Here is a 144,179-nt window from a genome sequence, read left to right on the forward strand (position 1 = left end):
TTTAAAATTTCTGCATTTATACGATGTTTGCGAATATGCTCGTTCCGAGGAGAATAGAACGAGGGGAATGGTTGACGCGGAAGAAGAAAACATAAGCGACATAATGCAACATAAGTTTGCGAAGATCTGATCGCCAAATGCGATCGGAAGGTCGATTTAACCGATAAAAAGACTCTCAAAAATGTAGCTGCCAGACCTAAAGTCGAAAGCAACCTTTCTTCCCCTCTCAGCAAGCACCCAGAACACCATTTACAAAAACCTAGTTCAAACTAAACTCGCGTGCAAGGAAGCTACCCTGGTACCCGTCGACTCGCCGAACCATCGATCACATCAATCCCGGTTGCAAAATCTATCAGCGACTGCCTGGCAGGATTTCTCGAAAGAGCACCCCATTCGATTCGGTCAGCCAGAACGCCGCCGGCACTCAAGTGTCGGACGACCAACCTCGCGACAAATCGTCGCATTAATTCGTCCGGACGGACGCGTCCCATTCGTTTCTAAATCGGGCTTCTTTCACCGGCTCGTAAAAGGAAAAAGGGGGAGAACGAACGCTCTGTAATTCAATATATATGTATACACCGAATGTTTTAAATTTCTTGAAAAGAACCGCTCGACTCGCGATCCCTCGAAACGTCTAAATTTTCATTTCAAAATACCGTCGTGATACGACTCTTAAACTGACAACTACGCTTAATATCGCTGATTAAGTAAATAATTCGTTGTACTAATTCCTGTCGCTGCTGTGTTTCGATCGATTCTTCGTCGTATTCTGCAATGACAAATTCGTATGTACCTATAGGTATATTCTATATGTGTGCACGCGTATACACCGTTATATACACACACGGAGAGGAAGGGGGCGCAATCACGTTGTCTCCGTGCTCGGGATCATAAAGCTTGCGGTGGCAAACGGGTCCCGGGACTTTTCAGCCTGCCGGAGCCACCCTCCCGCACTCAATAATCCCATAACGCTATAGCGAGCCCCTATTACGAAGGCTGGCGACCCCCGTGGCAAGGTATAGCCAGGGGGAAGCCACCCTGGTTCGAGGCCGCGTGGCACGCTACCGTGAAACCGCCCTTGTCTTCTCACCCTCTTCTATCGTTCGGCGCGAATCGATGGGGAGGCCTGATCGTGACCGAACCATCGTCGCCCGGTATACAGATTCGTAGGTGGTCCGATCCGCTACGAGAATCAAACGTTCGGTCAATGGACGACTTGCTGGACCGAATTGCGAATGAGTAGCCCGCAAGGATGAGGTTCGCTATAGAAACTATCCGAAACCTTCGATTCGTAATTTTTCACGGAATCTTCGTAGATTGTAATTCCAGTATCGGACGAAGCGCACATGATAGTGGAAGATCGAAGGGAGGATAAAGAGGGAGAAACTTTAGGATGTTTGCATAATTTTGTTAAATACGGTAGAGTACAGTTAGAATATATATATATATATATATATATATATATATATATATATATATATCTTTTCGTTATTCATTTTTTTCAGTTTGAAGCTTTGCAGCTTTGGATCTCGAGGGAGCTGTATTCGAAATTAGTTGAGCTGTGAAAATTTTAAATGGGCTTGGCCGGTTGAGTTAATGGAGAGGATCGTTGGTACGAGATCTAGCGATGTTTTTGAAACGACTGCTTTGTTATATTTCGCGGAAAGAAATTTCACTTTAGCGATACGTTGCTCTAATCGCGAGAAATTGAGAAAGAAACAAAGCTTAGAAATTAACGAACGAAATAGTTGTCTCGCGTCCGTGGCTTTCGTAGAATATTTAAATATTTATAACGATCTTAACCGTTTTATCGTTTACCACGACACGCCCTCGTCTTCTGTAGCGTTTCATCGAACCCGTATCCGTCCGAGTCCTGGACTAATTAATCTCATCGGCTCCCATAATTTACGTCACCTGGACCCGAAACTAATCACGCAATTGAATCATCTTTCGTTTAACGTGGCGTTAAGCCCGACTGAAATAATCGCCGGGGTGGCGGTCTAATCTCGCGTCGATTAATATCGACCTCGAAAAGGGACACCGGCAACGAGATAAACAGCCTCGACTTCGTTGCAACACCTACCACCCCATTGGCTCGTCTCTTCGCAACTTTGCGTCGAGAGGAGGCAAAGCTCCGGTTGCCAACTGCGAGACGCCGGAGAAAATCTTTCCGTCCTCTCTTTCTCTCTCGGTCTCTGTTTCTCTCCGTCACCAGTAGCCAGTTCGAGGGAAACTGTGCCATGAATCAAAATTAAAGTCGCTTTATCGTAAATTTTCCTGCGCCGCCCACGCTCGACTCCTCGTGGCTCTAAGCAGGGCAATTAGTCATTCTCCGCGGCTATGATAAAACGTAAAAGTCCCACTCCTTGGCCCCGTTCCTTCCGAAACTTCTTAAGAAAACGCCGCTCGAATCTTTGCGAAACCCGTTCACACTGCCCGCCCCCTCTCGTCAAGCATTTACGGATCCTCGATCGATAGTTTCGAAAACTGTTGCGAGGCTTTTTCTTCCCAAGTTAAGAGATCGTCAGACCGTTGATTAGAAATATCGGAAAATTGGGAACTTTTTACAGAGTCGCTTCACCGCGAAACTTTTTTAGGAAAATGCGTGAATTCGGGAGATTGCGTGTCAGGAATCTCTAAAACGCGAAGAAGAAGAATTAACGCGAAATTACGAAGCAATGGAATCTCCGTCTTGGATCGTGCTTTGATAATATCTCTGTAGTAGTACGACGAAAATCTGAGTCATAACGTCTCTTGTTATTAGAAATACAAATTATATTATTAACTTCCACGGTTTCGTATATTTCTGCATTTTATTTTCGATATGTTCGAGCATGAATTCAAAAGAACAAATATGCGCTTAATTTAAGGATTCGAAAATACTTGTAAATTGGGTGATTGGAGTTTCGATAAAATCGTAGCTATGACGCCAGATATGTCTTCTTTCAATGCTAAAAGAGAGAAGAAATATCTTTGATCTATCTCTTTGGTGTGATGAAACTAATGGGCATTTTGCATGTCCTTTGTTGTCGAGGAAATTTATTTAAATACTCTGTCCAGGCCCGTTCGAAAATTTCCTCTCTTTAAACCTGGAATACATAATGCGTGCGCCGATATTATTTCGAACGTGAAAAAGGAAAACCGTTGCAGTCTGGAACTCGCTGTAAAGATCCTTTTTCAAAAATATTTCAAAAAATAACGTGTTCGCGCTAATGGAACTTACGTGCCGATTTGAGAATCGTTCGTCCTGAAAATTTTTCGAATTATCATCGCGAGTAACCTGGATAACTACGTTTCATCGGACGTGTATAATTTACGAATCTCCAGAGTAAAAACCTACCGCCGTATTGTAGCGATTGCAACGAAAGTTTTACATTTAAATGCAAAAACTTTATAACGCGATCGATTAGCGCTCGTGTAACACATTCCACGCTTACGTCTACTTTGACGAACGAATATCGCGCCTCTAGTTCTGTGCCGTTATCGGTTATCGGTGCCTCGCGTTAAGAGCATTTATAATAAAAATATTAAAACCCCGATGAAAAAGTGTTTTATTCGAAGAAACAGCATTTTCTACGCATTAACATGATAATTACGAACAACATAGCCAAATGCATTTTCGTTCCTGTTTTCTATTTATGGACTAAAGTGTTCAACCGTGATATTCTTAATAAAGAATGTTTCGTGCCGTTTCTTGTACTTTCGCCCGTCGCTTTAATCGTTCGTAGCTAAAACAGCCCTGAAACCTGGCCGTGTTTCCATAAAATCCATGGATTATTCGAAACTGTCAGCGCGGGGCTATCGGACCGCGCCGGTAATTAATGGACAACGCGTTAAATAATTCATACGTAACATTCGAACGAGCGCAATAAACGAGCGCGTAAAACTTCGGATTTGTCGCGCGACCGTTTTCCTCCGCGCCGGGAAAAATCGTCGACGACTGCGGTCCCTTCGTTTACGATGCCAAGCAAAATCATCGTGATTCGTCGTTCGCGAATGGCCTCGCACTCTCTTCGCCGTTTCCCTATCCATAAAAAGATAAAGTAACTTTGAACTCTGGTTAGTTAGTCGACAAATATCTAATTTAAAGATTGCTCCGAGTCGTTTTTAGAAAAATTTTAATGCCACGCGTCGATCGTGCAACTTCGAGCTGCTGTAAAAATTCACTTTTCTTAAATATGTGTTATTCGTTTTTTTTTTTTAGTTAGCCAGTGTCATTAACGTGGCATATTTTTCATCGTCTTTGCCACACTCGTTGAATAATGGGTCTACGTACTACCACGTTTCACTATACTGTCACTGCCACTAAGCGAATATTCATCACTGCTGTCTGAAGGAGGATCGACATACATCTTCTCATTGTCTCCAGACATTCAATAGGATGGCTTAAAATTTTAGATTCATTTGAATTGGTAATCGTTGCCAAAGGTATGGCAGTGTGTACTCGAAGTATGGCAGTGTGCAATAGAAAAAGTCTCACTGGTGAAGATATTATCACCAAGCGCATCTAAATACTCCTGAAATTACTGACTTTTCTTAACCATGTTACCAAATTGCTCGCTGTTGCTAGTTGTAATTGTAATAAATAAAAGCTTCTCGATACTCGCCAAACGATCCAACGAATATCGTAAGGATCAACATCGTTTACGAATTCTAACGGAATCGCCGTATTCCTTTTAATTTTCCCTGGCTAGGTACACGCTTTTCCCCTATCCGGTATAGGCGTTGGTATGAAATCAGGGAGCAACTGATATTCTCTGCGGCGTGCATCGTCAACGACGTCTACGGGGACCCATATCCGGCGACGTCGACTCTCCTTAACCACGAAACCACGGTACCATGGAGTGTACCTCTAAACCGCCAACCCGTAGTTTTGTTGATCACAGAATCAACACCTCCCTTCTGCCACGATCACCCTCGTTGTCGGCGTCGTCGGATACTCACCCCCGTGTCAGCCCATCTGCGCGACGAACTGAAAATCCCGTCGCTCCACGGCGAAACCGTTTCCTCATTAATTCGTAAAATCATCGAACGACTCCTTCCGTGTCGATGGATCGATCGACGAGGGGAGTGCGCGCCCTGGGGTCGCGGAAGTCGTGTAAAACGAATTATGTAATAATTCGGTGTAGCGGAGAAACGTTGCAAGCTTCTTGCAGACTTCTTTGATCGAGAAACTGTAGCACCGGTTCGCGTAATTAGATTTCGAGGGACGCGTTCTTTGAAAATTAGCCGGAAGGAAAAGAGTCGCGATATCGAATCTATCAAGAATGAAGATGTTTTCGCTCGTACGCCACTTGCCTGTCGGAATTCCTTTATCGTGGAATACACACGAAGCACAGGCAGCTTCTTCCGCGGCCATTAATTCTCGCGCGGTTTTTTACGAGCACGCTTATCGAAAAGGACAAAGACAAGCGTCGGACGAATCGGTAAGGGTTGTGACGGTTTAGCGGCGCGAGCGAACGGAAGGAAAGGAACGGTGGCAGCGTAAATGGGTGAGGCTCTTAATTAAAATGTTTAACACAGCCGCGAGAGCACGACGTCGAAACGCGAAACTTAATTAAATTGGTTATGACAATAAAAATAGAGGCTGCCCAACGGAGTTGGAACGAAGCCGAAGCGGAGAAAGAACGGAAGAAAGAATAAAGCGAATGCGAACGAGCAAAAGCGAGTAAGACAGCGGGAGGGGCAGTGGCGGTAGAACAGGTTGACGTGGAAAAGGAAAACGAGAAAGAGCCTGGAAAAGGGTGGAAGACGCGTGGAAAAAGCAACGAAGGGAGAGAAAGAGATCGAGAACAAAGAGGAAATGTGAACAGCGTCGACGAGTCCGGCCGCACACGGTTACATACTCTCGCGTCCGTTGGGTACATGCAATCAGCGAGGCGTACGTATGTACACGATGCACGCGTTTAATTTGACCAGCACGCGTCTCCGTGAGGATTTTTCGGTTCGACGACACAGGGAGGTTCGAGGAACACCTCGGCGGTCAAAATGAGAGAGAAAAAGAGAGAGAGAGAGAGAGTTGGAGCCGGAGTTAAATATCGGTTGGATAGAAGGGGGTCCCGGAGTGTCATTCCAGTTTTCCTCGGTCTGGCTCTCCGGCTAAAGGACGAAGAGAACAAGCCAGAGTGAAAAGCAGAGAGAGGACGACGGTGGCGCAGGATTTGCGAGACGTCACTGCGAAAATACGCGCAATTGAACTTTTCAACCCCGTCGGCCTTCCCTCGGCTACCGATCCCCTCCTCTTCCCGTCCGCTTCCATTTACTCTGTCGCCGTCGGATTCTCGGCCCGGCTTGTCGCTTTCCTCTCCGTCTCTCCTTTTGTTCCTCTTTTTTCCGCTCGATCTATGTCTTGTTCCTTCTGTCACGCTCCCGTGCTCTCTCCTACTCTCTCCCCTTTTCCCTCTTACGCTCTCTTTGTCATTGGTTTCTCTGTTGCTCGCCTCTCTCCCTTTCTATCTCGCTCTCTCTCTCTCTCTCCCCCTTTTTGCCTCCTCTGCCGCCTCCGGCTCGCGGGCCCTTCGCTCTTTTGTCACGCCACCCTTGTTCGCGCTGTCCCACTCTATTTGCCACCCCCCGTCGTTCCATCATCCCTCAAAGCCGTACAGTCTAACCGGTGGCACACGAAGGGTCGCTTTTGCCGGTGTTCGTGAACGACACGAGGCTCCACGATGGTGATAGTGGTGTCGGTGGTACGGCGGTGGGCAAGCTCTCGTTGGATTTTTCTCCGTCCTTCTTTCCCTCGCCGTCTCTTTGTCCTCTGGCGGCGCGGAATCCCGGGGTGGGATTTGCAGGAGCCGGCAAATATGCGCCCGATAAAGACTACCCACACCGCGGTTCTACCAACCCTGCCAAGGGATTACCTGAAGCCTTCGCGGCGATCATCTCCTTCCGGCGAGGCTTTGCCGCGCCTCCCCGTCAACGGTTAATGCGTCATGCCTGTACCTTGCTAATCGACGATTCTACTCTCCAAGAGCCGACATACGCACTGTTTGCCAAAGCAACACCCCTTTCGTGTCGTTTTGCGGGCTTCGGATTACCGGAAATTAGGACTTCTGGGCGTGGAGCTCGAACGCCTGCGAGAGAAAGTTCAGGCGAGGTCGTCGAGCTTCGCAGTTTTCGACGATTATAAGGATCTTTGATATTTGAAACGAAACGAAAGGGTGGCTTTAACGTCCACGTCACCAGTGTGGACAGTATCGGGGAAAAATTGCATTAGCTTACGAGTGCTAATGAACTAGAATCGCTTGATACACCTACGTGCTTGTATCGGATTAAGTTTATGTAATTTGTTGGTTAATGGTTTAGAAATTGTAATCCTACGATTTACTAATAATTAGCGGAAGAGACGCGACTCTGATGTAATACATCAGGCGATGGATCGACGAACGATGCGTGAAACGCTTCCTAGATGTTACGCGTTCGTGCAATTTATTGTAACATTCGAACGGTACTACGAGAAATATTTTAAGCAGTATACTAGTCTATGCTAAAAATTCTACGATTCCAATATATCATCCTATCGTCGTATTTCGATCGCTATTCAGCAACAAGTATTTTAGAAAATTCTTCGCCCAACCCAGCAACCTCGTATTCCCCTTCCGACGACCGCGTCCAAAAAAAAAACCGCTCAAACTTTTCAGAAATATTCTTTCACGAAGTTATGGCGAAATTCCGCGTGTCCCAAATATAAAACTGCGGAATTCCGTCGAAAAGAGCCTCCGACACCTATCGATCGTGGTCGTCTATCTGGAATCGATTCTCGGTACGTATCGTTGACGATTCGAGAGGCGAATGGCTGGGGACCGATTCGGAATCGAAACGCGGCCGTGCAACTCGCGACGTATTATGGACGAAAGGAGTGAGAGCGATCTTCGTCGATAGCGTCTTTCCTGGCACAATAAAAAGATCGATATCTCGTGGCGTGTTTCGCTCGACGCGACCGCCAAGATTCTTTATCCGACATCTGTGTCAAGGAAAAATTCTTCCGATCCTTGCCGTGATCCCGTCGTTCTCGGCTTCTTTCGTAATCCTTTCCACGGTTGCCCGTCGAACCGGCGTCCTCTTTTCCCTCTTCCTCGTTTCTATCTCTCGTCCCTTTTTCCTTTCGGGGTGGTCGCGCGTGGCTATGGAAAACGCCGCGGGAAAGTAAAATGCCCGTCGTTACCACGAAGACCCGCGTCAATGACGTTCCACCGAGGGATTCCGTTGCTCGAGGATTCGACGAAGATTGACCGAGATTAACGGGGACCTGACGAACCGATCCTTCAACGAGCCGTACCGAAGATATCGCGATGAGGGGGATGCTCGCTGGAGATGTTGGTTTCGAACGACCGGGAGATTGGTTGGGCAGATTTCGGTCGATACGGAATTTCAGAAATTCGCTCGTATATTTTTAGCGCGGTTTCTGACTTTTACGTTGTATTTATTATCACCGTCTCTTCTATCTCTTTGCGATTCGTTTATCGTTTCGTTCGGGTTGCCTCGTTTCAGGGGATTTTCCTATGATTTTCGTCGCGTACAAGTAAAACTAACCGCGCAGCTTTAAAAAGCTTTAAAATTATTTACCGAATAATCCTCGAACATTTCGATCTTCGTCGGGTTGCTGTTCGCCGTCGTCAGGTCACGATGAAAATCGGTCACGAACGATCATACTCTATTAGGATGATCGCAATGGCGATGATGCGAGCGCGCTCTCGGTTCTGGCCCGGTAGGCGCGTCTTAATTAAAATTAATTGTCCCGGCCGCGTAGCGTCGTAAATCATAATAACCGGGGCCGAAAGTTATGGATGTGCCGCGACGCTCGAACGGATCTTTCATCTCGATCGGCGATCGATGGTTAACCCAGAGCCGGTGGAATCGGGACTCCTCGTGGCGGACAGTGATTGATCGTCCGTGTGGATGCAGAGGATCCTCCGCTCGACTACCGTTTCCTCGGCGGACACGCGAGGAAAACAAGCGACCGATCGAACACGACGTGACACAGCCGGCGCGTCAAGCGTGCTGTGATCTCTCCACTCCGTTCTCGCTCGCGATTAACCCTTTCCGCTAGAACGCGCTCCGCGAATACAGGATACCGAGTCTAGAAAGCACGGTATTTTATGTTTCAAAGGACGCTAACGAGGCTACTTATTGATCCTGAATCCATATCGATAGCTAACTCGAACGCTAAAACCAGCGGCATAACACGATTAATTACAAGGACAGAGTAACAATCAGGATGATATCGAGGAACGTTTTTGCTTTAATTTTGAATTCGACGAAATCTTCGTTCTTTCCATCGATCGTAGAACAAAGTAACGGATCAGGATATCGGGTAAGATTTTTGTTTGAATTTAGAAAATCTTAATTCTTTCCATCCGCGATGGAACAAAGCAACGATCAGGACGGGGAATAACGTTTTTCCTTCGATTTTTCAATTCGACGGCATCTTCGTTTTTTCCGCCCATGGTGGAACATCGATGACATATGGGATAGACGACAGGTTGAAAAAATCGCGTTGCCCGGAGCTACAGAGCTGTCGGCGTATTATGCACGCGTCGAATCCAATCGCATTAGCCGCTCCCAGGAGACTTTGGGTGGCCATGCGTCGCGGCAAAGGCAAATATTATTCGAATTCCGCGTGCACGCCGCCATTAGGCCATCGTTCCTCAGCCCGTTAATCTCTCAGGGGCTAACGAAACACCGAGTCGGCCGTTATTAGTGCCGAATTTAGAATTAAGCGTGGCCTGGCCACCCCTCCGGTTCTCCCTTTTGTTTCCAGCTGGGGGAAAGCCTGCCCGTGGAACAATGCCGGGACAATTCTTTCACCGCCACGCCGTCGACTTAATTCGCAGGACCACTTTTAATTTTCATTTTCCTTCTCTTTTTCCCCTTCGTTCTACTAGCGCCTTTTCTTTCTTTTTACGTTCCGTCGCGTCGGGTTAATCGCTGCTCGATAGAACGATTTGGAATGTATATTCGAGGTTCGAGAGATCGGAGGCGTTCCTCCATAATGTTTTATTCTTTTATTTCTTGAACGTGTTTAGCTTCGGTGATGATGAATTTTGTGGCGAAATACCAATTGATCGTTTCGCCCGATCAATTCGCCTATCACACGAGCTTTCGCGTTTTATTACATACGTTATATCCGAAAGTTCATAACTCGAAGGGGAAACATCGCCGTCTCTTTCACCGACCTTCGTCCCAAATGCAAATAAAATACAGTCCCATAGGTTGACAGAAGCCTGCTCGCAAACACTGTATAAAAAGGGATGCTGGTTTAACTGGACGAATAATTTAATTGCTTTACCAATTATATCCATCTTTCGTCAGAGAACAAGCTACTCGGCAGAGTTGTCCAAGTCTTTGAAAATTCTGTCTCTTCAAACGATTTAACTGCTTACAACATACAGTTAGAAAATAACAACGATGAAATGATACAAAAAAAGAAAAAAAAATGAATAATACTCGAAAACCTACGAAACCTATCTCCGCTTTATCAAAATAATTCTAAAATTCAAACCTATCTTCGTAAAGCATGCCTGTACCATCAACCGTCTAACCTAACCCGTCGGTATTGCTCGATAGCGCGTCACAGAAACTTTCTGTTCTTCGAAAAGACTGCTCGTCGTCCAAAGGAAAAAAAAAAAAAAAAGAAAAAGGCGAAGAAAAGCGAAGCGTGGAGGAAGAAGCGGAACGACGAGAATACGAAGGAAAAGAAAACAACGACGAGCAACCCAGTTCCTCGAAGGCCTCTCTCTAATCGCATCCGGAGCGAACGTTTCGTCGCTGAAGAACGAGCGCGCGCGTCTCGTTTTCTCGGTTGGAGAGAGGAGACAGAAGAGACAGAGGTCGTATCCGAGGACCCTTTCTCACGCGACGTCGCCATCCCGCCGGATCAAACCAGAATTACTCTGCGCGCAACCCCTTACAATCTCCGAAGATTCAACCCCTACGACACCAGGGTCGCTCGCTTAGCTGCAAACGGGACGGAACTGCTTGACCGTTGTCCAGTTTCTCAGCATCCCTCTCGCTCTTCCTCCCTTTCGTCGTTCGCTAGCCGGTGCGCGTCCCGTGAGAATCAGCCTGGAATCGAAAACTGGTCCAGCGTTACGCGGATCCTAGAATCCGATGCACGATTGGCGGAGAGAGGTGGAGAGAATCGCGCGGGCTGCACCCCAGGGACCAGTCCGGGGAAAAATGATGTTCGTCTTCAGTTTCGGCGCGACGGTACGACTGACGTGTGACCTCCGAACGAACGGAAATCAGAGTGTCGCGATAACAACTCGGTGGCAGACGAGAAATCCGAGTTCGCGTTCTGTGAAACGCGAATTTGTACGAGACGAGAAGAGGAAGAGAGGGAGGAAGCGATAACCGCGAGGTCGAAGATCGCGGCGCCGAAAGCGGTTGCGATTCCACGCGTCGCGTCGTGGCGATTACGCTAATTGCCGCTCTAATTGACCGACATTCGCCGGCGTCGCGTCGTTATCGAGCTCGAGCGACGCCGCCGTTTTTCCGGCCATCCAACGCCCGCCTGATCCAGCTCCGAGCCAACCCGGAAACTGGGCTATTGTTGGAACGAGGCGGAGGTTCGCACCTCGCGAACAAGATCGTTCCTTTTTTCAGCGTATCGTTGGAGACACGGCGACGAGCGTGTTAAATTTTCGATCGTGCGGTGATATTCGTTCGAGTTAGCTGTCGAGATGGTTTCTCGCAAAAGGGAATTTTCGTGATCGTTTTTCTGTTCTTTGGATGATTTGGCTTGAAGCGTCGAGTAGATAAAAAGCGAGTTAAAAAAAAAGAGGAAGTTTGTTAAGTTTTGCTTGTCGTTGCATTTATCCTCGTGCATGTTGGAACGCGAAAGTATTTTTTCTTTTTCTTTAACATCGTTTCCACGTTTTCCACGGTTACATTTGCACGATACATTTTGTATCGTTCGCGTTCGATCGATTTACGTTTATAGTCGCATGCATTTTTCGGTCTACAACACGTTTCGTGGTGTTGTCTATTTCTACTTTGTACGTTAATATTACCGCGTTAAGTTCAGACCTTTCAAAAAATGTACACGCTGCAGCAAACCGTAAGAACCAAAATTTCGAACCCGTCGTCCTAACTTTCGACGTGTATTCCGTCATTCCGGATACCACTCCTACCCGGTCGGACTACGAAGAATCGATATCCCGAACAGTTCCCATTCGATCGCCATCGAAAACTCAAACTACGCGATTCTCGGAAAACGGGACGTTTGATCGTTCGTATAGCGACTGGCGTTAACCGACGAGATCGTCGGTGTGTTCGCTACTCCCTAAATGATTCGCTTCATTTACACCTATAAACGGCGAGTTTTATGGTCGGTTCATTCGTTTCTGTCGCTTAACTAATTGCCGGGCCGTGTTTGCCCGCCGCGCGGATCATCCCCTGTCTTTTTCCTGCCCCTGTAATTAGCCCTTCTTCGTTATTAGCATTAATTTATTAAGCGACCGTTCTGGTCGGAGCGCGCGGCCGCTATCGCCGCCACCAACGATCCACCTCGACGCGTACATCGCCTTTAAAAGCTCGCCGCCTACTCCGTTTCCTTTAAGCCAATTCGTTCGACTGAAATACACTTCCCGAGTAATCCATCTTAACGTAATTAACCGGTTATACGTTGAGCAGTTAGCGGTCGACGTTAAGCTTCGCGTCACCGGTTCACCGGCTCACTGATTTTTCCTTCCGACCCTCGTTCTCACCTGTTCCGGCTCCTTGTGGTTCTATGAATGATAGCTGAAGAGATTCTACCCGAGGAACTGCGTGGAAATTTTGTTTCGGCGGTTTGCCGAGGCGATAAGTCGAGAGTCTCGAGGTTCGCTTGTAATTTTTCGTGTTGCGATCGCATCCCTCTGCAGTGAGGGTTGTAGGTACACGCGGAGGAGATTTTTGGCGAGTTTTAAAGGATATCGAACGGGAATTTTGAGGGTGTAGTTGTTTAAGCAACGGCGCGACTGCACCAGATTGCGACAGAGAGATTTTTGAGCGATCGAACGTTTTATTTCGTTAATTGTAGAAAGATTGATGTTGATGGATTTTCGGTTAAATTTTTTACTGTTCGGTGAATTGTATATAAATGTAGGATAATGCGTATAAATTTCATTGTATTGGGAAACTCGACGATTCGGAGACTCTTTTGTTTGTAACTATAATTTTTATCGAGCGTAGGAAGTAGGAAAGATCGTTTCGCATTTCTCATGGGATATTTTTAACTATGGTATGATATAATCTCTCGAATGCGAAAGCTGCGAGCTTCGGCGTTCGTCGAAACTTGTCAAACCTGTAGGCATTAACGCCAGCTAATTAACAAAAACCTGGAAACGTTTGGTGGTTGGAACAAAGCAAAGTGCAACGGAGGTACGTTTCCGCGAGTCTGCGAAGTTCACGGTCCTTCGTTAAATTCGTAAGTAAAATTCTCTGATATATTCCTTCAGAAATCGAAGAAGCCGAGGATTATTTTTGCTTCCGACGTTTATTGAAATCCGTTAAGTTATTAATTTGTTCTTTCTTAAAGATTTAAATATTTTCCATTTCCACTTTAATCATCTATTTTTATAATCGCTTGTCCCTCTACCTATTAAACGTTAATACGATCGCATTTATAATTCATTGTTCACGAAGCAGGCAAAGGTATTATCGACCTAAGTTCTATTTTTCTTCTGGCAAATATTTCTATTCGATATTTGTTATCCGAATTTAACGTTCTACCAAAATCTTACTTTCCACTGAGCGTAGAACGTAGAACGTATCTAGCTTCGCGCATTCGTAATCCACCAAGACGCTTCTATTGCTCCTATTCTAAGAAGCGAAAGAATAAGGCGAAATTAAATTCCAAGTGCTAAATTAAAATTAAACGAAAATACGGTATTTCCAAAATTGAAGCGAAGAAGCCGTAAAACAGCGTAGCGCACGCTATTAATCCTCGCAGGAGTGGAAACACATTGCCGTATCGAACCGAGCCAAATATTACCGGCAGCGAGGTTCCATGCTGTTCGCCTTGAATTGAAGTTCGTTCGAGGGTTCCCCACGAAGCTTCGCCGGAGATACGAATTTTCTATGTATTTTCCGTGCGCGATCCAAGATCAACACGCGGGATAACTGGCTTCCGTTAGCCGGCGAATCCCCGAGCAAGAAGAATCCCGGTTTCCTGTACAACCCCATCCATCGTGGGCCAGGATGTTCCTGCAGTAGGAAGTCGCCAGTTAGCCGGGAACGCGCGGCTTCCAAGATATCGCGCGCGTGCGAAATTTCTCGTCGTTAACGCGGCCTCCATTCTTCTTCCGCGCTCATCCTCGCCTCGAGAGTCGAGATTCGCCGCGGTCCTCCGCGAGACTTTCAACTTTGTCCAACTTTGGCTCCCCGGAACGGAGAAATCTTTGCGTGGCGCTTAAAAAAAAAAAAAAAAAAAAAAAAGAAAAAAGAGAGAATCTTTAAAACGAGACACGTGGCTCGTGTGCATCGCTCGCGAAGAAAATTGATTAACTTCTAGGAGGAATTTTGAAGGTGTTAATCTTGGTAGATCGACGAAACTCCTGGCAAGAAGATGAGAAAAGCGTATCGTTGAGAGGAGGCAGCGGTGTGGTGGAAATTAAGGTACGCGAGGGCGCGAGGATTTGAAAATTAACATCGGTAGAGATATTGGTTGACTGAGACTGAAAAAGTACGTGCGATATGTTCAATCCTTGACGAAAGAAAGAATCCTTATCGATCGTTGTTACATGTAGAGAAGCAATAGAAGGAATTACACACCTTCGAATTAAAAACTGCGGAGTAGAATTTCTGAATTTTTGAATTTCGTACGTTCCGTAAATAAAAAATTTTACGGATAACGATCGTCCGTGTAAAATACTACCGGCGCAATTAAGATCAAAAAGTTATCGACGCTCGCCGATTAAAACTTTGTTTCTAGGAAGGAGCGTCTACCGGAGAAGCGTTCCAGAATTTTTTACGAACAGCTCGAGGAAAACAAAGTCGCTGAAACGCAATGTCCATTGCGAAAGCCCAAGGTCCTGTCCAAGGATAATCGTTTCTCTCTGTATCGTTCCGCAAAAGTTTCCAATAACGGAAACGACTCGAGAAGACATCCTCCGCGGCTCGATATCCGCGCGCAATCGTGCGGATAAACGCGCGACGTTACCCAGGGCCGAGTGTTTCAACTTTTACAGATCTCACCCCGTAACGGGCGAAAGGGTGTGTGTTAAGGGGGTTGGCCGCGTGTATGGATTTTTGCGTGCTCGTGTGCACTACGGTACGTCGCCTCTGATAAAATTTTATCGCCTTCGACGCCTCGGCCATTACGCTGTTCCTTTTAATGCAGCTCCACGCGCGCTGTTCTGTCTTTTTCTTTATCATTATCGTCGTTTCCATTATAATTTCAAGGTATAGACGGTAGAATCGACCGATTTGATTTACGAATTTTCGGAAAGATTGTTTTAATTCCGTTTGCCATCGGATTCACAGATTTGTCAATTTGGTATCTGTAATTATTTTCAAAGTCTTTTCCTCGTTAGATTTATACTATTAGATTAACTTTTCAAGTAACTTTTAAATAAAGTTGATATTAAACGTAGCATAAACCTTTGATCGAGTATTTTGAACGTGCTATTTATTTGTAAGATTTTCAATTTTTACAATATCAGACGGAAATCTCTCCGTTTTACGATCAATTTTTCAAGGCCGTCACGAAATAACATTTCGCTCGAAACGTTCCATTATCGTAGGAAAAATTAACCGGAGTCGATTACGCATCGTTGCCAAAAATCCAGTTCCAGATTCCACCTTCCCTGCCACTTCGTGCATTATCAAGCCCTGTTTCGAATTAGAATCCAATTTCCTGTCTCCCGCGCTTTCACTCTATACCTCTTCCAAAATCCGCCTGAAAAACCGTCATCCCTTTCTCAAAACTCGTTACGTTCCTAACCCCAAGAACGTCGAAGCAAATTGCCTGTGACCTGTGCGAAAATATGCTCCGTAAAAGCCATTCGTCTTTTTCAAATTTCAGGATAGTGAAAACAATATTCTAATTGTCTACAATTCCTTTGAAAAGTACATTTCTTATTATTTACGAATGCCTTTCAATTTCCTCAAATTCGAATATTTGCAATTGTAGAAGTACCCGCCCCGAAGGATAGAGAATAATAAAAGATTTACAACCCAAAACTTTGTCAATCGGTTATAGAAATACCCGGAGTCTTTGAAAACTTTTTCCACTGGTATATCCTTTCTCTAATAGCCCTGCAAGAGTACCTAACTCCGTAATTACCGGCAGAATACCTGGATTCATACGAGGCAGTATGCGGTATTAATAAATGCAAGGAATTCGCATCATTCTAAATTTCGAGTTCTTATAGAAATTCCGCCCATTCGACCACCTTCGATTTCGCAACATAAATTCCTCGTCAAGTTAAAAAATTTTCGTCTAAACACCCATCAGAACCACCACGACCCATTCGACATGATTGGCTTCAACCCAAACATTCCCCTCTGTGACCCTTGATCTATCCCATTTCCCCATTCAGACTTGGGAAATTTTACGAGTACCCGGGTGTCGGAATACTTCAGCGCACATCGAAGGCAAGGTGTTTCAGAATCCTAGGTATCTCGAACGGGATGAAAGCAAGCGGACAGACAAGCAAGCAGTCGGAGACAGACAGGCAGCTAGTGAACGAGCAGGAGGATAGCGGCGTATGGAGAAAGAACGGTGGAGAACTCGGTGGGGCCAGCCAAGAAGGAGCTTCTGATCCGACGGGGCAATTGGACACGAGCCAGGGAGACGGAACGGGACGGGCGTAAGTGTACACGCGGCCGTGATTGCGCGAGGAGAATGTAATTAGTGACGGGACGTTGCCAGCGATCCCTTCCCGCGACTGGGCTGCACGATATCCGGGACAAACTCGGCGGGAATCTATGGACCTCGGGACGGAGCTGTTTGCCGAACGTTTCCGTGCGATTATGCGCGCCTAGGCCGCAAGTAAGCTGTTCCATACTGCGAAGGTGAGAGACAGGAGAGCGAAGAGGAACGTCAACAGCAGCTCGTTGATCTCGCGTCCTTGCTTCTGTTATTTTACAAATGTGTCGTTTTTCGTATTTATCGCTTGTTCGTGAATTTATCGACGTTGTTCGTGAATTAAGCCGAAAGAGAAGGTAAAGTATATAACGAGATATCGACGATTAATATCGCAAGGTTCTTCGAGAGTGTCGAAGTGGTTCTCTGTATGTACTTTTTTTTTACAATATATTTGTCGAATATGCGATTTTTTTTTTTAAAGTAGCTAAAGTTACAGGATAATTTAGTGACCATTTCGTTTAGCGAGTGCCACTAGACGCTGTTATTTTTCGACAACGAAGCGGTCATTACTCTTCAAGGACCACCGAGGAGGCGAAAGGATTCCAGGAGTTGGAAACATTACTCGAAGGAAAACAACATTTATCCAACAGGGTAAGTGTGTTCCTTCAGTTTTGAAAAGTACGATATCCTCTGTTTCGTGAAGTACGACACCAACGACGTGGATTTAACACGTCCACGGTAATCGTTTAAAAATCAGAACTTTTGACGAAAGAGAAGATTTTCTCTATCCCATCGATTTAATTACACTGCTTCTTTCGATTATGCCGCGCGATAAGTCCTATCAATGGCACTTATCTACGTTCGATCGAACATAACTGACTTTCGTTTATAAAACATTGTACTGCCGTAATGAAATTCACGACTATGCACGTGCAGCTATATATAGAGACATTATTCCAACAAAAAAGAAGCAGTCAGGCAGAATATATTCCTCGCAACGTTAAATATTCCGTTTGACTCTTATCTGTGACGATTTTCGTGCACTTAACGACAAATAGTCTCGAGAAGAGATTAAAATGGAACAGCTTTTGCGTAGGAAGCAAAAAAAAAAACGCCCTAGGTATAATAACTTTCCGTAGATGGTACAGAGGGCTCGATGGTACGGAGTCGTTTTCTAATATCTTCGTTTAACGTTCGTCGTTTGACAATGGGCCCGTTATGAACGAAGTATTAGGATCCTTAATCCTCGCAGGTAACTAGACCCGGAGGGGCATAGTACACGTGGCTTTACGGATTCTTTGTGTCGGTGAGTGGCAAGGTGTAGAAGAAGGTGTCGAAGGGTCGTCAGGTTCCCTTGTTTAGATCGTTAAGTGACGACAGGGATGGCGCATAATTAGGCTTCACCTTGTCTGACGCCCGCGTCACACGTAGGTTACAAATCGTTCGGTGATCTCGGTTTCCAAGGATTTTGGCTTTCGTGTCTACGAACAGTCAGTTTAGTTCCGATATCGTGAAACGCGTACAAAATTTCGCTATCACGGCAGCCTCCTCGACGATCATCTAACGAAAATGTTTCCAATCTCTCGGTCATCGTCCTCGAAACTATACATCGATCCATTTTCCTTCGAACGTTAGACGATCTTCCATGCTACGCAGTAGCGCGTTTCCTATCGTCTCGTAGAACGGCAATCGATCTCAGGGTCGCGTCGTCAGCCAGCCGTTTCCCTGGAATTAACCCCAAAAAACGTTGTCGCTGCGCGTCAAAGCTTCCCTGATTGGTAGGCTCGATGGCGGCCGGCTTGATTGGTATCATTGTAGAGGGAGGGGAGAGATTTTATGCAGCGGCCTGTGCATCACGACTCGAACTTGAATACCGAATCAGCCGGTCGAAAGAGAAGCAGAGAGGCAGAGAAGCAAAGCCAAACGGAGGGACGGGGGGGACGCGATAAAGAGAAAAAAAGACGGAAAGCGACGAAACCCATAGGAGCGACGAGGAAGATTTTACCGGTTTCGTGGCTACGTAGCCCCGGTAACAGTAGAACGAACGAGGTTCCCCAGCCCTCTGCAGCATTTTAATAATCCCCGAACTCCCTTCGGAGCAGCCCGAACAAGGATGCAGCGCAGCTGGACCCCTTTTTGCCTCGTGCCCGGTGTTAAGGGGGTACCGCCCTCCCACTGCGTTCCATCTCCCGGCTCGACTTCTCTTTCGTCCCCCGCACGCAACCCTCGTTCTCGCGGACCAAGATCGGGCCCCTCTTTCATAGGCGACAATCGCAGCGTAACCCGAAACGAATGCCGCTCGAACGTTCGCCGACCGAGCGCCGTGTTCTCTGGTGCTGGAGTCGCGAAGCGATGCGTCGAGCGTGAAACGAACGGGGACGGTGGCATAGCGCGGCGGTTGTCGGCGTGATGCGGGTCCATAGTTCCTCTATGCTGTACGCGGCCGTCCATGGACCGACCGTGGACCGACCATGGATCGCCTGTATTTCGCCATGTCGAGCACGCCTTTGTGCTCAGGTATTCTGTCGTTTCCCTCTGCCCGTCTGTCTTTCCTCTTTCATCCTAGCTTCTACCATCCGCGCGATGTCGCCTTTCGTTTCCCTTCCTTTCTACCTCTCTCGGTAGCGGTTCTTTCTTTACCCGGATTACGGCCGGTCCTTCTCCGTTCCACGGTTCGTTTTCTCGTTTCTCCGACTCTCTATCTCGTTCAAAGTCACCCTCAAAGTCTGTCGTTCACAGTGACGACGGGAACGGGTGGCGAGACCGAGCGACAAGGACGGAGAAAGGGAAGACAGGCGGATCGAGATTAAGGCAACTTCGCAGACTCGGCGACTGCGCCCGCGGCTCTCTGTGTGCGGAATACTTTGTTGGAATAGCTGAGACCGCCTTGCCCCCGATCGGAAGCGCCGCGACGACGAAAGCGGACAGGCACCCGCGCGCGTCTCTCGCCGGCCGATCTCCTCCGTTTCCTGTCACCGACGCCGACGGCTAACCCCTCGAACGGCCAATAGCCTCGGCTTGTTCCTCGTATCTCCACGGACAATTTTTCCTCCTAAAGACCATTGCTATTCCTCCGATTCCAGCGAATTACACCGGTATGGTAAATAGCGATGACGACGAGTCGGCTCTTGGATCCCGGCAGCTGACTTTCAAACGCGAAAGAAAGTTTCTCGAGCGAACCCAGCCTCGTTTCTTTTTCTAGATTCCTCGAGACGATGAAACCTTTCGAAATGAGATTCTTGGTTGGCTCGTTCTGCACGGAGGGTACATGTTTTTTTAATGACAGCTGTGTAGTTGCTGTTAAATATACCAAACTAAACTGGTTTGAATTTTATTAATACTCGAGTCTCTTTCCTGATCGTATTTGATTGCAGGCATGTTTCTACTCGTGCTTGAACCTTCGCTATGTTTCATCGCTAGGTACGAGTTCGAACTTCGAAATATCACCGGGTGTTTTGGTTTCGCGTCCAAGTGTATTTTCAACTTCTTAGTCTCTTCGAAAGTGGCAATGTAATTAAGTAGATATCCACGTTTGACCGTCGACGCCGAAATGACAGTCCCCAGGAAGTAAGAATGGTACGGGTTGGAACTCAACCGCGAGCTCCGTTAGTTTTGTACTCGGACGAAGGTTTCGGGGAAAGATCCGCAAACGCAAATCACACTAATTCTGTTTGCGATAGTAACTAGCAGTGACTGGCTGCGCTTTGAAGGGCCAGCCAATTAGCAGCGACGAAGATATTACGTAAATCTACTTAAACGAGCGAACGTCGAACCGTATAAGGGTCTTGCGTTTACCGGCAAATACACAGCCGCGTATAGTCTTAAAAATCCATGTCAATCTTCGCTAAATGATCCATTTTTAAGCTCGAAGGAAAGAGATCGCTGAAATTGCAATTCGCAAATGAATTTTAGTACATGTGACGAGATTTTCAACTTGATATTCCCAGAAATTAGAACGTTAAGTGGCATTGATATTACGAAAAACGTAATCCTTCAATTGCTTATCCCTAGATTTCAGATTAAAGTAATAAATTACAATATCTTTCGTGAAATTCTGCCTCTGTGGAGTTAAAAAAGCGACGAAAAATTCGAAGAGGAAGGCAATTCCTGTGGCGGCAGTCGCGACAGTTGTCGGAGATCCCCAGAAAGCCGAAACGGGAACAGCGAAGTTCACGTAGTACGGGTTCTGTCGCGTGTATCGAGAAATTTACAGTCGCCCGGCAATACGGGACGAATCGAAGCGGGACCACCGCTTCCCGCTCCTTTCCCGGCGTTTTGGTTTCCTGGAAATCTCTGGAACCGATTCGCGCCATTATCGTGAAATCCAATTTCTCTGGAAGCAATTTCCACCTCGGCTGCCGGCTTCCCGAAACTCATCCCAGTCGGTTGAGCGGCGAAAAATTCGTGAACAAGGCGGTCGGTCGGTCGGTCTGTCGGTCGGTCGACGTTGTCGTCGTCGTCGTCGTTGTCGTCGTCGTCGTCGTCGTCGTGCCGCCGTTCCATACACACCCGTTACATCCCCGCGGTCACGTCTCTCTTTATCTCTCTTCGTCCCTCTCTTTCTCCACTCGGCTCGCCTCTTCTCGTTCGCAGCCTCTTTTTTTTCACTCTTTTTTTCTCTCCCTCGTTTCCTCTCTCCTTCTCTCGCGTGCTTTCGGGCCTCCAGCACGTTCATCGGTGTCTGAAAAGCTCCGGTAGGCAGGCGGACCTACGATATGCTACCGCTCGAGTGTGGGCGCGCGCGCACACGCTCTCCAAAAGAGAGAACAGAGAACGCCGACTAGGTCGGAGGAGGACAGCGGGAAAACGAAGAGGACGGCGCGAGAACGGCGTGACGAGGAACGATCGTTCGGGTCGGAAAGAGAACGCGATAGACGGAGGAAGAGCAAGAGAGAGAGGGAGAGAAGCGGAGGAGAGACGAGGATGAAACGACAAAGAGAAGCCGACGCTTGGAGAAAGAGAACGAGGGAGCGGTGCACACGATCCGAGAGGAACGATCAGACCGAGGGATCGTTTAATAGACAAGGAGGGAAGGCGAGAATCCGAGAGAAGGAGAAGAAGCGTGGAGAAAAAGAGAGGCAGGATCGTGCGCGCTTGCGGAAGAGAGCATCGGCTGAAGCGTGAGGAAGGGGGAGGAGAACGACGACGAGGAGATCGGGGATGAGGTGGCAGCGGAGAGGCAGAGGGAGAGTAGCGGCACGGAACGGAGCGTCAGAGAGAACGAGGGAACACGAACGAGCAACGAAGAACGAGTTAGTCGAGGACAACGAGGACAGAGCGTGGCGGTCGACGAAGACGGGAAAGTCGGACTAACGCGGCCGCCCGAGCGAGACCGAATCGAGCCGAGGGAAGGCAGTGCCGTTGGCGTAGTAACGTGCCGTGGCTGCCTTGCTTGCCCGCCTGCCTGCCTGCCTGCCTGCCTGCCTCTGCCTGCCTGCCTGCCTGCCTGCCTGTCTGCCTGGCAGCCGCTTGTGCTCGCCTGCCTGACTCACCGTTAGTGTGAGAACGCGGCTGTGTGCCGGCGCGCTCTCTGCGTGGCGCGTCCGTCGGGTCTCTCGCTCTCTTTGTACGTGCGAGGGGAGACCCGACCGACGAACGAACGAACGGTTGTGTGCGTTTCGTATAGGTGGATGGGGGTCCCGGCCCGGCTTTCGGCCCGTCCCGTCCCGTAGGTAGAGTATCGCACCGCTCGCCACCCGCTATCCACAGCAGTTTCAGCCAGCCGCCCGCCTGCCAGTGTCCCACCGCACGCCGAACCGTTTGCACTCAGAAGCGATCAGGGAGCCCTTCTCTCCCTCGACTTCCCCCTTCGAGAGAAACGTGCGCGCGCGCGCGCGCACGCTCTTCCACCCCGGCGAGTCGCGCATCGCGTACCCCGCCGCTATACGCCGCCTCTATATCCGTTTCTCGTCTCTCGTCTCACCCTCGATCCTTTACGCCCTCGTCTTCGTTACACGCGCGTTATTTCTCTTTGTTCTTCCCGGCGGGACGATAGCATCTTCGTCCCCCTTTTTTGCAACTTCTCCCCGGGTTCCGTCTACCGGTCGTCTTCTTTCTCTCCATCGGTTTCCTCCCCGATTTCCTTCACGGTTTCCTTTTTCCTCTCTTTCTTCTTCTCTTCTTCCTCTCTCGCTGTTTTTCCTTCTTCGCCGCCAGTCTCCCGACGCTCTTCTTTCTTTTTTCGCTGTCAGTCACACTCGAAACGCACGAGCGCCGACTATCGTTCTCTCCCTCCTGCTCGCTCCCACTTTCCTCTCTGTCGGTTGGCTGGCGTTCGGCGTGTTTAACCTCCCGCCGTCCCACAAGCAGCCCCTCCACCGCCGACACCGGGCTTCTGTCTCCGTTGGCAGCGCGAGCGGGCCATTCGTTCCGTCTCGTTCGCTCGACTCCTCTCGTGTTCCGCGCGCACACGGTTGCTCCGTCCCTCTTTCTCGCTCCTGAGTAGCGCCGGTGTGTACTCCCGCTGTCACCTGATCGCGGGACGCTTTTCGCGGGTGAGATACCGCTCGGCCACCGAGTCAACCGAGTCTGCCGCCGCCGCCACCGTCGCTCGGTTTTCCTCCTCCGCACCCCGAGCCGCCTCTTCCTTCGGCATCTGCTCCTACTCTCCTCCTTCTTCCTCTTTCTTTCACGGGACGCGCGCGCGCTTTCCTTTTCCTTTCCGTCTCGCGCGGACACGTCGTGCTGGTCTCTTCCTATACTCGGCTCTTTGCCGCCGCGCTACGTCGAACGTGCACGCGGCTAGCTGGTGGTTTTCGAGAGGGAACGAAACGAAGGGAAAATAGAAGAAAACGAAGAAGGAAACCCTCGAAAGTAGAGGCGAGAACAGGAAGAGGAGAAAACGTCAAAGACGTGGAAAACAACCGATGAACCGAGGCGGAGCCTATAGACACACGGTAAAAAAAGAAACGAGAGAAAAAGACGGTAAAAGGGAGAAAGAGAGAATCGCAAGAGGAAAGAAAGACGGAGGATCGAGAGTGCGGGGGTACGAGAGAGAGAAAGAGTAGTGCGCGCCACCGACATCGTCCAACCACGACTGGCTTGGCCGATCTCTCGCCTCTTCTTCCTCCTTTCACGGATCTTCGCCGGTGCACACGTCTGAAGCCGACCGACTGGAGAGGGAGGTGACACTTTCGGAACGTGGACACGCGGCACGCACGGATCGTCACGCTGGATACGTGAGGATCCAGGAGAACTCCGCTGGCTACCGTGCTCTCGTGCAGGTCGGTGATATAGTGTGTTGTGTGTTCGTAACCGCGCGGCCAGTCAAGTGTTCTGCGAGTCCCGCTTCTTTTTTTTGCTCCTCGTCTTCGACTCTCCGATCCGTGCCGTGTTTTTTCTTTTTTCTCTGTTTTTTCCTTTTTTTTTTCCTTACTTCCGCGCGCTCGAGCAACGTTCTTTTTTCTCCTTGCTTTTTTTCTTCTCCTCTCTCTCTTTCTCTTCCTTTTCGCGAGCATACCGCCAGTCTCGCGAGTATATATCGGCCAGTCTCTAGATCGTCGCGACCACGACAGCCGCAACGACACCGTCCACGATAACGACGACGACGACAACCAATGCAAACAGTGAGCGCGTGAGTGTCCCTGATGTGTCTGTGAGCCGTCTGCCTCTTTCCTTTTTTTTTTTTTCTGTTTTCTTTTCACCGTGTCGGAGCTGCGTGACGACCGGTGCCGCCGATAACTTCGCAATTCGAAAAGGCGGCGATAATTCGTAAGTGTGTTGGTCGCGGCACGCCTGCGCTTTTTTTTTTTTTTTTTTTTTTTTTCTTTTCGCTACGTTTTACGGCTCGTTAAAGCTCACGGAATCGTCGCGCTTCGACGTCGTCCCCCATGAATATGGAGATGAACGGTCGCCCGTCGATCCTTCCCTTGCTTCGCGTCGCCTTTCTTTCATCCGTCGCCCCGTCATCGTCGCCGAACGGCGACGTGCTCGAGTTTCTTTCGAGCGTTCGCACGCGATCGCCGTGCTTCACCCGTCGCGCGTGACAACACGCCACGCGAACGCGTCCCGTCGCGCCGTTTCGTTCGCGATCCGATATTTGGCCACCGTCGTGTTTCCCGTGCTGGAAAAAAAAAAAGTGTCACGAGGAAAGTGTCGTTCGATCGGCCACCGATGGCACGCTGTCGCGCGTGTGTCACGCTTTCACGAGTCGAACCGCCGCGCCGTGTCGAACCATGAGCAGATCCGTCAGTCGATTTTGGACGAGCCGCGTTTCGCCAGGAATTCTACCAGGAATGCCGATTCGACGAAATTATTTTTCCTTTTCTCTGAAAATCGTCCGTCACGTTCGTGAAATCCTGTGACAGCAGTGTTTCGACGTGTTTCGCGTGCCGATCTTTCGCGATCCATTCGCCGGAATCGATCGAACGAGCCATCTCGTGTCACGATTTTCTCGGTGTAAAAGAATTTCGTTGTGTCGGGATTATCTTGCAAAATGTTTTTAGTTTCGTCGATCGATCGAGAGAAAACGCGTCTCTTTTGAAATGCCACGCGTTTTCGTACGTCGAATCAGAGAGTCTCCGGTGAAAAAGGTCGCCTTCCTAACGATTTCTCCTCCCATGGCATAAGAAGAAAGACGAGAAAGGTGGGAAAAAAAAAGAAGTTAACGGTGGAAGGTAGAAAAATCGCGAAAGGCTTGTCGACGGAGAAAAGTTGAAGAGAAGTTGGGAATCGGTGGTGGAAAGAGGGAGGGAGAGAGAAACGCCGGGAGTCGCGTCGGTGTGTCGGAGGAGATAGCGGCATCCGTTTCGGTGCCCGTTGCGGGACGGTCGCCACACCCGCCCGTTTGGGAATTCAACTTACTGCCGCTCGGGACACCGAAGCGTTCGACGTTTTCTCCACGGTGTGTGTAACGGGTATCACGAAAGGCGGCTGTTCGCGGCGGATTAGATTCCGACCGGCGCAGAAATTGCTGCCCCACGGTCTTTCGCTTTTCTGCGCCGCGCTCCGTGCCGTTACAGACATTTGAACCGCCGTGCCCGGTGATACGTAACGATGGAACATCGAACGGAAGCGATCGGAAATCGTGATTGAGAAAAAACAGATCGATTCGAATGGTGTTTCGCGCGTCGAACGATTTTTAATTAGATTTTAAACGTCGACACTGTGCAATTGATAAACGGAAAAGTGTGATTCGAACGAAAGTGTTGTACACGAATCGTCCAAAATCGGCGCGGCATCATTTGCGATGAACCGAGGATCGAATAGGTGATTATTTTAGTGGTGATATTGCATTTGTTATTCCTCTCATCCTTTTTTCTATCTTTTTCTTTCTTTTTTCTTTCAAATTGACAAAGTTCGGAAAGTTACATCGTGTGGAAATTACATCGAGCGCCGTAGAGCAGGTGTTTTGTCCCTTGTTTTTCGGTAAGGTGTTACGATTCTTTTTCCACTTTCGTTATCGAATTTGCGATCGATCCAAGATTCGTCGAGACGTCTTTGTCTTCGTTTTACGTTGTTGTCACGAACGTGTTTAAGGTGGTCGATCGTGGCAATTAATTTGAGTTTTATATTTTTCGCGATTTTCGTGGCTCCTTTATCTTCATTTGCAATTCCGTCGAAATTTAATGGAGTATCATTCGGTTTGATCCAAATTGGGGCCACGTCCTAAGTTAGAAAGCGTTGTACCGAGACAAATTGCGTGGCGAAAAGAAGACGTCGAAATCGTTGGGAAATCCTTTGGGATTAAACCTACTGTAAACTTCGTATAACGTAAAATATATACCGAAAAAGCCACGTAGATTCTAGAAAAATCAGTTACAGCCCATTCCAGTTATTCGAAAAGATAGCGCTGATACGTACTGCGATAGAGAGATTTATTTAGTCGACTGGAAATTATCAAAAATCCGACTCGATTGTCGCATGGGAAGGTTGGTGAGTTTCGACGCTTCGAACGCTTCGACTATCAAAGTCGTGTAATTATCTTCGAAGAAATATGGAATGGCGTGCAGTTTATACTCGCGGAATCACGTGGGAAATAAAACCGAGGAAAAGAGGAGAAACATGGAATCGAGTGGCGAAAAAATTCCAATCGGGCCAGGAAAAGTATCAAAGCGCGGCGCAAAGAGCGTCCTCGTCGAGTTGTCGAGTCGTGGTCTGAAAAGTTTCCTGACGCATGGATACGCTCAGCTATCCCGTTGGCTCTTGAATATCCGTAACCTATCTCTCTGTTTCTCCACCTATCCTCGACAAGGTGGAAACTCGGCAAAAATTCCCCATCTTCTATTCCCGTGGTCCTAGTTTTCCAGAAGCCGCACACCCCTGCCCGAACACGGATCTCTCGCCCCCTTCGATCAATAGTCTAGGTAAACACGTTACTCGCGGCAGACTGCATCCCGACACCGGTCGGAAACTGCCAAAAGTGCAACGTATACCGGGGGACGGACCTGGGCTCGACCGCCAGGATTGCCCTTTTCCGCTCTTAACTTTCCGCCCCGGAAAGCGTCCGTTTTGCGCTCTCCCAAACCGCGTTAAAACAGACAGAAATTGGCTCTTTCGATTTTCCACAGGTAGGACACGGCAACGATCGTTCGATATGGTTCGACGAATGTGTTAATGAACTTTCTATAATCAGAACGTCGTTTATATCATCCGAGGTTCCACGGTTATCTTCGACAATCGGCAATTTCACGTGTACCAGAGACACGTTCGGAAACTATTTTCACATTTTACATGTGCCAGGAATCCTGGGATAATCGTAGAAATATTTCAGTTCCACGCGTTTTAGGGGGAAAATTTCCGAGCATTGATCGCACCCAGTTCGCGATCTTGGCAAATTTCATCCCCGAGACCAGTCAAAATGTAACATCCCGCGGCATCCTCGATTCACCTTCGATGCAATCCTCCTTCCAAGCCACGTTCCAACTTAAATCACGGTCTACCGTCTAGAATTCCAAACTACCCACCGATAGCAGAAGGAAAAAAGAGCGAGAGAAAAACAAGAGAGAGAGAGAGAGAGAGAGAGAAAAGCAAAAAGCAAGAAGACGCGGTTAAAAAAAAAAAAAAAAGTTCCCCAGAGAGATAGAGAGAGGAGGGGGTGGTTTCCGAAAGAGCGCACAGGGCCGGTGGTTGCGAGCGGTGCACGATGGCACGACGAATCGAGCAGAAAAGTGGGCGCCGCTGGGCTCTCTCTTTCTCCGTCTGCGTTGGTCTGGCTTGCGAAACCGATCGTGGAAAGGAGAGAGGAGAGTCGGGTTGCGTGGTGCGCGGGAAACGGCCGGCCAAAAGCGGCGCGTTACTCGCGTACGTGCGTGCGTGCGTGCGTGCGTACATGCTTGCGTGGCTCCGTTGGATGCGTGTGGCTCGTGTGCGCGCGCCTGTATATAGAGGCGGTCGGATGGCCGCGGGCCACGGTAGAGGTGTACGTGGTAATACAGTGGCCATGCGAGCTTGATTACACATTGCGATCACGAGTGTTCCACGAGCGGGCGGACATAAGGCCTTTTGTCACACCATGGCCTGCGGGCAGGAAGCACGTAGCGTGACACCGGGCCGCCTCGCTGTGCAAGCGGCACCCACATTATACGCCGCGCGTAATATGTATATGACGCGGGATACGCCGGTGCGACGAAGACAGAGGGAGAAGGTCGACGTAGAGGCAACCAGCCAAGGCAGAGGGTACAGCAGAAAGAGGGAGAGGGAGAGGGAGTAAGAGAGTGTGTTGGGAGGTGGACCGAGGGTAGAGGACGCGCCATAATACTGGTGGTCCCATGCCGGTACGTGACTTGTGTGCCGCTTTAAGTCGCCGGGACGCCCGAGTCGTGGCCTTCCCGAGAACACCAACCCGGTTTCTGCCACCTAAAGGAGCGCGCACGGCTCCTATTGCGCCCGGGTTATTGTATCCGGTATCGGGTGGCCGCGAGTTTCGACCATGGTAATCGATTGCGCTCTCGGGGCCGGCGAGTTGTGCGGCGTGCCGGCAAATTGCCGAGAGGCTCCGTTTAGCGAGCCGTCTCGCGGAAAATCGGCAACGTTACCTCGCTCCGTAACCGAGACGAAGCCAGGTTGATCCTGATAAGGGAGATGGATTAGGGCGAGTAGTTTCGCAGAAACAGGAATCTTGCGTTTTGAACTTGTTCGTTCGAATTGCCCAACAATTCGAAGGAGTTTGAGATTGGGGTTAGGTTGGGGTCTGAAACGTCGTTGCCACTTGCGCTTTGTTACTACTAGCTACGAATGGCAACAAAATTTACTTATCGTACTAGAATTGGAATATTTAGAAAGAGAATATGTATATTGTGTGTGTGTGTGTGTGTGTGTGTGTGTGTATGAGAGAAGGGTTTATATGTTTTAAGACTGGAAACCCTACCGCAAAGGGAAACTAAAAACGAACATGTCGTGACAAATTGTCGTGTTAGCGATGCTTTCGCAGAAAATTGAAATCGTCATGAAAGATCTAAGGGTTTCGAGAAAGTGAATAGGGAACGTAGCGGTTCGTAGAAAAATCGAATACGCCTTTGGGATTGTTGAGTTGCAGCTGCGAGAGGGTGAATTGACGAGAAGACGCGTTCAGACGGAAGTAGGGCGAATCGGAAAACCGGAACGTATCTTATTCTTGGAAAATTCGTGAAACTCGCCAAGGCCATCGTAGGAATTTTTTAGCCAAGCTTTTGCCCCGCTAGAAATCGGCGATATTTTTAATTAAACTTGGAACAAGGCAAACGATGATTTTCTTAAGTGCATGGCACACTGAGAATCAAAGTTTTTTTTTTTACAAAATATCATTTTGGAATACCAGTTGCGACGTCTAATAGCTCTGGAAAAGATAAATCTCGAGGCAGGGAATAAACTGCAAGCTGAAAAAAGAGTCGTTACCTGCCAAAGACTTGTTGCATTCTAACGATAAGAAAAATCGTTGGTTCGGCGTTGCGTGCTTGGCGATCGGGAAAATCGCGGCAGAACGGCGCGGCGCAACGCGAGCCGCGATACGTGCGAGGCTCGTTCGCGTGAAAGGTGACGTGTCGCCTTCAATTTTCTCGATTCCGTCGCGCGATTAACGTCCTCGGCGTGTCGGTTCGTTCTCGGCCGCTCCAATTTTTCGCAGTGTGCGCGTCGCATTCCTCCGATCGATCTCGTACGCGGTTTCCGGTTGAATTCCGCGGCACGTCAGATAATTTCAAGGATCTGCTCTCTGCAAGACGAACCGCCACGCTGATTAGAAGTATCTGATTATCGTAGAGAAGAGCTCCGTGTCAAGGTTGCTCTACCCTCGCTTCGCTCCGCCATTGTTCTCCTTAATTTCGATTCATTGATACCCCAGCCGACAATAACCACGATAATCGTTCCTCGACAGGACTGCCAACAAAGGTCGTATATATTTGCAATTCGAAGTGACGTCGATCTTTCTTTAAGGAGTTAAATGCCTTTTTTCTGACGCGTCACTTTTTATATAGTACTTAATCTTCGTCGACAAACTCGATCGTATACGATGGCAAACTACTAACTAAACTAAACTAGAAATCGACGAACTAATGTAGTTTTTACACAAAATCTTCGAACCTATCGAACGTGAATTTTTTCACGCGTAGCAAGATATATTCTATAAGATCAAGAATCCATTTTTTCTCGAATCCTTCCGGTCTCTTCGATTCGCGTTTTATCCTTAAATAGAGAAAAAACAAAGACAGATTATGAAGATATTCGTGGAACACAGGAAGCAGAACACAGCTTGCGTTTCTGATCTTTAAAGAACGACTTCGGATCTGGAAAGCATGTTTATTCGCTTTTTTATTCGAACAAATAAAAAACCTTGCAATTAAGACGGAAGAAACAGCGATGTAGCGCGACTGTGATATTAGCATCGATCGCAAAAAGATGATACAGCAGTACGATCTACCGTTCGCAAATAGACACACCCTGTTTGATACAAAAGTTTGGCACAATCTTCGTTTATTAAAAGAAATTCGCGAATAACAAAATTTGCAAACCGCAAAGTCACGGCGCGACGGTAGTGTATTATTCTTCAAACGCGAGTCATTTAATTCCAACGTAAAATAACGAAAATGCTTTCCAACGATAGCGAAGCATTTGCTTTCCAAAACAAAAGAATCTTCTAATCCCACTCACCGCGAGCCATTTCTCTCGCTTATGCGGCTATTGACCTCTCGCGATGATTAATTAGATCCTCGTTTAATTAATTCAGCTCTTCCGAATACGTTTCATCGGCCAAGAGCCGTTTTGTACGTTGTATAAAACAATTTTCTAGATTCCTTCACCGTTGCTATCTTTCCCTTCGATTCGATAGTAACAACAAGTGAAATACCAAGAGCCAGAAATTATCAGATCGGTTCACGAGTTTGTGAGAATTTTAGCGTGTCTTATACTTAACATATTCAACGCGTAATTTGTAAAAATTATTTTACCAATTAATAGAATTCGCCCGTTACAACCGGAATTTTCGCTCATCGTAAGAAAAAAGATTATGTTTGATTATAGTTGACTAAATCTAAAGATTAGAGAAATGCGAAGTAATATCTGCTATAACTAAAGAAATTACTTTATAGCTAGCAGCATAGTGTAACGCAACAGTGATAAGGTAAAACGATACAGCAGTTAATATGTAAAATATGCAGTGCTTAAAAATGTAAATCAGAATGCACTTGCATCGTAAGCTACATGACATCAATAGGCGGCTAATAATTATCGTCAAGGTGGCAATGTATCGTAGGTTAAAATAAATCTTATCATCGTCTTCTGTTTCGTCTCTCGTTTTAGTTACAAATAAATAAATAACTAGAAAAATAAAAATGGTGCAAGAATACGCACCAATTCCCAAAGGGACAACTAACAAGATGGGCTTTTAGCCCTTACTGGTCGTGTGTAGCTAGTGTTCGTGAGTTTCCTAGGCCCGTGTAGCTACACCAAGTAACTCAGCCTTGCGGTTTTACAACAACAACAACAACAATAATGATAATAATAGTAATAATAAAAAGTTAGATCGACGATAACGGTAAAAGGAGAAAGAAACGCGTCCTTGCGAAAAGGAGAATACGCAAGAAATTTTTCGACGAGTCGCGAAGGAGAATAGGCCTCGTCGTCATCCGGCGGCGGTTTTCCCTCGATTTTCATTCTTGGTCGCGCGCGCAATCTTTGATAATGACGCCGGAGATAATTTACAGTAAGCCGTGCGCCGCCTTAAGCAGCCGCGCCGCTCCGCGCTAAAGACCTCGTTTCTGCCACCTAAAGGAGCGCGGTTATATCGCGGCGAGGCTATCGGCCTCGTTCCATCGGTTCCCTTCTTGGACTCTAGCTTCGTTATCGCTCCCCGTGGATAGTAATTCCCAGTCGAGATCTTGGAAATCGATTTTTCCATCCGACTTTTCGGTTTAACCTTGCCTCGGCTACGTCTTCGTCGATCGGGATAGATCGACGGTAAATGGTTTTGGATTTGTGAGAAATTAAAATTGGCTTGCGTAATATCGTACAAAAGATTCGAAAATGAACGACGGTTCGCGTAATCCAAAATAGCTACCGAAATTATTAGAAGTTCGACTTTCAATAGTTTACCGCCGGCCGATGATTACTTTCTCATAACTTATCAAGGACAAATTGATAAAAAGTAGACTTTGATATCCAACGCATAAATAGCATATGACCTAAGTGTACTAACGCATACTAACGCGTGATATACTTCGCCTATGTCATTTGGTCTTCGATTTAGAAAAGGGGTTTACGTAAATCCTTAAATTGGAAGATCTATAAAAAGGAAAAAAGAGATAGTTTTTGTCGAAACTTTTCTATAAATTCCACAAACTCCTATGATAACTAATTTGCACTCTCTCTCTTTCTCTCTCCCCTCTCCCTCTCCGTTTCTGTTGAATTCTGTTATCTAAAGGAGCGTGGATACATCGCGGCGAGTTCATTACACGATTCAGGCTATCGCGGCGTATGGTCTGCGATCGACCTTATTGAATTAGCGTTCGCCGATGGGTTTGCTTGGCGATTATCTGACGCGGCCTATCTCTATATACCTGTCGTTCGTTACGGTTGTCGCACCGGTTCGCGATAATTACGAAAACAAAATCTGGTTCAATTATACGAGCAGTCTGCGCCAATAACTTCTTTCGCTCGGCGAATCTTTAACCCCAATCTAGTGACGTCCTTCCCTTCCTCGCAATTACTACAAAGTTGAGACTAACTTTCGCTTGTTCATCGCTTTCGTGACGTAAAAATTCGATTTAAATGGTATCGCTTACGAGTTAGCAGATGCCTTGTACGTCGTACGTCGCGAAACTGAGAATATTCAAAGTTTAATTAAAAATTACGAAAAAACATTGCTCCGTCTCTTAGAAACACCATTAAGAAGGCTATCGCTACATACAGGGTAGAATATTTAACTGGAAACGTGTTCGATGATTCCATTGCCCGATCGAAGAGGGTCTCGTCTCGATCATAACAGGCTGACGCAGGGGTTAGCTTGATCCGAGATAGGGCTGGAATCATGGGGCGTAACGGCGAAGGGTGAGCGCGACGAGGGGATGTTGAAAGTTCGCTTCTCCATTTTCGTGAACGCTTTTCCGTCGGCTTCCTTCCTTTTCCTCGTTCGATTTCGTGGTAGTCGATAATTAACGAACACGTTGCGTGCTTTCGAATCAATTCGTTTCACTATGTACGATATTTCAACTTCTTAAATCGGTCGACCTGATTTTCTCAATATGCAGGCGAGCTAAAAAATCGTCGGTGAAGATTTTCAAAAAATTCGCCGCGTATATCGTTGGTATCGTCAATGACGAGACGTTAGCGTGGCGAGGCGATCGCGATACGCGAAGGAAATCGGTGGCTGGTTAAATAAACCGGTTTCCTAATTCGCTGCACCGCCGTCCGAGTCGCGCTCGTGTCTAATTGCATACCATTTATGTCGCGCCGCCGTTCTAACACCTGTCTTACGAAAATCCATTAGTGGCGCGCATGCACGAGTCCGAATAGTCGGCTGACGTGCGAATTCGTAGCTTCGTGGTCGTAGCCGAATGACAGCCGCCGCCGGCTTACCATACAATCCCTGTCCCCTTCTTGCGCTTCCATCACCATTTTCGCGTCTTGGGATCCTCTCGAGGACGAACGTCGTTTTTCGCGTGTCGGAAACGTCGCGGCTCGTTACACCGCCACGATGAAGCGTTGGTTTCTATATCGATTTCGTCGAGCGTCGAGAGTCGTTTAAAAAACGTCGACGCAGTCCTGTTTTGCTTTTTTTTGTTTTTTTTTCATCGTTTCCTTTTATTCTAGTTTTGGTTGGATATCTTGAAACGTATGTGTGAAACGGATCGCGATCGTGCAGTCGTCTCTTTGTTTTTGCAGTGCGTGATATATGTGCTCAGCGAAGACGCAGTTCTTTAATTATCTTAAGGTATCTTATCGTTTGGCGAAAATATCGGTAGAACAGATCAGAGTTTTATGTAAAAACTATCGTTCAGGAAAAGTGAATATTTAAAAACCGACGTGTTTCGATATCTATCGCGTGGGGACTAATTGTTGAAGCAATATTTGCATACGTGTGAAACATATTTTCCTTGTCCTTTTATCACGAATACAACGTTTTAACCACGCCGTCTTTATTTCAACAAACAGCCAAAGGATTAATGATTCTAAATTTTCGACGTGTTTTTTCCATATACGTTTGTTAGCGTACGGTGCTTTCCAAAAAGTTGGCAGAGAGAGGAACGATACAACAGCGAGAGAAATTTTTACTGTTGCTAGGAAACACTGTCAAAGGCCACGTTACTCGCTACGATGATAGACGGAAACGTAGCCCGCGTTCATAAAGCTTTTCTTCGCACATCATCGAGGCTAATCCTAAGAGACACCAGTCCTTTGACAGTCTTCTCGAACGAGATAAGGATTCTGACGTGGTGACAAGCTCTCGAAGCAGCCTAAGTTCGTTAAAATGACATTTTTTCTTGCAAAATGAACACCACGTTTGTTAATTAAGAATTTCGAGTCTGCGAGGTCGAAATAGGTAAGGTGAAATCGATTAGACGCCAAAGTATATGCGTTGAGGCGACAATTTAAAAACACGAAAAAAGATAAGAAGCTTCGGTTTAATTCAGGGCCGTGCGATGTTAACTTAACTGCTTTGTCCTTTCTGAGATATCTAAACACATTTCGTGTATCGGAATCATACATTCTACAATTTTGAAAGCTGTTTCTGAATGCGCATATTTTAAATAGACGCTTTAAATATTAATTCGCAAATGACACCGCACTTTATGCAATAATCTTGAATTATTTTGATACAATCAGCAGACGGCAGATATTTTTTTAATTTTTAGTCTAACAAAGGCTACAAGGTCGATTTAATATTAATATAATTTGTTAGTATTAATGCAACTCTGTTTTAATATTAATCTTTTCGCCACGTCCAGCCGTTTGTTGCCGTTGTACGAAACAATTGTGTCGCGAGTCTACGCTTTGTCGTAAAGGGTGGCAGGAGCAAATGGAAGAAAATAATTGCACGAAAAAATTGTCAACTAATGACCGAAAACGTAGACCGTAGTCGAGTTTAATGAACGAATAAGCGGATCGATACGATTTTGTTTTCCAAAGTTACAGTCGGTTGGACAAAAGCTTGCTTAAATCTCGTGATCATCCACGTGCTGGCTGAAATCTACGTCGATACCGATCTTTCCAATCGGTCGATCGATAAAGCCTGTGGTCGAAAAGCTAATTTTAGGCGAAAAAAGTTTTTCTCTCGAGAGAAAGAGAAAGGTATGGCGCGGCAACGCGAACAGGCGAAACCAATTTCTGTAGGTGAATTTCAGCAGCGCGTATTACCGTGGCCGCCACGCCGGTAGGTTTCCACCTACTTGGTCGGCAGTCCATTAGCGGGCCGGCCTCGTTAAAGCGTTTCCGCCGCTTAATCGTGCATAGCTAATTCCACTTGTCACACGTGCCGGTATTCTTTTTCTTTTGCAGGCAAGATTCCTAGACAAGCAGAGGACAACCGGGTGGATTTTCCCGCGGGCAACATCCCGGAAGCGACGACAACGACTGGACCGTCGCCAGTGGACATCGTGGACGTCGATATACAACAGCCAGCACACGACCACCCCCTGTCGCTCGCTCGGCCTCGTGTATCGTCTCTCTGTGTACGTGGCTGCTGTCTGTGTCTCCGTCCGTCTGTCGGCGCGTGTACCCGCGTACGAACGATAATGCTGGCGGCTGACGGTTTCGGTGATCGACGACGACGCGGCCGGTGAACTAGTGACAGTGTGAAATCGATCGTGAGCAGGGAAACCGGCTAGCGGTCGCACTAAATATACCCAGGAATAATGGCAAGCGCGACAATGGGACTCCGTCGCAGAGTGCCGGTGAACAATTCGCCGACCCCGTCGGGCCAATCCTCGTCCACTGGCTCGTCCAGCAAGCGTTCAAGATCCGAGAACAACAACAGCCCGTCCCATGGTAATCTCAACTCTATGGCACGGGACGAGCCACCGACCAAGAAGTCACGTGGCACGTCGACCAACGCGACCAAGGGCTCGTCGTCCTCGTCCCCGGAAACCAGTCCCTCGTCCAAGAGCCGAGGTGGTTCCGTGTCGAGATCCAACGCCCACACCAAGACATCCTCTGCATCCGTGTCCACGTCGGACGCGGTGTCCAACAACAGCGTGTTGTCCAATAGCTGGCAGACCACGTCGAACATGTCCGATGTGTCGACGTACGCATCGGTAGCCGGATTGAGTATGGCCGCGAGCCCAACCGCTGGCCTGTGCGCCGGTGGCCTCAGCATGCCCACTCCGATCCCGTACATGTCCTCGTCGATGGCGACGTTCGTCGGAAATGCCACCAACCTAGGCAAGAGCTCGTCCGTGTCGTACCTGGACATTTCCAACATGACCGGTGGCTCTTTGAGCACGTCCGCCGGCTTGAACGGCGGCTACGTCGGCAACGGGAACGCTGGCAACGCGATGGACTCGAAGAACGGCGTACCCATGCCGTTCCCTGGAATGTCGGCTGGCGTGAACGGCACCGGTTACGGGATGCAAAAGGGTCAATCGGAGAACGCCGGTCTACCCAAGAAATTCCAAAACGACGGAATGTTCAACGCGTATCAACCGTGGGTGATCAAAACGTACGGAGATTTGGCGAAAACTAAGACTATCACGATCAAAAAGTACGCTCGTATATTGCGAACACTGAGAGGTGAGGAAGTGAATAGTGCGGAGAACAGTAAGTTCCGGTTCTGGGTGAAGAGCAAAGGCTTCCACATCGGCCAGCCGGAAGGATACGACGCGAAACCGGCGGACAGGATTATCGGCCGTCACGCGGTGACGAGTCCCGGATTGGATCCTCCGCTGTACGTGCCCACACAGCTGCCGCACAACAAGGTGAGTCTGTCTCTTCTTCTATGGATTATCGTGTTCCTCGTGGATCTTGCCGCGCTTCCGGCTATAGGCTGCAGCTCTCTGTGGCCAGTTGTACGAATCGTTCCGGGCAATCGAGCGCACTCAACGAAGTTTCGACGTTTCAGGATAATCGTTTATTTGTTCTAACGGATAGATGTAACAGGACTCGAAAGATAACGATCTATTTCGGTTCGAGCGGTTCCGCAGATGCTCCGATAACGTAGAGAAAGCATATTTGTTCGTTCGAAAACGTCGAGACATTAAATTTCTCTGAACTCGGATAAAACTGGAATCGATCCGAAGGCAAGAAAACACCTGGAAAACGAAGCGAAACGAGTTGCTCGAAAATCACAAGTCGTGTATGGTCGGTACCCGAGGGTTTTCGAAGCGAGCCACGCTAAAAATACTTCGTATTGAGTTCGCACATTTGTCCGACGCCGGACTGAATATACTCTAACCACGTATAAACACACTTCAGTCTGCTTCGGTTCGGTTTCACTTATAGTCATCGTTTTTAAACTTCGCTTCGTGAACCTCAGGCAAACGCGTTACGATCGCATCGCTCCTTTCCTCGCCGGCTGTGAACTTTGATCGATTTAGGAAACTACAGTTGCGGACATCTACATTACGGACTAGACTTGACGCATCACGTTTTCTCTAATTCGTTGTCGTTTGGATCGTTCGTCGTTACGTTTCTCGTCGCTGCATTCGAATTCGCTAGGAAGAAGCGCGTAAGACGAAACTCGTGCGTACCAGGCAAATTAAAAACGTAATCAACGAGAGATAGATGCTGGTGGAAGATCAACGGCAAAAAGCTGAAGCGGCTTTCTAACCAGGCAGATAATACGTATCGCTAAGCACGAAAACTCGCCGTAAAACCAGCATCCCCGGAAGCTGTCGCGCTCAAACGCCTCCGAGTGAGTGCGCGCGCGAGCGTAGACCGCAGACGATTTCTCGGTGGATTCGCGCGGCGGTCCAGTGGGGTTACGGGTCGAGAGAATTTATCTAGCGGGCAAGTGGAAAAACCGCGAGAAATCTCGGGCACGGTTGCCAGGAAAATGGATCGCGAGCACGCTCTTATACAACGCGAACGGGGCAAGGGTGAGCGAAAGAAAGAACAGAGCGGAGAGCGAGAGAGAGAGAGTAAGGGGAGAGAAGGTGGTCGGATAAGGTGACTGCCTAATTACGTCTAATTACACGGACGTGCATAGGCGTATTCGCCGTTCGATTTTTCGAACGATTTTTAACCGTTCGAGTGCACACGGCACGTCACAGAAATCCGATCGAGAAATGTGAAGCGGTGGTAGGATCGTGTTTTCCTATTTATAGAAGCATCTTGACAAAAGATGCACGTAGTTTTTAACGCTGAAACTGTCGCATGGCTAAAAATATATATGGAGCGTCTGCAAAAAGTATTGGCATACTTTGATAAAAAAAAAATTCTTCATTGGAAAACAAAGGAATGCGGCGATACATTTTGTAGCCGCAACAGCTTTTGTGCTCTGGAAAAAGGAAATATTCCGAATTACTAGAAGAAGCGCGCAACCGATATTTTCCCAGCGCTGGTCGAGCATTCTTCGAAGATCAAAAATTCCGCGAGTTCCATTTTCCTTCGGTTTTTGTCGCATTTTTGTCGACCGGCCGGTGGCCCAGATCTCTCTTTTGCGGCTCGATCCAGCTCGCGGCAGTTCCCAACGTAACGCGCGCCACGGCCTTCGATCTCGGCCGCGTAATGGCCTGTCCATTTCTCACGGCGGGATCTGGCGCGGCGGCTCTCTTCTTCGCCGGCTGCCGTCTCGCAAGTGGAACGCGCGCCACGGTGCATCTCCAACTCTTGATACGCGCTCGCCGCGAAAAATTTCAGTCACGGGCTGCCGTGATAAATAACCGATAATAAGTTGTCTGGCGGAACGGCGAGGGGAACGCGTATGGTAATCCCAGGTCCGCGGAACGGATCGATCTTCCGGCAAGATGATCGCGCGCGCGGCCCAACGACCGCCGCGCCGTCGTTATCATCCCACCACGATTGCAATCGATTCCTCGGGCTTTCTTCCACTCACCGAGACCGTTTCTTGTTATCGAGACTCGTCTCGATCGTTCTCTTGCCAATAGTTCCGTGTCGTCTTTCGTCCATGTATATACGTGGACATTTTCTCCGGAGACTTTGGTTTTCCGCTTTTTTCCTGGATGAGTTTCTTTTCCAAGATTCTTGGCGCCGCACGTAGGCGAGAACCGCGGTGACGCGTAACGTTCCCTATTGGCATCGTCGTACGCTGTTTTTCGTAAAACGGTGTTCTGCGTTTGTTGGCATACAAGTTCGAGATATTTTTTGATGTTACGGAGATCGGTAATTTGGTTGATATCCATGAGCGATGTTTTCCGATCTCAAAGACGCGATCCCTATGACGTGAAAAAAGAAATGCTCGAGTTCGAGTTTCGACGTCATCCGATTACGAAGCAGCGAACGACGGGCATCGTCGCGAATATCCGGCATTTTATACCATTCGACATAGCGTTATCTAACGAAAGAAAGCGAATAGACATCGACGGACGCAACCGACATCTTGGTAGCGTCGATCGGAGTTTGAAAAATTTAGTCCAAGTACGTAACTCGACCGTCGAGAAGGTGGAGGAGAACTCGGGAAGGTGTTTAAAGTAAAATAAAATAACAGGTTCACGCCGTTAAAGCGGACTTCAAATCGCTGGAATCGAGGTAATTCGACTAGTGCGAGACTCGATGGAACTTAAAAAAAAAAAAAAAAAAAATACAAAAGCGAAACACTATCCGATAACGTTATCAAACGCAGTCATCGAACCAATTAACTAGTTCGAACGAACTCGTCTTACCCGCTAGAAGCGTTATCCAACGCGAAATGAACTCGATGAACCGGTTAAAAGGATCTAGTATATCTCGGAACCCAAAAGTTTCACCCGCCATACGACATCGACTCATGGTCGCCGCGAGCGGCGAGAGGCAAACGAGCGAACGAACGCGCGTTTTCCCGAGGCTTTGGGTCTCGAGGCGCGCGCGGGCGCGTTTTCAGGCGACGATGGAGCAAGAACGAGCGAGCAAAAGAGAAAGAGAGAGAGAGAGAGGTAGGGAGAGAGCGAGAACACGACGGCAGAAAGGCAGAGCGCGGCTCGGAGCTATCATTAACGACGCCGCGACGCTTCGCAGCCCAGGAAGCTCTCTCGGATTTACGCCTCTGACGTTCGTGGCGGCGTAAGCGTGGGATTCCAGGCGCGGAAGTAACGAGAGGGAGAGAGAAAGAGAGGGAGGAGCGAGAAGAAGAGCGAGGCAACGGAGGCGGTAGCGACTGTGGCAGAGAGAAAGAGAGACAGAGAGAGAGAGAGAGAAAGCGAGTGATTGGCCCCGCTTCCCACGGAAGGAAGAGAAGCAGAGCAGGCGCATAAAGTTGCCCGGTTCCCTCGTTCATCCGATCCGGATTCAGTTCCGCGTGCTAGTCGCGTCGGAGATCGATCAGTGGAGAGGCGTCTCTCTTCCATTCGATTCGCGATGCTCTAGCTCTTCGAATCTTCCCCAACGACCAAGATCTTAGTACGCTCGAGGCCGACGATCGTGACACGTATGTATATGCGTTCTGTCTGGCCAAACAAACGCCACGTGTGAATCTGAAATTGATATCGGTCGGCATTCGGAGTCATTTTTACGCTAGAAATATGAAATGTTAGAGATAAACGGGAAATTTCCGAATCTAAGGAAACATTGTCCGGTTTATCGTTAATTTTTTCGTTTCGTTCAGCAGAATTATCATCTACGTAGAATAAATGCTCGGATATCTCTTTTTTATTGTCCTTAGATCGTTGCGAATATTTTCAAGATACGTGTATATTCGTAATTCCGAAGAAACTCGACGAGATACGCGTTTTTCTAAAAACGAAAGAAAATTGCCAGTCGATAGAGCCGTCCTAACGATCTCCTCTCGCACGGCGCACCTCTCTTTCTCGTTCCTTTTTCTAGACGATTTCTACTCGCCAATCCTTTTACATTTTTCCCTTTCGTTCGTTTTCTATATTTCGATTCTCTCCTTTTCTTTCCTTCTCTCTTATTTTCGTCTCGTTTTCCTTTATTTTTCCTCTAGTTGCGCACGATGTGTGCTCACGGCGCGTAACGACGCCGTTCGAACGCGCCACCCGTAAAATATTTCTTCGTCGCGATAGTCATTTTTCACGGTTGACCGTCGTCGAGGGCCGCGAGATAACAGCGGCTCACCTCTCCGGTATCTGTTCTCTCCCGGTTACGGCGCGCGCTCCTCGTTCTCTCTCTCGTTGGGTGGCAGAAGAGTAGGTCTGGCCGGCTAGTCATTAGTCACTTTCCGAAGCAGAGGCACAGACAGGCTGCGCCGGTATCCGTTCGCCGCCTTTCTTTCTCTTTCGCTCGCTCGCGCCTCGCCTCTGTCGCCTCTGTCTTCGTTTCTCTGTCCGCACCGCTGCCTTCGCAGGACGGCCAGCTCTCTTCTGCGTTTCTCTTTCCCTCAGCGACGCCGTGCCGTGCCGTTCCTCCTCTCAGTCGCGCGCTTTGCCGCGTCTCTATACCGGCCACCCTCAGCGATGGTTTCGAGACGCACCACGATCCACGGCAACCAGTCGAATTCGAGCAACTTCCCAAACGTCGCGGGATTTTACCGATCCTATACGCTATGCAATGATTCTATGATTTTAGCGATGATATCTTAGATGATAATTTCACAAGTAGCAACCCACGTCTTGACGTATGTATTCTCGAAAGAAAAGAGAGAGAGAGAGAGAGAGTCTTCGGATACGATACTTGGCTATTGGATATTGTACTTTCGTATCGTGGCTCAAATTTTGGATAGGGCAATTAAGTCGAGGTACATTTGCTTATTTCGCGTTTGCTGATGCCAGCGTGCGATATATTCAAGTTTTTATCGCAGTTGGCTACCGTATTGGAGAAAAGTCCTGACGATGTTCCAAAAGAACGCAATTTACGTATGAAATTTCAAATGTAACAATTCGGATAGCGATGGTTCATAAACGCAAGTATAAATATCGAATTACTGGCGAACGAAACGGTAAAATTTGTATAACGTCGATGTAAAGAGAGAGAAAATAAAAGTCTGAGATACTTGTACATCTCGAGCGGTAGTCGCGATGTCGATGAAATAACGTTTTAGAACGCTTACAACAAAAGTATTTAAAATACAAAAAGAAGAACAAAGCGAAGCACGAAGAATGCTATTCGTTCGATTATCGCAATTTTCCTAACCCGACAGACACTAGATCCCACCGCCAAAAATCCCTGAAACCAACGGCAACACCAGCCTCGCTGCAAAAAGTTGCTGAGCGAAAAAAGGGAAAACAAGAAAAAGCCAACATTTCACCCAGCAGCGCTATCAACAAACCCGGATCACCAATTAATCCTTTCCACCCCAACTGCTGCAGCAGCGTCGCGGCAATTTCCCCGCGGAGATATCATCGTGGCGTATTCGCGCTGGAAATTGTTCGAGAGCTCGTGTCTCGAGCGCCCATCGCTAACCACCCAGCCACCCACCCATCCAAGCCATCCACCCTGCCCGCCTCGTTCGTTCGTTCGTTCGTTCGTTCGTCCGTTCGTCGTCCCCTCGAGCCGGCGGCGGCGGCGGCGGCGGCGTCGTCGTCGTCGGCTGCGACTCGAAGCAGTAAGTCTCCCTTCTCGGTTCCGCCGCCTGTGGCTTCGGTCCGTTCTCCGGTCCCCGCGTCACCCTCGCCGCCCCTATATCGGTCGCTCCCTCGAGTCACGGAGAAATTCTGCCGACGCTCTCTTGCCTCCTCTCCCGGTGCTAAGCCTCTCGCGCGCGTCTATCTTGATTGAGAGCGAGGAACGACGCTGGCGGAGCGCGCGGCGGCGGCACAGCCTGTGCCCTGTGCCAGAGAACGACGATGAAGCGGCGGCTGTGGAGAGCCGCGGAGAAGTGGAGTACGGGGAAAGGGAAGCTGCGAGAGTAGGGTGAGTGGAAGCGCACGGCAGGAGGGGAAAGGTGGCAGACGCGATGGAGAAGAGGAACGCGGGGCGAGAGGCCGGAGAACGTTCTCTCCGAGACCCGTGATCCGGAGCGAGAGAGCGTTTATCGTGCCTTCCGTGAACACGACCGACACCGAGGGACGTGGCGGGAGGGGCGGGTTGTCATTGATCGTCCCGACTGTGGCTCACGAGCCGCTAAAGGTCCCGTACAAGTACGGGCCCGTGAGCGTGCGGCGGCAGCGGCCGTCTCTCTCGTCCGCGTGTGGGCGTGCGTGTACGTGACGATCGCGCTCGACGCGGCTCTGCGTAGCCTGCTTGCCGCGTGTATACACATACTACACGGTGCACGTTACACACGTGTGCCAACGACGAACGGACTCTCTCTGTCCGCCGTTCTGGTGAGCACGCACGCACGCACGCACGCACGCATGCGTTTCACCGACTACGCGGAGCGGCGCGCCGTCGAAAAGGCACGCTCGGTTGCGCGCCGGAACGATCGCGGCCGAAAAAACGCGACGACTGGCCCCGAGCTACGGAGAAGGACGCGCGTTCCCCCGCTTGCCTCTTCGTGTCCGTTTTTTCCCTGGAAATTGCCGGAATGGTTACCGCGCGGGCTGAAACGGCCAGGATCGTTGCGAAAGAGACGATGTGGGCTTTTTTGACGACCGCTTTTTTTTTCGCGTTGTTTTTTTCGAATCGTCCTTTTTTCTATTGCTTTTGAAAGTACAAACAGGAATGTAGGTTTTGAGAGAGCGATAGATAAAAGGGTTGAGGGATGTGGGTTTAGAACTATTGGGGTGGATTCGATCGGCACAAGGCCTCGGGGAATCGTGTTTCCCAAAAGTTCAGCTAGAACAGACAGATATGAAAGCTGAAAAAAAATTGAAATTTAAATTTAGAAGAGTTCCAGCGAGCAAGTTTCGGCTCGTAAGACGATACTTGGAAAGAATATTCTCCCTCGATGAGAAATGTTTTATCCAGCGTCCGATATCCCTGCGATATTTAAACAGTTTCAATGAGAAATTAATACTTTCCACGAATCAAATGTTATCGACGTTGGAAATATTCGAAGCTGGAAACTTGAATCGAAGGGTGACGTTTAACGGGGTTAATTTGGTCGAAAGGGCGGCGTTGGAAAGCGATTACTCTCGCGTGTGCTGGGCTTGCACGCTTTTCGTCGCTGCCGCGGCCTTCTCTCGTTGTATGTACGTGTACGTGTGCGCGCGCGCGAGTGTGTATGTCGCTCGGAAAAGATTGCGGCCGGCTGGCTGGTGCTTCAATAGAAAGCGGTCGATCCGACACCGCAATCGCGGCATCTGTTACCGTGACGATCGACCGACGATTTTCGCTTCTCCTTTTTTATCCGGCGAGCTAGCTAATCGTCGGGACGTCGTTTGCTTTCCCGATGGAACGGTACGCTGTTTGCACAGTGGAAAACTTGCGCGCCTCGTTTTTTTTTTTTTCTCTCTCCGAAGCTCTTTGTCCAGACGAACAGGGAAAAATGACTTGATGATTCTCGTTCCTGCGAAAGCTTTGGTCATCCTTGCGAATATTCCTTTGTTTTTAATTGAATTTTTAGTTTCTATCTAGAAATGATTTATCTGGCTTTCTTACACGTCGGAAACGAACCTGTACGTAATTTTCAAGCGACGTCGCACGAAGAAATATATCGCAATGCCGTTATCGGTGGTTTTGGAATTTGAATCTTCGTAAGGTCGTACGTTTTTAGTAGAAAAATCGTAGGCTTTACGTTATTTAGGAGAAAGAGAAACAGATGGTTTCCTTTAATATTCTTCGGTTTTATCAGAACCATAACTTCCAACTTGCGCAAGATATACATATATCGGAAAGTATTGATCTCAATTTTTAATCTATCCAAGTCCAACGATTAATTTCACGTATTTTATTTTCATTTCTCCGATATCTCCGAAGCGCCGCGAAAGAAAAAGTTCTGTTTTTACACCTAGAAGGTATAAAATGTAAAAATAACTAGAAATTCGATATACGTTTTTCACGTTAAAATTCTTGAAAAATATTTGCCAAACGATCATAAGTATTTTATTGCTCCTTTCGTAATGTTCCGAAAATCTGTAGCGCGTTCAATTATTTACCTTATATTTGCCAAAATTTTCGTTTGGATATGAAGCTTGTACCGTGTAAAGTTTGGGAGGTGCGTTGGAGGTAGGAAATATTCTAGATAATTCAAAAAATTGAACGCAGAACCCATTGGTTTGTATCGATCGATGGAACGATGAAACATTCGGCATAACTTTTCTCGACGATTCAAAAATCCATGACCTGCCGATTTACGATTCAGAATGACCAAAATTCCTTAAAAATACATTTTTAAACTGCCGTTCTCTCGTACGTGCGCTCTGCTCATAGCCAAAGTCGAGTACGAAGCAACTAAAAGCTCGAAAAAGGAAATAATCGTAGAAACTTATTGCGATTTTGAGGGTAGAAACGCGCAGTTCCAATATTCCAGGTATTTTTAGAACGTTTTCAAAGGGTTTCCGCAGCATGTTCCATCGACGCAAGAAGAGAACCAACGTCCTTGCTTCGCGTAGAGAAAAAGGGGAAACGGAGCAGAGCGGCTAACTGAACCGATAATTCCCCGCTACGATTTCAGAGGTTTGGCTCGGTTAACCGTAACCGTGGTTCTCCGAGGCCGCGCACCTCGACCCTCAGTCAATAAAACAGTTGACCTCCTCGAGGAGAGCAGAAAATAATGCGCCGCGGCTAGAAACCGCCGCCGTCGGTTGACTGGTGCACTTGGATTTTTTGGCAAGCAACCTGCACTCTGCTTCTTTTTCTCCTCCTCCTCCTTCTCCTCTAATAGTTTTCTGGTCATTGCGAAAATCGTTCGTTCGATTCCGCCCTTTTATTCTTTGCCCCGTGCGTATGGATAGCCGACAGGGTTGAACGATGGATTTTGTTTAAAAAAAAGATATCCAACGCTACTGGTACCACCAAAAAGAAAGAGAAAGATTGATGTTCGATGTGATATTCGTTTGATTCAGATTACGAAGAAAACAAGATACAAGAGAGGTTAAACAGAGGAATAATTACAGACGCGATCTTGGAAAAGCGAAAGCTGAATCTCGCAAGCAAAGGTATGAAACCGAGAGGAGCATACATTTTTTGAAAATGTTCTCTTTTCTAGAAAAGTGTCTAAAAATGGGAACGATTCGGAGTGATTGGAAATCGCTAACGAAAGCGTAATAACTAACACCTATTTAGGATGTAAATTTACAGCCGAACCAAAAATTCCAGAAACACCATCTCTTTCCGCAAGGAGCATCGATCGCTCTTGGATTCGACGTAAGCCGAAGAGTACCGCGCGATAGATTAATTCCCCATCGATGGAGATTTGAAAAGAAGCAATAAGAAAGGCTCCGTTGGTTCCCTATATGCTTTAGCCAAGGCAAAAAGTAAAAATTCCACAAGGAAAAAACAGACGGATCCACGGGGCTTGTCCGGGCCACAGGCCACGCGGAGAGACCTCACGCGTTTCTCTTTAGTGCGTGACTCAGCGGAGCCGAAACACCGGAGCCACCCTCATTGTGTCCCCCACTCGTATGTGCAGTGGCTGTCCGGGGCCTGAATGCAACCAGGCGGCGAACCCTGCTGCTCTCTCGACACTAATACCAGCACGTGCGTGTACTTTCATTATCGGGGCAGGGTCGGTGATAATAATCGTGCGCCGTTGGCCCGCGGTGAGAGGGACGCAGCCAGAGAAGAATAGAAAAGGAGAGGCCGAAAGGGGTGCGCGCGCTACGCCAGATCCGGAATACGGGATATATTAGGGCAAGGGGTTGGAAACCATTAGGGCCGGCGGGGGAGCGCCGATATTTTTTCCATGCCGCTCGTTCCGGTGTCGTCCTTTCGATTTCTCGTCCCAGACCCACCGATCGTTCGAATTTTTTTTTCTCCGTTTCTTTATGCGGGGTGCGTGCAAGGGCTCGACGATGTCGAAGAAGGTGGGAATATTTCGAAGGGTTAGGCTTGGGTCGGGGTTAGCGTGCGATATAGACGATCGTGAATTTTTGCTTGACGTTGAGCGTGTGGTAGAAGTTGGTGCAATTTGAATTCCTCGAATGCCTCGTGTATTACCGAATTTAATCGAACGACCAGAGAAATAGCGCGAAGATTTTTAACGACAGTATATTTCATCATTCGCGATATTTAACTATTACGATATTTAATCGTCAAACGACTATTCGTAGACCATCGCGTAACCGGTTCTAACAAAACGCGTTTCAATACTCGATACGTTAATGAAAACCAATATTTGGTATTTTAAACGTGAAAAATTAATATGCGCAGGCGATGCACAATAATCGATCCTTTTCTACTAATATACAGAGCGTCTTCGATATATTTATTATCAGAAGCCTATAATTTAGAATATTTTTAAAATGTGCACGCTCGACATTGAGAAGCGAGCTGTAAAATACAGACAACTGCGAAATTTGTATCGAAATGGTAAAAATCTTGACGATCCAACTATCAACTTTCGAGATACATTTCATTGAAAACGAAACAGGCTTTTCCCCTATCTGCCGTAAAAAGAAAAGCTAAGAAATCGTCAGACCCGTTCGGTTTCTCCGGGAAGAGCAAGTTTATTGCGGTGTCCAGGGTCGAACGAGCGCACTCAACAACGCGAACGATCGAAATCGGTGAGCATACATGCAGAACGCTCCGTGAGATCGTCGTTGCGCGCCAAGGCGCAACCACGCCGCACTTTTCTGCGCGAGAAATTCCGCCCGCGAAGAGAAACACGCCGTCGGTGGTTTATGAGCTGATATCTGTTCCGCGGTTGAATAGGGCTCGTTATCGTTACCGTTAGTTTTCCCGTTTCGAAGCGCTATCTTCGCGGTTCAACCGTGTCCCCAGGAAAAGAGGTTAGCCAGAGGGTGGTTTCGCGTTTAGTCACGCGTTAGCTCTTTCGAGATCCGAGGATCGTGAACATCCAGAGCCGTGATGCATCGATCCTGATATCCTACAAAGAAACGATATTGAAATTCAGCTACGAAATTTGTTCTACGCGACGACAAAATAATTATCGTATTCGTATAATTAAACGTTTCTGGTGCGACGCGTTTAGTTTATGTGTAACTTTACTCGAAGCATTAAACGGTTGATTTCGAACAAGGAAAGAAGGGTCGTTGAAAATATTCCAAGAAACATGTCGAATTCGTTACGCCGTCCAAAAACGGAGGCGACGTAACCAAGCAAACGACACACAGCCAATCCCGAGATGTTATCACGCAAAACGGAACAGACAGCTTGGCCTTAAACCCGATATGCCTCACGCCGCAAATTAGCGCGAGGATCGTGCGAGTAGACGTGCCGCTTATCTCCATCGTTCTCTCTCTCTCTCACACTCTGCGTGCCGATAACTCGTGGTCGTCATCGGTTCGGCTAATTAGCGAGCCATCTTTCCCGATCATCGGGTTGGAAAGCTGAGATTTCGCCTGCTCTTTGGACGCAATCCCGGTGCGTGATCGATCCTTCCCCTCACTGGCCAGCAGCCCCCTTCGATTCACAGAATTCCCTACGATTCTACGACGAGCCATTTAGAAAAGCATCGCGCGCACGATGCTACTTCGCCCTCCTATTTACGTAGCCGACGGCTGTTTTGAATTTAACCGGCGTAACGATCGATTTATATATCCCACCGGCCACCACCTATACATATCTCTTATTTATTTGCGCAACCCGTCGACGCCGCCGCCTCGACGTCGCTCTCCGTTGGCTTTCGCCGCCTCAATGAACGTTATTTCACCGGCTGACGCTTATCCGCGCCGCCTCCACTCAAGGGGATCTCTTTGCACGTATATACGCACTTAATGTATCTTTGCGCGCTCCGTTCTTCTTACTTTTTGGTAGCTATTTGCTATGTTCTCGGTTCTCAGGAATTTGCTACATCGATGAATTCGAAGTAATCCTTGAGAAGATAAATCGATAGACGACGGGGACGTATCTTGAATATTTAATTTTTGGCGTAAACTTAATTTACGGCTGCCTTCTGAGAACAAAGAATTCTGCTTTGGAAGGTTATTCTTGCCGCGTTTGTTCGCAAGCTTTATAAAGAAACCAACGATGTATGCAGGCAGCGAACATGTCTTGCCGCTTTAAACACTCAGTCGATGCTGATACGTGGAATAAAAAACAAAGCGTATCAAAAGTCGAAGATTTGCATAAGAGCGTTTAATTATGAAAAGCAGCGATCGTGCTTGGTGAACAATTGGCGAATTCTCGACGATTCTTGTACAATCACATCGTACCAAATTCTTGCGCTCGGTGAAAATTTCACCTGAAAATAAAACGCGGCGATAGCGGAGAATATAACTGAGAATGAAAAATTCTTTGGACGTTGTGTTTCGTTCTTTCGTTCGGTCGGAGGATACCAAAAGTTAGTTGGTTTAGTAGAAATACGCATATCGATGAGTATGAAAGTATCGCTAAATTACAAACAGCTTGACCAATTACATCGAGATACCGAGCGAGTATCGCTCGGTTAGCAAAAGCGTAAGTTGTACGAAAGGCGCGATTTTATTGGTTTTCCTATCGAAACATTTTTACACGTCAAACTATCTGTCTTCGAATACTTCCGTCGATCCTATAGACTGCAAATTGTAAATGTTGTTCGTTCCATGACAAAACGCTCGCACGTATTGCGTGCCTCGTCATCGAACTTTTCAAACGAACGTCCTCGAAATATACTCGGTCGAGGTCTCGCGTCGCGATCAAGACCACGTCCCGGAAAAGTCGTCTGCATTCGAAAAGCGGGACGCGCGCGACAGCTCGAGCTGGAGCGCCGAAAGCGCATGGCGCGGTATATAATTCGAGCGTCCGAGCTCGGGCCTCGACCATACCAGTCACGCCTATAACCCACGGAACATAACATAACCGTGCTGGCTGTTGTGCGTGGCACGATGCTCAGCGGCCCGTAGCCAGGAGCGGCCGGCGGCAATTAGTAGCGGGCCGCCAAGGGAGCCACGGCCTCAGCCTTTTTCCCCAACCCGCTGCGCCCATACCGTCCTCTCTCTGCCGGCTCTGTTCGTCTCCCTCGTGCTCCATCTCCCGCGTTGATCTCACTCTCCCTCTGTCTTTCACGCGCGCGGCTTCCCTTTCCTCTTCCTCTTTCCGCCTCTTTGCCCTTGGCGTAGTCATCGCCGCGCTGGTTGCTTCTCCATCCTTCTTTAGCCGAGCACGGTGCTCGACTCTCTACTCTACTCGACTCGGTTCGACTTGACTCGACTCGACTCGACTCGACTCGACTCGGCTCGAAGCAACGCGACCCGGCTCGACTCGACTCGATTCGGTCGTGCTTGGCCAGAGCTTCTCTTCTCTTCCTCGGCTTGACTGCCCTCCGTCTCCGTTCCGCCGCCGTGGCTTCCTCCTTTCTCCTCTTTCTTTCTCGTCGTCTTCGTCGAACGCGCACAGCGGTATCGCGTGTCTCGGTCGCTCGTACACTCGATTGCTTTGGCCGTCGTCGGAACGGGACGCGACAGAGAGAAGCGCGCGCGCGACAAGGAGAGCAGTAGCTAGTTTAGTGGGGTGCGACGAGGATGGAGCGAGAGCAAACCCGACGGAACAGTTGTTACGGTGGAGCGAGAGGGACGGACGAGAACGACGAGAACGACGAGAACGGAGTGCGGTAGAAGCGACGTGGCAGCAAAAAAAGAGGCGCACGGAGTGAAAAGAGCGGCGGTTGGGGGGGGGCGAGGAAGGGAAGGGAAGTGAGGACGAAGGGGAAAAAACGTGGAATCGACGATGGAGGAAGAAAGACAGCGAGGAGCAGGGTAGAAGCCGCAGGCTTTTTGTCCCGCCACCGCCGCCGCCACCCGACAAAAATAGACCCCGTTCGTGTTCCCCGTCCTCCGAGAACGGGCGCGTCTGTGTGCGCACGGGGTACCCGGCGTGCCATAGAAGCGTTCTCCTCGGCTCGTATCTCGGGCTTCAATGGCGCCAACGGGTCTTCCGTCCTCGTTCTCCTCCCCCTTCCACCTCTTTCTTCCCTCTTTATCTTCTTCTGCTGCTCTTCTTCTTCTTCTTCTTCTTCTTCATCATCATGCACGTTCTCCTTGCCCCGCGTTCATCGCTTCACGCTGCTGCTTCTTCACGGGCCGAACACGGAGATCGGAGCAGTGACAGAGAGCGGAGCGACGGAGCGAGAGAGAACGGATCGCGAGGTTGTTAGAGGGTGCCCGAGATGAGGCCGATAGAACACGCCTCGATGATCCCTATCTGCCAGGCGTCCGGTAACGTGGGCGTAGGCGGCGAGCTGCCTACACGCAAGCCGCGACAGGCCGGAGAGAGACCGCTTTTCCCCTTCGTTCACAGCCCTCGTTTCTGCCCGATAACCCGGCCGCCCGGCAAATCGCGATACGTATCGACCCCTTTCTACGACCCCCTTCCCTACAAATAACTTCCCAAACTCCTTCCACGGACGGGATCCCAGAGCGTACGGTCGCCGTCTCCCTTCGTCGCTCCCGATTCGCGTCCCGTCGCGCTGATGGCTATCCCGAAGCGAGTCGGAGAGAGAAAGAGAGAAAGAGAGAGAGAGCGTGAACGAACGGTGAGCGGCTTGGAGCGCGGGAGAGGTGGGGTTGGATTACGTTCCTGGGTGCGGTTGACACTTGTTCGCCGCGGCTGACGCCGCGGCACGATTTAAAGCGACGCGTTTAGATCGCACGTCGCGCGCGCGGTGAAACCGAGTCAAGCATTGCCCGGGGTTAGGGTGGCGACCGATGGGAGGGGAAAAGCGAGACTGGACGCTGGAACATGAGAAATTATTGGAAAAATTCGACGCGTTCGAGTAATTCGAGCACGGTTCGAATGCTCCAGCGGATAAAGCACACCCCCGCGCGCGCGCTTGGTCGTGCACCGTGGTTTAGCGAAACGGAAGCGATGAACTTGAATTGCTTCGATTCGAGCGACCGTTTTTTTCATGCGATGTTTTGGCGTGTCGTTCGATGAATTCGATAGTTGGGGTACGCGTAAATGGAGATAGGAAAGGATGGAAGTCAACCTGGTCATCGAGCTTGGTGCTAAGGGAAATTGGTATTTAGGGCGAAACATCACGTGCCACTATGATACAACGTTATTTTAACCTCTATCCTATCGTTCGTCCAATGCCTAGCGAATTAAAATGTAACGTAGAATTTACTACAATTGTCGAAAGATCGCTTAAAATTCCAAATTACCGCCAAGGACCGGAATCGGATTCTTGCGAGTAGAAACGAGAGATTTCTATGCAATTTTGTCGGCGGTTCTATAAATACGAAATAAGTAGCACAGCGGGCTGTCGGTTCGTTCGGATCAAAATTTCTTACACATTTCCAATCCTACGAGACTTCTTAACACCGGCCCTGCATACGCGAATTTTTCGATTCTACGCTGATATGCATCTCTCTCTCTCTCTCTCTCTCTCTTCTTGTGGCTGGTAATCGATAGCAGAACTCCGTCGAGCATCAGGAATTCGTTCTCTTCGTGCATGGAATTCTCCTGGCTGGAAAATAGCATTTCCTCGCTGTCATACATTTTTATATGATACAAGGATGTTCCCGTCAGCGACAAGATCTTCCAGCGTTCGCAATGTTTCCTGTCTCTGGCCAGTAATCAAGATCTCTCTTTCTACGGCTTCTTTTCCTTCGAAAACCCTTTGTGCGTCACAGGTCTTCGTGGGATTCGACAAATCGATTCGGTGTGCACGGTGGACCACGATCGTGTACGATGCAGATGCTCGAGCACGGAGTTTCTTACTCGGTTTTAATATTTATCGACGAAATTCTTGGCTTTTTAAATTTTTCAACGAATCGAACGTACTGGAAGATCGGAAGGCGAATCTTTTTACGTGAAATTTTGAGAACTCGAGTTGCAGTATAGCGTAGCGGGAACTAATAATCAAAAGTTTCTTCTCCGTTTCCTTTGCTATTTCAGTAGGCGACATTCTGCAGAAATCGTAAACTCTGCGGGTTTTCCGTCGTTCGATATTTAAAAGTGTTCTTATTCGTTCATCGACGTGACAGCTAAATTTTTTCAATCGTTTAATGTAATTTTAATATGATCAAGGCATGGAGGAACGTGTTAGGAATAGATACGGAAAATCAACGTTAAAAGATAATTTGCCTTTGCATAAAACACGAATTTCGATTCAAGCTTCAATTTCGTTCAAACAATTTTAGCTATTTCATCAAAGATACATATTTTGATCGCGTGTCATTTTTACTTCCGATTTCATCATTGTAACATACACTCGCGTGTAACTTGCGACTGTCATAAGGAGCTGATCAAGGAAAAATGTGAAAGTTCGACTTGCGCGATTTAACTTCGCAAAAAGGAATTCTATTCTGGTGCAATCATCGAAAACGTTAAAAAACGAAACAGAAGCTGAATGGAACTCGAACCCCGTTTACGTATATACGTATATACGCGTAGGTAGGAACAGAGCAGAGCAGAGCAGAGCAGAGCAGAGCAGAGGGTATCAGAAATCCCTGAAACTAGAGCCGTATGTGATCCGACTGGAAAGGAAGTATTATACCCGTTCGTTCTACGTTGAAACGGAGCGCTGGGTGTCCCAAAGGTTTGAAAACGGAGCGGCATGTGCCTCTAACTACTTACGTAGAAAGGAAGCACCGCGCGTATTCCAGCTACGCGTACATGGAAGTCCGCATACTCGAGCGGTACGCGCGCCCCAAATGCTAGGAAACCGAGTATCGCGAGTTCCGTCCGTGTGAAAACGGAGTTCTACCTATTTCGACTACCCACGAAACAAGTTTCCACGATCCCAAATGCCGCGTATGTACTCAACACCTGCGCAACTATATTACTGGCTGCTTTCGAACCAAGAAATTAGTTCGTTTTTTATCCATTTCTATCTTTCTACCTATCTACCATTAAGTGCCATGCCGTGTGAAATTTTTCAAGCGATTTGTATCTACCTTTATTTACGCTTTTTCTTTTCGAATTTTCTTTCCGCGGATACGTATATTTCGATGAGAATGTAACGATCGGCCAGGATAGCAGGTGTTCGCAGATGTCGTAAGCTTCGAACATAATCCTTTATTTTAATATAATTTTCCGATACCTTTCAGCACCTACTTCACGCCGAAGCTATTAAATCCATCGATGTAACGCGTATCTTGGAAAATAGTAGCGTCGTAGATTCTGCCGCGCTCTGCTTTGTTCGTTCAGCGAGTTGCGTCAAAGTTAACAAAAAACTGCCAACGTCATCGGAATTTCTGAAAGATCTCGTCCGAGAGATTACCGATCGGAACACTTTCCACGGATCGATTCTTAATTCCGCGTCCGTAGGCCTTCCGATTTGTCCGAGAGGGGACCCCTGTCGACAATCGATGCAGAAGTACGGTCGAGTATCCGGAACACGTTTCCCTCGTTCCCCGGAGACGACGATCGCCACGACGTAACGCGGCCGAGCGAACGCCGACGGGAAAAAGGGGAGGGAAAGACGGAGATAGAGTTAGACAGCGGAGCTAAGAACGGCAAGGGGCTGAAGGGGAGAGAGAGAGAGTCGAGTGAAACTTCTCGCGGCCCGGCTGGTATCCGGTATCCACGGCTAATTAGCCGCACCTCGCCTGCGCTCTTTTATCATTCCAGCATTTCCATAGCTTTCTTCTTTTGTTGTTCGGCGAACCGTCCACGAATCGGCCCTCCGTGCCACGAACAGTTGTTTATTTCACGGAACGGTCAAACTGTTTTCGCGGTCATAGCGAGAAATTTGCGGTTCTTGCGGCGAATCTTGCGGAACGCGCTTGTCGTGCTCGTGCCTCCAGAACGGATTAATCTTTCTCTTCTAGGTTGTTCTCGCAATTCTCTCTCCGTTATCTTTTTTTCCTTTAATATCGAGTTATATTCGTGGCGTGTATCATCGATCGAATATACACCAAAGTATTTGAACCGTCGGACATGGGTCGCGAAAGACACGGGCGAAGATGACTTTTCTATCGTATTAATTTCCCTTGGATCCATGGAACGATGGAATTTCCGTGTAAGACGTTCGGTGGACGGTTTCCTCGAGGCTCGGATATCGCATCTCCTGAAGCGCCACTCTTCATTTCCGAAACCGTGAAAAGGGAAAAGTAGATGGGAGCCGCGACGTCGGGATTTCGTGGCCCTTGGACCGAGTCGACGAGTCACTCTAATTCCCTCTGAAACTGCCGCGTGTTTACGAGCGGAAATCAAAATCAAGTCCGGAAAATGGCGCCCTTGTTCCGTCGCCGAAGCGACCCAGATAGGATGACAGCTGGTCGCGAAAGATCTCGTGAATTCGCAGGACACCGTTGCGAGCTCGCGTTTTATTGTTCTAACTCGATTTACTCGTTCGCGCCTCGAGGACGTCCCAGGGACAGAATTCTGACGGTTTAAACGGCTTTCGCCAGATTGAGAGTCCGTGGCATCCTTTTCTCCCGTCGGTTGCTGCTGTTTTTTAACGTCGCTTCTGGCACGTTCGTTGACGCCGGATGACGCGTTAATCGCACGATTAATTCGCTTCACAATTTCACTATATAAGTTTGTGGAATGCGCGATAGATAAATTTCGTGAGCTTCTTCGATTACTTCTTTCTGTCTTTCGTTAGCAGGATATTTATAACTGGATGGTTTAAGCTGGACTACTCGATGGCACGAGAAATCTCGCCAGAGTTCCGTCGATTGAATTTACACCGAACACTTATTTTATAAAGTTAATATGACTTTTCTCTGTTATTCTATTATTCTATATTCTAAAGCTAATGGTCGCCTAAGGCCGCTTCTTCCAGTACGAGCGAGCTTATGACGCTTCTATTCGGTGCATACTTCGAGTGTTATATATTAACCAAGGGATATAAAATTAATTCTCCACATTTCTTTCGTGCGTTATCAAAGCTCTGAACTTGAGATGATAAATATTCCAGGCCTATGGGAATTATCGCGTCGGCAATTCGTTTTCCGACGAATTTATACGTTCAATGGTTTTGCAACATTATATCACCGGAGGAATAATGTCAGGTCTCGGAACTGTAAATTGTTCCGGCTAGAGTAGACTGTCAGGAGCAGGCGATTTCTATACAATCTCCATTATTTCAGTTCTAATTGAGCCGAGGTAAAATCGCTATACTTTCCTCTGGCGAAAAATAACTCGAACGAGAGGAATTTTCGAAAACGGGAAGAAACAAATTTTCTATTTCGAAACGAAGATCAGTTTGACACTGACTTTTTAATTACGTCTGATCGGATGTTATAAGATAAATTGGAATGTCTTAAATCGCAATATCTAATGCCAGAACTTTTACATCGATATACATCCAACTGGTTCGACTATCTTATTCGGAATAATCGTTTCCGATCAACTAGGAATTGTCGCTTGCCACACGATCGCGCATTTCAGAACTCTGAGTCATTCGAAACCTCGTCGTCGTATAACCTTCTCGATGCACGGAGGTTCCAAGTTTTTTCTCTATTCTTAGCTTATCTGACCCGACGACGAACTAGGTAGTTGTTGGAGTCGGTCACGAGAGTGGAAAGGCCAAGTGTGACTGCGTCAAACCGTCTGCTACAGAAATCCATTATCGGCGTCGAAAAGGGGACGGAAGGGTTGTGTCGTGGAAGAATTTCCATTAATTGTGGCGAACCGGAGCACCGTGTCGTTACACAGGTCGCGCGGATCAACGACGTAACGTCCGCAGTATGTTTGCCAGCGTTCACGTGACTGTTGCAAATTAGGATTTAACCGCGCGTATCGATCAGCGCGTTGTTCTTCATTAAGGATCGGCTACGTGCGACGAATTCCCGCGCGCCATCCTCTTTTTCATCCCTTCCGCCCTTCCTGTTTTTGCCCTTTGTTGCTTGTTACTCGGCCGGATGGATCGGAAAATCGGGTACACGGAGAACGATGGCGGAGATAGAGATCGAATCTAGAGATCGAATACTTGCTCTAGACGTTTCTTCTTAACCCTGCGAAGGACGAGATACTAAAAGTTCCATGCTACGTTAAGTGGGTGGGTCGCCGAGTATCTCAAAGACTTTATCGACTTCAAGTCCGCGCTACGATGACAATTTTTGTATAAAAGTTACACGCGAAACGTATAATTTTGTCTAAATAAACGTGGCTTATAATCGATCTAGGAATAATTTTACGAGTAATAAAATATAATTGATTTTTGCTCTGCATAAAATTAAGTCTGGCCATGGTCTAGACGCTGTCACTCTTCTATGAACTGTGAATTTCATATACGTCTCGCTTACTGTTAATAGGCGATTAAATGTATTTTAGATGACCGAAGCGAATATTTTATACGATTTAAGATTGAACGAAGAATGATAAAATAATAAGAAACAACGAGAAAGACGAGGATAACGAAGAACTAGAAACGAAGTTAGGTATATCGCGTGAAAAATAAGCAAGTGGCCGGATGATGCCTCTGTGCGATGGTGTACACACAGATACGTATGTTCCTAGTCACTGGTTAACGGGCAGGCGTTATCGGACGTCGTGCTGCAAAGATCTGAGGTATAGCCGATAATATCGTCGGCAATATGAATGACAGCGGGGATAGTTATCGCCACTATGCGCGGCTACCTTCTGCCTGGAATTATCTCCCTCGACAACGATATCGATTGTCCTGGCAGATAGCGTGGCGTGAGTCGGCACTTCATTCTCGGTTTCGCTCCTTTTCATTCCGATCGGTCACAGGATAAGCCCGTCGCGAATCCATTAGGAATCGCGGCTTTGGAAAAATTACGTACCCTATCGACGTCCTTGGACGTCCGGGAAATACGGCTTTCCACCTTTTATTTCGCTATTTATTTATCGTTTATTTATCGCCGCGATTCTTCCTTACGATTTACGATTCAACGAATGGAGCATCGATTTATTTCGATTGGAGCGGATCGTGTTTCGAATTAACTCGCATTTGTCCCTTGTTCTTCCAACGTCGTTTTTCTTACGATACTCATCATTTCGTATCTTAAAGACGTACGCATCTTACGTACCTTGTGTACACTCTAAATTACTTTCAAAGGTAGAAATTTTAAGCGAAAAGTATGAAAAATCGAATCAAGCAACACGATCGTTAAACTAGCCAAAAACTGCGTTAACGAACGGCAACGTGGAACGCGTTTCGGCCGTGTATCGTAAACAAGGTAAAGGAACAAAAAATAAAGAAAAAGCATCATCGGGAAACAAGTACTCGTGGAAAAACACGCCACCGACGGAACGTTAAACGTGGCCGTCTCGGACGTACCAGCGGGACCGGCAAAAAATCGCGGCGGAAAATTCGGAAAGCTCCGTAAAACTTTCCGCCGCTAACTTCGAGGAAACTACGTTTTTACGCTCACCCTCTAACGCACATACACGCGCGCGCGCGCGCGCATACGAAAAAGGAACGTTTTTCGTGTCGGAAGGGAAAGGGAAGAAAAAACAAAATCAACAGAACACGAGAGAAGGAATTGGGAGCGGAGTGAAAGAAAGGGACGGAAAGTAGAAGGTGAAAAGAGATGGAACGTGGCTCGCGAACCGCGTAAAACCCGGCTTCGGGTAATCGAAGCCACTCTCGCGGCCGTTTCGTTTCTCGCTGATCGGGACGGGCGAAAAAGCGAGCGTTGGGCGGCGACGGGGGGATAGCGCGGGGGGATCATCGATTTTCAACAGGCGTTCGACGCCAGAAAGGGCGGGAGAGAGAGAGAGAGTGAGAGGGAGGGAGGGAGGCAGAGGAAGGCAGAAAAAGGAGAACAAAGAGAGAGAAAGAGCGAGCGAGCGAGCGAGAAAAAGAGAGAGAGAGAGAGAGAGAGCGGTAGCGCGCGCGGTGGCGCCGCGAAAGAAGCCGGCGCACGGACATTTAAATCTAAAAACGAGCGGACGAAACTCGGCCCTGGGGTAATTGGAGGGTCGCGGAATTTGTTGCCCCGCCGACGTGGTGTGAGGCCGACCAAGAGACGGCCGACGAAATACGAGCGACGGTTAAGCGCGCGGCTCTCGGCTGACCGTGTCGTGGGAGAGAGAGGCCGATACGGCGAAACCGCATCGTGGAGAGGGAGACGAGAGTGGTCGGTTAGAAAGAGAAGAAGCGCGATACTGTTGGGTGCGAGAAAGAGAGAGAGAGAATGACCGCGCGCGGCTACGGACGAAGGAGAAAAAGGGACAAGTGTACGAGAGGAATTGTGCCGGGTCGTGTAGGAAAGAGGGAGCCTGGCTAGCAGCACCATGGTTGCCGGAGAGGAACTCGGAAAAGAAGAGGGGGGGGGGGGAGGCGGTCGGATAATCGGGGCGTACCGCAAATCCGCGTGCGTGTAAGCGAGTTAGAATACAAGTAAACCAAGACGGGCGGAAGTGATGGAGGAAAGAAGAGACGAAGGGTAAGAGAATGGGAGAGAGGAGAAAATAGAAAGAGGAAGAGAAATAGAGGAGAGGAAAAAAAGAAGGACGAGAAAGCCGGAGAAAGAAGCCGTATGGACCCGAGACCACCGACCCTGTGCGCCGTCGTTGGCCTGCTCGCGGAACGAGGCAAAAAAGTCAGGGATAAAAACGCTGCGGTGTCAGGCAGGCAACAGCCGGAGCGTGAGACAGAGACGGCCGAACAAAGAGAAAAAGACGGCGCGAGGTAATGGGTCGTAGGTGCGAGGTTTGCGTGTAATTGGATTCATCCCCTCGCTACACGTTTCACCTCTTTCTTTACAGACAACGCGTTCTCACCCGCCCCTAAGCCAACGTGTGTCCCTCTCAACCGAATTAACCCGCGCACAATCACGAGAGGCAGACGAAACCGGAGTCGACGGTGTGCGCGCCGCTGTGACTGTGGCTGTAACACGGTACGGCGTCGACGATGTGTATCGTGAAATGGTGTGCATCGGTCGAGAAGAGGAGACGCGGTCGCTTGCCGGTGCCCGCTTCGCGCCTCCGCTCTCTTATCTTCCTAACTTTTCCGTACTCGCTGACGTCAGTTCCCTCCCCTTGCCTATCCCCTTCCACGCGATCCGCCGGCGGTCGTAGTCGGATCTCCTCCTCCTCCTCCTCCTCCTCCACCTCTGGCCAACTCCGTGTATAGCGCCGCACACACCGACATAAAGACTCTGCTCGACGGCTTCTCTCGACGACGCGACGGTAGCTACTACCGGCACCGCCAACCCCGTCCCACGTCCCACGTCCCGTGGCTTCGGGCCACCCTACGTGCGAAATTTCAAACTTCCAGCGTGCGGCAGCGGCGGATCGTAAAACTTGAGGTGGCTGTGGGAGCCCGACGACGAGCGCGACAACGATCACCGAACGAGACCGGGGTCGAGGGGCGGAGGCACTCTCGTAACATGTAGCGCGCCGCGGTGGGATCGTTCGTTCGTTCGTGTGTGTGTGTGTCTGTGTGTGCGTGTAGGCGTCGTGGCGCCGGCTCGCTGTGTGTGTAACGGCGGCGACGACGACGGCGACGACAACGACGACGGAGACCGCGCGCACCGGACCGGAGCGGATGTAAAAGGTTAGAGTGGGGCCCGCCTTGGAATTGCTCGTACTGCACTCTTTTAACGTGGGCGCGTAATGCAGCGATCCGTGAATCCATTGCGCGGCCACCGTGGAATGGACTGCTGAATTTTTTTTCTTTTTACCTCCTTTCCCCGCAGTTTTTTCACCGTTCACCACCTTTTTTACAGCCCGTCTTCCTTCTTGCTCTCGTTTCTTCTCTTGTTAGCGTTTCCTTTTTTGTTGCCTGACTTTTATTGCGCGGCCGTGAGAGCGGCGGGGAAAGGCGGCGCGAGGTTCGTTCCAGCGGTTTCTTCGTGGCGTGTACACGTATAGGTGGCTCGAATGGGACGGAGAAGGGAGGCATCGATAGGCGGCGTGATGAAGTGACGAGTTTTTTGCCGGCACGGTCAATTAAGATCGTTCGCAATAAAGCAGCACGCTCGTAAACGTCCGGCTCGGAGATCCGTCGCCGCCAATAAGCCGCGCGTCCGGGAAAATCCCAACTGGCAGACCGGTGAAGGTGTAAAGCGTGCCAAGAGGCGATATGTACCGATTACCAAGACGTTCGCGAATCTCGCGCATCCCGTTACCAGATGGACCGAGTTACCGTTCCGAAACCACGACGCCGGCCTTTCAACTCGGCCGTCATCGTTCGATTCTCTCTGCGGCGGCGAAACGGACAGCTGCGAAGAAAGAATAAACGAACAAAAGAGACGGCAGAGAGAGAGAGAGAGAGAGAGAGAGAGAGAGAAGGACAAAAAGATAGGATAGAACGAGTGAAAGTAAGCGTCGGATGATGACGCTGTGGTCTCGAAAGTCGGGGTGGGCCGATCGGTTGGAACAGTTTCCGAACGATCGATTCGGAGGCTGCACACAGTGCAACGAACGCGGCCCTCGGGGTCACCCGGTATAAACGTCGCCGCTTGCGGGATCGTGGCTTCGGGCGTTTAGCAGCCCGCAATCGGCCGACTGGTGTGTTGATTCCCCGTGCCAGCGATACATTGCCAAGCCGGGTGAGAGGCAGGGAGACAGCGCACGAGAGTCAGAGCTGGGGAACACGGGGGGGAAAGCGGGATCCGACCGACCGACAGGCAGGCAGAAGCAGGCAGGCAGACAGACAGACGGAGAAAGAACACCGCGCAAGAGACATAGTCAGCCAGAGTTGGTGTGAGAGAGAGAGAGAGAGAGACGGAGAGCGTACGCGCAAGAGCGACACAGAAATAGCGCGCAAGAGAGATAACAACGAGGGTGAGGCAGAGTGGGAGAAACAGAGGTTGGAGCTTGGCCCGGCGTGGCGCAGCTTGGCTTTGCTTGGCCCGACTCGGACTCGTGCTGTGCTCGACCCTGCCTGGCCTCCGTTGCCGCCTGTTTCTCCGCCGACTCCTCTTCCTCCACCTCCTCCACCCTTGGCAGCCGAACGCAAACGTCTGGTTAATGAGGCGCACGCACACACGCTCGCGCGCACGCGCAACGTACGTGTCCCCTCAACGGCGACGCCCTCCTCTTGCACCACCACGCCGCGTACAGTCCTCCTCATCCTCCTTTCTTTCCTCTCCGCCGGCCTCCAACACAATGCGCCACGTCGCGCTGCCTAGGCGTCACGGTAATGACATACTCCCACATGCACGTTATGTCCGATATCGTGCCGCCTAGCAGTAGCGGCTATGCTGCCACCAGTCTCACCGCACTACCACTACCACCCACCATCGCCGTTTACAGTGACACCGACTCCGACACCGACACCAATACCAATACCAATACCAATACCGAAGCGCGCCACGTCCTCCTCTCTCGACGCGACCGACCGGTAGCACCAGTAACAGCAACACCGTCGGCGACAACGTCGTCGTCGACGTCAACGACGCGATGCGATGGCAGCAGCTGGGACATAGCGGCTGTCCGGTCAGGAAGCCACCCCGTACAAACTATCCGATATGCGCGACCGTAATTGAACAGGCCGCGAAATTGTCAAGAATTATTTTTGCATGAGCGAATCTTCGGCTCTCTCGCTGCTGCTCTCCGTATGGCCTTGCGTCGCGCGATCGATATCGACAACGAATCCGATGCTCTCCGACGGTATATCGGTCCCATCGTTGAATACGACGATAGTTCTATCGGTTCGATTCTCGTTCGAACAATTCGTTGGATTCGTGGAGAGAAGATGCTCTTACGTTAGATACCTGGTTCAAGTCTGGCCGAAACGAGATGGAAAGACCAGAGGAATCTTTTTATTATTAATTTTAAAGAGAGTCACGTTATTTTGGTATTTGTCTGATCGTACGAGGTAACGTCTGGTGGGTAGTTTTAATACTTTTCTATATTTTCGAAGAACATAGGTAAAAGACTGCGTCGCACCCAAAGAAGCGAGAGTAGAACGTGCAGAGTCATGGGCGTGGAGAGATCACATGATTCGAAACGACATTGACGGCTCTATCCTGTGTGACAGCTGTGATCGCGATAGAACGATTTAGAAATAGTTATCTATCCGGTTAACTAACGCTCTACTGCCATCTCGACTTGCGAATCACACCCACCGCTCTGCGTTCGCAAAGCTGCGTATAAAACTCTAAACAAAATGTGTCCCGTCTCGCGAATCGTCGGTAGACGCACAGTCGAATCACCGCAACGCGAATCACCGATACAACCTCTCCTCGTCGTTCACTTTTTCTCTTTCTTACCGGGAAGCCAACGAAGCGCATATTCTAAATTGCGAGCCAGATAATGTTAACGCTGGTACACGAGGGGGCAGAGCGGGAAGCATTTAAAATCCATCCGGCAGCGCGTCGTTACCGGCACGCACCGATGTAAAGCCGGCCCACGGTCCATGGAGATTAATATTCCCACATGCAATCAGAGAACGTGGTACCCGGCAACAACTACAGAGCCGGTGATTACCGTATCGATGCGGCTGATTGCTCGGCGAGGGAGGGGAAAACCGACGTCGTCGAATCTTACCGCCACCGACGGAACCGTGGAAATTCGTAGAAACTCGAGCGTAACGCGAGTGGAAAAGCACCGTTGTTCCGTCTCTTTTCGGTGCTCGTTGTTGCATCCTCGCCATCTGCCATCCCGATAGCTTCGTAATTTCGACAGCGCCGCGTCGTGACGCGCCGAGATTCATGACGGATGCGGCTTCGTGAATTTTTGAGATGTTACGCTCCTACCTTTTTCGCGTTTTCCTTTTTCGTTTTTTCTGTCGCAGTTTCGGAGGCGGAGGTTTATGATTTACGTCATGGAAACTTTTCACGAAATGCTAGGATATACAAGGTGTGAAAGAAAGAGTCGGAGATTCGAAGAATTTGCAACGTTCCTTCAACTAAGATTCTGATTTGCTCGCGAAATTTTCGCAAATCTCTCGGCATCGTATTCGGACGTCGATGTAATTTGTAATCAAGTTAATTATTTATTATAAATCTGTATAATCCATGGTGGATTAAATTTATGCAGATTTTAATACGTGGATTAATTTCTACGTATTCCTACAGTTTACTTTTTTGATTAGAATTTCGCATCATTTTGCACGATTGTTAAACGAATCGAACCGTTGACTCGTTATATTTAATAACGTAGGAAAGAAGTGGCATAGAAATAGATTTTATCAGACTTTGTCTTTATATCTCTGCGAATAGGTGACATTGACGGAATGCGCTGAAACGTTCAAATAAATATTCTGGTTGCTCCGAAAATACGAGTTTCGCTCGAATTGAAACGAATTATTACTAATGATTTTCGAGAGTCATAGTCTTTTTACTGCAACGAAAGTATCACATATATAGAATTTTATTTACCAGAAATTACTACGTATCGCGTGGACGAAGAATAAAAATTAAATTAAAAGATTCCGAACCCTTTGCGTATTTCTCAGTTTCTCGAAAATCCCGCAACCTCCTGATCGTCATATTCAGCAGACTGTAATTCACGGAAATCGTTCGAAGCCTTCCGCGCGCGAGCTCCGCCCGATCTATCTCAAAGGAGAAACAAAAAAGTCGGGGGGGAAAAAGAGGCAGGAAGAGACGAAGATACACGGCACGAAAGAGGAGAGAGGCGAAAAAAGAATACATAGAAAAGAGGAAACGCTATTTCCACGATGTTCAGAAAATGCGCCGGAAATTCCTCCTGGGACGGCTTTCCGGCGTATCAATTTTCTTCGTCGCCCGCTTATTCCACGTCTCCATCGGAACAATTTCATTCAAACGCGGCAGTGGAGTGTCGTTTGTTCGTTCGCTCGCTCGCTCGCTCGTTCCTCTTCTCCTCTTGCCGGGCTGAAAATCGCGCGCGCTCCCGGAAAGTGTTTTAACGCGTTCCTTTTTCTGAGAGACCGCGCGCGGCTCGCCGCTTCCTCGAGCTTCGCGGTAAGAGATTAATTCTGCCGGCGCGGCGGCATGGCGCGGCGCTCCACTCGTCTTCCTCCTTTTTCCCGTATCTACCTCTTCCGCCTCTCTGCCCCCAGCTTCCCGCCGCCACCGTTTCTTCCTGCTTCTCTCTTCCTACGCGTCTCGCGGCCAGGCATTTTCCCCGAGGAAAAAAGAAAGAGATCCGACCGGAGGAATCCCCCGTTCATTACGTCGCGTTGATCCCCGCCTGAACCTGCACGTTCCAACGAGCAGCCGAGAGCCACGATCTCTCGCTATTCACCGCCGTCGCCCCGTTTCTAGGTTATCGTTCCAGGTACGCGCGTTCCGCTGCTCGTCCAAGATTACGCGAAAGTACGTATTGCGCGCGTGAAAAATCGCGGCTTCTTCAACCACGTTTACGTAGAGGATACGGGCAGGATCCGTGCAACGGAAAAGACTGGAAGCAAGTTCGCAAGGACGCATTGGTCAAACATTTTGCCTTGATACGCGTAATATCAAGACATTTCTGTTTCTTACAAGACGCCTAATTGAATGTTTGTTTAGTGTACTTTGTGCACGATAAAATTGCAGATGCGACATTTTGTAGCTACGTTTTGCAGTTCTGCGAATAAATATCTAGAGCCAGGTAAATCTTGTCCTTACGTACGAAACGAGAATAACAAGGAGGAGGTGTGCGTAAAAGTTAACAAGACTATGCGAATAAAGTCATCGGACTAGAATTCTCGTTTTCACTCGCTCTACTTGTCTCCCTGCAAATAAAATCTACGTGCTTGATACGTGCATTCAGAAAAAGATATTAAGTTTCGTTAGAATTTTAAGAAACCTTGGTACGCCTTCTCTTTGCAATAACCATCTGTGAAATGGAGTAGTTCTCCTTACGGAGTAAGTCAATTTCACCGGACAACATACGCGAATCAGGTCTCGCAGATGTATCTTTTCTCCCAGGAATCGTTTCCTTCCGCTGTAGTTTGCAGAAAACGATCAAAAATCGAGTTTCAAGTACGATAACTTTTACTTCGAAAGTTACAGAACGTTTCCTCCGAAAGCAATTTCGACCGCGGACTCTGCATTTGCTTAAAAATCTAAGAAACGATAGATAGAGCGAGTCTGCTCGAGAACATTTTCGGGCATCGACGTCGTTCGTTCGTTTCTTGTTGTTGGAAAATCAATGAAAAACGAAAGTCCGCGATAACGATCGACCATTGACGAGAAAGCGAAATAGGCTTAAAGATCGGTTTAGAAAGATCGCGAGATTCGAAAATTGTCAAGAAAAATTCCCGCGAGAAGCTTTCATTGGAAAAGAGTTAACGGAAATCGGTACGTGGCACGGCGAAAAGTTGTCGAAGCGGAGCCGTTCGCAACGGGTCGACGACGGGAAGTGAGAAAAAAGAAGCGTCGGGACAAGAGCGGCGGAAGGAGCAGCGCGTGAGGAACGCGAGAAGATAGACGCGATGGATCCTGAAGTGGGATGGGCTGGAGTGGAACGGATGAACGGCTGGATGGATAGCGCGATGAAACCTTTCAAGAGGAAGCATGCGTACTGCCGCACCGCGCTGTGCAGTGGCGGTCGTTGCCGCGCCTTTTACGTTTTCCACGCGGAGCCTCGTAGCTTTTTCGAGTCACGCGCAAAACCCGCTTCGATACTTACGATTCAAACGTAATCGTATACTTTGACGATTTCCTTCGACCGTTTCTAAATTCTATAGAAACGGTTGGCATCGCAAAAATCGGGTTACAGTCTGCTTTTTTTCTTTCCTCGGTGCAATCTAATATAACGCAGCATTTTTTGATCAATTTGAGAAAGTGACACAAGCGAACCGTTAGACTCGAACTTGTGAGAAAGAGAGAAAGCGCGAAAGCGACATCCGACAAGATACGCGCAACTCGCGACGTGATCTATGGGAAAAACTTCAGCCTTATTTCGTACAATTACCAATTGATCGTGGCATTTTCGGTTTTGCCGAGGTCGATCCGGTTTAGTTAGGAAATTCGGTCGAAATTTCATTTTCATTTTCATTTTCGCATTTCGTGCGTTCACGTTTGCGATTCATTGTTTTGAAATTCTATCGAAATTCAATTTTCATTTTCATTTTCGCGTTTTATGCGTGCACATTTGGGATTCGCTGTTAAAGCGAGGTTGCCAATTGCTATTTTGGCTTTCAAACATTTCGATATAGCGTTTCTGCGATAATTTCTCTTGCAATTATCGTTCGTCATATCCGACGAGGTATCGTTCGAGCGCGCAACGGCCCGCGTAACCGTAGAAGGGTCCGCCGTCGAATTAATTTGCGAGTTCGAAGATCAAATTTGCGAGAGCAAGAAACGACATGTACCTGACTCGCGAGAAGCAGTCGCTGAAAACACCATCGATCGCACCGGTTCGTTTCGTTATCGCATAGAGCAAGTCACCTCGCCTTTTGGAAACAAAGGAGGCATCCACCTTCGCGCTACGCCGACTAAACACTTTCGATTCAGCCAACCGTTGCGTCGCGTCACTTCGATGCAAAACGATATCCGTTTAAACGCAAAAAGAAGAAGAACTGCTTCCACCATTCTAGACATCTCGATCGATTAAAAAGGTCAACTTTCCTCCGCTCTTTCCACGAAACTCCCACACGTTCCATCAACCTCTCCGCCTACTCAACGCGCCGCGCAACCCTTTTTCTTCCTCTTGCCGATGTACGGCCGGCTTCGAGCTTCGAGTCGCATCTGCTTCCCGGCTGCATTTCTCGAAATTGCTGCAGGTCGGGCTAGGCAGAGATCCAGTCGGTTTTATCGTCAGGGCGGCCGGCTGGTCGTTCGTCATTCGGCCGCGGGCCCGTATCCAGGCGAAAAAGAGGGTTCGATCGATCCCTCGCGCCGATCCTAAATGCCCGTCTAATAATTCACGTAGTCGAAGGCGGGATCAGCCGGAATCACACTTGAGAGGGTCCAGATTACACGAGCGACGCGCGATCGAAATGGAAGAGCGCGGAGGCGTCCAGGGGTGGATAGCAAGGGTGAAATGGTGGTAGCGGCGAATTCGAAGCGACGGGGTTCGATGCGTGACACGGTAACGCAAACAGAAATCCGACACGCCAGCCAGACGAAGAGCGAGAGGGAGGTAAAAAGGACGAGGAATGGAGCGAGAGAAAGACAGGCAGAGGGTTGGACGGGACAGACCGGGCCGGAACAGGGGTGGGCTTATGCCGTTCGTGTTGACTCGACTGTGGATCGTGCTCTCTACCCCCGTGGCCCCTGACTTCCCGTGTCACCGTACGAGGGTGGAAACGCGAATTCGTCCCACAATGGAAGTCTTTTTTTCACCGTACGGCAGCCGTGCACGCGCCAGCAAGAATTTACGAAGGACAGAAGCACGGACGCTTTCGTGGTCGTTCTCCCTCTCTCTGTCTGTTTCTTTGTCGACGAATACGAAAAATTGGAATTTAACGGAGAATTATAGCGGAGGATACGTTTATACGAATAGAATTATGACTAATTTTGCCCTCGTTGTTGCAAGTATCGAACGTACTTAATGGAACTTTGAATCTGTTCAAAGAGGGAATTATTTGTGAAATTTCGTATCTTCTTAGCTAATCACGCTCTCGCGTCGTGAACGATCGTCTTATATTAACGAGTTGATCGAACTCTACCTTAAGCAGGGAATCTGACAACATTGACCATCGCGATGGTAACCAGATAAAAATTTGCGAATCCTTTCGGAGGAACCGCTTTAGCTACAGTTTTTCGAGGGTCTCCGAGGAGAAGATCGGATACGACGATCCAAAAAGCGACGCGAGTAGGAAACAAGCTACAATAGCTGGGAGAGAGTAGTAGCAATATCCTGACAAACATTAGAATTACGTTGGCAAAACGCGAACGGAATCGAAGGAAACACTTGCACGCCACAAATCACCTTAATTCCACCTGCAATCATCAGACAGGACTACGTTTCAAAATCGTTCTACGTTTACTCTGTTGAAAAGGAGAAGGACAGATTTCGAAATACCATTGCACAATCTTCGTACTCATAACCATAAAAACAGGTCTAGCAAACTGGTCAACTAAGAAAGACGAGTTAACTCGTCACCTCGATGGCCAATATCCTCAACGTGGTAATTTATTTAACTGGAGATATTCTGGTTTTCAATGCATCTGTACATTTCCATTTACATCTGCAAAGATTGAAATTGACGTAATCGAAATAGTTTTGCCCGTGTCTATGACTAAAGTAGTTGAAGTTGTAAAGAGTCATAAGGCGCATGAAATGTGCGCCCATTTTTTATAATTTACCTGACAATCGACGATTAACCAACTCGCAATTGATCTATAGCTAGCAATAAAGTAAAGACCTTTATCGAAGGATGGAAATAAAAATATGGGACGAAATCGTAATGTAACGCGGATATACGCACTTTTATATTTCGCTGGTACGAGTTTGCAACGTTGCTACAGAGAAATGAACAAACGAGCGAGCTCGTTTACTCGAATCTGTTCGCCAAGTCTGACAGATTCCCGAGTACCAAAAATGGTATCGTAACATCGACGGTTGTAGAACGTCGACGCTGTACTACTAGCAATTAAGTAAACGGAGGATTAGAAATCCAAAAGTTTCCTCCTTTGACAGGTTTCAGCCTTTGGCGTTGGATCGCAGACCCAGAAGCAACGACGCGACGGTAGAAAAGGCAGAAATTGCACGACTCGCCGCGGTTTCTCTTTTCTCGAGCGTTTCTTGGTGCTCGTCCAACATCGCGAATCGTTTCTTGCCAGAATTGGTTTAAGAGTTCGCGACCTTTTCCGCCACGAGATGACCCTACCGCGAATCGTTCGTTTGAGCAATCTTGCCTTTCTTCTTTGGCAAGATTGAAACATCCCCGGCCCCTTTCCCAGTGCCGTTTAGCCGCCTCGAGCAACAAAATTGCGTTTACCGTCGCGTCGATCGAGAATTAAATCCTTGGGATTAATTTCGCCCTTTTCGCTCGCCCCAACTTTCCGAAATACCGGTAGGCATACTTTCTCGGACCCTTGGCAGATTTTTGGAAGGTTCCAACTACGAGGTGTGATTAAATTTTAAGCGAGAAGAAGCCCGGTTTACGCCATAGTTGATAAACTTCGTGTTAACGAAGAAGAAAAGAAAGAGATAAAGCGGAGTTTGGAAATTTTGCGACGACAGGTATGTGGGATAACCTGTATACGTTCGATTGTAAATGAACTGTTGGCAGTTCGATGAAGCCTGTTGAATTATGGATTTTGTAAAATGGTTTTAGCAGATCCATGAACGTATCGTAAACAATTTTCGTTTCATCCCAACAGGTTTTTAAATGCAGTAATACATACTCCATCCCCGATTCTTTATCACGAAATTTCAATTATTTGTCGTGAAAAAGGAAAGGGTTAGAAGAGCGTTTGTAAATGTTGGCAGGTGTTCACGCGCGAAGAAAACGAAAGCTTTCCAACGAAACGGATGGAAAATTGGTCGATGGTGTAAATTTAATCGCGTAAACTATTTCGTGTCGATTAGTAGTTTCATTATCGAGCATCTTTAATTCCATCGATCGCAAAAAAAGAACATTCTCAACGTGCCGGTATCATTTATTTCGCGATATTCACAATGACACCATTATACCGTCCAATCGATACAAAAATCTCCACGAACATTCTCAAAAGGATCTTACACTGAAAAGAATTGCATCCTAGAAATTCAACCGTCTCCCTTAATCGCCCCTTTCAACCGCGGCACGATTGCAACCGCGCCACCTATTTTCACGGAACATTTTCTCCGCGCCGTGAGTTCCCGGCACGCCTTTCTTCGCGTTCGAGGAACTCCGTGCCACGAATTCCCGGCGTTCGAGTATAAAACATAAAGGAAAAAAAGAAGAAAGGAAAGGAAAGGAAAGGAAAGGAAAGGAAGAAAAAGTAAAGAACCGACAAACGGAGAGAGAGAGAGGAGAGACAGAGAGAGAGAGAGAGAGAAAGAGAGAGAAAGGCAAGAGTCGGCGAGACGGGTCTCTCTACCGGTCCCGTGCAGAGTCGGCACGGCACGGCACGGCACGAAAATGCTACCGGGTTCCTCTCCGGTCCGGATTCGGTAGCTCTCAAGCACGACGTACGCCTTTCCCCGTGCCCCGTGCCCCGTGCCCCGTCAGCGATTCCACATTTTTTTCTCCGGCCACGGAGCCGTTCCGTTCGACTCGGCCGCGCGCGGCTCTAGCGTGTATACTTTTTAGCGTTGATCTTTACGGGACAGCCGTGCCCTCCCCCTGCTCTCTCCCCTTCACGTTTGCGGCTCTCTGCACGCGCTACCTCTTTCTTCGTCCTGGTTCGGTCGCTCTATCCTACTGCTCTGCCTCTCGTCTCGTTATCTCTATCTCGTTCCAGCCATCGGTCCCCTGTCCGTCCGTCTCCGTCTCTCCCATGTCCGGTATAATGCGCGGCGGCGGTAAGCCGGCTGGCAGCTGCCTTCCGTGCAACCAACAAGCCCGGTCTGCCCCGTTCCACGACTCTCCATGCGTGGAATCTCCGGAGATTCCTCTTGCCCCTGTGCTCTGCTGCCGCTCCTCAATCTCACCCTTACTCTCGTCCCACCGTCGTCGTTGACTCCAACACCGAGCGATCGCCTCTAGTAGGTTGCTCCTCGTCCCACGCGTGTCTTCCCTCTTCGTTGATCGTTCGGTTGGCTCGTTCGCTCGGCAAGTCTCACCGTATTTCCTTCTTCGTCTTTCTCTTTCGTCCGTCTATTCGTCTCGCTTGCCGCTGGCTTCCAGTCTGACGCAGACACCGTCTCTCTGTCGGCCCCGTTCGCTGTTCGCCGCGTTCTCCCTCTGTCCTCGTCCGATCCGCGTCGGCTCGACTTCTCTTCGTCGGGCAACCGCGCGCGCGGCAAGCGGCTTCGAGCCGTCGCGCACGATGGAACGGGACGCGCGCGGCGGTGCTTGTGCGCGACCGACGAGGACGGAGAACAAACGAACGGCTCGGAGAGTCAGAGGATGCCGAAGTTTTGTCCTTCGCGGACAGGCCAAGTATTGTCCGAATCCCGTCCCGCTCCGGGCTCAGGGGTCCCGTTCGAAGCCGCGGCGGCAACGACGGCCGAGGCAACGACGACGAACCAGGCCTTCCAGTCAGATATGAATCTTCGTGCCTGGAGGGCGGCCCGCGCTCCACGCTTAACGGCAGGGGGGCATCCAGGAGGGTATCCGAGAGGCCGATGGGATGAGACGGAACGGGACGAGGGGCGAGGACGCCAGCGACGGCGACGACGACGACGACGACGATCACGACGACGACGACGACCACGACAACGACGACGACGACGACGACGACGACAACGACGACCAAGGAGCCTGCGTAATAATTTATTCGGTTTAGCCTCGCTGTCGGGTCTCTTCGACGGCGGATCACCGGAACTCTCTCCCCTTGTGACGTATAGCGTCGTGTCGTGGTTCGTCAAGGACGTACACGATGTACGACGTACCGGCTGCTCCGTTACATTGCTCGATCGCACGCACGTGCATCGACTTTTTCTACCTTTTACGCCATTTATGATTCGTTTTTCCTTTTTATCGTCATGGACGTCACACAGATTTCTCTTTGATCTCGGGTCACCGACGTTGTTACGCTGTAACGTCGTACTTGCGCCGAGGATAAAAATGCGCCGGGAATGGAACTTTGTGGAAAAGCAATTGATCACGCGATCGAAATGGAACACGTAAATCTAAGAAACAGAGATTGGAAATTTTGTATAACCGAGCTTAGGGTCCTGGTTTGCTTCTGGCAAAGACGGAAGCGCCTTCCAACTAGCTCCGCAATTACTTCCAGTGACTATAGACTTTCGACATCGACGCGAAAACAAAGCCTCTGTCGGCAAGGTTTCCACTTACTTTATATTCGTAAAAGTATGAATTTGCGTAAACGTTCGCAGGCTAGAAATAAGATTAGACTTTTTCCTACGTCGAATTGTAAGTGGTCGTTGTTCATCGTCCCGCAAATGACGTATCTTAGTTTGCTTGGTGTAATTTTTCCTAAACTCTTGATAGAACCACGCATCGTGTACTGTACTGAGAATACGCGAGTCCTTACGATCGTTCAGTTCCTCGAAGCGATCTTCGCGGAAAAACCGATTTTAATAATTCATTATTTGGATAATATCCTTGAGCGATTTATTTACAATCAGCTTCGTCTATTTATACGATTTACACCAAGTATAAAAAGTTTACTTGTCGTGTGATCTTGTATGACTTTTTAATGAAAAAGTTGCCTTGGACTAAATAGTTCAAGTTAGGAGGTCTGATTTGCGTTTAAAATCAACGTTTAGATTTTATAAATATGGTAAAATCAATTATTCATGAACGAAGAATTTTTCTCGCGCAATTTTATAGAGACGTATCTCTTCTTATAGCCAATGCTTTACGTAAATTACAAATTTATTCCTCCTTTTTCCTTTCGCCTTACGACTGCGTGTCTAAGGTATCGAGCCAAAGGTACCTTCGATTTTCTCAAAACTTTGAAAATCTATCGATACGTAGGAGTGTCCTTTGTCGTCGCGCAAAATCTCGTTCGACGAAAGAAACCTTGCCCGTTGCTCGATCGTGAAAAACCTTTCGTAGCTCTTTAAATTGCGGCAAGGTATCCTCGGTAGAGCAACAGGACACTCGTCTCGACCGAGCCGAGCTCGACGGCCATAAATCTGGAAATCAATCCTAGCCGCGCGACGGTAGAAGTGCCGTAAAACGTCCGGCGTGTCGATAATGAACGCGGACAGGCCGGAATACGTTTCCGCGGTATCTTGATAACGGCACGGACGTGCAGGGCGGGGCAGGCAGGCGTAGTGGGAGCAGCCGGAGGTTCCGGTTTTCCGGGATCGGCGTTGCAGACATGCCGGACGCGGCTTTTCGGATGATTGGCCGGCCAGTGCGGCCGACACGATCGGTTTCCGGTCACGGGCCGTCGGATTCCAGGTCGCCGCCTCGCTCGCTGTGAGTCGACCGAGCGCCGCCGGTCCCTTATCGATTCGCGCCTCGTCGTTAGCGATCCATGAGAGGGAAACAGAAAGAGAGAGAGAGAGAGAGAGAGAGAGACAAAGAGAGAGTCGACGACTCCAACGACCACGAACAACCGGCACCAAGAGGAACAGCCGTAGGAAGGGAGAGATCCGAGATCCGTGACTTTTTACGAGCGAATCGACGCCGCCTGGAGGATGGGAAAGGCCTTAGCGCGATTGTAACTGCAGCGGAGAATGGCTTGGGTTTACGCGAAAACGACACCGAGAGTCGACGGGCTTCGGTGGTGAACCTCGTGGGTTTGGCATGGAATCGCGGGAATGCATCGGGGCTATCGATTCGGGCACAATTTGATCGGTGATTGCAGCGTAATTTGCAATTGCTGGATTGGTCAAGGTCACCGACAGCTATTCCCCCGGTCAGCCTTTTTTTTTCAATAGGCAGTTGGTTTTGCAGATCCGCACTGAAACGTGATGTTTACGATACGACACATTTGACAGAAATTCACGCAGGGCTTGTTCGTTTTATTTCATTTTTTATTCGGTCGTTGTCGTATAAATACCAGATCGCATCGATCGTTACGAATCACGACGATCTCTGTCGTCCAAAGAACAGTCCGAACAATCCGATGCCTCTTTATCGTCTGTCTTTCAACCTCCGCTCTAATCACATTGCGCTGTATCTGGCTGCCCACGCACACCAGTTCTCTTTATCCGAAGATAATACGTTCGTCATTCGCTCCAACTTTCGACGAACCTTCCCGTCTCACGGATAGGCACTCGACTGCAATTCGTAGCGCTGCGTTGTTACCGTTAGGCGCGGAGTAAATCGTTAAAACGAACGAACCTGAGGGTTTTCGGCGGCGCTTCGTAACAGCCCGGAAAGGAGGGGGCGTCAATGTCGTTCGGGGCTTCCTAAGTATCTAACGCGAAGGAGGAGGTGTCGAGCAGAGGATGGCCTTGCTGCCGATAAAACCGCGCGATTTGCGACTCGGGCGGAGGCGACGCGCAAAAAACCCTTGGGAACTGACGGTGAATCCGACCGTAGTGCGAGCATCTCTCTTTTTCGAGCATCTGTCTCTTTGCCGCCCCTCGGTCCACGCTGTCGCTCGGTCCGCGATGAAACGACTCGCGAAAGGAATTCCGCCTTTTTCTCTCCTTTCTCCTCTTTTCCTGTTTTTCGTTTCGTTTCCAGCCAGAAGATAAAATTTTAAGTAATACCGTAAGTAACGGGGCCTCAAAGGAGAGAAGGAGAGAGAGGGAGAGAGAGAGAGAGGCAGAGGGAGGAGAGAGTGAGACGTAGTATGTTGAGTATCTAAAGCGTCTCGAGGATCGATAATCGGGCGGAAAGGTAACGAAGCGCGTTCCGCTATAAATAAAACAGCAGTTCCTCCGTGAGATCGCCTGCGAAAAATGCTGGAAAGTTGCGCCGAATTAGCGAACCACCGTGCCAAGCTATAACGACTTCCTGGAAAAGTTCCGGGTCGCCTGGGGATTTTTAAGCGAGCCACCGCGATGCGGTTCGTCCTGGATGAATAAGATCAGCGCTCACGGCAAAAGTCCACGAGTCCCCTCTTGTTTTTTAATTAGGTCGATCTCACTGGTAATTTTCGCGTATACGAGTTACCCTTCTTCCGACGTTTTTCAACGTTCTTTAACTTTTGTTACGTGCGAAACGAACGGACTGCGAGAAACGAATTTTGATTTTGTTCTTTTTTCGCACATTGTCACTGTCCATCTCTATTCGCTACGATACTCTTGGCTCGCTTCGATTCGCGATCAATCTTCATCGTATCTTATCGCCATATTCCTTTGCAAACATCCCACGAATGTTTAACGAATCCACGCTTTATTTTGACCGCGTACGATAAAATGTCTTCGTTATCGGTCTACTTGGTCGCAAGAGTCGTTTCGGTCGCATAAGCTGAAATTTTGTCGGCGGTATCGGACCGTGAAAATTAGTATCTGGTTTAATCGTTGCTCCACTTTCGATACATCGTACGAGCGGAGACTCGCATGGTATTTTCATACGCTGGCTCGCGCCCTCCTCGAACGAGCTATTTCGCCATCTCATCTTTGTTTCGTCTCGAGCAATCGTGGTATTCTATAGATTCTCGCGTAGTTAATTCAGCCTCGACGAAAGTTTCGTATCTCTGGAGAGGAACGGATATAAGTGCGGAGAAAGGTTTCCGGCAAAGAATTCCGAAGATACGGTGTTCGGTTAAAAAGCGTCTGATTAGCGGGAGGAGCAATTTCGCGAATAACGCAGAGAGCGTTTTCTCGTAGCGAGGCCGCTTTACGAGAACATTCTTCGAAATTCCAGCGGTTCGTGAACAACTGAATACTCTCGCGTCCGAGGGTCTGTAAATGCCACGAGCCCGCAGGAAAGTCGATACCACCACCTCGGACTTCCGCCGGTCAGCTCGTAAAAGAAACACCGCCACGAGAAACAAGATCACCGACTGCTACGAGCCGCTTGAAAAACCGAGCCCGTTCCGAGAGCTTTCTCAGGCGATGCTCCCCTTCGGTCGGTCTTTCGTAGCTTGGCTGAAATCGCAGGCCGATCTAACCGTTAAATTTTTCTGCGCGGCAGAAACCGAACCTAGAGTGTGAGAGCCAATTTGTTAAAAATTCTCAATAGGCGCGCTATTCTATCTTCCTACGAGAACAACGTTATATAATCGATATTTGCATTTGAATATTACCGCAGCATAGATCTCGATCTCCGGTGTTGTCTGTCACTTTGTCGCGTCCCGACAAGCGACCGTCGTAAATCCAGCGCCGACGAGATATTTCGAAAGCGTGGCAATCGCGTAAATTCTACGAGATCGAACGATGTCTTTGTAACGTTGCTGGATTTCCGTTACGAAAGTAAATTGAGAATCGAGGGAAATTAAATGAATCGAAAGAGATTAAACGTTGCTCGGTCGAACGAAGCCAGCAAAAATAAATCGTTGTACAGCGAGAAAATCGCATTACCAATTTACCCTACCTTACCTCGCACCCCATCGCCGCCCGTTCTCGCGCTTGCCATTGAAAACCAGGCGAACGTAAGACAGACTAAACGCCGTCTCCGCGAATTCGGTGAGAAGAATCACAGAGGCAATCGGCGACGGCAGACGTCGCGTCGGTGGGCTCCGAGGCAAGATCAACAAATATCGACTGCGAACGCGAGACGCAGGGCGGAGCACGGAGGGTTTGGTCAAATAAACGAGAACGCGAAAGTAGGATCCGCAACTGAGAGACTCTTTGTTCCGTCACCGAAACCCAAACACTTTTTCAGGCTACGACCGCTACGAGTCTCGTGGTATGATCTCGTATGGTGCGGCTTCGTGTTCTTCGCCGACTTCTAGGCAGCAGCCTGTGACCGTCTGGAAGCGTGTCAGTCCTTTTCTCCTCTCTCCTTTTCCTCCACGCGTGCATACGTCCGTCTTCGTTGCTCGTTTTTCGTCGCACGGGTATACTTGTTTCCGTGGCGGCGTCCCGCGGCACTCAACGGGGGCCGGGTCGTTTATCTAAATGGCTACTGGGTGGCCTGGCTCCCAGCGCCCTGTCCCGTCGGACGAAAACTAACCCGAGTCGGTCAGAAGAAAGGAGCCGGGATCCGAAAAACAAACGTCGATATAGTTGGGGCTCCGATAGATCCAGGTGTATATACATGCGCTCTCTACGTTCCGACGTGGGTCCGCTCCTTTCGGGTCTGTTCCACCTTTCTTCCTCTTTTTTCCCCCTTTTTTTCCTTTTTTTTTTTTCGAGAAACATTCTCCGAGGGAAAAGCAAGCGTTTCAGCGTCGCTCGAAACTCCTCGCCGCGGTAACGAGCTTCGATTATAGCGCACGACGTGGCAGAACCGCGATACTACGTGGGAAACGAGTACTTAGACGTAACACGCGTAGTACACAGAGACGCAACAGGAAGGAACAATGCAAAACTTATTTGGAAAGGAGAGAGTGTCGGTTGGCGGTGGTTGTACGTCGATCCAGCGAACCTGGACATCCTCGACCTTCTCGTTTCATTTCATTTTCGTTTCACTTCGTTCTCTACGCGGAACTTGCTGGCTAGCTTGATTAGGAAAAAAGTAATTCGCAAACGAAACTCCGGTAACGGATTCTAACCTTTCGTCCTCTCTTGCGTCTGCCTGCCACGAACAACGCTACGAAATATGTAACGTTTTCATTCGCCCGACGAACTTTGCGCCCTAGCCATCCGCTGTCCGCTATTACTGGCCACCGATGGTTCGCATTGGCACGGAACCCGTTAAGCGGCACGAAGAAACGAGGAGGGTAGAAGAGGCAAAGAGAGAGAAAGAGGCAGTTCCGAGTATACTCCTCGCGGGCTCTTTCCTGAACGGCCCAGTCGTGTCGTTCCTTCACGTAATGGAGGTAATCCGACCTCGTTGAGAATATTTAACGGCCGGCCGCAATGATACCGTGCCACTTTCGCGCCGCTTCCTAGTATCGTTGTTATGCAACGGACACGCCGCCGCCGCCACCTCAGGACCGTTTCAATGGCTACGGTTGCCCGTTAGAGAAGCCGCCGCGCTGCCTCGCCTAGATCCGCTCGTCCAGCGCGATGCGTGCCAGGACAGCGCGTTACGCGCGTATACTATTTTCAGAACGTTTCCCGAACTTCTTGACGTCAGCCGGCGGCCGCTCGCTTGCGTCATCGAGTCAGTAGGCGAGTCTGCCGGATGGTCGTGTTGCCAGACCGAGATTTTTCGGTTTGGAACGGAGCATCGGAGATGCTTTTGGGCAACGTCTCAGGCTCGTGACTCGCGAATGGAAGCAACGGATTTCCTTCCACGCCCGCGTATCCTCTTCCTCCGAATATAGATACACATTGGTCGACTGCTTTAGAATTTAATCGAGAATCGTAACGAAACCCAGCGTCATGGAGAGTGGTTTCGTTGGTCGGAGAGGTACAACGTCGAAATAGGAATTGTAATCGACGCGCAGAACGTTCGTCGGCGTCACGGTCGTCGTTACACGCGTATACACGAATTGCGAAAGCACTTGACGCCGGTGCAGCGCGAGTTACGTAATCCAAAGTTACCGAAACGACGCCACGGTAACGATACTCCGCGGTAACTTTCTTGCCGGCGCTTCGTTAACCCTACTCGGTTCTTCGGGGATCTCGACCGATCCCCCACGCATTTCCGCCTTACTTATAACTTACTTCGCTTCGTTCAACTATTAATTGTTCCGGCAACTTGCGAATCGTTAGCCGACGCGATCGCTCCCTGGCTGACCGACTTTTCGTTGTTCTACTCTGGATGCGGTAGAACTCGCGCGTCCTATCTATCGACCATTCTTCTTAACTTAACTTACGCAGTTTCTTTCTCATCTTTCCGCTTGGCTGTCAATTTCTTCAACTATCTTCGAGCAGAGAACGACTCTTTCAATTTTTAATTCCTTTGCCTTTTCTTTTTTTTTTTTTTTTTTTTACTTCTTTGCAAGAAATATCACACGTTCCAACGGAGCTGCATAGTCGTGCGCGTGATACCCGGTGCTAAGCATCGTCGTAAAGGGACAACCGCAACGCGGAATATCTGGTCCGAAAATGCCGAACGGTTAATAGACGATAAAAACGAATATCCTGTTTATTCGATTGTCCGTGCGTCCGAGGCGTGGAGCGCTATTCACGGATTGTCTCGGTTTTCCAGCGCGGCCGATTCGTTCAAAGTTCGATGCGATTCAAGCCCCGTGTTATACCGAAGGGGAACGGCTGTAATTCGATTTCGGGGGAATTTGAAACTCGTTCGAAACGGGCCACCCGTTAGCCGATTCCTCGGGCGCCCATCCACGCACGTTTCACGCGCGTCTCGATGCCCACGAGTCCCCCGTGAATTTTTTTTAATCCGATTCTCGTCGACGCGCGTTTGCGTGGCGGCCGCGCGTTGTTTTCTGCCCCCGTGCCCCTCCCCGTTCCTCCCCGAACCGGACGACCGGTCGTTCGTTTAAAATGCAAACTCGCGGTCCGTGGGGTTTTAAAACACCCGCTATACCCGGATTTCGTTGAGCCGCAAACTTGGCCCGTGCCGCGCCTCCTACGGATTTATGCCGTCACCGACTCGCTTCTATTCTCGAGCTCCGTCGCCAGACATTTTCCGGCCTGCTTCCCCATACCTTTTTCACGCGCATACCTACGCATAACGACGTGCTCGTTCAACGCGTTCTGCGAACATCAAATCACGTGGAAGGGGTTGAAGAGGTAGTCGACGATAATAGAGATGGAATGCGGATCGATGCTTCGATTAGAATCCGGTCCATATCGCCAGCGATATGTAGAGTCGGTCGTTTACTTTCAATTATTCAGCCGTGATTTAACACTTTCGTTGCTATTGGCATTCCATTTTCCTTTTGCACGCGCGATGCCTATAGCTACGCGATACGATGCACGAAAACAAAAACGCAATTTAGCACGAGCGGAAGCGTTAATCTGGATTTATGGCGATGAGATGTTGTTGGTTGTTTGCGTCGTTTCGCCCTTAAGGAGATTTTAACATCTTCGATCCGTAGAGAGAGAGAGAGAGAGAGAGATTTTTCGAAAGTTACGAAAATCAAAGAAAACCAACGTTTGGTTTCTATGAAAAAGCTAAAACTTGATAGCCTATCCGTGTCAGCAAACGGAACAGCGTGGATTCGCAGATTGCAGATATTCAGATTCGCCGCTACGCCACTCACGCCGCTCGATCGAGTTCGATCCAAACTATTATCAATTTATCTCGAGCTGAAACTTCTCCGTTCGATGAAAATTCCTGCAAGCTGGTATGCAACCGCGCCAAGAAGACGCTCGAAGGTCCAACGTCGGCGCTCTAACGGAAAACAAAGCACGAACATTCGCGTTCCGCTTTGTATTAAACATTAAAACAGCTCTTAGAACGACTGGCTCAAAGTGGCATACATATTCAACATCGACGCGTTTCCAGACACATCTCCGCCCGTGGAGGCATGCGGCGGCAGACCGTGGACTCTCGTTATATGCCAATACGCACTGCGTGACACGACGGCCATCCACAGGCGACAGAATGCCGAGCTCTCTCTCTCTCTCTCTCTCTCTCTCGCCCTCTATTTCTCCTTGTCCGTTGCTCGGCCGTATTCAGCCATGAAACTCACCCCCGTGTGCGTTTACATAAGCGGACGCAAGACACACACACTCCCTCAAGTAGGTTAATCTCCGCCCGTTTCGATCGAACACAGGCTATCTCGACGGGGGTGGACTTCGGACGTTGTCTGACCCCGGTACTCTGCTGGATCATCGACGATTATATTGGGGTTTCAAGGGATCGGGATCGCGGTCTCTTGACGCTTACTGCATGAAATTTCTGGCTGTCGAGAAATTTAGGGACGCGGATCTGCTTGGTTTATGGAGTAGCAAGAACGACGATAGATGGCCAACTAATTTTCACATCGAGTCGCGCACCTTCGAAACTCACGATTTTCAAAAGTTTCGTTAGATTAGAAAGTAGAGCGGGTAAAATAAGCGAGTACCTGTAAAGAGATCTGGTCATCGTACAAATATTTGCGTATCGCGCAACATTATCGGAGATTTTATCCGCCTACGCAAACCATCCGATATCCAAAACCTTTCGTCCGAAATTCCTTTCGTTAACCTAAATTTACCTCTATCGCTACGTTTGTTCGTCGCAACGAGCTATCCGCGCTGCGAATTCCAACGATTGTAAAACATCTAGCACGATTACCACGTATTTATACTTTCGCTCGAGAATTCCGTATTCGAATTCAACCGATTGGTCCGAAAATATTTTTCCACGATTTGATATCAGAGCCAGTCGCGTCTGCACACCAGAAACGTGTTTATTTTCAGAGTAACCCGCTGGCGATAGCGCGAAATATTTCAGTATTATAATATCCCGATAAAATCGGTCGTCGGATCGAACGCGGTCTGCTCCGTTTTAATCCACCTCCGTTCGGTTGGCCGCTTAAAATTGAATGATCGCGTCGCCCTGATATTTGCGAAAGCATCGATTTCCGTTGGCAGCCCGACGAAGAAGAGACGCGCGGGATCGTCGCCACGATTACGTCCAATTACAGCGGAGGCGGAGGAAAACGGAGGGAGAGACGGGGGCGGTCCGTGGTCGTTCGATCGGGCGCACCGCGTGTTATCTTAAGGCGGCGGTCACCTAGATATCGGCATTGTTATCCCGCCTGACCGCAGCCACTTAACCGAGTCGTAAACCCCCCACGAGTTCAACTTTACCCTTCAACAGGTGTTTAGGGAAATACAATAATGTCGCGCATGCGCCCGTAACTTCTTAAGGTCGGAAAGTTCGTCCGAACAATCTGACCGCGGCCATGCCCGCGGACCGTCACGCCACCCGCGTCCCGCAGTTAATCGAGTTTCCGAGGTAGTTGGAATTTTTTCTCTCGACCCTCGATTCCACCGTTTCGATACGGAAACGCACGACGTATTCGTAGAATGCTAGGTATCTCCATGTTGTTTGTCGTAAGTCGGGTTGAGAAGCTGACCGTTAGGATTATTCAGGCAATTTTAAAGTTTGCAAAAATCGAGCACGCCGTTTATCTGTTTTTTCGACATGGATTGACAAGTTTCAGCCTCTAGATATTAGATTAACGCGAAAGGTCGGAGAGAGCACAGAGAAACGCCTGTACAACGATTTTCCAAAGTTGCTTAATGTTTTTTAACGAAATCAGGTATTTGTAACGATCTCGAGTCAAGAGATTGGACCCTATAGGAATCTGCATTACCGACGACAGAGTTGGCGAATGCGGTGTTGCCAAACTTACCGACCATAGCAAAGCGTGAACATCCGTCGGTAAAGGAACCGTAGATATCTAGCGTGCATCTGACACGAAGGTAGAGACCTTCTTCGTACTTGCTGCGCAGTTACAGCCATTTACTTAGATGGCATCGAAGCGCGCAAACATAGAAGACGATCGTCGAATTAAACAGATATTTCGAAATTCTAAAGGGAGACGTATCCTGTACGATGAAATTTGACGCAGAATGCGTTTGTTATTTGTTTAAGTTTATTACAGAAACTAATCGATCAAATGGAAAGTTTAATTCTACTTTAATTGGCAGGTGTCGCAAAGTTTAATAAGTTGGTAACAACAAGCATTAATGCGACGTATTCTAATAAATCGCCGCAACTGATCGCCTGTCTTTTTTCTATCTACTCGACTATTTAAAAGTTAGATTGAATTTTTAACTATGTCATACGTTGGTTTCAGACGTTAAACGGCGCCGAGGGTACCGTTCCACCCGGAAGAGTGTACAAGAAAGTCGCGATCGTGGAGAACTTCTTCGACATTATTCATGCTGTCCATGTTGACCTTGAGGGTCGTCCGGGGAAGCATGCCGGTCAAAAGAGAACGTACAGGACGGTAAGTTTCAAACAGGAATATCTACTCGTTACTTTCCCGTAGACTTGATGCGCTTGGATATTAAGCGGTACATCTACCTTCGAAGAGCTCGCGGACTTCCCGTGCAACGCGGTGAAAAAGATATACCCTTACGAGGATTAATCGACTCCGCGAAGGAACAAAATCTTGCGATTTTATCGCATGGGACGTACCGAACGAAAGATCAAACGATCAAAAAATCTCAAAGTCTCTGGCTAATCACGTTCCTGGTTAATCTCGCGGATGGAAGAAAGAAAGCATCGTGCCCTTGGAAGAAACAATATTTTGCCTGCGCTGTCCGATGCGATTTAAATTCAATCGGCGAGCAGATCTCCCTAGAGAAAAGATATATGGGTACGGGCGGCGATGACCCCGAATCCGTTCGGCATCGTGCGAGCCGAATTCTTGCATGGCCGACCGCGACACGCGATATTTACCATTCCCGGGGGAGAAGGTATCGAGGCATTCAAGCGTCGAACACTCGATACCACACGTCATCTCACGTGTTCCGGCGCGCGTTTGCGTAAACCTCTCTCCGGGGTATCATATCTGTTCCGTGACACCGTCCTCCGCCCGCGACCCGATCGGTTCGTCCTCTTTCTCCGCTTGTCCGTTCCTCTTTCTCTCGTTCGCAACCCCTCCGACCTTCCCACCCTCGCCACCCACCCTCAACCGCCACCCTATCCCATTCGAGTCGCGTCGCTGTCCTCTTTCTCTCTCTCGACCACCGCGATCTGCTTGTGATTCAAAACCTCAGGACACTTGTTGCATTGCCTGCTTACTGGTGCACCCACACGCGGCCGCGCGCACACGCACGCACGCGTGCACCGCCGGCCAGCCTAGAACCGCGACCCTGCAACCGTTTTAACGTTTAAGTCGCTGTTACAAGGCGCGATTCATCGGCTCGCGGCAACTCACCCTCCGCGGTGGTATCGCGCGCCGCCACGCTTCGCCTCGCCTCGTCTCGCCTCGTCTCGTCTCGTCTCGTCTCGCGATTCACCCTTCCCGGAAGGATGCTGTTTTAACGTGGAAATATTCGCTCAGTCGATACCCGTTTATCAAACTAACCAGATGGCGATCTTTCGGAACTCGTTGCTGCTTTTAATTTCAATGCTCCTCTATCGTACATACTTTATTCTTTCGGCAGAAAATGTTTGAAAAATGAGAAGAATTATAAGGACGTTAAGTAAACAACGAGCGTAGTACCGAATTATCCTCGTTTAATAGCAAAATTTGACGTTAAAATTAACGTTACCAGAGCTTTTTCTTCCACGTAACGTGTGTGCGGTAACAAGCAATAAAAATCACGTTCCACCAGCGACGTTTATTAATCTCTGTTCGTTTTCCTCGCGGCGAAAGATCTAATCGACTCACGCAAAAGTTCTTGCACGCTATTAAAGCTTAAAATTCACAACCTAACGTGTAATTTTCAATTAACAGTAACAATACCTTCAGGCACATATGAAAAACTACGTAGGTAAGAAACAGGTGAAACGTTATTTCTCCGCTCGTTTCTCTTTTTCCAAGCCCGTTTTGCTTCCGTTGATGTTCGGAAAGAGTTCGAATTGCGATCGCTGTCTACTGGTCTCATGATCTTCGTCGGTATGTCACGTCGATCCAGAAACCATTATCCCTGTTTCCTACTTACGGCTCTTTTCTTCGCCTTTTAGACGAGCCTCGAGTAAATCTTATCGAATTACCTCAGCGTGTCGTGCACCTTCACCCAGCCACACGTACCTACAGACACATATACGTCTAGTTTGCACACGTGTATGCGGGTCGACCATTGCCTTTCTCGGCTCGCAGTCTCCCATCCTTGATTAAGTTATGCCGCTCCTCCACCTCCTTAGAGAGAAACGTTTCCTATTAAGAGGCAGAGAACATCCCTCCGGCTAAATACCTTCTCGCAAAGACATCAAAGTTCCGTTACTGCTCATGAATTTTCCCTAGTGGGCGTTCCGCGTGAAACGGCTCCACGTGACGCTGACGTTTGACAGCGGAACGAAAGGGGTCACTCACGTTGTTCACGACGAGAGTGCAGGCCCGTGCTTTCTAATCCTGCCTGTATCGCGGCAGGAAACGACACGTAACGTTTCTCGTACCGATTTCGAGGAAACTAGGACGCTGAATTTCGGCACGAGAAACACTACGGGCGAGATTGCAACGCCAAGAGATTTCGAGATATTTGAGTTTAATAGAATTCCTTTCCTTCGTTCGAACGGATCTTCCCCTCTCTCTAACGCAAAACGTTCTATTTCGTTTCAGATCACCGAAACGTACGCGTTTCTTCCCCGAGAGGCTGTAACGCGATTTCTTTTGGGATGTACGGAATGCCAACGACGCCCGCGGACCCCGAGCCCGACGAATTTATCCAATCAACCGCAGGCCACGTCGGCGACACCGTTGGCGACGACGACGCTAACGTCTACGACGACGCCGTTAAGCCCAAATGCCCTCTCGAGCACGTCGACGACGGTGCAAAGCAGTCCCAAGCTGCGCGAGGGAAATCACGGCGGTGAGGGCAAACCCCTGTACAGTTATAGGCACCAAAGGCATCATAAGGGCAGCGCCGTACCATCGACAACGGAGAAAACCGAAAAGGAGAAAGAGGAGAAGTACAATCCCTTGAGTATCACGAATCTGCTGAAGAAGGAACCGGTAACCGGTAGCTTTTTGCCGAGCGCGGACAGCCTACCGGACTCGAGAAGAACCCCGGAATCGGACCGGGCGAGCTCGAGAAGTTCGGCCTCGTCCAAGAGGAAAAGGATGCTGCCAGAGGGTCGAACTCCGTCCCCTCAGCCCAGCCAACCGTTGCCAAGGCCGTGGAGCCCTGGACTCGATCCCAAGAACACGCCCATCGACTACAGTCTTCCCATCACTACCTCGTACCTGAAGCATCAGCAGAGGCTACTGCAGCAGGCGGAGAAGAACAAGGCTGCGGCGATCAAGGAGACCGAGCTCGAGCAGAAAGTGACCGTTCTGTCGGCGGACGAGATCGTCGACGCCGTCGAGAGGGACAGATACTCCCCTGCTACCGGATTAATCGACACCAATCTCAATCTATTGGCCACCATTCAGCACCTGCATTGCCAAGTGATGCTGGCCCTCACGGAAAGACTCAGACCGTCGATAACCATGCCAAGCCCGCTCGTTTTGCCCACGGCGGCCAACGTGCTGACCAATGGAATGATGATAGGCCCCGAGGTGTCGGTACAAACCGGCGAGAATCGTACGTGAAATAAAGGACACTATTCGCGAAACATATGTAAGAATCCTGGAGCGTTCTATTGACTCTTCCCCTTGTTGGAAACTTTTGTTGCGAACGAGTTTTTGTTGCGAACGAGTTTTTGTTACAGCCGTCGCAGCCGAAGGGATGACGATACGACGGATATATTGCTCTAATCGGACGTTGAGCATACAAAGTATAGTTTTCTATTATATTCCGTTAGGTGGTTTAAGAATGGAAACGTGACAAGGGAAGGAGTCATAAACAGACCCGATCGATACTAATCTTAATCTCGTCACTACCGTACACCGAATTCAATTAACGAAAATACAGCTTTACGTTCAAGTTTCAGATTTCACCATCTCTTAAGAGACTTTTGAACCATCTCAGCTTTGTAAATCCTTTAGATACGATGGCTTTATTTTACTTCGAATATACTTGATAGAAACGATTGTTGAAAACTTTACGGAATAAATTTCTAACGTGTTCGGTATATCTGATCGAGAGATAATCAGACCTAACATCCACCGATCCAGCGCTCACGTTCTTCCACGAGAGAACGTTAACGCGGCCAATATCCGATCCTAGCTGCCATTCAAACTATCGGCTAACGCGATCATCTATTAAACCGGATAAGATCAATTACTTGGTCGGCGTCGTGGCGTCAACGTCAGTTAAAGTCGGGACCGAGGCTGGATCGGATCTCGTTTCGTGCGCTCGATATAGACGGCGAAACGAGACGAATTATTCGTGAGTCTGTCAAAATATGGGTCGACTCTGTCGCACGTTGTCGATTTATGGAGGGAACGACCGCAAGCCGAGTACCACAGGCCCTTCTATCGCGCAATCGAGTTCGATATTTTGAGATCCGAGTGGAACGCGATCCGCTCGTTAGACACAGGTCCCCGAAATGGACGGCGGTTTCGACAGGAGCTAGAAGGATAGCTTCTGAATATTTAACCGTCGAACAAGATCGATGATGACCTCCGACTCGTTGACCCGCGGCACTTTTCGGCCTTTCGTTTTATCGTCGGATAAAGTTCGACGAATATGCGATAATTTGGCACGGGAACACAAACGATCTCGTCCAACTCCGAGTTTAGATATCTGATAACAAATATTCACCATCTATATTGCGATATACGAGTATGTTTATTTCCATTTCACCTTCTTCGTTTTAATCGTTTGTTGACATTTTCAGTTTTCGAACGCGAGACTCGTCATCGATTCTTTGGATACGCGAGACGCACAATTACGTTCAATTCGCAGAATCCGATTTCTCGTGATGACGATTACGACGAAACGGTGATTATATTCAGAAGAGTAGATTAATATTAAAGGACGAACAAATATAACCTTCGTGTAATCGGGACCTCGCTTAGCGCGAACGAATATTATACCAAAGGCATTGTAAAAGGCCACGACGAGAATCTCCTCTTCTTAGGGAATTCTATCAAATCGTTGATCGATGTTTGAGCTATCGTCGAGAACAAGAGTGGTTCCATGGGTGTGACTCGTACGACGCCAAACATTTTCGTATTTGACCGTGTAGACTAGCCTTGTGTATGATATTAAGAAAAAAAAAAAGTATAGAAGGTAGTTTCTTCGTGTATTATATTATCTTGTCGTTAAAGACGCCGCGCAGGCGTGAACGTGTGATGATGACACGCGAACGTGTTCGTACTAGGAGTTTGATAATCGTTGTGAAAGTAGAGACAGACGTTTGAAGAAAATAATGTAACGTAAGAGGAGGAACCGTCGAAAGTGTTGAATAATATCGAAACTATTATTTTGTATATAATCGTTGTAACATAGCGCAGTTAGTCGTTAAGGGGTAAAAAAAAGAGCGCGCTGCTCTATTATTATTCCTATTATTCCTATTATTATTATTATTATTATTATTATTATTATTAATATTATTATTAATAATATTATTATTATTATTACCGTGTCAGTTTATCATCATTATAATTAATAATAATTAATTATTATTATTTTATTATATTTAAATTGCACACGAACAAGATGGGGAAATATATAAAATCACAAAATCAGAACGAACAGCGTTTTCATTTTTCCTTCTTCGCATTCACGTTTCATTAGTTTCGCCAAGAGACGAATGCTTATCCAGATTTTTCCAAAAATAATATAAAGTTTACTATCTCGTTGGTGCCGTGTCAAGTCTGCGCTCGAAAATTAAAGATCCCACGAACGATCGTCGCCTTGGATATGCGTGACGCGATCCACACGAAGATACGCGCAACCTTTCATCCGTCAATATAATCTTTTCACGAGACAAACTGTGGAAAGCCCGTGGAAAGATCCGTCGATCTTACGCTCTATGAACGAACAATGAACGCAATTGACACTTCTGGCTGTGGAACCGAGTATAGTCGAATCGACGGCGCCTTGACGTACTTTAATATCACGAACAAAGAGGATAGAACGATCGAGTCCCCTTTAACAAAGAAGGAAAGGGCAGAGGGGCAAGTTACTCGCTCTCTCTCCTTTTCTTCCTCTATCGCTCTAGGTAAGGATCGTTTCTTCGAGGCACCACAGGTAATGCAGCCTTTTCCCATCTGGCTGTTGCCAACGTTGTAGCGGCCTCGTTCCATCAACCGGTCCTGTCTCTCTCTCTAAGTCCCCCTTTTCTCTCTACCCCTCCTTCTTCGTTCCTCGCCACCTGTCTCTTCCGTTCCTATCCCTCTGCCCTTAGGAAAACTCACCTCCCTCTCCACGATTCCAATAAGGCTGCCTCGCACCACGCTTTCCACCCTCTCTCTTTCTGCCTGTTACTGCTCTTCTGGTTCCCTCTTTCTCTTTCCCTTTCTGTCCTCTCCTAACTCTCTCTCTCTCTCTCTTACCCTCTTTCTCTCTCTCTCTCTCTCTCTCTCTCTCTCTGTCGTATTCCGCTCGTTGTCTCACCCTCGTTCGTTGGCTCCCTCTACCTACCCTCTAGCACACGGCTCAGAGAGTTCCCCTTTCCTCGGTGCCCCTTCATCCTCACGCGAGCCGAGGCCTCGTGCTTTTGCCACAGCATTGTTGCTATCGATTCGGCTCTGGAAACGTGTTTTTCTTCGGATATTTCGTGGCTTTCCCCGGCCACGGTCGGCTCTGCTCGTCTGGAATAACGAGAATTCTAAGAAACCCGAGTGTCCCTCCTTTTCCCGATTCGTCTTCCTCCATGTTACTTTCTTTCTTTCTCTTATCATCCCGCGAGGTCTTATCCGCTGCCCGAGGGCAACGGCGATCCCGTTTGTCGCGATCCTTCCTTCCGAATGTTGACGCCTGCTCGATTGCCGAGGAAGGTAAACTCCGGTTCGAGCAACGAGTCTTTCTTATTTCAATTTCTTTTTCTTTTTCCGTATACTTTCGTTCGTACGAAATTCGATCCTATAAGAGTTCATTAGGACGGATAGAACGTGATCCGAAAATATACGTTCAACAGAATTTGAGATTAGTTTGAGAAATTAATTTCTCGTTTGTACTTTTCGTTTTCCACGTCGCTGGGAAACTACTTTTCATCTATGACAACGCGTTCATGATACTTATGTGTTTCTGTCAAACCATAATCGCTTTCATGAAAAATCTGTCATAAATTCTTGATGACCAATCAAGGAGCTAATATTAACGATTGTCCTTCACGAAAATACAGAATTTTCTATTCGGTTTATTCCCCTCCTTCGATACGATTTCCATTCACGTGTTATCATAAAATACGATCGTTTTATTCGATGATTTTCAGTAAACGACCGACGAAGCTCTATAATCTGACTAATTTTGCATGGTTGCACGAGTGAGAAGTCGCCATTATATTCGACGATTACGAGAGGAGTTTCTTCAGAAGTAGATTTAAGCCATTGCGCTGATTGTTCGAACGAGATCCCTACTGATTTGTCTTCAATTATATACCGTAAAAGTCATTATGAAACGCGGCAAGTTTGCGGGTGCGACGGTTCTTCGTTCGCCGCTGGCAACGCGATCGATAGAGGATAAGTATCGAAATTGAAGGTGATTTCAACGAACGGACATCTCTCTATTCGCCGTCTAACGCTATTAAATCAACAACTATTATTACTACGTTTACGTTGCAGCTAGGAATTTGACTTTTTCATTAAATGATCCTTTAAGAATATAGAACTGAAGCGTTAAGAAATGACGGACGGATGCGCTGATCTAAAAGCAACAACAGCTTTCTACATTAACGAGATGATCGATTAAAATCAAATGTTCGGTAGTATAATATCAACGTTAACTGTACAAACGTGTCAAATAATACCAAATTAACGAATCAAAATCTTTCAACAAATAAGAAGAAGAGATCTTCTTAAGATATCAAATTAAATCTAATTTATCGCGTCTTTTCTTTAAACATTTCGACTTAAAATATAAACTTTGGTAGAAAAAGATTCCTATCGCAAATCTTTCAGACTGTTTTATTCAGCACCTCTACTTTCCAAAATATTCGTTATCGCGAATAGCTTGCGCGATCTTTGCTTGGCGCAATAAACTCGACGAGCGTCGCATTCTGCGGCAAGAAATTTAAGAAGCGCCGAAACTCGGCCGGAGATTTCAACGAACGGTTACACTTTCCCCGCGGGTAGTACGCGGTCGTCGTACGTTTTCCCGCGGCATTGCGCGGAATCCGTTGCGAACTCGTGATCGAAGCCTATCAGCTCGCCTCCCACCCGTTCTGCACGTTTCTATACGTTCACCCGTAGTACCCGACTTTCGTTTTCAATGGTTCGGTAGACCGATTAAGGCGTCCCTAACACGGTGACTATATTATCGGAGCTTAAGTGGCGTAACTCGATCGGCCAGTGATTTAACATTCTCCTCTCCACCCTCTCTCACTCTCACTCTCTCTCTCTCTCTCTCTCTCTCTCTCTCTCTCACGAGCATGCCACGACTCGTGCGTGACGTCCATTGTTCTTCGTGGAGCTCCTCGTGATCTCCTCGTGTCACGGGCTTCCTCCGGCGGGGGAAAAATGTAAATTGCGCCATCGCTCGACAATGCCTGCTTCGATTCGTTCGTCACCGCCGATGTCCATTAGGCTTCGGGGGTATTAAATATCGATATCGAGTCGGCGCCACCGACGATCGACCCATGACAAATCGTAGGGTTTGAAGCCATTCTTCACCCACAGTATTGTGGGTGTAACGGGACAGTTCTGCCCATATCTTTTTAGGTTTACCTGTGACGAGGTTCGACTAGCGCCGTGTGATATTATCTCGAATAGATTTCATCCGAGTTTTTCTTCGTTTCGCGTGTACATGTGTCATCTACGAGTAGCGCGTAGTGCGAAAGATGAAAATAAAGTGTTAAAAGTTTCGTTGCTGCTAATAGTGCTTGTAGAAATTAATCTACATATCGTGTCATTGATTGAAATTTACGATAAGCAGAGGTAAGAAACAATTGTAACTGATATTAAAAGTTGGTAGCTGTTCGAGGTTGAAAAAGGATAAATAGCTCTTTAGGAAGATATAATTTTCGGGAGTGCGAGTTCTGAATCAGCGATTCTGAGCGGCTCTAAAAATCAAATTGCCGAGAACTCTTTCGCGAATGTTTCGTTCCTTTTTTTCTAAAATTATAAAAATAATATCGAGATAAAGTTGGCTAAATATATATCCAGGATATTTCATAGTGAAAAGCATTTTTCTTCTTTTCTATGTCAAGCAGCAAACTATTCGTTTATTTCACTAAAAAATATTCGTACACCCTGTAGATTCGCAACAGGGAATCCGACCCAAGTTCCCGTGCGCAAACTTGGACGGCTCAAAGCCGACGCACTCTCGTCGGGTGCAAACCTAGTTATTAACAAATACCCAGACCGGGCTGCATATCGCGCAACTCCATTTACCAGTGATCGTAGCGAGGACCAGGCTGATCACGATCTAGCAACGGCTGGTCGTTTTAAAATTCCGACTACCGCGACACGGCTCAAATTGTGTAAGAAAGCAAGAGAACTGGTGGCGAAGAGCAGGTCGCACGGAGAAGCAGAGGGCAGGGGGGACGAGGGTGAACGTAGGTCGCCGCCACCCCCGCCGGCCATTGTAATTCGTATCGCGAGTCGTGCGGGAAGATCTCTTATTTTCCCGTAGTATCCAGTATACCTACCTATATCCCGGCTAGTGTCTACCCTCGTTTCAACCTTCCTATCCCTCCTTTTCCCGTCGTTCCCTCGTTCCCCTTTCAGCCTCGTCGACGACGTCCGACTCCGCTCGCTTCTATCCTCTATGGAGGATAGCGCGCCGAGCTCTAGAATGTAAGGGATGATTTTGGAGATAGCTCGAGGGTCGCTCGGTACGTAGGAGTTGTAGGTTGGTGGGTGGGTGGTTGGACGGGGGCGGATGGTCGGGTCGAGACGAGTAGCGTAGCGAGAGAGTACGGCTGCGAGGGTGAACGAGAGAGGGTGAGAGAAGGAGAGAGATAGAAGGCGAGGAACGGAAAGAGAGGCGCAGAGAGTGGAGCTAGATCAGAGAGGCAGCACGAGCGAGAGAATGAATCGTAGAACCGGTAGGTGAAAGAGAGAAGGCAGAAAGGAGGTTGGAGGATGTGGAGGAGGGTGGTGTAGGTTTGCGAAACGGGGGCTGCCATTGGGATGCTTCGCCCGCGGGGTGGTTGAAAGGGTGTATGGAAGGGGGATGGAGGTGAGTCTGCAGAGTCTCAGGAGGGTGAGTTCGGCGCCGAGGTGTCGGCCTTTCTCTCTGCCTGTATGTACGCTACGTATGTACGCTATGTGCGTCTAGCTCCGTGGCTGGCTTGTTTAAATCTAAATAAATAATTTCGTCGGTGCCACGGCGTGACGTTGATCTCGCCGATCGGTGTGATGTTTCATGGTTTAGGTAATGCGCGTCTTCGACACCAGCCTCCTGTACGCCAGCGGCCGGATCGACGCGTTTTCGCTCGGAGGACAGCTCGTGCGACTCGTGAAATTTTAATCACGCGTGATTTCTCCGCCGATCGAACGCTCCACGTCGATCGCTTTATTTGACTTTTGCATCGTGAGAACCGTTGGCTTGGTCGTGTTATCGGTTAAAACGCGTGATCTATAGAAAATGACAAGATGTGGGTGTTTAATCGTCGTATGAATATTCAGAGAGAGAGAGAAAGAGAGAGACGGCTGAGAAACCAGAAGATAATTTACGAGAGGGTCAATTTAAGAAAACAGTTTCGAATAATTCTTATTTATAAATACATGAAATTTTTGAAATTGAATTTCACAATTCAAATTTCAGACGTAAAACGGCGGATTGCGGAAATACGTTTTCCTTTTTACACACGATATCGTTGGAAAATAAGAACCAGCGGTACGTTTCAATTATAAATGATTTCCGGCTCGAAGTAAATTTCATCGGGTTTAAAAGTCGACTTAAAGTTCGTCTGGCGTTAGTCGGTGTGATGCAACGATAGAAAAGGCAGACGCGACCAGCGAGATAACAGGGTCAGGGAGCAGCGAAGACGAAGAGGGTGGACGAGGAAACGGAGAGGGGAAACGAAATGGGGTTACTAATTCCCGAATAATGAAGGGATGAATCGCTAACCCCTCTCCGGACGATAAAGGGGTCGGCACTTGGTGCATTGTTGGAGTTTTACCGTGTTTTTTCAACCACATGTCACGCATTAACCGAAACAATGTGGCTTAAATGAATGGTCCTTTGCTCCCACGGCCACGTTCTCGTTGTTAAAACGTCCCTGGTATTTGTCACGCATTTATTTCCCAAGGATCCTTGCTTTTCTTACTGCTCGCCACCCCTGCCATTGCTCGCCACTTTAAATTCACGTGTTCGCGAGGCAGGGAATTCTTGATGCAGCCGCGGATGAAAATTTGCGACGAGATTTTCAGTTTTTCCGGCGCCGAGTAACTAAGCCCCTATTTGCATCGCGCGCGTCGTGATTTTTTCTCTTCTTCTCCCTCCCACCTCTGTTTTTCTAAATTAAGAAGAACTGTCGATGATGGAATCGCCAGAGTAAATTATATTTGCACATGGGAGTACGTAATTTATTCCGTTTAAATAGTTAGAGTTAAGCAGTAATATTAAATAGCCAATGATATTTAAATTCTTGGTATTCTGACAAAAGGAACCATTATCTCGTAAACAGACGTTTTCGATTACTTTGCTAAACAATTCGTTAGGTTAGATAATCAGACCAATTCTTCCAAACAGTTGAATAGCTACATTTTTAGATGCACATTTAAATTTCTTGAATGTATTCTCTTTTATTTTCGATGCATAACAAGAATGCATAAACTTACTTCAGTTATATTGACTGAATAACGAAAGAACGAATAAGCAAGTAATGAATTCGTGTCGATTTGCATACGTTGAAATATACAAAATACGATATTCACAGAATAAAAATTAAATTTACTTGATATCTTCGAGGGTCTGATTACCCATAAGAAAAGAAATATTCGTCGGAAGAAATCACCTACAAATTTCTAATATTTTAATATTGTTATTATCATCAAATTAAAAATAGAAAAATTATACGATAATATGGTAATACATATGTAGGTATATCGTTGAAAATTTCGATGGGCAAATAGCGAGAGGTTTTTTCAAGCGGTAAGGGCTAAAATACGTTTTAAACAAACGCGACCTTTTTTCGAAGTAACTTTCGTCGGGGTGAGTGAATTCCGTGAGGACTGTTTGCATGGCTCTTTATTCTTCTACCTCCAGGGGTTTTCGCCCCTCCAGGCTCGTACTCTCGACGCCTACTTATATTGTTATGTAATTTATCTTGACTACCCCTTGTGCGAAGGAATGCTCACCCTTGGACCGCGGCATTAGCGACACCAAAGGGTGTCTTTACTTTTCACTTTTGCTAATTTCACTTTAGTCATCGGCGCTAGGGGAGAAGGGGCGGCCTATGTCGTTATACATCTTGCCAAGCGGGACGATTTATTCTAAACTTTGGAAAATGTTAGGCGATGTCGCAACTCGAAGATCCAAATGTGTTCGTTACGTTTTGAATGTCATGTCTTTACAAGAAAATTGTTCACGCTATTACGCGAACCTATTATACCTCGACCTATTATTTTTGTCTTACGTATATCGAAGCTTTTAAAGTACGTGTACAGTGTGCATACGTGTATAGTTGTCAATTTCTAGTATAGTTCTCTCGGAGGAAGCCATACTTATTTAAGAGACGAAGCTATACTTTTTCGTCTTTATAAGATCCTTTTACATCCGTTTTTATAAACGGAATTACGTTCAGCGTTGTACAAAATACGACAGAAATATATACAAGACACGAAAAATAGTCAAAAAGATACTGATTTTTTTCCTAAGCCAAAATAATAATAAAACCTATATCCCATTACGTTACGATAATTAAAATTTCCCGCTGTTGAATTGTTTAACAAGCATAAGGCAAGCTTTTCTAGGTACTATAATTACCGGTTCCTCGTCACGTAAGTATCTTGAGATTCAAAATTCTACTTCAATTTTCTTGTTTGCCCTAACAGCCAAGAGAACGCTAGCGTGCAACGCTGTTATTAATATTTAATAGACTTCCAGCTGCACGGTGTCCTAAAAAATATTCGTTACACCTTTCGTTGTAACAACGAAACGGTTCGCGAATACTCGGCAAAGAGAAGTAGGAAACCCAATATTTTAAAGATTGCATGACGATAACAAAAGGTAATATTAAATTTCTTTTCTTATCATAACAAAGAAGGCGGTGTTTACTATAAAGTAGGATCCCTGACCGAAGAAATGGGTTACGGTTTTCAAGCTTCTATCGTTATACAGACTGTACCCGAACGTGGCAACCGAGTAGGAAGAGATTCTACTCGACAAAATTGTAAACCAAAAATTTAAAATAAAATATCATCGTGCAAGATTTTTTCTATCGTCTCTTGATTTTCTTTTTCCTTGTGGCATTCGCAGGGCCTCCGGAACGGCGACGGAAATCTCGTTTTTACACGTGTTACTTGTACACACGAGGCCACGGTGACATTCTCGCATCATTTAGAAGTTATCAAAGAGCTCGGTACCAACTTAACATTACGTTCATACGGTTTATCGTGGTGGTAGGTTCGCATAACGACGCGGCTCCACTACGCAAACCTCTCTTACTCACATTTTTCTCGCCGCGGGCAAGGAAACCTATATCTATGCGTCATCCACTCTCAAGTTACCATCTCGACTTTCCACTACCTCAGCTGGTTCCTTCGCATTTTTCCCCTGGATTTTGCTTGCCATGGAATAACCCCGTCTTCGGTGATAATGCGTATGGGGATTCGAGCTGACGTGCAAACTACACCACTGCACAGGGGTTTAGTAATATTTTTTAACTTATTAGTTTTTTTCTTCTTTTATCCTCAACTTTTCGAAAAAGCGTGGGTTAGTGGTGCTTGTTATGATTTTGTATTTAATGCGATGAAGCGGATTTATGTTATTAAGCTTACAAATTTTGTGATATATATTACGCACTGCGGATTAAACACATAGACTGATAAAAGTAATACGAAATAAGAATCTTATCAGTTGTTTAAAAGTTTCTAAATTTTCTGATCAACTTTATATTTTTTCCTATCTATACTCGTTCTTAATTAAAAGATAGCATCGTCAATTAGTGAGACCTCCAGTTTCATAAATCTATAGGTCATATAGGTAAATCAAAACGAATCTCATTTGTCCGTCAGATAGTATGCCCACATAAATTATAACAACGATAAGATTACATTTATTATTGTACGTATGTGTTCAACTTCCGTGTCGCATTCTACTTGCGTTTAATGAATGAATTTAAAGTAATACGCTCCATATATGCGTAATGTTCCAGAATTACAAATTTAATTCATTAATAGAATTATGTATTACAAGAAACACAAAAAATGTTATTTAATTTTAGAGTATCTCGTTTCAGTTTGTTCCTTCTGCTTCACCTATCGCGTAAAGTACAAAGTACAAATTAATATAACGTTAAATTGATATTATTCCAATGTCGAATAGTCGAACTCGTTTATAATTCATACTAATCCCGCTAGAACTCAAAGATACCAGCAAGGAGTTAAAAATATCTCCGTCTCATTACCAAAAGCTCCCTTAAAAAACGAAGAGAACCGTTTATATTCTAACCTTGACTAGACCGCGTATCTACGTAGCCTTATTAAAATCTTTTCATAAGTTCTATCGACTATATCTAACTCTCGGGCGTTTATTTCTGAAATACGCCTCGTATATGAAGATACCTTTTACTCACTTCGCCTTTGAACGAAAAGGGAGAAGAAAAAGACTGTCACTCGTTAGACGTTTTCATTTCTCCTTACGAGTGCTGTTTACCACGCAAGTTCATCCTCGTTGATGCCCAAGCAAAGTTTTGCCCTATTAGTAATTTTCAGGCACCTCGCGATTCAATTTGCAAGCATTGAAGAGGAGAAAGCTGGGAGGAAATGCAAGAACAACGCGCGGAGACACGAAAGGATCGAAACAATTATCTCCGGCAGTTTTTGCGGGGCGTGAGACGGTGGATGAGGCGGAGGGGCGGGGGTGCAGGAAGGTATCTTTCCCCGAGCACATGCCATCCGTGCGCAACATAATTCGCCAAAGTATCCGTTAATGAGCATCCAACGGTAATTCATTACATAGTTATTCTCGCGATGGCTGGCAGCCTTGTTCGTCAGAGCAACAAAGCTGGCCCCCTATCCACGCAATGCATTCCCCTCGAGAATGCATCGCGTCGTGCACCTGTGCTGCTGCTGCTGCTGCTGCTACTACCACTGCTGAGACTGCGGCACCGTAAAGCGTGGAAACAGAGAACGAGAGAGAAAAGACGGTGGGCAAACGAATGGGGGAGAGAAAGAGGCGGAGGAGTCGGAGCAGCGGTAGTACCGGTGGAGGAGGAGGAAAAAGAGGAAGAGAACGGACGATCCCATGCGGAGTAGCACGGGAAAAGGGAAAAATAGAGAAGGTGAGAGAGAAAGAGAGAGAGAGAGAGAGAGAGAGAGAGAGAAATGGAGTGAAAGAGGACGTGCGAAGGGTAGAGAGGATAGGAAGGCTTCACGTAGCACTTTTCCTTGTATTACTTAGCCCAGGATATAACCCACCGCGGCGTCGGTGGTGCCTATATCTCAGCCGAGGAAAACCACCCTCCGTGCGCGTATCTCTCTCCCCTGCCTTCCCGTCCCATTCCACCTTCTCTCTGCCACACTCTCTCTCCATCCACCTTCTGGCAGCCCGTTCTCCCTCAGAGCTGCACGTCCCCTCGCCCCCGTCAGCTATCCACCCTTCTAGTCCCCGACACACTCTATGTTCTCCTCTGTTCTCCCCCGATTCCACCCACCAACACCCACTACCATCCACCCGTTTTCCTTCCTCTCCTCCTCCTCGCCTTGCACTCTCTCTCTACCCACATCCACCCACCCTCCTCACCTCTGCCTTCATCCGTCGTTCCAACTCACCCCAACACACCCCCTGCTGAAGGTGGGTGCGCCCTACTGGCGCCTGAATCATCCCGCCCGAGGCCACGACCATGGTGAGCGGACTGCGGAGGACGGGGGAAGGGAACGTAAAAGAGAAAGAGAGACAGAGACAGAGATAGAGTGTACCGGGGGTGGCTGACTGAGCTAGGGTTTTGGCGGTAGAACGGTGGTGGTGGCGGCTGCTGCTGCTGCTCAGGAGGGTGGCTCAAGAGAGGAGGCGGTGTGGAGGAGTAGATGGAGGCCGGGGGTGGAACAGGAGGAGGTAGGAAAGGAGGGTAGCGGAGTTAGAGTCCGTGGGGGGTGAGGAGGGTGATTCGTTGGTTGGTTGGGTTGGCAGGGAAACGGGGGGAAAGGGAACGAGCGAAGAGAGAGAGAATTCGAGCGCAAGGTACGTACCCGTGGGGTTGAAAGGGGGCGTCGAGTCGCCGTCGTCGTCGTCGCCGTCGTCGTCGTCGTAGTCGACGTCGTAGTCGTCGTAACCGTAGGAGGGAGAATATAGTCGGCAAGGGGAGTGCGACGGAGGTGGGAGCTAGAGGAGGCCGTCAGGGTGGCTGGCAGAGGGGTGTAAGGCTTCACTAATTATTTTTTGTCGGTCGCACGACAGGGGTGCGACTGCCAGCAATGACTGAAATTAAATGAATGAGCACCCGGCAGCGTTTCACGGCTGTACGAAGAAACGAGGCCGACGGAGAGAGACGCAGAAAGAGAGAATCCAGAGAGGGTGGGAGATCTGTAGATCGCTTTTGGCGGGTTTTCGGTGGGAGGACGGAACCCCGTCAAGGGAAAGGATTATGAATAGACTGTTCATTTTTCTCAAGTGTGAAATTATTAAAGATGGCGGTTCGTTGAAGAAGAACTTCGATCTCCTTTTTACTGACTGTCCCCAGTGTGCGCTTTTACAGGTATCGCGCCAACTTTTGTCCAGTTTCAAGCAAACGACCTCTTTGTTTGTCTACCTGTTTCTCGGTTGCCTTCCGATCCTAGTTTCGGTCGTTTCTTACGATCGAAAACGTGTCGTGTGCTATTGCTACTACTATTGCTACTATCGCGTCCGTTGCTATTATTATTAGCGTCGATGCAAAAACTTTGGTTATTTTAAAATGTAACGGCAAAAAAATACCATTAATGTTCCTTAAAATAAAAACTGAATGTCGAGTCATGCTTTCGATACGAATAAGGTTAGTCTTATGTCGTACTTTTCGATCTATTCGTAATACATGAACCCAACTAGAATTTTGTGCTCTATAACTGTATATTCGCTTCCAACATTGCACGATATATGTAGAACTGCTATTTTTTTGGAATGAAGGAAAAATCGTAAATTTGTCAACTTTATCAGGGAAATTTCCAGAAGAGGGTATTTCTGTATGTGACAGCGATCGTGTTTCGATATTTCGTGGAAAAGCCGAATATGTAGGATGACTTGGATATAGGGAAAAGCTGAGTCAAATACTAAGAGTATATCGCATCGCCTATTCGGTGCTTGTCACGAACTAACGAGAGTTTCGTGAAAGAAATTTCTTTCCCTTTTCCATAGAACAAGCGATCGCAGAACGAGGTTTAAAGTGGTTGCGAGTGAAGGGGGTGGTAGTCGCAATTCGTGTTTCAACGAGTGCTACAATCAAAGAGAGGATTCGAATTATCTTTCCTATCCTTGATGCGATAAAAGACTACATACTATCATTTCGGCGATTAATATTTTGTCTATATGTTTAGTATTATTTATTATTATTATATTAGTTACATTATTAGTACTAGTTTAGTAAAAGTAATTCGATAAATGTATTAGTAGTGGTAGATTAGCGCTGTTTTCAATGAATTAGATATTTAAAATAAAAATGAAAGCTCTTAGAACGTCTTAGGCATGTTTTATCCGAAACGAAGATAAAATTCGATCGAATGCATAATCTTATATCTTTGTAGCTTTTACTTCGTTCCTGCGATAGTACAAGGGGCTAAGATTTCAATAGATTTTAATTTGTAATTATTCTTAAAAACAACGAATATATTTGTTATTTACCGAAATTTCGTGCGCTTTTATTTTCATATGTACAGACTGTTAAATGTTTTGCTGCTTTTCAGACCTATCAATCTATGTTTAGTGTTAGCTCGAAAGCTGTCGTTGATCACTATAAAAATACTATTTGCAGATATCGATAAATTTTTCTATTGACATTTACGTAACTATACGATCGATTATTTTTAACCATGCTTTAGTTATATTTACATTACAGACGCGGTACACATGAAATGTTTGTACCGCAAATTATCTCAGCTGAATGTGTTATCAAAGCAAATTTTCGAAAATAAAAAAGCAGTGTTCAAATTTTGTTGCTATCTGTCGCGAAATTTCTTCTTGCATATAAAACTTAATAGTATCCAAACTTTAATATTTCTTGTACAAAAAGAATCAGTAGCAGCATGAACTTCAGTAGCATCGTATCTTGAATTGTACTTAAATTCGTTATACAAAAATCAAACAATTAAATTATGCGAACTATTACCATGAAATACAAGATGGAAATAACAATTATTAATAATTGTATTGCTTCTGTCATTGTGTGATCATTGTAATTTTTATTGCTCAGCTATTCTCAACTATTAGATGCTCAATTGAAATCTTTTCATATTTCTATGAATATTTGATTTCTGCAAATATCCATTGTGGATACACTTGAATTTAAAAAGTGTAACTTTGATATATTTCCAATCACAGATATACAAGCAAATTACCGATACTATATCATTCATGCTAATTCAACATAATATTTACATTACCGATATAAAATGTTAATCATCAATGTTATGTTACGAATATAAAAAAAACTCGTTGAGCAAAAGGACCTACTTGAACTACATAAATAAAACACAGAGTGAGGATTACTATTCATAAATATAAAAGATACCCCCGATCATTATGCTTGCAAAAAGTTCTACGTAATACAACCCATGTTGATTCGGACCTTTCGTCCTATGACATGATTGAGTGAATGGAGGGATAAAAAAAATATGCGACTCACAATGCGGAGAAATTCGTCATCGTCATCGATGCTGCAATAGCCCAGGAGCGGTCATAACAGAAGTCATCGAGGAAGAATTATCGGACTTCATGGTGGAAATGAAGACAGTGAAAAACCTTTAACAGAACGTATTTTTTTTTTTTTTATTTTATTTTGGTTATTTTACAATTTGTCCTTATGGACATTTGGTAAAGTGTTATATCTTATTGGTGAAGAAAAAAAAAATAAAATAAAAATAAATGTAGCATGTGGGTGGCTACCCCCAGCGGGGTGCCAGCTTCGTTTTTTCTAAGTTATATCTTTTATGATCAGAACGTATGATATTATAATTTGTTCATAAAGATAGAGTTTAGCATTGGGAAATTTAAAAAAAATAAAAAAATGATATTTATTAAACATAAAACTTTGATAATGAAAACAAGGATTGAAATTCTAATAATAATCTCTAATGTAATAGTTTGAAATCTAAAAATGAAAACTAATAACAATCTGAAGCATAGTTATATATTTTCGTTTTCTAATCCAATATTGAGACGTTAAGTTAGTTAATTGAAATAAAAAGAAATAAAAGAAATAGAATTAATCGAGATACAATATGCAAAGATACTTACACTCTTCGCTTTCAAAGCACCATCAGATTCAGAGAACAGGGAGAAGCCGAGGTAGTGGAAAACCTTAAAAAAATTATAAAATATTACAATTTATTCTTAAAAACATACAGTGTTGTTTATTTGAAAAGTTGAAGATAATGAAAAATGGAACTAATGATTCCACGAACCACGTTTGCATTCATCTCATAATTCAATATTAATCTTTGAGATTTTAATTCAATAGAAACTCTAATAATAAAGTAAATTGGGCTGCAATATAAAAAGTACTTACATTGTTAAGGTTGTGGAGAGATTGTATCCTGTTGAGCACTGACTCTAATGCCGAAAATGTAAATTTAAAAAATGTACATACAAAAAACGAAAAATAAAAGACTACATGTTCGTTTATGTAATAATCGGCGAACAAACACTGACTCTAATTTCGCGTATGATTATTATAATTAGATAATACAGACCGCGTTGCGCGCGGTCACGATCACAAACATTTACTAAAAAAAAGCTGTAGCAGTAGAAAAGAGTACTATATTTTATTTTTATATTTCACTATATTCGTATTAGCTTTTGTAAAGAGAAATGATTGTTGTTTACATATATTATTTCGAAGTATCATAACCAATATTACAAAAATGGAATATGTCTGGGACAAATGGGATATGAATATTAGAAAATATCTTAAATATTTAAAAATACTGTAAATACAACGTAACTAATTTTTTACCAAACTTTTGTAACAAATAAAAGTTGCTCGGTTAAACTTACTTAAAGAGCACGATAATATAACGCGTCAAAATTTAAACATGTTTGTAATGGCGTCGCATTATAGAAATAATAAAAGTTATTGAAAAAAGTCAGGAGATGACGCTACTATAGAGAATTCGCGCGGGAAGTACAGCAAGATATTATTCATAACCTACTATGACTATTCAGAGATCTATTTCAGAATAATGAATTGAAACAATAAAATAATTCGTTTAATTTATTTGGAATAAAGAAGTAATTCAATATATTCTAATTTATTAAAGTTAATATATTAAAATCTTTTCTAATTTCAACAAATAGTCTAAGAAAAGGTAATAGAAGAGTACCTTCGTTATAGTAAATGAAACATTCTAAATCGTTTATGAATTAAAACGAAACGATAAACAAGCTCAAAACCTATTTTAAAAGTAAATAATAGAAGCTATCGGTGAGATTAACGGTCAAATATACGTCAAAAAAGAAAGAACAAACAAAAATTGAAAAAGTTATTTAATTTTATCATAATAGTCTTTAATAAACGAATAAGTGAATATGTGATAATTAAACAAACCTAATAATAGCGTATAAAGGCAGCGAACTAGCGATGGAACAAATTTTGATGCAGTTAATAGGTTTTGCGACGCGAAATGATACACCTCACCGCTACGACTTTCGACAACTGAATGGTTCTCTATATTACGTTTCGTCATGCGAAACAGTGGTGGGAATGTTTTGCTCGGCGTTAAGTCAAACGTGTTGGTATACGAATCGGTAAATTCTTCAAAATACTTTAAGAGAAAGGTTTTATAACAGTAAACAGTACGAAGGATAAAAGTAAATGAGCGAGTTCGAAATTATGGGCATATTAGAAGAAAGATATATCTACGTTTATTAATTTCATTTGGCCAAATAAAATTCAACGAGGAATATAGAGAATGAAATGAAGGTATATTTTCGATATATATTTTACTTGACCTATGGTGTATTAATTTATTATTCATACTGCTTTTAATAATTGCAACCAACAAAAATATTGCATAACGTAAAGAATGTTCTAGAGAAGATAATAATTACAGCAATACCATAAATCTCAAAACGTACGAATTAAACATATATGTATATGTATAATAGATGAATATATGTACGTATTGTAGAACAAATGAAACGAAGGTTAGCTGTGACATGTAATTCCTTTTCTTGTCACACGATTTCGTAATTTATGTCACTAATAGAATAATTTTATGCAAATATCTCAGTTACTTTAACACTAATAAGTACAGAATAATGTATATGGGTTTCTTAACGAAGTGGCTTTAAATATTTGAATTAACAGATCCAACCACTCAAATGTACGTTAGTATCGCATTATTTAATATGATCGCATCGCTACAAAGAATAATGCAATAGTCTCGTCGTTGAGATTTTTGAAAAAATTTGTTATATTTAAGATTCCGTCCCATAATTTCATTGTTAATAGCTCTGCGCTATTTACACTTACACACTGCATTATTACCTCACGCTATTGAATTGTCCAATTTTACTCTTACACTATTAATTGTTTCACAAAAAATATAATGACTAATCACATACACGATGGACCTGTCGCAGAATAAAAGACGATACTGCGTTTTGACACTTGTGGCGCTGTGATCGTATCGATGAGTGATACATCGCGCAGAGAATCGATATTTGAATCCGTACGATTACGAGTTTTTGGAGATAGTACTTTTATTGTTTGTGTACAAATTAATTTTTGATTAGTTGGAATTTTATAACGGATTTCATAAATTTATTGTAGTAGTGTAGTAGCAGTGTGTGGTGTACGATGTGAAACTGACACTTCAAGATCTATAACCACCATTTATATCCGACGCCTGATAACCCTCTTTTATGGATTTTTGGATAAAATTCACCGTGTAAAAAGGTAAGGGTGAAAATGATTGGAATATATTTTCGTGTTAATTGTACACACATACACAATGACTTTTATACACGATAATTTTATATGTGTATATAGAATGCTTATTAACAAGTATCATATAACATTTTTCTTTTGGTTGGATAAACCTAACCAAAAAGTTTCCATCGTTATTATAATGTTAAAATTAGAACGTAATATAAAAATAAGTTGCATCTACGTATTTTAATTTTATAAAAGGTTAAACGATAAATCATCCAATTAATTACCTACTGACGTCCTTCGATACTTTAAACAACTTCCTTTTCGTGTTAAACTACAAAATATTTTGTCCTTATTAAATCAATATTATGTTCTTATTACATATTTCATAATGTCAGTTGACTTAGCAATTTATGTTGCCTAGTACTAGGTAGAAATCAGAAACGGATCGTTCAAAGTCATAATTCTTCGTGTCTTGTAAGACACGTACCGCTACGTAAATTACGGCTAGTTTACAAGCCTGTAAGAAGGATAAAAAGAAAGAAGCGAATGTCCTCGTAATTGCTATCGACGTAGCTGCATATGCTCCGATCACACGGCTCGATCGCTCGCAAGTACGTGCTCCTACAAAATTTAGTGACTAGCGGTTTCCGCGACGATCTCAATTAATTTCCACGCAATTAACTTCCAATGCCTGGAGCGAGTCTCTACGCGTGAACTTCTCGTCGGTAAATCACAGCGATCATGCAGTGCGTGTATGCGTTATCCCCGTGGCTCCGTAGGTGAAAAGCCGTAGGTCGAAGGTGTAAGTGTTCCGCGAGGATGCGGATACACGGGGGTGAGAGAGGATTTAAAGCTCGTGCAAACACGCCGGATCTCTGTGCTAGCATAAATACGAGGAACAAGGTGGCAAATGGCACGAGGGTAGCTCGTTCCTTTCTCCCGTGTCCCATACCAACCCCCGGATCTTCTCTTGTTTCCGTGTACGAGGCGCGGACAACTTTAGTCTGTTCGGAAAAGTAAATGTCGAGAGGTTTATTCTGGCCGTTGTTTTGTTGGAAATTTCGAGCGTGAACGTGTTGATGGGGCATTTAATTAAACCGGCAAACCTTCTTGGTATCTCGTTAATAGGTTATTAATTATTAGACGAAGCAATGTGTTTTGGGTTTGATATTAATGTTAGGAGTTTACCAACTTTTGCGTACCGCGTTTCAACATTTTCTCAATAAGATTTTCTTTAGCGCTATAAATCATACTAGAATTTCGAAAATCTTGAGAATACATGATTTAAGAATATTTCAAAGCGGGAAAAATGTCTACCTACAGTTTGAAGTCATACTCATTTTACTTAACTGTCTGAGAATCATACTATATTCCTTGGAATAACTTCATTTTATCGTTATGACGAAGAGAAACATTTTAGACGAGAACGTTAGGAGGCTCACCCCGTACATCGTTAAGCGTATTCATGAACTTGGGACGGGATGGCTGATAGAAGGGAATTAAAATCACCCTACTTATTGTCGGCATGCGGCTTTTCGGCCATTCGGTGACGCACGTTGCTGGAAGATCAACTGATTTGATCGTACACGAGGGGTCGTGCTTTGTCATACATGGACCTAATATTTCTGAGAGGGTCGGTACGCCGCGATGGGTGACGCAAATTAGGTGAACCCGTTTGACTTGGATTTTAGTGGGACGTCGACCGATCGCTGGTTAATTTAATTATACCGCACGAATACCGTTAGTCTTGTGTTTGCCACATTTCTACAGAAAATATTTCGTACAGGGAATAACGGAAATCGCGATGATTTCTCGTTTTAAATTCGTTATATACTGCTAATGCGATACACTTATCGGGTGTGAAATCGAATTTTACGTTACGTTTGAGTTTCCTGGTATCTTAAGCTTAATTATTTCTTGTTTCACCTAATGAATCGTAATAATTTCCCGTAACTACCGATAGAACGATTTAGATAATGGGTTATACCGTAGGTTTCGATCGTAAATACTTTCAATCGATAGCTTCGTGTTTGTAGCTTGCTATCTTATCTTTTCGTTAAATTTTTATTCCTTTCTAAAAAGAACCGTTTTACAGGAACAAGCGAGTAAACGAGTTATTATTAAATGTTGTACTATAATGGCAAGATCCGTGTAATCCGATCCAGATAACGCGTAGAAAAGTTAAAAAGCATATCAGTACTTTTATTTCGAAAGGAATCGGACGTTGCTTAGAAGACCAATTGAATGCCATGTCCTATCAGCTGACATTTCCATTTCTTTTATAAACGAGTCTTTTCTACGGGTACGTTCGATCTCCTTAAATCCCCGGAAATCGCCAGGTTCGTCGAGCTCGCCGAAAAACAGCGATTCTCTCTTCTGTGGCCATTCAGCGGACATTTCTTCAAGGTGGAACAAGGCACCGGTTTTTTCCCGAATCACATTCTGCCTAGGTCAGCCGGATCTTCTCTCTTTCCCTGCCCTCGTCTCAGGGATCCTGTCCCTCCGATCCTACGCGGAACGACGATCCACCTCCGAGAAAACATCCCTTATGTAAGAATCGATACGCGTAGGAGAGGAGGATGTGCAGAGGGCAAACGAGGTGGCTGCAGAGATGGCGAGGGTGAAAGACAGAGAGAAAGAGAGAAGGAGGAATGGAGAAAGGGAAAAGGAAAGAGAGAGGGCGGGAAGTAGCACCGTTTCAGAGTTCCCTTAGCGATCTTACTCGAGCGCCGGAAACATCCCTTATCCTCGAGGTACCTCGAGATTCTTCTTCGCGTTTGAACTCTGCCACGTGAAACGTACCTCCTACCACTAGCGCGTACCGTTCTCCTCTCTCTCGACCTCCTCCTCTTTTCTTTCGGCCGCCGGTGGCGTTGTCGGTGTCGGTGCTTCTTCCTCTTCTTCCTTATTTTCTCTTCCCGGTCCGCCCACCCCGGAAGAGTCGGTAGATCGTCCCAGAGACGACCTACGCGTCCCGTGACGCGTACGTAGAACCTCGAGCTTGCAAGGATGCTCGAAGGTTGGGCCACCGTGGAGCGCAGATGGAGGACGAGGGATGGGGTTGGCGGAAAGGAGGTTGGAGATGACGGTACGGAGTTGAGCCAGGAGGGTGGTTGGCAGGCGCGGGGTTGGAAACGTGGTGTTTGTTCGGGACGATAGTGTAAGACGGTGACGTGCACATCCCCTGCCAGCCTGCCAGTCTGCCAGGCAGAGTCTGCTTGCCTCTGCCTTGGCTGCCACTGGAAATGGAGGGTGGTTTCAACCCTTAGGTCGGGCGTAGCGCTGGGGTGGGTGAATGTGGGAGGTGGTGAAGGCGAGGAGAAACGATGGTACACGACGTGGAAGGAGGAAAGGCGGCAAGCAGGAGAGTTTCAGTCCACAGGGGTGGAGGAGGGTAACGAAGAGAACGAGGGAGAAAGAGAATAACAGACTCGCCTGTATGGCGTAGTAGCCAGGGGCCGAGAAGTACTTTCGAGGTCGGCAGGGCCGCCTTAATTATCGTCGCGTTTCGTGAAAGCTTCCACTTTATTTCGTCGTTCTTCTTCTGATCGTATGCCGTACGACCTCTTGGAACCCGTTATTTTTGCACGAGCAACGTTTGAATTTTTTCCCTCGCTATACCAGCGCATTTTCCTACGATTTAGTATAATTTTTAGAGTATAATTATCAGTAAGATATTTTTTATGATCGTAACGGGTGTTATCACGACGTTTATTAACCGTTACATCGTTTCGTAATGGACACCGATTATACGGATAAGCGAAACGTCAAAAATGAATGCAAAGGTATGTTTGGTTTGGTGTTGTTGATTGCGTTAGGTGCGTCGTCCCATTGAAATGCATTATCCTGTCTTTCTTTCTCCTCTTTCCACGCAACCATCCCTCTTTCTTTTCTACCTGTTAGAGAATCGCGTACTTATTGATAGAACTATCTTGCGATCGGCGCTGAAAAGAGTTCCCATATCGAATGACGAATTCCATTCGATAATCGATTGTCGAAACTTGTTAGATTAATAGAGTAAAAGATGGAATGAAGACACAAGAAATTCTTTTCTTCGAGCGTTCCGCTCGAAGAGTTTGCTGCTCTATTGAAATTATTAATCTTCCGCGTAATTACGTCGGTACTTTCATCGACGTGACTGTACTACTTTGTCGTCGCTGCCATCGTTACTCGAGACTCTAAAAAATGCCCGGAATTTCCAAGAGGGGACGCTTAACCCTAGGAAGTTCCGTGCAAAAGTTCCGCTTCGGTCCTTTCCTCGGTTTCGCGGAAAGAAGGGGAAAGAGAAGTGGAACAGGCAGGATGGACGGAGACGGAGCTAACAGAGAGGAGACGGAGAAGTATACCGGGGAAACGGATGAAGAAACGCGCGGAAAGAAGAGCAACTAGGCGAGCTTCTCTGGATTTTGGAATTTTACAGCCACATCGTGCGTCCCTGAAGCAAGGAGAAGGCATAGGAACGTACGGTGTTGGACGAGGGTGGTGGACGGAGTAGGGGGTGATGCTCGTAAGGGTGTGGATTGGGGGAGAGAGCAAGGAAGAGAGAGGAAGACAGAGATAGAGAGTCGTACAGGCAGATGGCAAGAGGTACGTGAGAGGAAACGAGACAGAGGGAGACAACTGGAGTTCTGGCGATGCTCTACGGCGGTGGAGGGTGAGTTACCGAGGACTCGGGGACCTAACCCTCTTTTCTGGACTCACACTCCCGCATCTCGACTCTCTGCCCCAACCACCTGCAACATCTCCTCGCTCCACCGCGTTCTACCTACTACTGCCTTTCCTGCCTCTGCTGCCACTTCAACCCCTTTCCACCCCGAACGCCAGACACGGCACATTGCCCGGAGTGTTGCGTTGTTGCCTTCCGAGGCACCCCGACGTTCAATTTTGTATAACTATCCGGCGTGCATTACGAAAGTTGCCGCGAAACTTTTCCTTCCCTTCGCGCTAGCCTGCAATGCCACCCCCTCCCCCTTACGATCCTCCAGCTCTTTCTCCTCCTAACTCCTCTTCACCCCGTACGCGAACGGTCGAGACCGTTCGATTAACTCTCCCGCGCTTCCCGCGATTCATTGAAATTGTTTTTCACTCCTACGCCGCTTCCCTTCCGCCGCTCCACGTTGTATTGCCTGTTTGCGTTTTGATTTGAATCCGTTTGGCGCCACTTTCGCCGCTACCAATATGAGGTTTCGCGAAGTTAGTTGCTCGTTGTTCATTCTGCTGGCGAATTTCCGACCAAGTCAAGTTTATTTCTGACGTTACGTATTCTTTTTTTCACTGTTATTTCGGCGTTTGCCAGGTACGCGTCGAACGATCGCGTCACGTTGACCCAGTTAATACCGGGAACGTGGATCAACGGGCTATCATACAAGTTGCCCGAAGTTATTCGTTTCTTTTTCGACCGCTTAGCAGCTTCGAATGTAGTTGTTTGAGACTGCACTCTGGGTATTGGAATTCCGCAGCTGGCTCTGATCATTGATCTTGTAGACAAGAATTAATATCTTAGTTGGAGGTGCATGGAGGATCGTTTTCGTAGTTGAATCGGACAATTTAGAAGGATAGGACGATACATTTAAGGTAGTCCAATCGATACTTTGTTTATAAATTTTCTCCAAACAGACTGATAAGATGGGAACGCGTAATTCTACGATTTCTGATCTAAAAATTCTTTCAAACCGGAGCGTGAAGGACATACGTACGGATGGTTAGAGAATCCGCTATTTCTTCATCGGGGTTTCCGTGTCGCGTAAATAAACGCGCCAACAGGCAGCGATATATCGGTCAACGGGATACGGATGCATCGAAAGGTTAATTGTGGCCCTAAAGCAAACTGGCGACTCCTCGAGCATCAACGCATCACATCGACATCGCCGCTAGATTCCCTCCCATTCTCTCTCGTTCTTCCTCTCTGTTTCTCTCTCTTTTGCCCATCAACCCTATCCACCTAGCAAGAGATGAACCCTTTCACGAGAGCCTTAACCCTTCGGAATCAGCTCCATATCCGTACTCCGTAGCAACCCCTTTCTCGCGGTGCCCCTGCAACCGTCGATGCACATCATCTCCCTTGGTGCACGCACGTGCGCCCCTTCGCGTCTATATGTTCGCTTAAACGCACCCTCGCAGCAACATCAGCGACGCTGTCGGTGATAGCAACAGCGACAGTAGCAGCGCAACGCGGTAGCGGTAACAGCAACAGCAGCATGAGCTTCCTCGCTGCCAGTGGAGGGTCTTCTGACAGCAAATCGATTGAACGGTATAATTTATACCACCCCCTACTCATCTCACCCCTCGGTTGCCCACCTACGCTGGCATATACACCCCTGCTGCCGCCGCCGCCGCCGCCACCGCTGCCTCTGCTGCCACCATCAACCCCCTCGTCTCCCACCTTTCTCTCACTCCGATGTACCCATGCCTGTACGCCCCACTCCCCTGCTAGTTTCCCTGAATAGTCATCATGCGAGTATTCTGCCTGTTGGCGGGCGAGTGGGCGAGTGGATAATGGGGAAACCGGCGCTGCTGGAGGGCCCCTGAGTGTGTCACCGTGCACGCCGTGCTGTGTGCGTGCTCGATTATAAGTATTTATAGCGTAGATGTGTAGTGGTGTTCATGAATACCGGCCTGTACCAGAGCCGGAGCACAGATATTGCCGCATGCTTTACGTGTGTGCGGACACCGACGTGCTCGTGTTTGCGGCCGGGGCCGCTCTATAATGAGGACTGTCCACGCACCTGTGCGTGTGCGTGCGCGTCGACACACGTGTCTAGGTGGGCACAGCCGAGCTGCTGGGGCTGCGGTCAGAAGCACCGTGAGTGCGGCGGCCTGCGTCGTCGTCACACTTGACCGAACCCGGCCCCCCACGGCCGTGCATACGTGCGTGCACGCATCCTACTTCGCCGCGAGAACCGTTGATTGCGGTCAACGCCGGGACTGGTCGAGAAAAAACGCGCCACCCCTGTTGCCTCCTCTCCCTCCTCCCTCTATCTTTCCTCTTTTTTTTCTCCATGCACGCGAGAACACGCCCCAAGATTATATACCCTCTCGACCAGCTCCTCGCTGAAATTGCCCGCGATAGCTTTCAATCGTTCCTCGACCTCCGATCGTTCGGTATTTCGCGGCTCGTCGAACGACCAGCCTGAAAGATGTCACTGTCCGAACACCGTGATCGAGGAGATCGATGTCAGGCGTACGAATGTTCTTTCCATTGTCACGCGTCCTGCGCTATGAACAGGCATTTGTGGGGACGAGACGATTAAAGGAAAAAGAATTTCTATAAAATTCTTATGTAATTCCTCACCCTAATCGAATAACACGCAGAAGCACTTGAAGAAGTCGAACGAAACTTTTGCGAATCTTCAAACGAATATCGGACTATTATTACCGTCGTAAATAATCGCGTGCCAGAGACAAATATTTATAATGGCGACGATAGCGGCCGTTTGACGTTTCAGATTTATTATTTCGCTGTGGGTTCGCGTACACACTGTATGCGCGTCCGCGTGCGGATCGTTATTATTTGTAATACCCCGACCTGCAATGTGTTATCAAGTGCTCGCGCGGCCACCTGTACACGCACGCTCGAGAGCCGGGGCCACGCAGAAAATCAACCTGAAAAACGTTACAGCGACTAAACTGCGAAATGCACGGGAATCTCGTGTGTTTTATTACGCGGAGAACCGCATCGACCTCTCGTTGACTGTCAGCCTGACTGATGACCGATCGAAACTGCGCAACGATACATGTGCCGATTATGAATCTTGATTGCGAGCTGTCCCATTACGTGCACGTGCACGGAACGTTTCCCTTCGAATGTTTCGCACACTCCATGTCGCATACTTTGAATAAATAAACACACTTTTTGACCCAGTTTCTCGCAAGCGCCACGAAAACACAGCAGTTGGCGCACGTGCTTATTTCGACGAGGGTAAACGCTTATTTTTTGGTCGCCTTGGGATTTAGGTGAACTTCAGAAACTTTGTTTTCCGAGGCTCTCTGTTTCTCGACTTGTATGTTCGCTGATCGGTGCGGTGTTCAAATAGCTTTCGGATAATTTTAGGAATTTTTTAGATACGTCCGGTTCCTGAGAATTTCGAAAAGCGTAGAAATTTCTAAAAATTATTTCCAAGAGTTACAACAAAATTACGATTCAACGACTATGTGTTGGCTTCTCTGCGATCGTTTATAATTTTGTTCTTTAAAAGAAAAAATAATACATTTTAATTAATATCAAAGTACTTGTTAAATATAAAATCCACTTGAAAAGTATAGGAGATCTATGAAAAAACATCGTTCAAAAAAAAAAAAAAAAGAAAAAATGCTTTTCTTTTTTCTACTCCATAATCACTAAATATTCAGCGTACTTCTTATTCATCGAATACAGCTATTAACGCGGCTTTGAACGCCCAAGAGCTATGCAACGAATGGAATTCATAATTCTATAGCTGATGCAGTACCACTGCATTTCACGTTGTTGCTGTAAGATAAAATAGGTAACTGGGAATACAAAAATCGATCAGCCATAAGCACTCAAGTCTGGGAAAATTAAAGGTGAAACTCTCGAGCTTCGAACTTTCCCCATTGCAAGCTAACATTCTTTCTATTTAACGAATGGTTAGAAAGCTTGTTGTTATTTTTAATATCGTAATTATTTATAATTAACATTGATTGCTCGTTACGATTTTTAGCTTCGCAGAATACGAAACAATACTCGCGCATTAAAAACTTGTTGCTTCTAATCAATCGTAGTAAATCCAACACAACTGTTCCTCAAGTGTAGCTTCAAACATTTTGACAAGTGTAGGTCGATCGAACAGAGAGTAGTAGACTATCTAACACATATTTAGTAATTTTCTAGTGTAAGATAAAAGGACATTTTTATTAAAAGACACAAATTAAAGCGCATCACAGTGTGCGATTAGTAATAGAGTTTAACAATCGATGCTTTACCACCAAATGAAAATGCTTTCTTTCGATTAATTATTTTCAAACTGTTTTGAGTTAGTTTCGTTTCGTATTTGCTATCGTATCTAGAAGAGTGCAGTAATTATGTTATTAAGTACTGCTAAAATTTAAATGTTAAAGCGAAGTAGTATAATCTGCGTACTGTGCAATTTATTATTCAAAACTGTACTGAAACCACCAGGGAACGGCCGTAATACGGTTGGTGCTCGTTCACAGGCGCCAAAAAGCTGCATTTTTAAGGCATTTTCGTTATGAAAATATAATACTACTTGTCGGATACGAAACACTTCTTTCGCTTGATCCGATTTTCTTCTATTCGTTCTATCCGCAATTACAAAACACCCTATGTATCGCACATATCTATTTCGTTTGAATTTAAGTCTCGAAAATCAATATGCAGAAATATACTTTATAATCCTCCGCATTTATCCTCTTTTGCTCGTTGTACCGAATTCAAATTGCAAAGTTTAGAGCTGGCGAATTGCGAGGTTCCGCGTAACAGGAACCGAGTGGCGAATTCGAGTTTCAGCTGTCGAAAAATTTGTTGATCGTTTCGAAAACGTCACTTGACAGCACGATATCGATCCCGCCGGCACGAATGACGTCAAACAACGCAAAATGTTCGCCAGGCTTTTTGCAACGAACGTTGTTCGCCCTTCCGATCCGTTGGTGTGCCTGGCCCACCCGGTACATGCGTGACGCACATAGGTGAATTCACACGTGCGGCAGTCAGCGGTCGGGCGTAATTCAGATCATCTTTTGTGGGCTTGTGGCACACGTGTGCGTGTTCGTCCGTCGACGTGTATACGTGCGTGGGTGTGTTTGCCACTGCGTGAACGGATGGACGTCGACTGGAACGGGAGGATAGGGATGGCTCTACTGTCTAAAGGGGTTCTCAATCCTTTTCTGCTGGATGATCGTAAGGGACACGATTCTGCCCGATTTGATTCCATTAAAGAGGTAGTTACGATTACGTTCTTGAGTAAAGTGTGCAAAATCTGTCTACGCATGGTAAGTACACGACTGTGATTCTTGTCGGGGTGACAGTGGCCTTCCGAGATTCTTTGTTCGCTTCGATGTTCGTGGCCTGGATGCTTCATTCCGTAAGAATGTACAATTTCGTTTCGATGTTTAAGACAGCAGAGATAAGAAGATAAATTGTTATTTAAAGTTAAGTGTAATTGATATTTGAAATTTTTTACGTCGAATTTGCTACAGCTATTGGCACCTTTATAGGAAATTGTATTATCCAATATCATGTGACAGCCTCACTGGGGAATATGTGATGTTTGATACTGATCTAGTCCAAATTTTGCAAGTGATTAGTTATACATTGCGTATAGTAATACACCGGATGCGTAGAATATATCGCTTAACGTTCCAAGGGGAAATCGTTTCTAAATATTTGTACTTGCAGTATCTTCTGTATTTACATATATTGAAATACACGCCTTCAAATCACCTGTATTAAGACACTAATTATGCTTCTTTTCTAATTCGTTTAACACTTTATCAGACAATTTATCCCTTTGCGTTTCATGCAAGGAGCAAATCGGATACATCCATCCGTCTACGAATCAATCCAAAATAACGGCTACAGTCGACGCTCCCCAAGAGAGGGATGGTTGGAATAATTATTCCACGACGTTGGGCGTCCCGATCGTGCGGCAGGTTCGGGTAGTGACACTTTATGTTTGGCACAGATCTCGACTTTGAGTCGTAGTCGAGAGAACGAAACCGTTGAAGATGAGATTTACGGGGCGTTAATAATTAAAGGAAATTGTAACCCGGAACGTGTTGCGTGTCCGTATTTGCCTCTCATATACGCCGTTATAACGATCTAATAGCCGTAACGTGGCGCTTTGGAATCGCCTGTCTGTTGCCATAAGGGCAACTGTAAAATGTTGCCTAGCTTCCCTCTGTCCGTTCGCTGAAGATTTGTTTGTCGCGTCAATAGCTTTATTGGGTAAATGTTACGCCCGCCGCGGTATCATACGTCAGGTAAATATCCCCTCGCGTTTTCCGGAAGCTGTTATTTCTGTGCTTTACACCGTTTTGTTGGTGTGTAATATCGAACTTGAAATACGACGGGATCGGATAAAGTGGCCGCGGTTCTTGAAGATGTCGAGCCAGTGCTTCTCCAGTGTAAAGGTTCTGCTAAGTTAATAACGTTACCGGTAAATACCGATAATACCACAGTATTATTGATTGTTCAATATATCGATAACATCGTTAACGCATTAATGTCAATAAGTATGTCGATACGTAGGTAGCGATGAGTTATCGATAATTTATCGATAATCATCATTCCTATTCACGCGCGAATGGTCATCCGATATCATTATTCGAAGATTTTTCTACTTTTAGCCCATTTCTGTAATTTATTCCGTCAACTGCTATATTCTGTTATCTTATATTACATACATGGTAATGCGATTGTACTTTCGTGCGACGAGTGAATTTTCTCGAATTGAATATTTTTCCTTGGTTTGTTAGTTATTTATTTAGGTCAATGAGTCGCGCCAAGTTGCTGAATTTTTAATGAAACGTTTAAAACAGAAATCATTAGAGCGCGAAGTTTGGAAGAATATGAGATTTTTCTGGTTAGAGGGGATAATTGACGTAACCTAGTTACACGATAGTAATCCGAATTCTAACGTCGAGGATAATAGATCCAATGCGCCAAATAAGTTAGAAATTAGGACACGCTTGTACGAGAAAGAATTTATACATAGTATTTTTTTAGAAAATTACCTTAGCGATTATTTCATGAATTACTAGCTTATACCGGCTAGGAAAAGCTATATTTTTTAAACGATTAAAGATTTCGGCAAATGAAATTAAAGATTTCACAAATTTCAGCGCAGCATCAAGTATCTGTAATATGAAATATCGATTCTCTTATACAGAGACTTGCCTCAAAATCAGATTTCGATGTATTTTATTCGAATTTAAAGCGGCAACGTGTCGACTCACCGTGTTTCGAAATAATTGCATGAAGATACTTAATAACGATACCGAAGTGTTAAAGCTCGAAGTGGACGGAAAATCTCGACAGATTGATTGACCCAAACGTGACAGGATCAGAATGATTCCAATGTTAAACGTTGAGTGAAAATTAATAAAATAACCAGTCGAACTTTGTTACACACTCATAGATACAACGTCCACTCTAGCGAGTATTCGTATTTAAATTGATTCAATTTTTCAGCAATATTGCAACTACGATGTATGAACAAGCCATCCGTTCTTGCGGCTTTTGCGTGTCGTCTTTATCAAATCAATAACAGTAAACTGTACAAATCAATCTTTGCTCGCTGGCTTCTTATTTCGAATCGTTTTTCTGATTTCGTTTCCGTCATTGAATAATTTTTTATAAGTTATACGGTGCGTTCTTTGATAGAATTCTTTGTTTAGCAGAACGTCGTCATAATTTACCGTTGTTAATTAATTTTCATCGACATAAATTTCATCGTATCGGAATATTCCGATAGCTGCGTTTCTTTCATTCTTCTGGAAGTGAAACAATTTCAGTTCCTATACAAAACTTGTAATAACTTATACTACAGACACTATAAACTATACTTTGTATAAACAGACGCCATAGTTGGAAAATTGTCAAATTTAAGCATTTAACGTAGGGATCAAATTTTCCTGCATCATAGTCATGTCTACTTTTTTATTGAAAAATAACAGTCCCCTACGTTTACGACACTATTGTATCCCGTGACATAATCCAACCTCTATCACGTCGTAGACAGATCTATACCTGGAAAAGGACTAGAGAACAGTATTTTCTATACCGGTTTTGAACAATGCCAAATGGAAAAATCTAGTTAGGGTTAAAAGTACCTCTAACGATGGACGCAATACATTGCTGGAGTTTCCCTACCATTTTGATTCCATCGTCAGCTAATAATCTCTTCAGAGATCCACCCCTGCGAAGCCAGGTGAAACCAGCTGGTGTGAGGGCGCTGTAATTATGAATATAAATCGGCGGGCAACGCTGGTAACAGCGAGAGGGGCTAGCGAGGGTGGTGACGAGGGTTGGCGGGCAGGACGAAGGGCGTGGATGGAAACTGTGAGGCCCAGGGTGGCGCGGCAGGGGATGAAAATGACGCGGTGAATCCGACGTTTGCCGTCTTTTAATTTTAATTAAGGGGAGGTCCGGGCCCTCGCCCACGCCTCCGCCCTCATTCCCGCACGATACGACGAGGGGTTTCGTTCATGAAAAAACAGTTGCGTGGCATTACGTGCAAGGGTTGAACGGCTGCGCTTCTCCTTTTTCTTCGATTTCCTGTCGGGCCAGCGTTCTCCGCGATGGAAATAATTGCAACAGCTTTACGATTCATTTAAGCGACTTCTGCTCCTGTACGGCGTATGTTAAGCAATTACTGTTTGTAGTCGCGTTTGCGTTTTTCGTAGACAAACCGCAGCAAAGCGTGGTTTTCCTGTTACATCGAAAATCTATTTGACTTTAACGATAGCGGAAGTTGTTAAATTTCTTAATTGAACTGCTACTCTTTAATGGATACATGGATCCCAAATAACTTACATAACGGTGGAATAAGATCATAGAAAGCAGTTTTCTATGAATTTCTAACCGTAACCTGAAACTGTACAAAAACTGTCCGTGCAACAGACGTGCGTAACCTGTAGCTTGTCAATTTATTCATTCTATTAGTTGGTAAATTGTTACGCAAGAATGTAATGGCGACGAATTTCGCAGTCAGAGTACAAATCGGTGAATTTTCTAATTTCAAAGCCGGGCAACGCTTCTCTGACCGTCTTCCGACGTTAAGCTGGCTCGCAACTACCGTTATCGCTAACACGGCTACAGTTGGACGGTATGCAGCTTCTAGGATCGTTCCCGGTCATTGCAACCCCCCGAAGGAACAGCCGGGGGTCGAATGCACCCTCCGCAATGACAAACCCCTTGGCTCGAGCAGGTCGATATGCGGTACGTGCACGCGGAGGTGCAGCGCTGCTAGCTGAAGCAAAATTTTACGTTGAAAACGAAACGTACGTTTTTGTTGGATAAACTAAATATTTCATTTGCGATATAAATATTCCGTGTGCGAAAATATCAAAAGAAAATAGAATTATCGTTGATAATTTTCTTGCGTCGCGCTGATATTTTATACTCTCGATATTTCTTTTGATCTTTGCGGATGGTTTTATTTTGGCTTGTTGTGCTTCCTCTGCCCTGCTTTTTTGTTTCCTGATTGTGCTGTACTTACCAAGTACCTACCTACTTTTCGAACCACATTTTCAACGATTTCGTTGCATCGCCAGTGAATTATAAATAAATTTAACACGCCCAAATACAAGCTTCGAAATGCTTCTATCGCGAACGGCCATATTTGGACGATTGGAAGTTTTATTTTTAATTTATAGTTTCAATTTGAATTCCCCTTTGTCCGCGCCCATACCCGTATTGATTTTCCCTGGTTAATATCTTTTATCGCGCTGTTCTGTAACAATATTCTCCACATAATATTTCCACAATATATGACGTCTACAATGGTACATCTTAAAGACCTAAATCCTTATTATTCTCCTTCCTTTTTACCTTTCTTCCTCTTTCCAAGAAAGAAACTCGAACCATTCTTTACGAAACAACACGCGCCTTCCTTCCCCGTTCTTTTTATTTTAACCTCCTCGTCTTAATATCGAAGCTAGCGTTAGCTATTCATTGCTATAATACCTTGTCAAATACGTGTCAAATATAAAATACCAGAATATAATACGTAATTACGTATTCATAGTTGAAAAAATCGAAGCCGAAGTTGAAGTTGAGACTAAATTTTCGTAGAAATACAATCTACCGTGCGTAATTCGATTTCATAAAACGAAGGATTAATTGTTCTCAACGAGAAAAAGAGGAGGGTACAAATTGCTTTGGAAAGGAATCGATGAAAATGTAGTTTTGATGGGAAAAGATCAGCGGGAACGAGGCGACCGAACTTAACCTCAAACGCAACTCGAACCAGGTCAAACTGGGAAGCAGTACGAGATAAATGAAATGCTCAAAAATGCATCGCGCCATTCGCGTACACCTGTTCTTGTTCGGTGTTCTCGTAAAACTCGACGGGATCATCCGCTATAAATCCGCAAGAAGGAGCTTCCAGCACCGATGTCGGTGTACTCAATTTCGTTCCGCCCGCGCCGTTCACCGTCCGCGGCAGATACGTTTGGCGAAGGGCGTACGGCTCGTGTAAAAGATAAGTACTAAATTTCCTTGAAACACCGCCTCCTAACGTCGCTCCGCGAGAGTTTCATTCAATTTACCAAGTTTGACATCTGCTTTTGTGCCGATGCGCCGCGCAGAAACGGAAGCGTGAAGCAGAGACGAAAGCAGGACAGAAGAAGAGAGAGAGAGAAAGAGAGAGAGAGAGAGAGAGGGAGAAAAGCAGACAGAGAACGCTATGCTTTGTGAACGCACAACGACAAATTTTTCGTCAGACGGAGAATTTAATTTTACAATGATAATCCGAGCGATAATCTACGATACGTCCAGTCGGTCTCTGATATTTCGACTTTCGTATATTTGAATAATTTCAATGCTGAAATTTGACGTTCAATAATGTTTCATACAATCCGGTCCTTTGATCCGCCAGGACAAGGCAAAGGGAAGATTATTGCACTTATATTTCGAGGCAATTTGAGCGAGTACATGGTTTGGTTTCCAGTTTCGTTCACTGGCCTTTCTGGATTTTAATAACGGTATCTAGCCAGCGTGTGCGATTGAACCGGGAAGAACCATTCTTGATTTCGCCTACCGGACTCGTTCATCCACTGGGAGATGGAAAATTTACGATGAGCAAGATCGCGTAAAAATCGAAGGAATTTTAAACGCTTGATTAATGTCGATGCGTGGCGTAAAAGAGTGATCCACGGCCGAAAGAATTAATAACGTTCATTCAAGACCCGTCTTCGATCGAGGAACATCGATATGTCAAGCCGGTGGTTAACGCGTTAAATACAGTCTCTCGATACGCCAGATACCATCGGTTGGGAAAATATACGAATCTTCACCGTCGTTCGCTCCATCGTTCATCTCAGCACTTGTTCGATCTCGATCCCCGATCTATCGCGTTCCGTTAAACACGAGCGCTGATTTCGTTGGGATAATTCGAACATAAATAGCGCGTCAAGTAGCGGGCAAAGAATCACGCGATTCCAAAGGAACGAGGAAGGAAGTCAGGGAGTCGTTTTCAACCCCTATCACGAAGCATTTAATCCGTAACTTTGGCGCTCGGTGTTCCCTCGGGGAAAGCGTTCTCTTTGGTTTTCCGCGCGCAACAATAAGTTTTCCCCCGATGCAGGCCTGTCAACGACGCACAATTGGCGGCACCGTGGTTGGTGGTGGTCGGGTGAGCCTCGTCATCCCCTGCCTCCGCCGCTGGCCTCCGTTCCCCTGTACCGTCACCGTCCGACCACCCCTGTTCCTCCTCTCTTCGGCTCGATCTCATCCCATTCTCTGTATGCCGTGATTGCACGGCCCGGGGGCGATATTGGGGTGCGTATGGATCGGCACAAGGGGATGCGCCTGTTCACCCTGCGTCTCCCTCTCTCGCAATTCAGTCGCCTGTGCGCTCTTGCTATCTACCACCCGCTCTCGCCGTCACTCTCACGCTCTCTCTCTCTCCCTTCCTCCCTTTCTCTCTCTCTCTCTCTCTCTCTCTCTCTCACAGCCACATCCGGTGCGTCTATGCCTCTGTCCTTCTCCTAGTTGAACCTTTCTACTGGCCCCACACCGTTCTCGCGTCCTCTCTCCCCGTGTACTATTCGGTCCGCTCGTTCCTTCTGCACGATGGAGACGAGAGAAACGCTTTATGGACGAGGGTGACCCGAGAAACTTCGTGAAACTGCCACGGAGAAATTACTGATATTGGGCAACAGCGTATCGCCACGGATATCTTGCTCCTTCGGATCTTACCTCGCTCCGAGTCACTGAGATCACCTGGTTTCGGGGTTAGGTTGAGGTTGGTATGATTAAAAGACACTTGTATCGATGGAACGTTCGTTTTCCGATCCATGGGGCTGATGAATTTGTTTCGAAAGTAGAATCGTTGATCGAACGTAAAAATATTTTTGGCATACGAAGTGTTAATAACGGTGAAGCAGTACGATAATCTAGACATTTTTATTTGAGATATCGAATATACGTGTACGTGTTTGGATTTTATGTGTGGTAGAATCGTAGCCACAATTTTTGTAATTTACGTGTTCTTTTCTATAAAAATAAAACTTGGAGATGATAGAATCTTCCTCAAAGGATTAGCAAGATACTGTACCATTACTTCGAAAATTTTTGCTAGCAAGAAGGCTCGTTAAGGAGAACTTTAATCCCTTCAAGACAACGATCCCCTTCTTTCCATTTAACTTGTTTTTGAAGGAAACAGAACCTAGTGTAGAAAACAAAAAAAGACTTTACTTTTTGTCATTGCCGTCTGTGTATCCTCTATTTTTTTTAATAAAACTTGTCCGTCTTTCTTGCTTTCTACTCCATCTGTACGTTCTTTTAACGAAGCTAGAGGACACTTCGCGTAATTGAATCCAGTTTCGAGATCATTTCGCAATTTATTTTTTTAGATAAATTCTACGAACCTTTTCTCTACGATGAATACGAATTTAATCGCATTAATAATTCTCAAATATCGTTCTGGCCAGCTATTAAAGTACCTAGGAAATCTGTTTCCGTGAAAGATTTGGATCGATATTTGGATGTTTATGACTCTGAACTCTATTTTCGGGAATATTTCGCGGTTGGCGAGAAAAAGAGAAAGATAATCGACATTTCGTGCGTGAACTGCAAAGATTTCAGGAAATTTACTACGGGAAAATGGGATCGCGTCGGTCGTCAATTATTTCACAACAGTGTAGTTTTCTTCTCAAAGGGTTGCACTCACGGTTCAAACGTATAATGATTCGATACTTCCTTCAAATGACTAGTTGCTCTCTCAGGCGGCAGTACGTGCAATGGGCCTCGATCGTTCTTTCCAGCCGACATGCACAGCGGGGACAATACATTATCCAGAAGCCCCTTTTCGACTTGTACTCATAATCCCCTTACACGCAAACCCAACTACGAAGATGGAAAATGAAAGGGAGTCAGCGCGAGCGATTAGATTTTCCCTTCCTACTGGACGATAAACATATCTCGGTAATTACTGATATTGGATATTTGCGGATGGACACGCCAGTTATGCAGCGAAATCAAATTTTGCTGCGATTATTATTTCCTTTTTATTGCCTTCCTTTATTGGAAATTATCTGTAGCGAATTTCCATAGATAATACGTAGGCAATTAGCACATTTTTGGTTCGAATTTCTACCGAAAATTACTAATTGAATTTTAAATAAAAATTCAAATCCCAAAGGATAAAATTTCACGGGACAATACGACGTCACAAAGCATAAAAACTATGTGGCAGACGCAATGAATACGTCACGTGATCCTTGGAAATAAAGAAGAACGGGAATCCCAAATCCTTTTCCCATTATCCAGACGAAGGCCGCAACCTGGACCGGACATCAGTGATATTGTACATCAGCAGTTCCTGCTGGACGTGCAATTTAATCGTTTACTCGGTGACAAAGGGCACTCGCAGCCGCCTCAGGACGCATTCCTGGTTACGTTTACGGCTACGACTACGAAATCATTTGCCAGACACGAGACACAAGCATGGATACAAGTGTACAGATCTGTACACTTGCGGTCCGGTTTCATTTTGACCTAACTGAACCTTGAAACCATTGGCCTCTAACTATCTGCACTTTATGAAGGAAGAGGCGTGACCGAAGAAACCAGATGAAGATGCCTAGAAATACGTAGAACGTATTTAGGTGTCCAGTCTTGTAATTTATATAATTTTGTGATGATCTTTTATTAGTATCTTGCGTTATACAACGGAGTATTCAAATTGCGTATTCCGTTATTCGACTGCTTTTGTAGCATATATCATTTGATATTTAAATAGGAATATCATTCATGGTTATGATCATAGCACGTATTACGCGATTTATTGTCAACGCAGGATCGTAATTACTCACACAGTGTCGTCGTGTGATATACAAGCAGCTAGAGGTTAATATAATAAAATATTTTTCAATTGACAATATTCACGGTTTCATCGATAACGGTATCGTATCTATAGTGTCCTAAATTATGAAACATCGATATGAAATATTAATGTCTTGTTTTTTTAATTTTATTGAACGACGTAAATAACGAAATATTAATAGAAATGTGCAATCGCGAAAACGCGTGTTTGTGTTTTAAAATATTTAACGAAGTTTTCAGCACTCGGCGAGAGTAGACTGATGGTCCACTTCGTGCGGACAATTCTTATTTATAGAATCTATATGAGAAAATCGATTTGCAGCTCGTTATTGATTTGCATTAAAATGTTACTTTGCTTGATGCTGTGTCAGATCCTGTTTTGATCGTGCATAGCTTCTTAAAATAGGTATTTCCATACCGAAATCCGTGTCTGTTAATGCGGTTAACTAGTTTAGACCTGTATATGTATCATTACTCGACACGAGCGAATTCACACATACGGGCGTTAGTGTGTCATCTGTGGCTCTCTTGGTGGACCGTAGGACGACCGAGATAGCTCGAACGTAATTATGTCAAATTTCCAGGTAACACGGGCATCTGTGATTTCGGGTAATAATTAAGATAATCGATAATTCTGCATTTGATTATATAAGGTACTATTGAAACATAAACATAGGGCATATCATAGTAAGTATCGTTAAAAAGTAAATTAAATTTAGCAACAACTATTTACACTAAACGTGATGTTACTATTACTGCATCGATTGTTAATTTCCAATTCGTAGGTTAAATCAAGGGACGATCTATCACGATTCTTTTCTTCCATAAGCTAGTAACATTCTAATTATAGAGTACATAATTAAAAAAAAAAGCATCGATCATTCTGCGGTAAGAACGTTTCGAGAAAGTAACGTGCGTTCCCAATAAATAAATACTTAGCGAAATCAGATCATGGCCCCGCGTTTCCTTAACGTACCTACGCGTGTAGATATTCGTACACTTGTGGTCCGTTTCCATTCTAACCCAACCACCCCCTGAAACCATCAGCCCCTAACAGTCCGCACTTTATGTGCCGTCAAGGGGGTGAGAAGTGGGCGAGGGGTTGGCGGAGGGGCGGTAGAAGGGCGCCAGGCAACCCTCCTAACTCTCTGGCCTCGGGGGTGAACGTGGGCTGGCTCATGGCTCTAGGACGGGTGGATGAAGAAGGGGAGGTGAGGTGGGGCGAGAGAGAGAGAGAGAGAGAGTTGGAAGCAGGAGGGCTAGGGATATTACGGACAGGACGCCGAGATATCCACCCCCTCGTCCGACCTTCTCGAGGGGCGAGTGTTCGGGGGTGGAAAGGCGCCCGAGAGACGGCTGAGGGTAGCGACAGATATAACCGTGACGCACACACGTGTTCAAGAAACGAAGTTGCGGCTCGAATTCCGAGTTGTACGGCGCCGAGTGCAGAGGGTGGGGCTTCATGGAAGGTATTAGCTTTCCTTCTCGTTATTAATAAACGGTTCACGCGAGCCTTGATAACGAGTGTAATGGAACGAGGGTGGGTTGCCCTTATTACCACCCCCTGTGGCCCTTTGAGTAACACAGCGCGATGGCCTGTTTCTGATCGCGTTTCGTTCACCGTACGAAACCACTAGTGCACGTGTTAGCGAAACATGTTTTCTCGGGCCTTTCGTGTAATTGAATTAATATTACGAGTAGAATTTTTCGAGTCACGAGTTCTACGTTATCAGAATCAATGTAATTTCGTTGTATGATTATAACAAGCAATTTATAGCAATAAAATAAGCGAAGGTTTAGATGTACGAATAACGAGTCTGCCTATTGTCTTATTTCATATAAAATACGAAGATTGGAAAAATTATTTGGCTAGCCGAATTCCGTAACCTACAATTTGCAATTTTTTTACGATGGTTTATTAGACGAGAAGGTCCTAATTGATATCGTAGGATTGCTGAAACTCACAAATAGAATATGACTTCTGCTAGTAAAATTTTGGTTAACTCTTGATTAAAACGTTTCTTAGAAATCGACAAATGTTTCTATCAAGTATATAGTATGAATTGGATATTTTAGTTATATTTTACGTGCTTTCTAAATTATTTTTAACCAACGTTCAGAGGTATAGGAAGATTTTGCAGCAGAATCGCAGGTTCATACCCTTTCCTGGGTTGGCAACAGAGTAGAGTGATGCGGTGTTCCGAAATTCCGTGGTCCTCTTCGTCTTCCAAACACCCTGCCACCCTATAGTTCGCATCCACACGAACGCACACAAACGCGCATCGCTCTGACGTGCAGCTCGGTTTTAGCTCAAGATGGAATGCTCGTACCATTTCTCCGTGAGCACACTCAGGGAGGGTGAAAATGTTTTCTGTCCTTCCTTCTGGTCGAGTGATGTCTTCGTCATCGTACAAATATGGATTTTTTTTCCTTCATTGGTAAACGATACCTTCGACGTGATCCCTCGTATGTATAGTACTTGGTCGGTTACTACAATGCAGTTAGAATGTTTCGAAAATTCCGTGAAATAAAGTCTTGTGGATTATGTGCATTTTGTAGCAAGGGAAATTAAGAATGGATTATTTCGATAACTCAGCTGATCGAAGATAGAAATACAATTTGTGCAATTAAGATCGGTGAAACCAGGGTAAAACCGAGTGTGTAATATATTTTTTGTGTTAATAAAAAGTCAGAGGACGAAATATACTGGCGGTTTTAAGTAAAGTTTACACTATCAGAAAGTGAAATTTTTCTTTAAATTATTTGGCTATTAAGGAGAATGTACATACCCGGAGAGTTGTATATAATATATTATTATATAACATAAATTTCGTAGCATTTAAAGATATTTCTAATTTAAAGGTATTTTATTTCCATATTATTCGAGTTATTGCTTTAACCTAATCTTATTCTCCACTTATCGAAGAATATATTTTGTGCCGTTTCTTTGTACTTTCAAGGCTGTAATCTCAGTGTTAATTGCACGTTGAATTTTATTTTGAAAAATTTTTTTACGACTATCGAGAACTCCTATGGATATCAAAATAATTATTATACCATTGTACGTCACATTGTGTTGCACTTTTCATTTAAAAGAAAGCACGCGTTTATTTGCCATGAACTTAATGTCCCTTAAATTAAGCAGAGTAGCGACGAAGTTTTCGCGGCAACTAAAGTCCTCTCTTACCACTTCAACCCTTCGCTTCGTTGAAATCCCCAATGGTGCCTTGGTGTGCCTAATCATTCTTTAAAGTTTCACTCTGACGCTAATTACCTGAAGAGCCGAAGTAAGAAACTAAGAAGATTAAAAAATCCCTGGGGGAAGTTTACCTGACAATCCTTGTACAGCCTGTATCATTTATCCATATTGTCATCACCTAAGTAAGGTAGCCGAAAACATAGGCTGGTCAAAAATTGATTTCCAATCTCTTTATCGTAGATCGTTTCCTTTGAAATTCGTTCTGTACAATTCAATCTATTATTCCGTATTTAATTCGCATTCAATTTTCTATATAAATATAAATTTGGTGAAATTGCTTCAAAGCACCAAGAACGTTAGGTCTTTAACGATGATGCATACGGCGAATCGTTTAAATATTTTACGCGGAAATTTTATTTACGTGAAATTGCCTGCAATTGATCCAAGGATCGATCGACTCGAACGGGAACAGGCGCAAAAAAAAGTTCCCTCCAATTGCTTGGTTGGATTGCGCGGATAAGTAAGCAATCGAAGAAGAACACCGCATTGTGACCGCTAATGGGGCAACGCACGGTCCTTATTAATTTTGACACTTTCGATCTCTTCCCCCTGTGCACGTTGGCGTACAAACCGCAGTCGTCCTTGTTATCGACAGTGGCTGCTGCATCGACCCTGTTCCTTTTTCTTCTTCATCCCCGGTACCTTTGAGCGGTCGGACAGCAAAGAAGATCGCGACGACCCGATGCAAAGCCGTGGAGTGAAAGAGAGAAAGAGTCTCTCGGCGAAAATACATCGTCGTTGTATATCTTCCTTGACCGTCAGGGGCATAACTCCAGGATGAATCAGTGCTTCTTGGACCGCACTGGACCCACCCTCGGTCTTCTTCCACCTCTATGCTCGACCCTGCCACCGACTTTGCCGCCCTCTTCTCACCCACCACCCCCTCGAGCCATCAGAGTAGAAGAGCGGAGCAACCCTCTGGCCTGAACCTTCATCAACGGATCTACCGACCCCACCTTTATCAAGAACCCCCAGTTCTAGAACCCTTTTCGTTCTCCCCTCCCTCCCACCCTCCCTCCCTAACTCCCAACACCCACTGCTTCTCCCTACTATCACTTTCCGTCGTCTTTGTCGCTCTCACGGCCCTTTACCCGCACTCTTTCTCTCTCTGACAACTTCCCGTTTCCCTTGGTTCCTCTTTCGCTGTCAGATCCTCCGCTTTGCGCCTTCTCTCTCTCTCACTCTTTCTCTCTCTTTCTCTCTCTCTCTCTCTATATATATCTTTCTCCGGTCGACTCGCCGTTTCAACTCGCATCGTGCTCGCTTTTGCTTCTCCATCAAACCCCTCTGCCGTGTTCCATCCCACGGACCCTAGATTAACGGAACCCTTGCTCTACCGGGAAAAGGGAGTTACCTCGACACACCTAGCACGAAGGTGTCGTCACACGGATGGCAAGATAAAGTACAAGGTAGAGGAACAGCTGAATATAGATACATCGCGTACACCTGTTAATTTTTTAATCCCCTTTAGGGGACGAGCGTCGTCGGTGTAATCTCGGCTAACGAAGTTGGTAAAGTTCGAGGCGCGCCCCGGCCTGGTTCTCCACCGTACATCCGGTACGATGTTAGAAATAGTACGTCCTCCCCTTTCTTTCTTTTTTCTTTCTGTCCTCTGCTCGGTGCTGCTCCTGCTTCAGTTTCACGGAACGAGCGGACTTATCCACTTATGGTGAGTTGAAATTTGTCGAAGGAGTAACGTTAACACCGAGTATAACGTTGTCTGTTAAAGAAATTCCTTTATGAGGATCGATTCATTGACTCATTAGCAAGTGTTATTCGTTATCCGCGTAAAACGAAGGCAAAAGGGAAATATATTTGCGAGAAGCAATATTCCAAGATGTCATAAAAATACAGGATAGCCAACGTAATCGATAACAGAAGTGAATAACAACGATTTAACGGAAGGAACGAAACACAGATATCCGGGCTCATGAATCCCGGAAGCTCGCAGATCCATGCGCGCTGCTGCATTCAGCCGATGTTTCGTACATTTATCTGGAATTTAAAAGAGCACCCGCTCGCATAGTAACGAACGGTTACTTTTACAATAACGGCATCGGTAATTAGTTACGTTTCACGTGGAATGCGCGCGACCGCACGTATGCGGGGGTGGTATCGGTTTATCGTGCGCATGATACACCCGTGTGTGCGCCAGATCGGCAGCGAGTGCAAAGGGAATTTCAACCAGACCGCCGGATCGATTGCCTCGAAATTGGAAAAGAATATTAGGTTTCTGATTGAAACGACCCTTCCGAAAATGTGTCGGCACGTCGTTGCACTTTTGCCTGTAAATGGCGTTAAAAGCGTTCGCGAATCTGTTCCCGTCTCTGTTATCCGATCCTCCAGCCGTCTTATTGTAATGCTGGTGGTTTCTCATTGCTCACCGATGTCTTTTTTAGTCAGCTGAGTTACGATACGCAACGAGAAAAAGTATTGCGTGCACGACAAATGATCGAATTTCGTTCGTTCGACTTTGTTCAACGACGGAAGAACGCATTCGGTGCAGTTGCGTTACTGTTCGATGAAATTTTTTGATATCGGAGTAGTTGAACTGTTTTTTCTAGCGTCTTGGTTCGAGATTGCTAAATCACGAAATAGTATTTCTATGTATTTCTATCGAAACAGCGTTTAATTTGTTGTAGCACGAAATATATGTTAGGTATTTATATATCGTATCGTATCCTATCAGCGAATGCTATAAACTCGCAAAGTCTACGACCTAGTTTTCAACACCCTGTGAACGTAATTATCGTTATTTGATCTCAGGTTCATTCCGTAGCATAGGTTTGGAAGGATTGTTTTAACGTGGCATTTGAGGGGTAATTAATTACAGCGAGTCTTCAAATATTTACGAAAGTATTCGGCTCTCTGCTCGGTCAGTACCACCAATGATCACCAATGTTTGCGCGACCTGCTCCCGCTCGGCTGTATGCTTAAAATATGAATAGTGAAATTTTAAATATCGTCGCACGGTGTTTGCAAGCAGGCGTGCAGTTATGCGCGCGTAACGCGCGCAAAAAGAGGCTCAGCCTGGTTTAGCAGATACTCGGAAATAAATTTGCTCAGCTGACCACGCGGCAACCTAGGGTGTTTTATTCGCGAAACCGACAAAAACCGAGCCTTAAATTACACCTGGCTCGATTAACACGCTGGAAATTGCACCCCTAAGGGCTGATTATAGTCATCGGGTCGAGGAAGACGATATCAAATTCTTGAAATTCCCAGAAGCGCTTGTTATGTACTCTTAAGAACCTTTAATATCTTTTTGATGAAATATAGAAATACGATGGAAATATTTTTTACGAAAGCCATTACGAAGTACAGCGCGTGAGTCGATTTTGAGAAGAATTAAAGTAATACTTCATACAGATTGAAAATTATCTTCGAGCCAATGTATCAAGGTAGTGATTAACGTTTATCACGTTCGACGACGACGATCACGGAGTTCATAGAAAGTCGGTTACGTCCACTCGAAGATTGGAATTCCATCGCACTTGATCGCACTTCATCAGACTTTATCGATACAAAATACGAACATCATTCAGTACTTAACAAAGAGATACCGAGAAGCGTGTACCTTTTTCAAGAGCGACAAACCCTGCGGTTTATTCGCAAATAACCGCTTGCTATTCCCCTTTGAAACGCAAAGCATCCAGTTCGATTCCTAAATAGTAAACGCGCGAGCAAGTAGACACCGGTCGACGAGCAACAGCGTCCACGTTTCTTCCACCTGTATCCTTCGTCGGCGCTAATAAGAACGAGTAGTTGCGACATTTTCACGATCCGCCAATCACGTGGACGTCAATCAGCGAGAGGGCAGAGAACGACAAAAACGGGTAGCTCTCATCCCGGCGGGCAACCGTTGCCACCAGCGTCTCGTCACGACCGCGACCCGCCCTAAGCTCGCCTCACGGCCCATTAAAATTCCAACGACACACGCGTGACACACGCACACGCACACACACACGCACGCACACAAGCAGCAGAGAATAGAGGGTTGGCGCGAGCGCGCGCGCCTGCGATCCCGCGCTTACGGTTTCGACCTATATTCGTAGGCGGTGGATTATCGAGAACGACGTGGAGCAGAGGTTGGCGCGTACACGGCTCGACGCGGCGCGGAATAGAGCGGCGTAAAGCGACGCGGCGAAGCAACATCAGGAGAACTCGGTGAAGCTGTGTCGTGTGTCCGGCGAACCGTGACCATATTTCAAAGTCCCTTTAGGGTTGCCAGAGTCCTGGACAGGGGCCCAATTTCATGGCGATGCATCGCTACCTATGATTATCAGCGCGTACCCGTGTTCCCCCGTGGTTGTAGACCGGAGCCCAATTCTGCGTTTACAATCAGCCCAGTCGACGATACCAGCCGGCCTCTCCCTTGCTCGGTATCTGTGGCCGCGCACACACCACGGCGTTACGTGTCCTACGTAGGTGAGCCGCGTGTGCATTCACCGACGCCGAGTGCCGCGCGCCGCACATATGCGTCCACGCGTTATAACAGATACCGGGGAGGCGTGCTATCACGCACACACGGCCATTCTGCCTCGGCTGGACACGAGGTCGAGCGTGTGGGTGTATTCCGTCGCCGCGTACGCGTATCTATATCTACCGCTGTATCTACCACTATATCTACCACTGTAGCTCCGCGCGTCCATTTTGATACCATACTCGCCTATATACCAGACGCGTATGTAACCGAGGTACATGGGACTACATGGACGTATGTAGAACCGTGCGCGGGTACGTCGGTAGATAGGGTCGGCTGTAGAGTGGTTAGAGGGTTCAGAGGGATGGAGGTCGCTCGAGGGTGGTGTAGGTAGGGTAGGCGGTGTAGGTAGGTGGCGAGGTCGGTCGACGAGGGTGAAATAGAGGGGAAGGTGGTGAACGTTCCACGAGGGTGGGTAGAGGTGTGGTTGCTTTAGAGGTGCGTTGAACCCAACCAACGCAGGTAGGTTGACATCAGCGTGCCTTGTTCCATTGAAACGTGCGAAATCCATGCGAAATTCACCCCCTGCGTTCCTGCTTTCCCTTCCTGTTCCCTTCGTCAACCACGAACAGAAGAGAAGAAAAGAAAAGAGAAGAGAACAGAATAGAAGGGAGGAGAAGAGAAGAGTAGAGTAGAGAAGAGAAGAGAAGAGAAGAGTAGAGTAGAGAAGAGAAGAGTAGAGTAGAGTAGAGTAGAGAAGAGAAGGGAAGAGTAGAGAAGAGAAGAGTAGAAAAGGGAAGAGAAGAGAAGGGAAGAGGAAATAAGAGAAGAGAAGAGAAGAGAAGAGGTTTGCCTCGACGTAGCTCCGCTCTGCCAGCTGACAAGAAGAGTAACGATGCGTATCGCTTCCACGGAAAGGTCTACCAGGAAAAAGAAAAGCTTGATCTTGATGGAAAAGCCGGCTCTCGCCCGCTAAACGTGAAACGAACGATACGCCGCTGAATTTCTACGCGAGGAAACGCCGACTGACCTTTACGGAATGACGTATAGCGTGCAGCGGCTATGGTATTACTGGCTTTTCCGTCGTTCACACTCGTTTCCGTACCCAGGTGTCGTCGGTCTTTTTATACCTCTGCTGAATATGTTATTTATACCCCGGTCTACAGTTTCCACGATGATTCGACGATTTATCCGTGTTACCGAGATATTCGAATTACCTCCGCCTTTTATTATTGATATTATTCGATTCGAAGTCTCCGTTCATCTCGAGGATTAAATGCATGTATATTAGTATTAACGTAATGGAAGTTGGATTTTTGTTTTAGATGATATATAATTTTGCATCTGTTGGTACTCGTTTTAATGCTGACTTTTATGTCGGATGATTTAAGCCAGTCGAATGAAATTTTTTCAATATTTTACTTTGGTCAGATTCGCGTTCCGAAAATTTTTTTTTACGTACGTGCTTAACAATCCATCTCTTCTATATCATTATGCTTTCCTTAAAATTTTCACGCGCTTCTTCGTTCGCTAAAAAATCTCAGAGAATCCTATTGCCAATATAGCAGAAATAAATTTTTCCTGTACGATGTATTCGGGAATTTTTTCTTCATTCATCGTATAGCATGCTATTAACCGTATAGCAGGCAATATTTCAGAAATATCGATTTTCTGTCTACATATGCCTAAAACACACGGTTCATAATTATCATTTAACTCGTGATTTAATACATCAACGTTAATACATTTGCACGATACACCAATTATATTTTTACCACATAATCAACCATTTAATTTTATTTATGAATATTTCACGGGAATCGATTAACTTCGCTTATCGCGGGTAAAAGCTCTTTTTTTACATAGGCCAGAGAGAAAATGTTCACCTGTTTCCTTATAATTTTCCAAGCGTTTCACATGCCACCCTAATTCCACACCGGCATTGGGGTGCGTAATTCAACTGTACCTACCGCTGGCAAGGGTTGGCCTCTGCGTGGATGTGTGTATAGGGTTGAAGAGCGATGTGGGGTGAATTGACGAGCAAAGATATCGAGATAAGTGCAAAGTGCTTTTTCCAATTGACGTGCATTGTATTTTATTTCGTTTAAGCGTCCCGGCACGAATTACTCGCTTTCCACCGACTCGCTCGTTTCCGATTCGCGAAATGTAGAAAAAAGGGGGCAAAAAAAAAAAGAGATAAAGTTGATGCATCAAAAGGTCGCATGAATTTCAATGCGGTATTTGCCTCGTTATAGAGGAGTTTGAAAAAAGCGCCGTGAATCGTGCAGTTTCATCTTCATAATTTTCCGTTTTCCGAATTTACTCGGTTTCGCGATCACTTCAAAGTGCGTGATTCAGCCGCAGGTTGAATCTAATAGTTGATTCGAGACAGCCCTCGCATGGATAAATTCACGATGGCCGCTGATAGGTCGTTTGATGAAACACGTTGCGAAATATTCGCTAAAAACCGTGATGCACCGACGTACGTTTTTTTTTTTTTTTTTTCAAACATAAGTATCACCGTTAGGCGATTTGAAAACGATTCAAAATTTGTTATCCGTTAAATTATACGTTTGCTAACTTACAACCCTATTTGCCTCACCCTCTTGCGAGTTTCTTTGTAAAAATACGAACTTCGACTCTCGAAACTCGACGCGACGACGTCCTCCGTGGGAGTTTGCTCGCCTTTTGCTCGACCGCGAGATCGATCGGCGGCCGATCGAACTCTGCGAACTTTCGCTCTCCATCTGTTGTCCGCGAGATCCAGCGACCCGTGCTCGCGATTACAGCATGTACAGTCGCAACTTGGAAACAACTAGCACCACCGCGCGTTTCTCCAACACCGGTACCAACCACTGCGAAAGCTCCGGTGGTTTTCTTCATAATTTTCTACACTCGATTCTCTGTCTCGCTCGCGATGTGTAATTCAGCTGTACCTATCGCTGGTTAGGGGTGGCGGGCTAGGACGGGTGGGTTTCACGGGGTGGCCTGGCTGGGCAGAGTCGAAGGAGGGTGGTTGGACAGTGTGGACGAAGGGTGGAGAGGATCGCAGGAGGTGGAGGTGGTTCCGTTGTTTGTGTGTCAGCCGCGTTGGGACCCTCTGCCCATCCTCGCTTCGACCCCTCGCAGCCCCGTTTCCCACCCAACTACCCCTGTACGCTAGTATTCCGTGGGTGTAGTATCGATGCGCGCGTGTGTATGCGCCAAGGTAAACGTGTGCGACCGTATGTACGTCGTAGCCTATGTATTACACCTTACAAACATTCCTTCCATGTACTGTGCTAGGCTATGTGCCGGATACGTGGCTAATACATAGAGAATATTGTAGCCCTTTCTCACCCTTGTCTTCGGCCTTCTCGTAGCACGCATTGCGAGAGTTGGCGCGCGATTTCGTATGCGTGCGTGTACGTGAGCTCGTGCGCGCATGGATTTTCTCCGCCTTTTGTTTCTCGCCTTTTTCTTCCACGAGGATAGATGCCTGAAATGGCTTTTATTAGGTGTTATCGGAATTCGAAATACTTTGAAGTTTTCAGAATCTTGGGGATCGTTAGCGTGGCAAGAGGGCTTGAGGATTTTAAAATTGCGCAAGATATTGGATCGCCCCGCTAGACTGGCTTGCGAGCCTCGCGAGTATGTGACGTAACGTGTAAACAAGTAATAAATGTAACGAAGCTGTTATCATGCATGCGTACGGAAGTTACGTTATGTATGCAGGTATGTTTTGGGTTGAATAATAAGCTCGATCGCGTCCCTTTAAATCCTGCGTTAAAGATTTCAGTTACTTTTATATGAAATTTATTTAACGAGCACCGACCTTTTTAAAGAATAGAAACTCGGACACCTACGCAGAATCGATGGTAAGTTTGTTTCATTTATTCGAATAATCGTATTTACGTTCGAGGTGAGATTAATAAACGAAGATATTCGAGATCGGCGTCTCGTAAAACATTCGTCGTTTTCAAGGTACTTATGTTTATTAAGGCGGGACTTTAGTTTCTGAAGATTTTCAAGGGCTCCTAATTTACAATAATACGTAAAGTAATCGAGTTGCTGGGAAATTTTCAAGACGGTAGAACGGAACGGCTGTCGCTGAACTATCGCATATTTCCGCTACGTTAAAGTTCCCGAACAAACTCCATTGTCTCGATTCTTCCAAGACTTTGAAAAACTTCGACAACTACCACTACGGTGACTCCGCGAGTCGCTAAATATTTTCAATTACGTTTAATCATCCAATTATCTAAATCCAAAACTATCGTATATTTCTGCGATGTAAAATTCCATCGCTCGCGCGATAACCATCGAAAACTTTCGAATTTATTAAATCCTTCACGGTTTCTCAGCTTTTTAACGATATTTATCTGCAATCCCTTTCCACTACTAAATTACTCGGCTATCTGCAAATCTACGCTGCGTCGAGTAACAGACGAAGACGGAGCGACAGAGAACGAACAGAACGCCCTCCATCTCGCCGACACACTGTCACATCCCACCCTCCCGTTCGGCCTTGTAGCCTGACTATTCCGTCGTTGTCGCTCCGTCTCCTATTCTGGCCGCCCTCACGGGGGTGGCTCGACGCAAGGTGGGGCTTAGGGGTTACGACGTACACACAGGGAATACAGTTTACGGAGACAGGTATTCTCCGCGACATGCACACGGTAGCGGGTAACGGGTACCGGTTGCGTAAGTACGGTGAACCGGAAGGGGTGCGCAGAGAGGGCTGCACTACGCGCTTGAACGATACCGCTAAACGCACATATACGTGGGTTTCCACGTGTGTATTGGTTTACAGAAGGATAGACAGGAGGACGTGTAGCGTACGTAAGTCGTCGGTTGGCTTTGATCGATACCGATCGAATCGTCGTCCTATCCTATACGTATTTCCACGATCGCGTGTCCCCGCTTGACACTTCGTAGCGCTTGATAGTCCCGAACGAGCTTGCGAAATTATTACGCAAGAATCGCGTCGCCACGGCGTGCCACGCGGAAACGCTGAATTCACCGGGGGCTGCGCCAGCTCGCGCTCAGCTCGCTCTTTACTTAATTACGCAAATGAGCGATTATTAACGCGCCGCACCGCAACGGCTAGATCGTCGTGGAACCCGAGGGCTTCACGTGTTGTTTGTCCGCTACCGACGCGAAACAGAGACACACGCAAAAAATTTGTTTGCATAAAATAATAAGGAATATAGAGTGAAACGGCTGACGCCGCCGCACAGCACTAAATAGAAACTAGCGCCGCCGGTAATGATAAAGATAACACGGCAACTTCGTCGGTGGGGGACACGCAATGCGCGGCCTAGTGCTAAGAGCACGGAGGGAAAAAACGCGAATGTAATCACCGTCTGCGGAGACGACCCGCGAAATACCCCTTTTACCCTTTTACGGCCACGGACACTGCTCGCGCTCAAAAGAGTAGGTAATAATACTATAACTAGGTAAACGTGCGTCGAGCAACGTACAGAGAGTATGAATGTTAATGAACAAATGTTCTGCTAAAAATGCCTTTGCGAAGAACAACTAGTAAATCGTGGAGAGTAAGCGATTTCGTTTTTCATAGAAGGGAGTGTGGTGCGGTTTTCTATCGTTCGATCTACGTTTCGATTCTATATCTGATTGATCGTTCGAATGTGAAATAAAACAAAGAGTATTTAATTTATATCTTTTACAAAGATATTTATTTCGTTATGTATCGTTCGCGATAAAGGCCTATATTAATATATCGATGTTTCGAAGAAAAGAAACGAGTATTTTACTGCTAGTTATTTTTCCAAGTATTTTGCTTTTATTCGAGTAGTAGAAATTCTGGAATATATTCTATATTTTAAAGGTCCGGTCTAGCGGAAAAGCGGACACCAAGTATAATCGACCGCGTGGATAAGTTTAGAGTTTCCCGCATACCTGTCCGTCGTAGCGGGCACCGGTTTCGTCGGGAAATCCGAGAATTATTCATTGAATGATAAATGCGCGGCCGACAAAGAAATACGGGCCACCGTCTAGATGCAAGTGTCCTCTGGATTTTCCACTGCGGCTAACGACAAACGCTTTCGCTCGGGGTAGGCGAGCAAACCTTTCGACTAATTAAGAAACCGATCGCTTCGATGATCGAATAAACATTCCTCTGACGGCCAGTTATCAACGGCCACTCGATGACACTCGACGAACTTTTTATCGGCCACAACCATCCCCCGCGATACCTTCCTTAAAGTAGATCATAGAGAAATGAAGACGAAACGCAGTCGATCGGTAAAATATTCGATCCGCGACTAAACTTCGATTCGGTTGACCGCTAGAATGAAGGAATCGAGACGAGGCTCGGATATCAAGGGCGTGTAAAGTCGAAAGTTAGATGCCTTCGATTATTTTATCAGTTATGCGTTTTACTATGTTCGGCTGGGAGGGAATGGCAACGTCAGTGGTAGAAGGAAGAACAGAAGGGTGTTGGAGGGGGCGAGAGCGAGCAGAGTAGCGAGAGAAACGGCAAGGAAAAGAGGATGAGGACGAGGACGAGGCGGCGGTGGCAGTGGCGGTGGTGCGGTGGTGCGCGCAGAGGGCTGAAGCAAGACACTCTTCCCTCTGAAAGGTGGAAGGCATTTCAGCCGGAGAGCACGTTGGCTCAGCTGTGTTTTCTGTTCGGGGGTGGTTGCGGCGTAGCGGGCAAGCCTGTGTGCCATGGGATGGGGCGTAAAGGGAGCAGAGTGTAGGTGGTTGGTAGCGTAGTTGGGGTTGTAGGTGGGTAGGATGGGTGGTTAGGTTAGGTGGATGGCTGGCTGGCAGGCAGGCAGGCAGGCAGCCAGGCAGCCAGGCAGGCAGGCAGGCAGGCACGCAAGGGTACGTCGAGCTACTGCGAGGGGGTGGTTGGTAGATGGGTGGTTAGAGAGAGGCTGGGGGTGTCGAGGGGCTGCGGGAAGAGTAGCAGGGTGGTGGGCTGCTTTGAACTAAGCCGGGCTAGAGGTGGAGTACGCTCAGTGGTTGGCGAAGGGCAAAAGGGGACAGAGGAGGGTGGATGGTTGGCTGGCATGGGGGCAGAAGGGCGGCTATGAGGGGAGAGGGTGGTTGAACACCGGCCTCAGCCGGTGGTGTGGGGTGGCAAAGGTAGGGTGGATATGGGGTGGTAGTCCTGGACACCGCAGCCCACCTAACTACAACGTGGCTAGTATCCACTGTTCTAAATAATTCCGCGGTACGATTGCTGCGGGCTTCGGTGCTCCACCTGCTGGCGAATCCAAAATCCATGTCCTCCTGTGTGCGCTACCGAGCGGGACGAGTCTGCCTCGCAGGGCTCTATCCGCTGTAGAGGAAAAGACCGCGAGAAACTGTCGCGTTGCCGTCCACGGAGTTACAGGCGAAACTGTTTTTAACTATTGGGATCTGCGGATTACCGAGAGGATGGCTGCCTCTAAGTGCTCGCCAAGAGTGTATTTAGCAGCGGCTGACGCGCGAGAAGAATGGCGAAAGAGTTTACCGTGAACAGCCTCGCTTTTTGCTTCCTTTGTAACTGACATACTATTTATTAAGACGAAGAACTACGATTTCCTGGATAATATTTTCAAGAACGCGTCGAGCGGTATCGCGTTTCGCAACCTAATTAACAGTGCCGTTCCGCTAGTCTCTGTATTTGCTTTATCTCTTCTTTTAGTTAGGTTCGTGTCAAAGGTTTCCATAATTAGAGAATTTCAAAGCATACGCGATAGATACGTTTTACGAATTAACTTTGAGATCGTTAAACGATAATGTGCTTTCTTCCTGGTCTCCATTACAGCCTATAACGAAATCAGTAGGAGAAGTTACACCGAATCTAAGTCGATATGAATTCGTATTAATAAAACATTGTAAAACTTCCATAATGGTCTTAGATTTAGTTAGAACGTTAAAACTTTCAACCAAAGTTGCCTTTGTAATGCCTTCGCTTCATCCGCATCTCCGACTCGATATTTTATTCGTACAGTTAAGTTCGAATTCCATCTCTAAATCAAGCCAATCTACTTCAAAACCATCGTTAACTCAAACTCACTCATGACACAAATTTTTCATCGCTTGCTCCCTCCTCGACGATCAAATCATCTAATTGATAGCAAAGAGGAGTTCGCTTCATCGCGTTCCCAAGTGCCGTAGATATTCTCTGCGTTTCGATCGAACTGCTTGCGACTCTCCTATTTTCCGCACATGGACTAGGTAACGAGCCAAGCGATAAATTCTCCTACGTACCCTCTTTCCCCTAACCCTTTCCTACACAAACGTATCTACACGTACACGAAATACAAGAACTAACGATTTGTGGAAGCCGTTGCGTTTGTTTCTGGTTCGCTGTTTAAGTTGGCAGCCGGAATTCACTTCCGGCGCGTTACTCTTCCGCGATTTCCAAATTAACGACAGTCCATGGGTGTGACAAAACACGGAAAAATGGGTCAGTGTGTCGTCGCTTATTTTCAAGGTTGTTGGAGATCGATGCGAGCTCCGGTTTTTAGGGTGTAGCCATGTCGCCACGTTTTTCACCGATTGCTCGCCGCGTCTTCTCGCGACGGAATTCGCCGAGCATCCGTCGTGCGTGTCACCCTTAATTCCTCCGTTGCTCAACCCTTTTCGCATCGTCCCAAGCTCCGCCCTGAGTGCACGCGACTTACGAACAATAAGCCAGCTCGGTGGAGAGAGGCTTTTTGCAGATTGAATACGCCGCGAGAAAATAATATATGGTCTCACGTGTTTTTCTTTCTTCTCGCCTTCTTTTTGCTCTGCTTTCAGGAGGGGCAGGAAGGGGTTGCTGCGAGGTGGTGCGGCACTTTTAGCGATTCTTGTTACTCTGGATGTGCGTTTCAACGGATGTTGTTGCCTTTTTCTGCTTTCTCTTTTTGCTCAGTTTTTTGCGTTTCTAACTACTTTTCCTTTTTTCCTGTTTTTTATTGTCTCGCGTGGGGAAATATTAGCGAGCGTAAAACGTTTCGTTATGCGTTAACAGGTAAAGGGCGTAAGAGCGTCTCATCGAAATACACGATATTTGGACATTGATCGAACCCGAGGATGCGTTTATAAGAAATAGATTTTGCGTAAGAATATCGCGTACATTTGCGTGTAACGCGGTAGATAGTGAAACTTGGATCGGTAGATTACACCGAAGTTGACGCGTTAAGCGATGGATCGGATAGCATTTCTATAAGCGTTGTTGGTTACAGTGATTCTAATTGGACGATACGAAAATGCAAACCAATCGATCTTGTTCGTCTCGCAAAGTTAATTAAAATAATCAAAGAAAAGAAGAGGAAATAGGGTGATGAAATATCTGACGGCGTATAGAAGAGTTACGTCTTTCGTATTAAACGGACGGCAAAGGACTATTATGCGCGTATGGCCAGCGTGGCGTTCTAGCGTAGACACCGGTGTACACAAAGAACAGAGCAAACGATTTCGCCAACTTTACGCGTTCGTACATGCAAGAGGGCCGCGTATGTAGGCGGCAAGTTGCGCGCAATGCCCGGAATGGTTCGGAGAATAACGTACGTATACGTTCACGTAGAGTTGGAAAGGGAACGGAAACGGGAACAGGAACGGGGAGTGAGTTAAGGGGGAGAAGCATGTTATATATGGTTGCAGACAGCCTTGGTCCAGAGGATATTTCGCAGAGGAGTTGGTCCAGGTCGAATCCTGAGGGTTGCTCGTTCTCAACCCCTCGGAATCCCTCGTGCTTGCCCCCCTCCGCGACGGCTCCAAGGCAAAAGCTTCTCCTTTACTCGAGCTTCGCAGGAACAAGCCTGCAACTCGAACGAGATCCTCTCTCTGTTCCTAGTTATCCTGGCTCCGAGTCTTCGGTGAAAGGTAGAAGCCTGCTCTGTACGTGTTCAACGACCGAATCTGTCGCTTTCCCTTTGAGGCGCGACCGAGCGCTACTGGGACTCGATGTTTGCGCTCGCCCGTCGTTGCACAGCACCGGCAGCAGATGAGAGCAGCGTTTTGCGCAAATTATGGATCATGCGTCTTGCGCGCAAGGATGCAGTTTGCGTCGGCGAGGAAATGATAGATGCAGGTCCGTGAGAGCCGCTTAAACGTGTTCGTCCCTAATCGAATTTCTACTATACGTCAACGAATGACTTTTGCGAAAGATTTATCATTCGTTCGGTCTGTAGCTTCTCGTAGAACAAAAGTATTTGCCTGGCTGGCTGGAAAATTCGATACCAACGTTCTCAGAATGTTCTTTTAGAAATTTCAATCCTTCGTATTGATTTTATCGGCTTTACGATCTTCGAACGTTTTATAGTTTCTGCAGGGACTTTACATAATCTTGCTGTAAGAAGTATAATCCCGATAGTCTCTATAATATCGCTATAAAGGACCTAATCTCGTGCAGTCACGAAACCTCTATAATCTCTATAGTCCCTGCAGTTTGGCTATCGTCAATAGGCATTCCATTTGTCCTTGTGGTTCACAAAATTTCTAAACTTTCGTCTACATTTACCTACAAATCTAACCTATTTCAGATGACACTTTTTCTTTCTCTTTTTTTTTTTCTTTTTATGAAAATATACTACCTACTTTAAGCGTAGAATTACACGTGGTTATAGTCCGTTTTCCTGTACAGCCGGAAGTGCTGCTCCCACTCGAATCCCCGGGCACAACATTTACTGATTGACTCGCGTCCCCGCGGCGTAAGCATCGTGCAGCCAGTGAACTGAAATTAGCCGAAATGAAGTTAGAAACTACGATACAACCGCACCTATGTTGCGTGTTTGTCGCTGGCGAGCGTTTATGGCTGGTCAGGGATGGCCTCCGAAAAAAAACGAGTGAAGCGAAAAAGAAAATAATGGGAAAAGAAAATGAAAGAAAGGATAAATATTAATGTTCTCACTGATGGGACTCGAACGCGTTTAACGAAGGGACAATTTGCACGAAATGAAGCGAACGTCTGCGTGTAGTTCCCCCTCTTTATTAATCTCTTGATTGTTCGTCGTTTTATAAACGGCGAAATACGCCGGAGAGAACAGAGTACGAGCAGCAGAAGGCAGAGTGGAACACTGTCGTTCCGTCACACCCACGAATAGCGTGCGTTGTACACATTATCTGCATCATGTGCAAAAGCACGTACAGGACGCACACAGCACAGGGACGGTACACACTGGTTTGTGATTATGGTTATACACGGAGGAACGGAATATCTGGCCCGGAACTTGTTGGTTGAATTAAAAAGGACACGGTGGTCGAGAATAAGACGCGCGAGGATGCACCCTGCCGCTCGTGTTTCGCCACTTCTTCCTACCTTTTTAACGAAAACCGGATGACCGAATGTAGTTCCGGTGGAAATGTCGCAGATTCTGCGTCGGTCAAGAAATTTACACGAATTATCGAAGTTCCGAATACACGATACATCAAAGTACGGATACATGGTTGCAACGTACAATTGACGTAACGTGGTCTGTCCTATATGAGAACTTGTTTGCCTGAACGCGGTGATACGTGGCAAAATTTCACAAATTTTTCAAATTCAGCGTGCAATTCAAAAATCGGCGACAAACAGTCTTCTTTCAAAGCACCTTTTTACATAAACTCACTCTGCTCCTTTTCTACCCGATCGTTTACAAAGATCGTCGATGTTGAGCGAGGGAAGTCCGTGAATGAGATTTTGTCGAACTTCAATTATTCTCCTTTCTTGGAAACGCCGGCATTGCACGGACAATTTCCTTATTTAAACACCGTCGAATTATCTAGACTTTTTAAATTGTACCCTCCTGCTGCCTTTGATAACAGAGATATCCGGCACAACACTCGCCGGCTAGCTTCCGCTTCGACGTTGAATGCGGGTAGGAAAGTTCACGGGGTCGCCAGCCGGATGAAAATATGAACGCCGTTGGACTCCACGGCAAATTTAATATATCACGGCGCAACGTATCATATTTTAACGCGGTCATGATACACCGTAATACACTATTACCTGTACGCTGCCAAAAATAACGCGGCTACGCGCAGAAAGCCCTAGGTACGTTTCGTGCAGTCCAGAACGTTCAACCGCAAATATTACCATATAGCATCGTTATGGCCATTCTGCGTACCGATCTCGATTACCACTGTTCGATTCTTCGCGGTATTATCTTCCAGCATCGCGAAATACCATCGATGATGAGTGCCGTGATTCCGGAAGCTTGCCGAACGATACTGGAATTGCTGTTCTTAGTAATCGGTATTAGCACGAGGATAGGTCGAAATTCGCATCTTGTGGTAAATTCTTCGAGATATTCTTAAATACAAAAAAAAATATCAGCACTAGGATCG

At 46.6% G+C, this 144,179-nt stretch overlaps 1 protein-coding gene and 1 long non-coding RNA gene across 6 annotated transcripts; one reads left to right on the top strand and one right to left on the bottom strand.

Moving 5' to 3' along the window:
- The first annotated feature begins 22,050 nt into the window (after positions 1-22,050).
- LOC132914047 (uncharacterized) lies at positions 22,051-88,569 on the top strand. Of its 5 annotated transcripts, none has more exons than XM_060972831.1 (4): positions 22,051-24,015; positions 35,699-37,113; positions 83,116-83,268; positions 85,552-88,569. In XM_060972831.1, exons 2-4 carry the CDS (start codon positions 36,055-36,057, stop codon positions 86,521-86,523), a joined length of 2,184 nt encoding a protein of 727 aa, XP_060828814.1. In that variant the 5' UTR covers positions 22,051-24,015; positions 35,699-36,054; the 3' UTR covers positions 86,524-88,569. The 5 variants fall into 5 exon arrangements, with proteins under 5 accessions (XP_060828814.1, XP_060828813.1, XP_060828817.1 ...); XM_060972830.1 differs by having other exon boundaries at positions 35,704-37,113; XM_060972834.1 differs by lacking the exon at positions 22,051-24,015 and adding an exon at positions 24,278-24,365.
- Positions 88,570-101,831: 13,262 nt separating this feature from the next.
- LOC132914142 (uncharacterized) lies at positions 101,832-103,226 on the bottom strand. Its single transcript, XR_009659520.1, has 3 exons — positions 102,849-103,226; positions 102,574-102,640; positions 101,832-102,051 (listed from the first exon to the last, which is right to left on the bottom strand). It is a non-coding gene; the product is annotated as an uncharacterized LOC132914142 (long non-coding RNA).
- Between the last annotated feature and the right edge of the window lie 40,953 nt (positions 103,227-144,179).

Source organism: Bombus pascuorum, chromosome 14 (assembly GCF_905332965.1).
Source record: "Bombus pascuorum chromosome 14, iyBomPasc1.1, whole genome shotgun sequence".
NCBI classification, from domain to species: domain Eukaryota; kingdom Metazoa; phylum Arthropoda; class Insecta; order Hymenoptera; family Apidae; genus Bombus; species Bombus pascuorum.

What these genes read in the sequence shown, in the direction of transcription:
- LOC132914047 (XM_060972831.1), top strand. Translation starts at nt 36,055, where the DNA reads ATGGCAAGCGCGACAATGGGACTCCGTCGCAGAGTGCCGGTGAACAAT. An exon ending in CACAGCTGCCGCACAACAAG is followed by an intron (nt 37,114 to 83,115) that starts GTGAGTCTGTCT and finishes CGTTGGTTTCAG; the next exon opens with ACGTTAAACGGCGCCGAGGG. An exon ending in AAAAGAGAACGTACAGGACG is followed by an intron (nt 83,269 to 85,551) that starts GTAAGTTTCAAA and finishes ATTTCGTTTCAG; the next exon opens with ATCACCGAAACGTACGCGTT.